The sequence below is a fragment of the Gymnogyps californianus genome, chromosome Z (genome assembly GCF_018139145.2).
Source record: "Gymnogyps californianus isolate 813 chromosome Z, ASM1813914v2, whole genome shotgun sequence".
Classification (NCBI taxonomy): Eukaryota; Metazoa; Chordata; class Aves; order Accipitriformes; family Cathartidae; genus Gymnogyps; species Gymnogyps californianus.
In genome coordinates, this window is record NC_059500.1 from 41186134 (window position 1) to 41329548 (window position 143415).

Consider the following 143415-nt stretch of genomic DNA (forward strand, 5'->3'; position numbering starts at 1 on the left):
AGCGTCAGGCTCTTCTTTGTTTCTCATGCTGCCCCACCAGCATGCAGGCTGGGAGGGCACAAGAGGTTGGGAGGGGACACAGCCAGGACAGCGAACCTTGCTGACCAGGGTGATATCCCATGCCACACGGTGTAGTGCTCAGCAATAAAAGTTGGGGGAAAGAAGGAGGAAGGGGGGATGTTTGGCACTACAACATCTGTCTTCCCAAGTAACCATCATGCGTGATGGACCCCTGCTGTCCTCGAGATGGCTGAACACCTGCCTGCCGATGGGAAGTAGTGAATGAATCCCTTATTTTGCTTTGCTTGCATGCAGTTTTTGCTTTACCTACTAAGATGTTATCTCAGCCGCAGGTTTTCTCTTTTACCCTTCGATTCTCTGCCCCATCCCACTGGTGGGGAGGGAGCGAGCGGTTGTGTGGGGCCCAGCTGCCCACCAGGGCTAGCCCACCGCATGCGGCTTTCAGGTTTTAACCCTTTTCATATTTCCCTGTCCAACACCTGTCGTTTTCACAGTCACAAGAGGCTGAGGCTCACCTGCTCTGTGGTCCACTACACCCCATAACTCCCTTCCTGAAGAGCTGCTGCCTAACCAGTTACTGCCCATACTTAATTTGAGCAGTCTGTTGCTCCTCCTCAAGTGTAATACCTTGTACTTGTTCTGACCGAATTTCATTGTTGGTTGTTTTTAAACTATATATCCAATTTGCCAAGGTTGTTCTGAATCATACTTAAAACATTCAAGCATCATCCTAGATTCCTGCCCCAGGCTAAACTCAGAGAAATTTTAGCAGAAATGATTAAGTAATGTCTGAGAAGAGGATGATGATAGAAAAAACATATTATTTCAGCAGTGACTTGAAGGATGTTTTAGAAGTACTATTGCATGTGATCCCATTTCTCTTATCTCTATGCTCATAAGCACTATAACCCCAATCTGGCTGCCTGTCCCTTTCTGCCATACCATCAAGCTTCTTTTTTTTTTTCCAGCTCTGCAGATTTCCAGGGTCCCAACTTTCAGCTTCTGCCCATCTATCATCATCTTACAGTTCATGCTCAGAGCCTTTCCCACATCTATTCAAGTTTCTCACTTTAGCTGTCCTGCCCTTTTGCCTCTGCACACCTCCACATACCCAAATTTCCTTTTTCTCTATCTACGTGACCCTTGCCTCCCTCTTATGTGTATCTCCAGTTTTTGCTTCCTGTTCTTCTGTCCAGGTACTCAGAAACTCAGGGCTGTCCTCTGCCCCTGGACAACCCTTTACAAAAATACGATTTACCGCATCTTTCATGTTTTTGCTTCCTCTAACCTCTGCCTTTTCCTTACTTTCTGTCTTCTGAAAACTCAGTCCTCTCCGCTGCATTTGCCTCTTTCTCTCTCACAGATGTTGAGGTCTGCAGGGCTAGAAAAACTCCTCTCAGCTGGTGTGCTAAGTGCCTGAGTGCCACTGGCACCCAGTGACCGCAATTATAGGCAAAGTCCTTGTCAGTCATTTCAGTTCTGAGAGGCAGCACAGAACATGCGGCACGGTTAAAACAGAAAGCCTCTAAAGGGAGGGGTTGTGTGTGCAAAGTGGTTGCCATTAGAGACCTTACTTTTAATAGAGTATCTACAAATATAGGGGGTATATAGAGTGAGACAACAGTGCTGCCTCCATTCCAGCTGTTATGTGGTTACCTGAAATCATACAAAAACCAGAACCCTTGATTTTAGAGGAAAGTGAGTGTAGAGAAAAGTTTGAGAGTATGCATCCTCAGGCTCAAATATCAGGAAGTAAACAAAAAAGTCCTAATATTTTTGAGATGTAAAATAAAAAAATAGTTATGCCAGTCTTGTGCTTCTTGGAGCAGAAATCCCTACTCTACTCCCACTATTGTTTTCCAATTGTCTTCTTATTCATCACTCAAAAGCCTGGAACAAGGAGGGAACATGATGGAAAAGTGCTGCATTCTGATAATCTCCATCTTGTGAAATTAGCAGTCTCAATTGTCTTCAGGATTCTAAACCAAAGGGCAGAAACCCAGCTTTTTCTGTCCAAAGAATTTGTTCCACTTGATTTCCTATATCTGAAAGGGCAGCCTTTGGAGGCAACAATAAGTTGCCTGGGGTACTCAGCCCGCAGAGCTGGAAGACAGAGATGGGCAGCAGAATGAAGCCCCCATAATCCAAGGCGAAATGGTTAGCAACCTGCTACACCACTTAGACACACACAAGTCTATGGGGCCAGATGGGATCCACCCAAGGGTACGGAGGGAGCTGGTGGAAGCGCTCACCAAGCCACTTTCAATCATTTATCAGCAGTCCTGGCTAACCGGGGAGGTCCCAGTTGACTGGAAGTTAGCAAATGCGACGCCCATCTACAAGAAGGGCCGGAAGGAGGATCCAAGGAACTACACGCCTGTCAGTCTGACCTCGGCGCCAGGGAAGGTTAGGGAGCAGATCATCTTGAGTGCCATCACACGGCACATACAGGGCAACCAGGTGATCAGGCCCAGCCAGCGTGGGTTTATGAAAGGCAGGTCCTGCCGGACTAACCTGATCTCATTCTATCACAAGGTGACCCACTTAGTGGATGAGGGAAAGGCTGTGGATGTTGTCTACCTAGACTTAAGTAAAGCCTTTGACACCGTTTCCCACAGCATTCTCCTGGAGAAACTGGCTGCTCATGGCTTGGACAGGTGAACTGTTCGCTGGGTAAAAACCTGGCTGGATGTCTGAGCCCAAAGAGCTGTGGTGAATGGAGTTAAATCCAGTTGGCAGCCAGTCACAAGTGGTGTTCCCCAGGGCTCAGTATTGGGGCCAGTTCTGTTTAGTATCTTTATCAGTGATCTGGACGAGGGGATCGAGTGCTCCCTCAGCAAGTTTGCAGACAACACCAAGTTGGTCAGGAGCGTTGGTCTGCTTCAGGGAAGGAACCCAGGAATCCAGATCCCTCCCTACAGCGGGATCTGGACAGGCTGGATTGATGGGCCGAGGCCAACTGCATGAGGTTCAACAAGGCTAAGTGCCGGGTCCTGCACTTGGGTCACAACAACCCCATGCAACGCTACAGGCTTGGGGAAGAGTGGCTGGAAAGCTGCCTGGCAGAAAAGGACCTGGGGGTGTTGGTCGACAGTCGACTGAATAGGAGCCAGCAGTGTGCCCAGGTGGCCAAGGCCAATAGCATCCTGGCTTGTGTCAGAAATAGAGTGGCCAGCAGGACTAGGGAAGCGATTGTCCCTTTGTACTCGGCACTGGTGAGGCCACAGCTTGAATACTGTGTTCAGTTTTAGGCCCCTCACTACAAGAAAGACATTGAGGTGCTGGATTGTGTCCAAGGAAGAGCAACGAAGCTGGTGAAGGGTCTAGAGAGAAAGTCTTATGAGGAGCGGCTGAGGGAACTGGGGTTGTTTAGCCTGGAGAAAAGGAGGCTCAGGGGAGATCTTATTGCCCTCTACAACTACCTGAAAGGAGGTCGTAGCGAGGAGAGTGTCAGTCTCTTCTCCTAAGTAACAAGTGATAGGACGAGAGGAAACGGCCTCAAGTTGCACCAGGGGAGGTTTAGATTGGATATTAGGAAAAATTTCTTCACCGAAAGGGCTGTCAAGCATTGGAACAGGCTGCCCAGGGAAGTGGTTGAGTCACCATCCCTGGAGGTATTTAAAAGACGTGTAGACATGGCATTTAGGGACATGGTTCAGCGATGGACTTGGCAGTGTTAGGTTAACAGTTGGACTTGATGATCTTAAGGGTCTTTTCCAATCTAAATGATTCTATGATTCTAAGGAAAACCCTGGTTTATGTTTTGATATACTTAGAAGGTCCAAATGAGACCAGGACCAACAATATTAGACACTTTAGTTAATAAATATGTAATTCAAAAAAATAGCGCATATCCTAATGAACTTACAGTTCAATAAAACAAAATGTAAAGAATAGGAGAAAAATGTATGAGCAGTATACAAAACAGGAAAGTGAGAAACTGGAAGACAGGATTAAATTATTGGTAAGACTTCTGTGTGATTGAGATACTTGTTCTTAGCAATATAACTAGTTCTGTATATTTATTTCTCTAACCTAATGAAGATTTTCCTTAGAATGGCTCTATCTAACCTCACTGAAGTTAACAGTTCTCAAAAAGATCTTTCAAAAGAACACTATCATTACCATTTCATGTAGCATTGCTATGAATTCCAAACAATTAATAATTCATATTATGATGATTAATCTAATGCTACTTATAAATGTTCAGTTAGTGTGTTAAATTAGTTGGTTTTCATGCTTAGACAGATTAACTTGTGTGGACGTTTTTGGTTGTTGTTGGGTTTTTGGGGGGGTTGTTTTTACGGTTTAAGAAATACAACTGATATAAGGATTATAGCATTAACTGTACTTCTATTAGTGACTGTGAGCATATCAGATTTTTTAAAAGAAATTGTCCTGAATAAGGCCTGTGTTGTAACAGAAAGGGATAGCAATGCCAGCAAACTAGGAATACATCTTATATTGACAAAATATTTGTTCTTTGAATGTAAGTTTTGCAGTCCCTGAATCAGAGACAGTATAAAAGAATCATGTTTTAGCCAAAATTTTATATTCACTAAACCTTCTGGTGCAGGTGTAGTCCAATTATTGCGTTTTCTTGATTTCCACCAGGGACTATTAAGTGCAAAGATACAGCCTCTGGCTAAGGGGGTCCACAAGCCTGAGACTGCTGAAAGAATCAGGGAGGCAGCACTATATGCTTGCCATGCTACCCTCCGCACCCAGTACTAGACATTTGCAGGGACAAAATACTGAATTACATAGGTTGTTGATGTCAACCTTTACAGGCTTCCTGTATTTTTGTTTATAGAAAAAGAATTATTAAAAATTTCATGTAGTTGCCCTAGTATTCCAACATAAGTTAATATTTGAATTATTGTGTATGAGTTTATTTTGTTTACATATGTTTTCTACACACTGGAGGTGTCAAAAATCACATTTTGTGTTTACCATATCATTTATATATTTTTAGTAATGTATTCTGAGAACTCATTAGGACACATGGGTGGAAAACTCTCATTTAAAGTAGAATAGTTGTTAAGCAACTTTAAAATTTAATTAGAACCCTTTGCTGCATTTCATTATGAGTTTATTTCATAATTACTCGGCAGGTCCTAGGTATTTGCTAATGCAGAAGTGACAGTACATGATACTGCTGAATTATAACTGCACAGCTGGAGAAGATGCTTAGAGAAATAAAGAACAGATAAATGCATCATTCAAAAAGCATCAGGGGAAAACTCAGCATTGGGCATCCTTCCCCACCCTTCGCAGTTGTAAATAATGCTACAAAATTCAGCATGGTTGTCTGTCTTCTAATGACTTAAGGAGCTGACCAGATAGAACCAGTTGGTTCTTTACTTATGCACCTTACAGGAACTGGGATATTAGTACCTAGGAGAAAGCTATGCTCCTAACCAATGGAGAGATGGGCAAACTGCTTCAATTGGCCCTGTACTCACTGCGCTGAATTTAGTGCAGTGTGTCAACAGGACGGGGTAGAACTGGGTTCAAAATATGCTGAGACACATTACTTTTTTTCTTGGGAAAGAACCCCTAAACCTACAATTCCCTTTGCTTTGCACACCCTCCCAAATTCTGCCATGAAAAATGAAGTTACGACCATCATTGAAGATTGTTTAAAGACTACGGTAATATGTTACTACCTCTCAGAGAGACAAAGACATTATTATTATGCAGACATTATTTGTGCACTCATTCATAGAAGTACAGTTTATATTTTAACACTTCCAGACATAAGAAATTAAAGTTCAGTGGAATACTCATGAGAAAATAATGATTCGCTGTGTCTTCCTTTCTCTTTTGACTAGGAAAATTCCAGCAGGAAACACAGTGTAGATACTAAAGCCCCTCAAATTAAGCAATTTCTTCTAATTATTTTGCGTGTCTTCACTGGTATCTTTAATCAGTATAAATGTGTATGTTTTTCATTTTCAGCTTCTCCTGCAGTTGAATTGGGCTTTCTGCAATCACTCTTTTTCAACGTCCTGGACAGCTTTGAATTTCCCTTTTTTCCCTTCTCCTTTGTTTATTATTCTTTACTGCTCCTAACAAAGCCATTGTTTGATTCATGGAAGAAAACAGATGATACAGTAAGCTTTTCCTCATTGTGATATTCAGAGCTCAACTTCTTAGCTTCCTTCCCTTCTGTTCTCTACTTGCCCTCTTCCTGTATTTTCACCCTATTTTCCTCCTGCTGGTTCCAAAGGATGCCTGTTGCTATCCATCAGCAGAACTGCAGCTGTGGCTGGGGTTTCAAACGCATTAAACCAGCATATGCAGCTCTCCATGGCCCTTCCCCTGCTTCTTTCCACCCCTGCACCATTTCCTCCTTTGTATGTCAGGGAACTGATTCAAGCTAAAATCCAACCCAGCAACTAAAGAGAATTTTTAACCCAGCAGCATTATGGTGATGTTTTTGATAGTTTTTAACCCAGCACAAAGAAGATGGCGTGCAAGCATGAAAACAGGGGCAGGAAAGGTCTAATAGCTTCTTTTAATGGCCAAGCTGGTTCATATAGATCTAAAGCAAATGCAGAACTACCATAAGAAATGATCAGTTCTTTAATTTTTTTCAGTCAGCCAAATTCCACCTAAATCTTAAGGCGCAATATGGACACTATTTTATTAGCTGGGGTTTTTACAGAGCTTCTGCAAACTGGCACAAATTATACCAGTTTAAGCATCTTTATACCAATAACACAATGTCCAACAATTGTCAGTCTGTGTCAATCGTATCACAAATAATGTAGTTGCACTGAACCGGTCCCCCACACAAATTCACTTTCTGTGCCCAAAAGGCACAGACATCTGAATGGTTTGCAGGCTTCTTCCATAGAACAAACATGCAAGTTTTTGCTTCCAATAATATGCTGGAGGAGACAGTACTGTCAAAAAAAAACACAGCAGCCTTAAGTTTTGACACACAAAGTTTGTAAGTACGATGGGAAATATTAAGAAGTACTTCTTGTAGATGAGGAGTTCTATGAGAGGGTCCAATGAAAATTTTGCTACTGATTGCTCTGTGCAACCACTAGCGCAACATCAAATACACCATATGTGTAAAGAACATCACTTCCTTGCCTATAACAGCAACCTTAGTTTAAATACATTTTTCTACAGAAATCAAATTAAATTAAAACCAGCAAATTATGCTTGTTTTTTTAATGTTGTTTTATGTAATCTTTTGGTTTTTTTCTCTACTTACGTAGGGAAGCATCTTGCTAAAATACACTTCCTTTAAGATACCGGACTTACTCATCAGCCACCCCTTCCTTTTCCACTAACAAATTCTCCTCCTCTAACGATCCCATACACTCCCAAAATGAAGTCAGAAATGCAGACACACAATTTCCCAATATCAGACCAACACAAAATCTTACCTGACAAAATATTAGAACGTGCCTCCGTCACGATAAAAATTTGGTTTACTTATTTCCATCACAGAACATCTTCCTTAAACTTTTAAATCCTTGGTATAATACAATATGAACAAACTGAATGTATTTCTCAGGAAGGTCTAAAGAGGTAAATTACACTGAAGACATAATATTGGATTTTTAGATTCAAAACTATTTCTTTCACAAAATAATGAGTCTTCAGAAATAATGTTGAACTGCGCATTTAAATCGGTTTGTTAAGATTATCAAAATATTAACATTTTTTCTTATTACACATTTTCATGTATCTGCAGCTGAAAAAAGCTTTTTTAAAGAAAGCTTCCCTCTACAAAGAAGTGGCAACAGAGGCTGCAATATTTAATTCCTGTCTACAAGACAGTGGTTTTGTAAGAGCTCCATCAATATATACTATACTGTTGAAGCATATCACATTCTGTGTCACAAGAACAAATTACTATTAAAAAAATATATTAAAAATGGATAAATACATAGCCATGCTGCATTTTGTACATTTGCTTCTGTCTGTGCAGACTGATTAACTCTACTTACATATGGATAAATAGTACATAGCTGTGAGTATTCACAATTATTTCACTTTTTAATTTTTGCACATGTACCGAGGGCCTAATTTACTGGTTATTATAAAGGGTGCTATGAAGATACCATTAGATCAAACTAATTCCCAGTTCTGGTTTTTGAACAGCAGAAATGGAAGAACAATCACTGAATCAGGAGTTCTAAATGCAATTGGGGAAAGAATAGTCACCTAACTGGTATTACCTGACAGAAGAAAAACAGACTTTTTTTTTTTTTTTTTGGTCTCATGATTAGTCACCTACCATCACCAATACTACAGACAGTAGATAAGAGTATTTTGCTGGAGATAGAGGATTGTTTCACACCATTCTCTCTTATTTCACATTAAAAAAGATTATAACCTATGTTCTACAACACTAGTATTAGAAAGGTCATAAATAAAAGCTAATGGTATTAAAAACATCATGTAGCATCCACCTCATGTCCTTTCATGAATAGCAACAGACCTTATAGGTAAGACATCTACTCTTCTCCTGTTTTAGCTTTGCCTGCACTATCAAATGTGATCACATTTTAGTATTTAACAGCTGATGCCTGTCACCTTTGTATCTGACCACTTGTGAAACAAAAAGTAAAACTTATTTCAGTATTCTTGCGTACCTTAACATATATTTTATAGTGGTATAACATTTATTTTATATAGGTGCTTGCTGCATATATGCTTGGCAGCATAGTCTTGGCAGATCAAGGGTATTTTTCATCAATATTTGCATTTGAGTAACTGATCTGTAAGTAAAAGGTTCCAGGCAATACACGTGTTTTCACAAAAATGTATCTATTTAATGATTATTTGAATGTTTTAAATTACAAGTAGATCTTTATTTACACTTTCTATTTAATGGCATTTTCTAGTTTGGAGAAATTGTATGAGGGCAATTACACTAATAGCTGGTACCAGGGGGTAAATTACCTAAGCATGTGCTTAGGTAGCCAGCAGGGCTGGGCCAGCTAAGCCTGTTTTTCTTTACAATAAATGCCAGATTTGTGGTTTAATAGCAATAATGCTTGCCCATATTTTATATATAGTACACATCTGTTAAATGATGATTGTATAGTAATTGCAAATATTAAAAGAAATTGTCCTAAACACAGAAAAGTCAGTTGTGAATATTTAGCTTGTAATTACATTTATTTCCTAAATGCTGTTAGTGGAATAAAACATTTCCTCTTAATTGTCATAAATCACACTCTTTTTGATCACAGATTCTTTGAACACATGTATATTTTCACCTTAGCATTTTAAGTTTTTTTTTTAATCCAAAAGAATGCTCTGTGAAGGTTGTGATTCTGCCAGTACTTTAAAAGCGAGATCAGACTGTTATCTGCTGCAGTTAATGCTACCATTGCCTCATACTTGTCCTGTAATTATCAACATCATTAAAGCAAGCTCTTGAACCTTCATGCAGAAAAAATAATCTGTTTTTTTTTCCCCCTATAGCAAAGGCTGTTCTCATCCAAGGACAAAATTCAAAACTAACAAGGATGCAAACACAAAGAAGTTGCTTAATGTGTCAGGGTGGTCTATACCAGCCAAGTTAACTGTACAGGCTCTCCGAGCAGTCTGTGCAAGGAGTTAAGTGCTTCTAAAAAGGCTAAATCGCTGGGCAGGGAGATGCTCGTTTAGCTAGTAAGAAGCATTAAGTACTGAAGGTCTCCCAGCTCCCACCTCCACCTACAGATAAGGTGCTTAACAGAGCTGAAAATTAGATGCTTTCAGCCACTTGGATTGAAATTCCTACTGGTCTTTGAGTAGTCACAGAATGAGGCAAATTTCTTTTTCTTTGCCACAATGACCTTGTGAGAGGTCCCTCAGGAAACAGGGAAATACCCTTGTCCTGAAAGGTCTCTAATCTGTAACTCCTTCTATTAATGTCTCTCTCAGTTTATCCAACTTAGTTCATGACTCTGGCTCATGCTGTATTACCGATACAGATGGCATTGGGGAAGCCTGCATTTTGCCCTTTTTCATACTAATGGAATTTTGTTGAAATCAATGACAATTTTGTCCTTGAAAATAGTGTAAAAGTTAGATTTTTTGGTATTCATCTGCCACAAAACAATAGGCTGTATATTGCTGTTGCTTTTTAAGTAGTATTGTCCAGTCAAACAAGTTATGTTCTTCCACCATCCACACTGCCAATATACTAAAAGGTATTAAACTATTTTAAAGCCAGCATTAACTGTGACTTGTATTACAATATGAAACCTATGATACAGTTCTTCTCCTAAATAACTTACCGCTTGCACAGGCAATACAGACACCAAAAGAAGCAGGTGATCCATGAGTGGATGACAGGAAAAGCTCTGCAGGACCTGCCAGTCGAAAACAAGGCCTAAAGATGGAAAGGTTGATGGCAGTCCTGGCTGCAGTGATCTAGACATTGTGTTGTTTTAAATGCTCAGAGAAGTGAGCAAGTTAAATAACACATCTCTGAGCTTCAGGAGATCTGACTGCAGCTTATTTAGGGATCTACTTGGATCCAATGGGAGACTGCCCAGGTAGGCAGAAAGGCCCAGGACAGTGGGTTGCTTTTCAGGGTAACCTCTTTGAAGCACACAAACACTAGACAGTGCAGAAAACCAAGCTCGTGCATCAGGACGCCAGCATGGATGGGCAGGCAACCCCTGACTGAGCTCAGATGTGAAAAAAGAAGTACATGGAGGGAATTTCAGGAAGAATACAGCAACACTGGTCAAGCATATAGGGATGAGAAGGGCAACAAACAGGGCTTCTGTAAGTGCATCAGGAACAGAAGGAAGACTGAGGAAAATGGGGCTTACTGTTCAGTGAGAGAGGGGACCTACTGACAAAGGACATGGGAAAGACTGAAGTATTCAATGCTTTTTTTCACCTTGGTTTTCACTGGTTAAGGTCTGCGTTCTGGCCTCCCATTTCCCCCAGCCTACTAACAGGATCTGCAGAAACATAGTACAACCCACTGCAGGGGACAGGACAGGGAGTGCAGCTATCCTGACCAGAAGACCATTACACATCAAGTGGTCAGTGACCCACACCATGGTTAACCTGAGCAGGAGCAGGCCTGTGCTGTGCACGGCTGGCATGGACGGCAGGCTGCGTTGGGCTGCGCAAAGCCCTTGGCCACAGGACAAGCTCAGGCAGTGCATGGTGCCAGAGGAGCTGGCAGGCAGCTCCCTCTTGGTACCAGAGATTAGGCCACCTGCATGGCCTTGCCTTTATCCAAAAGTGTTAGCTCTAATAACTAGCATTTTAAAAAGTACTTTACAGAGTGAAAGTGTCTTTCTTACTGAGATGGTTCATCTAGCTTGGAGGTGTCGCTGAGGCTAAGTTGGCCTATGCCCTGCATCAAAACTGCTTCCATAAACAAAGAAAGATGGGTCATTGTCATAGGAGACTCCCTTCTGAAGGGAACAGAAGGCCCAATACGCAGACTGGACCCACTTCTTAGGGAGGTCTGCTGCCTCCTGGGGACCTAGATTAAAGATGTGAAGGGAAAACTTCCTACCCTGGTACAGCCCTCAGATTATTATCCATAATTGATTTTTCAGGTAGGCAGCAATGAAGTTGCAACAAGAAGTCCGAGAGTAATCAAGAGAGACTTCAGGGCCTTGGGACGACTGGTTAAGGGATCAGGAGCACAAGTAGTGTTCTCCTCTATCCTTCCATTTGCAGGGAATGATGAGGGAAGAAACAAGAAGTGCCAGCGGATCAATACCTGGCTCCAAGCCTGGTGTCACCAGTAGAATTTTGGGGTTTTTGATCATGGGTCAGTCTACATGACACCAGGCCTGCTGGTGACAGGCAGGGGGGGATCAGAAAGAGAGGACAGAAAGGGAGAAAAAGATCTTTGCACAGGAGTTAGCAGGGCTCATTCAAAGAGCTTTACACTAGATTTGAAGGGGGAAAGGGAAAAAATGAGGCTTGCTAGAGATATGCCTGGGGGCAGCATGCCAATGTTCGAGGGACAGTGTGCTAGTGAGGTCCTTTGGTCTGCCATCTCAGTGGAGGTAGGGGATGGAGATCCATATGGCAGCAAAGATGCAAAGTTTATTGATCTGTTAGAAACCACAGAAGTGCCTGAGAATGGTCACGTAGGAATTAGGGCTTCTCCCCCCAAAAAGGTGGCAGGATCAATAAACCAACTGAAGTGCATCTACACCAACGCACGCAGCATGGGCAACAAACAGGAGGAGCTGGAAGCTATCGTACAGCAGGAAAACTATGATACAGTTGCCATCATGGAAACAGGGTGGGATGACTTGCACAACTGGAGTGCTGCAATGGATGGCTATCAACTCTTCAGAAGGGATGGGCAAGGAAGGAGAGGCGGTGGGAGTGTTTTGATTGTCTAGAGCTTAATGATGGTGACAATAGGGTTGAGCGTTTATGGGTAAGAATTAGGGGAAGGCCAACAAGGCAGATATCATGGTGGGAGTCTGTTATAGACCACCCAACCAGGATGAAGAGGCAGATGATATATTCTTTAAGCAGCTGGGAGAAGTCTCACAATCGCTAGCCTTTGTTCTCATGGGGGACTTCAACTTACCAGATGTCTGCTGGAAATAAAATACAGCAGAGAGGAAACAGTCTAGGAGGTTGCTGGAGTGTGTGGAAGATAACTTCCTGACACAGCTGGTGAGTGAGCCAACTAGGGAAGGCACCCCACTGGACCTGTTGTTTGTGAACAGAGAAGGACTTGGGGGTGATGTGGCGGTTGGAGACCGTCTTGGGCATAGCGATCACGAAATTATAGTTTCCGATTCTTGGAGAAGTAAGGAGAGAGGTCAGCAGAACTGCTACCTTGGACTTCTGGAGGGCAGACTTTGGCCTGTTTAGGAGACTGGTTGCCATTCCTTGGGAGGCAGTCCTGAAGGGCAAAGGAGTCCAGGAAGGCTGGACATTCTTCAAGAAGGAAATCTTAAAGCCGCAGGAGCAGGCCGTCCCTATGTGTCAACAGACAAGTGGGCGGGGAAGACCAGCCTGGCTGAACAGAGAGCTTTGGCTGGAACTCAGGAAAAAAAGGAGAGTTTATGACCTTTGGAAGAAGGGGCAGGCAACTCAGGAGGACTACAAGGATGTCTCCTTGTAGTGACCACAAGGCCACTCTCTATTATATTGCAAAGGTCATAGCAATCAGGAGGTTCCTGATGACTGGAAAAAGGCAAGTGTCACACCCGTCTTCAGGGAGGAGGATCCAGGGAACTACCGACTGGGCAGCCTGACCTCAGTCTCAGAGGTTAGAGCAGACCCTCCCTGAATCCACACCTAGGCACATGAAGGAGATGGTGATTCGGAACAGCCAGCATGGGTCTACCAATGGCAAGTCATGTCTGCCCAACCTGATTCCCTCTAGAAAGAGGTTTCTGATTGCGTAGATAAGGGGCAAGTGGGGAAGAAGCTACCAGACATGGCAGGGAGGGGCAGGGGGAAGAAAAAGAAAGAAAGCAGTCAGTGCTAGGAGAACCAGTACCGCATGGGCTGGACACATGGACTGATAGAAACTTCCTTAAGTTCAAAGGCAAACGCAAAGTCCGTCATCTTAGCCCACGCAACAGTATGGGTTGGGAGCCAACTAGTTAGAAAGCTTTACAGACCAAGACCCATGTGCCCTGGTGGACAAGTTGAATATACGTCAGCAGTGTGACCTTGCAGTGGCGATGACCAGCCACATACCAGGCTCTAGAGCAGCAAGCAGGTCCAAGAAAGCGAGCCGCCTTCTGCTTTCAGCACTTAGGAGACTGCATGTGGAGTACTGTGTCCTATTTAGAGTTTCCTAGCACAAGAAAGCCACTGACATAGTGAAGCAGGTGACCAGCAGACAGCTGCCAAGGTGGTCAGGGAGCTGGAGCACATGCCATTCCCTGGAGAGGATGACAGAACTGGGTTTGTTCAGCCTTAAGAGAAGGCTAAGAATCAGAAGCAGGACAAATTCTGACAGCAACACAATGCAATTTCACCCTGTTATAAAACCCAGTGTAAACAGGGAAAAAAATCCCTAGGGAAGAAAAGACTAAAAAGTGACACACGGATACAGAAGTATGCTACATATACATTTAGATGAGAAGCTGATTTGTAGGAAACTTCTACCTCTTCTGTTGAATTAAAAAATTGCAATGTCAGGCTGCCCTTAACCTCTCATTTGCTGTTATTACTGTTGGCATTGTGTTCCTTCTAGGACCATAATGCAGAGAACTGGATCTGAAATGAGAGGTACTACTTAAATTTTAAAGTCCTTTTTGCTCTTTCCTCCCACGAAAATACATTTAAGTTTGCTTGCCACCAGATAACTCAGAAGTACTGTATTATACATCACTCTTCCCTCCCTATAACAAAAAGCTTAAATTTACTACCTTTTTATTCCAAACAGAAATGCTTGACATTATTATAGCAAGATATTAAGAAATAGGACCTTTACATTTAGAACCAAATGTTATGCTTACTGTTCTATCTAATCATGTTCCATACTCAGCTACTATGAAAATTTCTCCTACTGATATGACCCGAAATATATAATTCTTTTAGTGTGAAGTCACAGTACTGGAGCAGTACCTTTAAGAAATCCCTTAACATTCCTAACTGATACTTTAAAATGACATTATCTCAGCTAGCTGTTGCTTCCTTAGGACACTGCCTTCATTCAACAAGAAGGAAGTTGCTGGGTTATAATGACAAACGTCGCTGTGGCCGAACTAGTATCCAGTAGGATTACGCTAGTCCTCAAGCTGTTCTTGCCACCCTAGTTTATTTGGAAACCTGCCACATTTCTTTGGTCCAGCCACTGCCTTGTTCTACAGTTTGAGAGTGAATACCTTTAAAGGAAGTAGGGCGCAGCAAAGTTTCTGAGAACTTTCTTTTTTCTACTACCTTGCCTTAGTGACAGAGCTTTTAAATGGGATATTCTGATGCAGCTACCTGGCACCGCCATAGCCAATTTATTGTTTTCATTTTCTTTAATAACTGTAAGAAAGGCAGGAAGAGCAAACTTTCATCATTAATATAATAACATCCAAGTCATTGTGTGAGAACATTGTAGGTTTTGTACGTTAAAACTGAATTAGTTGGAAGTTTCCATTGTGATCAGCAATGAAAAAATGCAGTTTCTTTTTCCCATTAATATGAAAACATTCCTGAAGAATACAGCTTCTGAAACCTCAGACAGTCAGATACACTGCAGGTGCAGAAGTCTACTTAGCAGCTGAAACAATGTTAGCAAGAAGCGAGTTTGTAAAATAGCATGGAGAATAGATGACCGAAAGAGCAGGAACTGCTTTCTGCTAGAAGGCTACATGGAAGTTGTGAGAGCAGCTGCCATGACAATTGCCTTCAGCAACTTGTACAGGAATTCTGTCACACTCCCCAGCAGAAGTGTGGCCATACCTCTGCTCCAGGTCACTACCACGGTCAGTTGGTGTTGCAGCCTGTTCTCTGAATTCAGCCTGTAAGAACTGTGATTACCTGAAGGACTGCGACATGTACTGCTGCTTGGCACACTGAGGCAATATACACATGCAATACATACACACAGCACAAAAGCATTAAGACTGGTAATAAAGAAGTTGGTTCTGAGAGCCAAAAAATTGGATAAGGCATGAACCAATGACTGGTACACACAGCCACATATGCCATTTTCTGTTTGACATAATGCTCCTAACTAAGTATGCTTTCTCAGAATCACTTTATTTCATTGCTTTTCTTGTCTGAAAAACTATGCAATACTTTTCATTAATTCTAAAAGCTTAAACACAGATCTGGAATCATTATATGCTCGAAAATTGCACTGAAATATCTGCAGAGCAGTCAAGCTCTAAACAGCCAGCAGTACTGAGATTTACCTTATTGCTTGCACTGGAGAACAGGCACAGGAGTAGCCTTCCAGGAAGAACATCCTGAAAATGAAGACAACGGGGGGAGGGGGAGAAGGAAAACTCGGACAAATAACAGTGCCTTTAAGGCAGAGGGGAAGAGGGTGGAAGATGCATGAACTTCTTTTAGCAGAGATGACTAAACTTTAACACAAATGCAGAAAAAGAGAGGCAGGTGTGACTTCATCAGCTGAAACAAAGACAATACTTAATTTGATTCTGTGCTTTGAATGACATTCCTCCTGTTTTGCACAAGTAGAATAAAATCTGTGGATTATTCGTGTAGCTTGAACTTTAAGGACTCCTATCCTTTCACATGGTAAAGCCAAAACTTCAAAGGAAGTTTCCATAACTCATCATACAAGAAATGTTTCCATAAAACTGCACTAAAGGTTTACAGTCAGCTGTATTACCTTTTACAGGGATTGTACGAGATGAAGCTTGGTCAGTTTCCTAATAAGAAGCAATTTTTTCTGAAACTGTAACTAAAGATCCAGCAATATAGGTTCCACACAGGCAAAAGCTTTTGCTGTTACAGTTCTAAATGATGCACAATTCCCAACAGCCCCAGAAAATAAACCCAAAGATGACTCATGGGGTTATGGTTTGCTCAGGTTCTCTTCAGAGTGGGGAGGGAAAGGGGAGGAGAGGAAGGAAAGGGACAGAGGAATTTATGCATTTCTAAACTGTATAAAATAAAGCCTAAAAAAGCTCAGGCCTTGAGCCTGAAAAACTCAAGATTCCCCCCTCCTCCACCTTCCTTCGTTTTTACCTTACTTAGCAAATTACCTCTAGTTTTCCTTATGTCACTTGGAGTCTCGAAGGATGCTTCTCAATTGGGGACGGGGCAGTAGAGCAATACTGACAGTCTCTCATAGCAATTCCCAACGGTCTAACAGACTTTGTTCAGGGAAAGAAAAGGCTCTGAAAAAAAGATACTGACAGTCCAATTGAAAAATGCCTCTCCTGGCTACCAATTTTACATTCTTTGCAAACACTACCAACACTGCACAGACTTCCGTCAGAATTTTAATTCTTCCAATTTCACAGAAAAAAACCCAAGAGAAGGGAAAAGGATGGGAAGAAGGAAAAGGAAGAACAAAAAAACCAATCAAGCCATTTCTGATACTCTACACTCTCAACAAGGTGTACATTTTTCTTTCAAAGTGACTAAACAGCTTCCACCAAAGTTTAAATGAAAACTTTAATATATTCATTTTTATACATTCTAAAAGCAGAAATTAAAAAAAAATAATCAAAATTAAGACCAACATTAAATATACATATACAACAGGTTTGTAGCACAAGTATTTGACTACTCTGTGAAAAGGTTAGACAAGTAATCATAAGAGTTAATGAATAAGGTTACCTGTGGATTCAAAACTATTAGCAATGATTAACAATAACATGACAAAAAATAGATTCCCCATACGTTATAATCATTCTTTTCTGTTAATAAAAGATTTAAAAATATTTGGCTTTTTTTTGGTTTGATTTTTTAAAATATACAGCTTTTTATCTCATTTATATATAGGGTTGTTCCCCCCTCCCCCCAAACATTTAGAAGAAAATCTTTCATTTCTCTACACTTCAGGTTCTTGCACACTGAATATGTATCTGAGTTTTCAGGTTGGCATAGTCAGAAGTGACTACATTTAAACAATAATTCTTTGTTTAAATTTACTCAACCACTTTTCTCCAAGAAAAGACTGATAGTCTCCTATAGCTACCTTTTAAAAATCAGGTAAGTAATCACCCTTGAAAAAATATAACAACAAGATGGTTTGTTCATTGTTATCCACTTCCTGACAAATTCTGCTACTCCAGATCACCAGTCGAGGACCTGAAGGATTTTGCAGAATGAAAATGATACATGAGTATTTTAAATCAAGACAGAAATATTTGAAAGCTTATTTCAATACTATCACCATAAGAAACAAACTGCAAAGTTTCGCTCCAACAAGTCATCTCCTCTCACATTTCCATCATTTTTCCTGATAAGAGAAAAGACATACCACTTAACTTTAAAATTTAACTTTCAACAGTCCTTCAGGGGAAATCTGACTTAAATGTTTCCTAATATACAGTCTGCAAGTTTGCACACATTATTTATTCAAACGTTTCTTCAATTGTTCTAGATGCCTTGCATCAGCATCCTGGAGAATAAATACAGTGGCTTTAGACTGAAGTGGATTAAACTCTATAGTCATCAAACAACAGAGATCTATCAGTTGTTTTTGACATTTCTCTAAACCATCCTTAAGCTTCAGATGTAAAGCTGGATCCTTTTTCAGCCTATTCATTTCAGGCACTGAAAAGCCAATCAAACTTGTTAGAATATCATCAGCAAAATCTACTTCAAGATAAGCTGAACCATCAGAGATTTTTGCCTTTATACCCCAGGACCCATTGCTGCTTGTGAGGTTTCCAGTGAGAGTAACAATAAAACACTTAACTTTCAGAATTGTAACAGTTTCTGGTTTTTTTGCAAGGAGAAGAGATATATATGTGAAAGGTGGAGAATCTAAATCTAAATGTGCCTCTACTGTTCTGCAAGGAGAGGTCTGTGAATCATGCTTCTGCTGATCTGCTTCTGGATCCATTTTCAAGAAAAATACAGGATCATCATTTAACAGCCTGCTGTCAGAAGTGTGCTGGGATTTACATCTGCTGTCATCTAGGTCTGTATCATTCTGCCTTTCTTCAGGAGGATTTTCCAAAGAAAAATCTGCAGAACTGCAGGTCTGATGTACACTCTCGTGCTGTGAAAAGCTACTCATACTATTTCCATCTACATGAAATACTGTTCTTTCAAAAGCCTTTTGCTCACTGGTAGCTTCTGCAGGCTTATCTCTTTCATTCACATCATCTTTTTCACAAGTGCCATTTAAAGACGAATTGCAGGAGCTTCTAGATGTATGTGGAAGTCTCTCAGTAATTAAACCTATGTTTCTGTTCACGACCACTGGCGGCACTTCCTCCAGCTCTCTTTGCATCTCTTCTTCCAGAAGAAAGTCATCTTCTAAAGGAAAGTCATTTAACAAGCCATCAACATATTCTATGGGAGGTGAAACTTGCTCATCTGAATGAGGCAAAGGACTTCCAGATTCCTGTAGCAAAACATTTCCATTGTGTGCAGTCAGTGAACCTGAGGGTGTACTAAAATTGTTGCTTCTACTGCAGTATCCGCTTTCTGTTTCATTGTTTAAAGTAAATTCATTATTTTCATCAAGACTGGCTAAAAGCTCTTCATCCGAGGGGCCTAGAGTTTGTTCTAATTCATCCACAGGCCTTGAAAGAATTTGGTCGTGACCAGCTTGTCCAACAGAATTAGGGTTTTCAGTTTCTCCAGTTAGTCTAGCAAGGACTCTTTCCTGAGAATACTCCTCCAGTAGAGCATCCACTTCACCCCCCAAAACTTTCACATTTTCTGGTTTAAGCAGAAGGACTCCAAGACGATATGCAACGTTACCCTGTACAGTGATTTTTGTTCCAGGAGGAAGATTACTATGGAGGACAGGCACTGGTTGATACTCCATGCCCTGAATTTGATGTATCCCATCAGTTAGTTGCAGCATCAGCATTCGAGTAGGCTTTGCTTCCCAGGGCTTCTGGAATGCCTGAGTACTGGCTGTCACTTCTTCATTTGCAGTATTTTTCCCTCTTAGCTTCTGCAACTGGGAATATGCTGGCTGGCTAACATCAGCCAGTGAATCAATCTGTATGGAGTAGAAGCCTGACAACTCTCCTTTAGGAGCATCTAAGATGCAGTCAGGCAAAACAGGATATTCCAAATCTCTTAGGTCGGTAAGAAGCCATTGCTCAAATACCTGCCTGTTAATCTGAGCTTGACTTAAATTACTACCACTATTTTCTTCCTGGATCCAACTAATACATGCTTCCAGCCATGTCAAAGGAACCTTAACATGCCATGTGGATGAAAGCCAAGTTTCCACTCTTGTGGCAACGTTAGATGTAGACATTTTCTTTTAAGTTAAGAAAGTGAATTCCCTAGAACAAAACCCAAGAAGACACATTTACTCTTCTGACAACAGTTAAAGTTATCACAAGTCTCTCGCTCGTATTACATAGAAATTTGGTCTCAATTCAAAGTTCTGCTATTCTAAGTGTGACAACATAGAAGCTATCTAAATTAAAAATTTCAATTTTTTTCTTCTACAGATACTAAAAATAAACATGCATTTCCAATATTTAAAGTTTCAATCAGCATAAAAAGTATGTGCAGTTTACTCATCATGGAGTATCAGGAAAGCATGGAGACTTCTACAAGCAACTCTGCTCGGTGACTTCTCCTTTTCTGTTGATTTAATCAGAAACATGTAACTGAAATCCTTTTGTTATGGATGGAAAGCGAATGGGGAAAAAAAAAAAACAGAAGTAGGTTGTTATATACATGTGCTCTATTTTTTTTGTTTTATTTCTGTGGGTGCTGCTGTTAACACCCAGTTTACTTTAGAAATTGACCCGAGAAGTTATTCTCCCATTTCATCAGCACTGTTATGAACAGAAGTAAGAGACCCCATCTACAACAGAACCAAGGTGGGATCTGTCAGCACTTGTATCACAGGGGTGACTTTTACACTGTAACTGGATGAAAGCTTTGTACCTGACAACAGAAAGCCAGCTTGAAACATCATTGTTATCTAGAGACCTAGCCCAGGGTTAGGCTGCAATAGCACCAAGTCTTGGCAGTCATCATCTCAGGAACATCAGTGGCTAATAAGCTCTAGCTTCTTGTTAGTTTAGGAAGTAGCTATGCACAAATAGAATAGAACAGAATATTTCAGTTGGAAGGGACCTACAACGACCATCTAGTCCAATTGCCTGACCACTTCAGGGCTGACCAAGTTACAGCATGTTATTAAGGGCATTGTCCAAATGCCTCTTTAAACACTGACAGACTTAGGGCATCGACCACCTCTCCAGGAAGCCTGTTCCAGGGTTTCAGCACCCTCTCAGTAAAGAAATGCTTCCTAATGTCAAGTCTGAACCTCCCCTGGCACAGCTTTGAACCATTCCCGTGCGTCCTCTCACTGGATCCCAGGGAGAAGAGATCAGCACCTCCCTCTCCACTTCCCCTCCTCAGGAAGCTGTAGAGAGCAATGAGGTCGCCCCTCAGCCTCTTCCTCTCCAAACTAGACAAACGCAAAGTCCTTAGCCATTCCTCACAGGACATGCCTTCCAGCCCTTCCACCAGCTTTGTTCCCCTCCTCTGGAGGCATTCAAGGACCTTCCCATCCTTCTGAAATTGTGGGGCCCAGAACTGCACACAGTACTCAAGGTGAGGCCGCACCAACGCTGAATACAGTGCGATAATCACCTCTCTTGACCGGCTGGTTATGCTGTGGTTGATGCACCCCGGGATGTGGTTTGCCCTCTTGGCTGCCAGGGCACACTGCTGACTCACATTGAGCCTGCAGTCAACCAGCACCCCCAGATCCCTTTCTGCAGGGCTGCTCTCCAGCCACTCCTCTCCCAGTTTATACTTGTGCCCAGCGTTACTCCGTCCTAGGTGCAGAATCCGGCATTTGTTCTTGTTAAACTTCATGCCATTGATGATTGCCCAATGCTCCAATCTATCTAGATCCCTCTGCAAGGCCTCTTGTCCCTCAAGAGAGTCAACAGCACCTCCCAGTTTGGTATCATCAGCAAACTTGCTAATGGTGCCTTCAACTCCTGCATCCAGATCGTTGATAGAAATATTGAAGAGATATTAGGCTGCCTGTGTCTGGATCATGTTTAACCCCTTAGAATGGATGACCAAGGAGCTCAACTTCCCTACAGAGCACAATGAAAACAAAAATTACCGTAAGAATAGTTAAGAAACACCAGGTTTGGGGTTTCTTGCCACTATAACCTGCAGCGAAGAAAAAACACCCAGCTTCCAAGTTCTCCCCAAAGCTCCACCACTCAGAAGACACCGTGCAGTTACTTAACCAAAGTAAAGCGCCAGCCCGCCACTCGCGCGGCGCTGTCTCCGCGGGCCGGGGCCCTGACGGGCGCCGAGGGAAGGCGAGGGAGTGAGGCGAGGCGGGGCTGGGGGGTCGCACCCCGCAGCCCTTTCCCCCCGCCCCGCCCCCCCTGCCGCTGAGCCACCCGCACTTACCGGGGCGAGCAGGCGGTACCGGCGGGGCGGCCCCGGCTCCCGGCTCCCACCTCCGCGGGTTTGGGCAGAGGGGGGGAAGGAGGCGCGGCCGCTCCCCGCGCGCAGCCCCCCAAAAACCCCAGCAGCCAATAGGAGGCGCGCGTTGCGCGCGGTTTTAAGCATCGCGAGAACCCAGCGCCCGGCCTCCCCCTCCCCCCCCCCCCCGCCGGCGCTGAGCAGCGAGCACAAGGCGGGGACTTCGCAGACGCCATTTTCTCTTCTCACGGCCGAGGTCGCTTTCGCTCTCCTTTGCCGCCCCCCGCTGCCTGCACCTGCTTCCATCGCGGCTCCCACCGGGCAGGTAAAAAGACCAACCGGCCGCGGCGCGGCGGTGCGGGGCGGGTGGCGCTGCCCTCCTCCCGGCGCCGGGCCTGTCTCTCCCGGGCCCTCACGGAGGGCGGGGCGGAGCGGAGCGGGGAAGGGGGGGAGGGCCGCCTACCTGCCCTGACGGGCAGCGGCCTTACCCAATGGGGCGGCGGCGGGCCCGCGCAGGGGGGAGGCGGCGGGGCCAATCGCCTGGTGGCGCTGGTGGATGTGCGCGTTGGCGGTGGGGGCTGCTGCCCTTTCTCTCCCGTACGCGGTGGGGCCGGCGGCGGGCGCAGGTACGCGCAGCCCGCGGCGAGATGGAGCCGGCGAGGAGGGGGCGCTGCGCGCGCCCGGGGGAGGCGGGGGGGGGGCGGAGGCGGACGGGACGGAACGGACGGACGGACACACGGGCCAGGCCGGGCCTTGCTGGGGCCAGCAGAGCTGCTGTCGTGCCCCTCTCGGCGGCGTTGCGTGACACAGCGATGCGGGAGGCCCGCGCCTCCCCTGTCGTGGGGCCTGAACCCCCGGGAGCCGCCGCCGCCGCGGCTCGGGGGCTCCCGCAGGGACGGAGGTGGAATGGGGTGAGCGCTGCGTGGAGAAGGAGGAGGCCGGAGTGTCACCGCTTCAGCTGATGCCGGGGGTAGCCCCTCAGGCGGCTGAGGGCAGTCTGCGGGCCCCGGGGACCCCTCCCGCCCCGAGGGGAAGCCGAGAAGGGTGGCCGCTGTCCCTGCGGGCGGCCCTGGGTCCCGTGGCCCAGCCAGCGTGGCTGCCGGAGGGGCGGTGCGGTGGAGGCCGGCAGCGTTAGCGGGTGCTCTCTAAGGGCGGGGGAGCGGCCGCCGCCGCCTGCCTGCGCCCGCCCTTGGTAACTCTGTGCCCGGGGCGAGTTGTCGAGAATTATGGCGGGCGGAGGGGAGGGCGCTTTCGGCCGCGGCCTGTGCGGAGGCGGCCGCAGGAGGCCGATGGGGGAGCGCCCCGCGTCGCGGCCCGCCGCTTTCGGGGGCGGTCGCGGCGGCGGTGGAGCCTCCTTGGCGGCGAGGCTGCGCTGGGAGTCGGGCCGCCGGGCGCCTCCTTTGTGTCTCCCTGGGCAGAGGGGGTAAATCTCCCTGCGACCGCGTGGTGGTGGTGGCTTTTCCGCTCCTGGCTCCGCCTAGCAGCGGGTAGGCGCCATTACAGCGGCCGCCATTTCTGCTGGTCCCCGCCGACGGGGAGGTGAGGCTGGGGCTGCGGGAGTTATGTAACGCCGCCGCTCCCCCACCCGGCGGCCAGCCGCGGCGGGCGGGCAGCGGCGGCCGTGCCGGCGGCGGGCGGATGGAGGCGCGGCGGGCGCCAGGGCCGCAGAGGGAGAGAGAGGGAGAGGGGCGGGCGGGCAGAGCCGCTGCGCCCTGGAGGGAGCCGGGCTGAGGCGCACCGGCGTTTCCCAGCTCTTGTCTTATGTTTGTGGTAGCTGGTGCCGTCTCCCGCCTTTGTAAAAACATGGCATTAGTCAGTTTAATCCCGCGAGCGCGATTTACCCAGCAAAGCGCGGTCACTGAGAGCGCCTTACGTACACGCGGCTAGGGGAGGTTTGGCTAGGCGGGTAAATACGACTAGGGCAGACTAAGCCCTGAACAGTATATTACAGTTCACTCGGCGCAGCCCTGAAATTCTTGGGATGGTTGGAAATAGAATAACCGGGGTCCGAAAGGGCTATTTAAACCGTGTAAAAATCTGCCTGGCCCCTCCCTACTGTACCCTGCATAACAGTGTTTTGGCAACATCTGGCTGAGATTTCACTATCATTAAATCTGTATGTGTGTCCGTTAGCTCACTTTTAAGTGCCTGGGAAGATCAGCGTTTCCTGGGAAGGCAGTGCCTGCTGCTAGCCTGTACAAGCAGGGCAACAATTACAAATTAACAGCTGGCTGAGAGTATGCTGAAAAAGTTAGGTGCACCTCTTTTTTTTTTTTTTTTTTTTTTTTTCCCCTTTGTGGATATCAGAATGAGTGGCTGCCATTTGCTGAGGCAATGGAAATTAATAAAATACAAGGGGAAAATACATGATTGTGTGTGCTATCTGTAGAAACACAGTTTTGAAGAGACTAAGTTGCAAAATTATTTCTTTTGTCTAGACTTCTCTCTAATGTGACTTACTAGTATTTCAAGATCAACTTAACAAAAGCAGGTCACAAATAACCTATTTCAGAAAATCATAGTGAAGTTCAGATGCTTTTGAGGTTCTTGGCTGTGTGTGTGCAGAGGATTATATATAACTACAGAAGGCAGTATTTTTAAAAGGTTTTTTCCCAGTGTGGCTAGAAGTTGTAATTTGTCTTTTGTTCATCTATTATACTTGAGCGGAAGGCATGCTAAAATGCCTGCTAGTATGTTGGCATAGAATTTATAAAACTAATGCCGGCAATTACCATAATAGGACTTTTTTTTAGTTTAAATTGTTTAGAACTCAACAGCAGGAGCAGATTGACGTAGTGTCCTTTAAAAAGTGAATCCAAGGCATGTACCATGTAACGTGGAAAATAGGAGCTGGATGCATGTTCACTTAAAATATCTGAAAATAATTTTTAGTAAATGTGGTTACTTAAAACTAGCATGTGCCCAAAAACTACAGACAGTAATTGTTTATCTGTAAGTTTACAGGCTTGTCTTTTATCTCCCCTTAGTGGTGTGTTTGGCCTGGGTATGCTTTCTCTTTTATAAAGAACAACTTTGCAGCAAAAACTCAGGTCAAACCTCTGGTTTTTGGCTGTAGTGAGAATTGGACCTGTAAGTAAGCAGAGTCACAACTGATATGCTGTTTTCATAGGCTCTTGAAGCAATAGGCTGTTGGATTTTGATCCCGCCCAGAATACTTGAGTTTTTCTCTGCAAGGATATATAATAGCGGTAAGTTCTAGAAGCAGGCATTTCTTTTTGCTTTTTCTCTTTAGCACGATGTACAGTTTGCCTTTTCACAAAATAGATGTACCAGCTTTTTTATTCTTCAACAGGTTTTGCCTGCCCACCTAAGAAAAAAAGGCAATGGAGACTGAACAACAGGAAGAAACCTTTACTAACACAGAGACAAATGGTAAATTTTTTAAAGGACTGTTTCTTTTTAGAAAGAACCTCTTTAAATTTCAATGTTTCTAAATATTTTGTAATGCTTTAATTGTATCAAATGTTTGTATCAGCAGTAGTTTCGCATTCTGCATTAAATCTTTTCGTTTTTAATTAGACCGTATCATTACACATGCATTTGAAGCATAAATGCATCATCTTTCTGTTGGCATGTTTTAGACATGGGATAAGTAGCTGAAAGTTATGACTAAGGATTTGAAAATATTTTGTAGTTAAATATTCAGTACTTGTATGGAGAGTGTGAATATGTAAGAATACTACCAGGCAGATCCATTAATTGCATTTTGTTTATTGCAGTTTTTACATGCAGGAGTATAAATATGTGAAATACCTCTGAAGAGCTTCATGAAAAACTTCTTGGGCATAATTAGTGAGGAAGTCAGGGCATTAGTGTTGTTGATTCATGACAATTTTTTCCAAACAGTATTTGAAGGGCTACTTTACTATTATTCCACCAGTATTTCAGTGTTGGACAAACTACATTTGAGCTTTTTGCCTGAAAGGTTTTTCCCAATTGTAAACTATAAATAAATACTAAGTGGGTGATGCTGCACTGCTTTAAACAGCGTGTCATAAATTTCTCACTGGCTGTGTGCAACATTCTCATTTAAACCATAGTTCATAGATTTTAAATAGATTTTCAGTAGTTAATCAATACGTAAGCTGATGAAGTAAAGACCTGTTTCCGTGCTATGGATGCTCAGAGTAGGTGTCAGTAATTAGTGTTGGGCTAATAGGAAAGAATGTGTTAAGAATACAGAGCATAAATGTGGCATGTGTTCCATTTTATTATGACTTAGAAAGTTAAATAAATGTTTGTGTTTCCCCCCTATGGACCTCTCTACAGGCAAACGTCCTGCAGAAGATATGGAGGAAGAGCAGGCCTTCAAAAGATCTCGGAACACAGATGAGATGGTTGAATTACGCATCCTGCTTCAGAGCAAAGTATGCTTTTTCATTTTTACTGGTTTTGCTTATAGCATTGCTCAAGACAGTGGTGACGAAGTGTATGTTGGGATATATGTTTAGAAAGAATATGTATTTTATTTAATATGAGATGACTTATTAGGAATAATTTGAAGTGTGTGTGAATGGTAGTAAAAGTGTATTGCGATGGAATTATCTTCAGTAGTTCTTTTAAAGGGTAAGTCCTTAAGGATCAGTAGTTATTTTTAAAAGATGTACTTGCGGAAAAAATAGAGCAATAGAAATTATAAGGTGTTTTTACATTTGAGTGGAAGGTTGTTATTTTGAGGGGAATGACTGTGTATTAGTCTTTGAAAAGGAAGCAGTTTAGAGAATGATCAGCTGGTGATTGTAAATTAAATACAAGAGGTAAGACGAGAACTTCCTTAGGATTTTAGTAACTCTCTCAAACAGGTCTACTAAACTTGTTGAAATATATCAACAGGAAGAAATGTGGGAGTAATGCTGCAGGGATTGCAATGGTTTTGTTGACAAGTGTAAATAGTTACAGTAAAGTTGCTATGTATGAATTTCCTCTGGTGTTTCCAGTTGTTACAGATGATTTGTACTTCCTGAAGTATCTCAGTCTTTTTTGTTGACATAGGGGATGTTACCTTAGCTCTACATGGCATTTCCGACCAATAGTCAAGTTACATGGGGTACTGCGAAATGTTTGGCATGCTGTTAGCATCATGTATAATCTGTGTAATAAAAGCAATACTTTTGCATGTAATCCTTGAAATGACCTGGTAAAAATATAGTTTTGCAATTACTCTTCTTGACTATGTGCCTGTTTATTCCTATTGATGTTAGAAACTTCAAGTTAGTGGCTGTTAACATTGGCTTTAACCTTTTTCAGAATATACTGCTCTGAGAAATGAGTTAAATTACAGAGGTATAAACCAAAACTAGCACTTGAAATTTTCAATAAATGTTTGGAGTGCGAAAGTGGAATTTGCAAACACATTCCTTTTAAAAAAAAAAATTCAGAAAAAAAGCTGATCAAATAGATTAGGGAAATCATTGACCTGCTTTACATTCATACAGTATATTTTTTTGAGCGCTATGGTCTGTGAGATTGCTTTAACACAGGCAGAATTGCCTAGAAACTTCCATTTGGAATTGAAATATTAGTTGCAAAACTGAATATCCTTGTCTTTCCTTAATTCAGTGGTAGGAGCTGTTGGTCATTTTTTCCATGGACAAACTATATCAGTTTGTTTCAATTTGATTTGAACCTTTCAAAAGCAGTGCCCGCCTGCCCCCACCCCCCAGGCCAACAGGGTAATGCAAAAATAGATTTACCATTCTTAGTCTTGAATTCAAAAATGTAGTCTGTGCTGTGTTGGCATAACTTAACTTCTAAAAACTATTTTCCAGAATGCTGGAGCAGTGATTGGAAAAGGTGGCAAAAATATTAAGGCACTTCGTACAGACGTGAGTATATATGAGTTTGAACTAATTTAACACCAATTCTTTCAGAGCACTACATCGAAAGCTTGATTGCGTGCTTTTCTAGAAATGGGAGCAATTCAACTCTAGACATCAATAGTCTAGTTACAAGCCATTCGTATTGATCGTTAGAGTAGATAACTTAGTTCTTCAATTTCTACTGTAATTAAAGCCCAGCTTGACTCATGGGAGGAGAGGTTTATATTAAATCTCTTCACTTCTGAATAGGATTCCACTAAATTACACACTTAAGTGAGTTAACATCCTAATTAGAAATATTGACAAAGCTTAAAACCCTTAATTGTACCATTTCCCATATGTGTGAATCAATTACAGGACTTCTGAAACCGTTGCAGGTGGCTGGCTTAACCCAGTGATAGAAGAATTCTTTAACTTCCTTTAAAAAAGCAAACAAACAAAATGGTCCATCTGTTCTTTAACAGCTTGCACATCAAGTACAAAAGCATTAATGTTAAGGTTGCTTGATTTAAATATGGGTATAGAACAGGAAAGGAACATTCTGTTCTGTTACGTGGGAGCATTTTTAAATGGTCATGACTTACTTGCCTATTCACATTTTACAGTGAGTTGACTCTTGTGATTAGACACATGCTCAGTATTAATGTTGTGTATTTATAAAACTTGGCAACGCTTCTTAAATTCCATTTGTTTACACTCCTGTACTTAACATCAGCTACAATTTCAACAGTTTTTCCGATCAAGACTCTGTTCAACGCAAGATTTGGCAATATATCATTACAAATCAGTTCCAACTAAGTTCATAAACTACCACAACTAGAATTGAGGTTTAAGTTGAAATGGTCAGGAATCATACATATGCTCACTAACTTTGGCAGCTAGTTGGTTTTTTTTAGGATGTTTTTTTGTGTTTTTTTTTTTGTTTGTTTTTTTAAGTAAATCAATATGTCACCTAAGTCCAGATAATTTAGATCGGTCTGGAAAACTTAACTTTCCCGATTTTCCCAAGGTTCTAGTAATATCGATCTCGACAGGTTTTGTGTCTACCCTCATGAGCCAGCCTGCTACTGACACATCATATGTTAAAAGTAAAAAGTAGTTCAGTCAGACCAAGTGACTCATTTTTAAGGTCCATACTGTTAAGCCACAGTCGGTGTAGCAATCCGTTATTGTGTTAGTCTTCAGAACAACTTAAGCTTGTTTCATTAATTGAGAGTAATGAGTATAGTTTGTATTAAATTAAAATTTATTGCTTTTCCCCCTTTTCCCTCTCCTTGTTTTTTTGGCCATATATCTCCGTTGCCCATGTACTGGATCGACTTGCCCCTGCGTTGCCCACCATGACGTTGGCCCATCCGCCCCTGAACGCCCATGTGAAAACCCTGGTTGGCTATGCCCAAAAATGTGCTCGTTGCCAAACGGGTACCATACTTGACAACTTCCGATTGAATACCCATGCCCAATGCCAACATCCACGAACGCCAATGACCAATGCAGTACAATGCCAGTGTTTCAGTCCCAGACAGCAGTGGCCCCGAGCGGTATGTCCCAACAGTTTATGCCTCACTGCCTGATTAGAAAGAGAGAAATGTATTTTATTACCTGCCTTTGATATAATTAAATAGTATCCCCTTATAGACGGTGTATTGTTTTTTTTTTCAAGTTTTCTGTCTTATTTTCCCCATTAAGTCTTTTTGTCACTGAACTTTTACGTGAGTTGCCCACCCAAACAATCCACTAATTTTATTTCAATGGAAGGAGCACAGCTTCAAGTGTTGCATATTTGCTGCATTGTAAATCAAATTGTTTCAAAATAGTCTCTCGCTCTGTCTTTGTGGCCCACCTTGCTCCCCTCAACATTGCCTGTTCATAATTATTTCTGATGAAATGCTAACTCTGGTTCACTTTCCTTCACTTCTCATTTGTTTTGTCTTTTTTTTGTCTTGCATTTGTATTTGTTTTCTTGGAGAGCCCATTAGTAATCTGATTTCTAACTGGTCTCATAACCTTACTCCAGATACAATGTTCACCACTTGCATATCCCCACTTTTTCTAAGAGAAGGTGTGCCAGTTTTACCAATGTAATAGCGAGGGTATCCTAAATTAGTGGTGGCGGGGAACATGAATATTCACTTCTACTTTCAGTTCTGCGTCAATTTCTTGCCCACTTAATCTGAGCCCTTCCAAAAGCCCATTCTGTCTTTCTTTCTCTCTCTCTGCAAGACCTACCTAATCTTAAATTTATCATGCATATATATTGGGCATAAACAAAGATGCATGTGTTGTAAATTGAGCGAACAGGTTTACTTTAAATGGGGAATATTAATTGTAAGCTCTTCTGTGTAGTAAATCTTGTTAGAATTTTGTGTATGATGATGAAAAAAATTTACTTTTTCTTTTCCACCTTCTCCATATTGTCTGGCATTATGGCCTCCAACAGCATCTTGAGTATCAGTGCAGATATAGAGACAATTGGAGAAATCTTGAAGAAGATTATCCCTACTTTAGAAGAGGTATGTCTCTTAACGTTTGTTTCTTTTTAGACGTAGAAGATTAGCTTTTGAAACAAGATGGTTCTAGATGATTTGCCTCTTTAAATACAGGAAATTAGAAAACAAAAAAAAGCCTTTTAAAGAAGGGTTATGGCTCTCAAACTACATGTTGGCATTTTTTTGGTAGAGGACAGAGGCAGTCACTGAAGTAGTTGCATTGTAACTTGTATCCTGTGTTGGCTTTGTAAGTAAGAATGTTGCACTGTTAGATATCTTCTTAAATCTTTGTAGAAAGTTGTGCAATGTAATGTAATAAAGAAAACTGATTTGACATCAGTTTATGTTGGGGTGAGGTGCTTAAATAGTTGTAATCCTATCAAAGCAAATACAGGATTACAATTCAGCAATAAATCAGGTCATACCATTGTGTTTGGAGAAGAAAGCCCACATATTTTAAATTTTTATGTGACTAATATTTTGTTCTTTTCCTTGTATGCATCTTTCTTACAGTATCAACACTACAAAGGCAGTGACTTTGACTGCGAATTAAGACTTCTCATTCACCAAAGTTTGGCAGGAGGAATTATTGGTGTCAAGGGTGCTAAAATTAAAGAACTCAGAGAGGTACTTGTTTCCTGTTCTTCTGAGATTCGGGTTTTGTTCAGTAAGCAACTTAGTGTTTTGTGTTCATAAGGGGCAAGTGTAAGTATCTTCTGTGCAGTAATTCCTTCAGAACGTACTGCATACATTGTTTCAATGTTCTGAGATGGATCTGTGAGTTGCAACTTTCTTGCAAATCCTCGAAGGCAAAGTCGTCGTTGGCGATAGACCCTAGGATGTCTTATCAAGCTTCTAAGCAGTGTTTGTCATAATGTTTTTAAAGAAAGGATTTTTTTTTTAATGGCATTCATCACTCCTTCTAGAACAAACTGCTGCATAGACTACATCTATTCATGTGGTTAGACATGCAAAATGGTTTAGGGTGAACGCATCGCCACGAACTCTTATGATGATAATTCAATAGATGTCTGAATAGTACTGTAAAAGGGCTTTATTTTTATAAATTATTTTTTATTCTACCTCCTGGAAGACCAAAAAGCTAATGGTCTCTGTGAAATTAAAACATCTCTGGTTTCTGTCCTTTCTTGGCATTGTGTCAGAGGCAATTTCAGGTCAGTTCAGGTATAAGCTGATACCTGTTTGCATGGGTTGAGAAAGGGAAGAATACTAGACATAATCCTGGCAACATCGCTGTCTTGCATCCAAAGTATGTTTTCTTGACATGTGAAGGTTAATACGACCTGCAAGCTCGCAATGGATATGTGATCCTTTTGCTAGTATTTCATTAAATGATGGTGTAGATGAGCCATAATTGAAAGAGGAGAAAATTGAACTTTTTTCCTCTTCATACAAAACCGTGTCAGCTCAGATCTTAAAAAAAATGTAATCTTAAAATTAAATTTGTTGTGAGAACTCAGAAGCAAGTATGCACTTAAAATGGCTGGGAATTTAATTCTCTTTTGGATTGTTTCTTTAAAAATGTTGTAATGGGTCTATAAAATTGTTTAAAATACTCATATTAGACAATCTTGCAATTTTCTTTTTCTTTAACAGAACACTCAGACCACCATTAAGCTCTTCCAAGAGTGTTGTCCTCATTCCACTGACAGAGTGGTGCTTATTGGTGGAAAACCTGATAGAGTCGTTGAATGTATCAAGATTATCTTGGATCTTATCTCTGAGGTAACGTCTATTAAATTTATTTTATTCCTTCCTTGGCATTCATGAATGTTAGGGATCATTTGGATGAAAAACTCTGTTTCTATTTTGAATTCAGTACCTCCTACTTTTCCAGTAACAGTGACTGACTTACCACCTTTTGAAACTATTTCCATTTTCGAGAATGGAGGTGCACCTTATGGGGGAGGGAAGCAATTTTTGGTACTAGTGGGCCATTATTCATGCTTTGCATATCATTAAGATGCAAAAATTGAAGAGGAAGGGAGACAAAATTTACTTGCCACTGATAAGTAACAGCAATTTCTCTATCATAGTTAAGTTCACAGGAATCTCATCACCATCTCCTCCTTTGTTACCAGCATTGTGAAATCAAGAACATGTTCCAAATGCATAAATTCATATTTATAAATCTAATATATCAATTAAATATGCCAATTGTAATAGTCCTAACTGGGTTGGGGGGGATTGTTTTTTTGTTTTTATTTTAGTCTCCAATTAAAGGACGGGCCCAGCCTTATGATCCCAATTTCTATGATGAAACATATGACTATGGTGGCTTCACAATGATGTTTGATGATAGAAGGGGACGTCCAGTAGGCTTTCCGATGCGTGGAAGAGGAGGTTTTGATCGAATGCCCCCTGGTCGTGGTGGACGACCTATGCCTCCATCGAGAAGAGATTATGATGATATGAGCCCTCGCAGAGGACCTCCACCGCCTCCACCAGGTCGTGGTGGTAGAGGTGGCAGCAGAGCTCGTAATCTTCCTCTTCCTCCTCCACCACCTCCTCGTGGCGGGTGAGTTGTTGCATAAATGCATTATTGTCCTGGTTTCAGCTGGGATAGAGTTAATTTTCTTCTTAGTAGCTGGTACAGTGCTGTGTTTTGGATTTAGTGTGAAAATAATGTTGATAACACACTGATGTTTTAGTTGTTGCTAAGTAGTGCTTATCTTAAGCCAAGGATTTTTCAGTTTCCCATGCTCTGCCAGCAAGCAGGTGTGCAAGAAGCTGGGAAGGAGCGTAGCCAGGACAGCTGACCTGAACTAGCCAAAGGGATATTCCATACCATAGAACATCACGCTTAGTATATAAATGGGGGGGAGTTGGCTGGGAGGGGTGGATTGCTGCTCTGGCATCAGTCAGCGAGTGGTGAGCAATTGCATTGTGCATCACTGTTCTTTTCCCTTTTTTTTTTCTTTTTTTTTCTTTTTTTTGTCGCCTTTTGTTATATTCCTTTTCATTACAATTATTATTATAATTATAGTATTTCATTAATATTTTTAGTATTATATTTTACTTTAGTTATTAAACTGCTCTTATCTCAACCCACAAGTTTTACCTTTTTTTCCCAGTCCTCCTCCCCATCCCACTGGGAGCGGGCGAGGAGTGAGGGAGCGGCTGCGTGGTGCTTAGCTGCTGGCTGGGGTTAAACCACGACAATTACACAAAACTCACGTTGTGTACAATCTCCTGAGTCATGTTCCAGTGTTTTTTCTACACTTCCATGTTGGTAGTGATTATGCAGGATTGAGTGTGTATTAGACGAGAGTATTTTGAAAAGTACTGGAATTTAATTATTTGCTGTACTGTAGTAATCTACCAGGACTATAGTCAGTAGTTCTGAAAACTTATGTCATTTAGTACATGGCTAGAGTAGTCTGAAATGAAGTTGTGTGTGAACCATGAATGTGAAATTTTGAATTAGAATAGATAAACTAATTTATAACACAATTCATGTGCTGCTGCTTTTTTCATTTTAGAGATCTTATGTCCTATGACCGAAGGGGCAGACCGGGAGACCGTTATGATGGCATGGTATGAGTTTAAAATTTGCCTTGTTCTGTTGCATAAGCACAGTTAGCATGCTGACTGCCTGAAGATACTGTTGCTGAATATGTGCATGGTTCTGATGATACAACCAAAATGTTTTGTCCATACAAATGGTCCCTCCTGTGGAGGAATGTTTGGGGTGTAAGTGGTATCTGAGATGTCATCTGTGTTCGTTCCTTCCTCTCTGCCATCAAAAATGATAGAGAAAGTTTGACTGTGCTCTGCCCTGCAGGTTTTCTTGCACTGAGTATCTTGTAGATCTTTTAATTAGGATGACAGAAATAGGCATTGGTAGGCTTTTCAGATAAAGAAAACACGTCAGAACAACATTCTTTGAAATGCTTTGATTCATACAAGCATTCTTAACACTAACGTTGAAAACATGAGTACAGATAGAATAATACAGATTATAGAATACTATCTGTGAAGGGCTCTAGTTGATCTGAAAGGTGACTGCTCTTTTGAATCAATTCTTGTCTATTTGCTCATTTCTACATCTGCAGAAAATCCACTGTAATTCCAAATGTTTTGGAGCTAGGGCCACTGCTAATTTGAATCCTAAATTAAATTAGGTACATTCAACCTTATTAATGCTAATACTTGCTGAGGAAAAAAGTATCTCATAGTATATGGAAGCTTAAAAAAAGGCTTAAAGATATCCTTCCATGTTGTATTCTGAAATGCAACTTCCTGGCAGTCATCTGCTGTTGTACTAGATTTCTCTTTCCTGGGAAGAGAAATCATATGTATCAGGGAGGTCGATCTCTATAGTAACAATCTTCTTTTCTCCTCTGGCTTTGTTTGGCACCTTCTTTAAGATGACAGGTGAAACAAGTTGGGTTTTTGTTTGTTTGTTTTGTTTTTTGCTTTTAAATGAATGGAAGAGAAAGGAGTGGAGAAGAGCTATGAAATGGGCTACCTAAATGGGCTTTACACATTTCCTCCTTCTTGGGAGTAAGAGTTACTGGAAGTACATATTGCAAGAATGTCACATGCTTACTAGAATATTAAAAGGAAAGTGTTACCCACACTACTCTACATATTAAGAAACTGGAAGAATTGAGAAGTACACCTCCAAGATTCCTTATTTGTATTTACATGTTTTCAAAGCGCAGTTTTTGTGTTCTTTTATTTGGAGCTAATAAAGCCAGTGCTAGAGCATATAAACTGAGCAGTCTGCCCTTCTTTGGGTATCTGGTTGAGCAGTCTTACTTAACTTGACTGTTGGGCAGTAGTGTGTTCTATTTTTATTCCATTCCAGCTAGAATAGAAAATATGTTTTGACTTCTGTTTAGCTTAACTTTTGTCAAGTTGACCTTTGCTTTCTTGACGCGAGTTTCTACAAGTAAGTGGAATCATCCCTGTTCATTTTTTTGTTCCAAAAAGCAATTTTATTTCCTCTTCACAGTGAAGCTGCTCATGGCTTTGGCTCCTTTATGACCAAGTATCATAGCCTGGTTAAAGTGAGGACTGCTTCCCAACAAAGACTGTATTTCATTTCTAGTTTTAGTTAATCATGATCCTAGTATCCTAAACTGTGTAAGCAGATAAGTCTTCACGTGGATTGTGAGGCTGGAGCTGGAAATGTCATGCCAGAAATGTAAGGTCTTCTGTGCTACCCTTTGTTTCATATAGAAACCACTCTCTAGCAAAACATTTAAACTAGAGTAAACCAACTTCATTGTGGTTTGTGTACGAAGTAATGCATGGGGAAGGCTGCTCTGAGAGCAGAAGTGATCTTTCACATAGATTCTATTTTATATAGGTGCAATAAAAGGCAAGAATAGATGCTTTTCTCAGATGAACATCTCGAAAATCATGGAAATGTTGAACGTACAGAAATATTTTTTTCTTTTTTGGCCAGTTCTCTTTTCCACTAAAGCCAGAAAGATTGAGTAGTTCAGGACCTTTAAAACTGGATGCTGAACTGTGAATTTTATGGAATTCCAGAGATATGACAGTATTGACAGCCTTGTAAATGCTGAGATGAGAAAAACCCATTTTGATTTTAAAAGATAGTCACCCACTTAAGACGATACTTGTCTGTTAGCCTGGCTTACAGTTGTAGTTTAACTATGCACTGCTGTTGAAAGAGTTCATTTGGTTTGTAATCTCTGTTCTGAAGCTTTTTCCTGAAGGACGGACTTGTATTTTCTCTGTTAACAGAGCTATATATTTCTCTGTGTAACTACTCCAAATCAAATGACTGTGGACCATATGGGCTATTCTGACAGTTGAAAAAACCGGAATATATTTCTAGTGTTTCTTTTTTAACACCCTCATCCTCAGGAGTCTTTCAGATACATAAATGCACACAGATACTAGTGGGAGGGGTAGAAAATAAAGTGGACAAGCATATAAAGTCATTTTATCCCCTCACCTCTCTTTTTAATTAACTGATCAGGTACTAAAATTTTCAAAGGACTAAAAATTTTAAGATCTGAGTTAATACAGACTTAAATCAGAATGTCTCCTGTTAAGTGGACTGTCTCTTCACAGACTTCTGTGTCTTCAGACTTCTAATGTGCTTTTGCTCCTTCAAATGCTTCCTAGTTCTTGATCTTTTTTTAACTTACATATGTATGTGTACATACACGTGTCTTGACATATAAACACTTGAATAAAGGCACATACACTTAAAAAAATACAAAACATTCATGTTTGAGATGTGACATTAACAAGAATGTAAAAAATCAGTAAAGCAAGAATGTATGACAACTCTTGTATTTATCCATGCAGATTCTGGAAGAAAGTAGCAAAATTTCACTCTCCTAGGTCACTCTGTTAAAAAAACAGAGAAAATGATGATAAAAGAATTTGACATCAGTTAGGACTACATGCATTTTCTTTTCATTAGATGTAGAAGTTAAGCTCTTTGCCTTATCCAGCCAGTGTGTCATCTGGTTTCTGTTCTAGTACCAGTAGTCACTAGCACAAATGAGTCTGTAGAGTAGAATATTCTGTTACGTATGTTAAGATACTCTGTTTGAGAAGCTGGTTTTAGAGTGCACAAATGAACACCAATTGCTGAAACTGTAGAATTCTGAAAGAAAGAAATGCTATATATCACGTTTTAAAAATATAATTAAATTTCTAATCTAGTTAGGCAGCAGTAGATAGTCTAGTTATTGGCTATATGAAGTACATGGAAATGAACTGGTAGAACATAAGAAGCAGCGTCCTTCCTGCTTGACCTGCTGTTGGCATAGAGATAATCACTGACAGTTACTTGTTTCAGTCTTATTAAATCTTCATTTTCTAATGGATGGCAGAAGTAAAAGATTAAAAGATTTTGATATATAATGGCACTTGAAGGTGTTCTAAAAGAAAAAAAAAAAGCTTGTTCAAGCTTTGCTCTGCCATTAGCTGTCTGACCTTCATTAGAAGAAAAATCTGTTTACACCACAGAAAGAGGGGAAGAAGTGAGTGTGACCACTTACAGTTCCCTCAAAGTGAAATTAAAAGGGAGTGAGTATTGAAAGGTGGTCTAAATCACATAAAGTCTTTGTTGTAGTATAAATGTTTCTCTGTACCAGTATGTATTGTATTTTCTTGCCAAGTTACCTGTAAGTCTGCATAACATGGACTTAATTTAGATTTCTTTCCTCTTTTCCTCCTTTATGTTGTGTCTGGAAGATGATGCAGTGTCATGTGGATGCCTGTGACGACATGCAGCCACCAGAGTTGGTGAGTGTGCTCAACCTTTTTTTGAAAACTGCTTTATTGAACAGGTTAAGTGATAACGGGAATTTCTTGATATTGAGTGTAGTCAGTGGCAGCTTGCACCTACTGAAAATCATAAAGCTGTCCTTCTGACTCAGAATTTATTGGCAGTTTGTTGTAACAGTGTGTCCTGCGCAGGCAGGTAACATTAATAGAAATGTGGAAGTATGCAGCAGCACAGCCAAAAGAGAGGAGCTTTTCTGTACCTCTTTTAGCCTCTTTTACACCCCATTTTCGTGTTTTAAGTAGTAACTTTCTCTATAACTGATGCACTGTAGATGCATGCATTTAGGATATGTATTTTGTATTAACTTAATAATGTTGTGTTTTCTCATATTTCAAACAGCAAATATTATAAGTAGCTTCTTACTCATATTTGTGGATAAACTATTATGCTTTACTTACCAATGTATTTGAAAACGTACCATTTGATCGGATAGATTTTGGGAAGGGAAGTTATGGGATTCATCAGATGTTCATGCTGTCTAGAAGATGGCAAAGTGCTGCCAGATGCTAAACACCAGTTCTTAGCTTACATAAACACAGCAAATATAATTGCTTAACTCATCTGCTGTCAAGTTCAATTGCTGTCCTGTAGTCTGGGGAGGCAGAAATGATCAAGGAAAGGATTGTTCTTTAAAACAGATAGGCCCAAAAAGGGATCCTGTGGCAAATATCATCAGGAATATGTCTGTGTGTATGCAGTATGCTGCTCTCACCAGCCTCTGAATTAAGTCTTAAGCAGAGTCCTTCATTCTCTTGTATGTTGGACTCCACTACAAGCTCTATTATGTTGTATTATAATCTGTATTACTAAGTAATGTGATTACACAATATAGGTTGCTTAGAGACAGAGGATAAGCTCAACTCTTTGGTCTGAGTAGCTTCCATTTTGATCTTCTGAAAAGGCAGCAGGTAAATAGTATTTTGGGAAAAGTTGTTGCATTACAACTTCTGTGAACAAGTAGTTGTGGTTGGTTGAACTTGGCTGGCTGCCAGGTGTCCCCCCCCCCCCAAGCTGCTCTCGCACTCCCCCTCTTCAGCAGGATGAGGGGAGCAAGTAAGATGGGAAAGCTTGTGGCTCAAGATAAAGACAGGGAGATCACTTACTAATCACCATCATGGGCAAAACAGAGTCGACTTGGGGAAGATTCATTTATTGCCACTTAAAAATAGAGTAGCATGGTGAGAAACAAAGAGGAAAACTAAAAACCTTTTCCCCACCCTTCACTTCTTCCCAGGCTCAACTTCACTCCTTCATTCCCTACTCTTCTGCTCTGCCATGAGTGGTGCAGAGGGGATGGAGAACGGCAGGCTGCAGTCAGTTTATCACACTTTGTATCTGTTCCTTCCTCCTCAACACTGTTCCCCTGCTCCAATGTGGGGTCCCTCCCATGGGATACAGTCGTTCACAAACTGCTCAAATGTGGGTGTTTCCAGTGGACAGCAGTTCTTCAAGAACTGCTCTAGCCTGGGGTTCTCTTCATGGGGTGCAGCCCTTCAGGAACAGACTGCTCCAGTGTGGGTCCCCCACAGGCCCTGCCAGGTGCCTGCACCTGTGTGGGCTCTCCACAGGCTGCAGCTTCTTTAAGGGCATGTCTACCTGCTGCCAGCATAGGATCATCCATGGGCTGCAGTGTGGCTATCTGCTCCAGTGTGGTTCTCTCCACGGGCTGCAGGAGAACCTCTCTTCCAGCGCCTGGAGCACCTCTTCCCCCTCCTTCTTCACTGTGGTGTCTGCAGGGTTGTTTCTATCACTTTTTTCCCCTTGCTCACCTCTCACAACTGGTGCACAGTGGGTTTTTTTTACCCTTTCTTAAATGTTATCACAGCGGTGCCACCAGCCTTGTCGATGGTCTCGGCTTTAGGCAGCAGTGGGTCCACTTTGGTGTTGGCTGGAACTGACTGGCCTTGTCTAGCACAGGGGCAGGCCCTGGCCTCTTCTCGCAGAGGCCACCCCAGCAGTCTCACAGAAGCTGAATTCTGGAGAACTGTGCAGTTATTCTCTGCTTCTATAGGAAAGTATAAAAATGGGATCTTGTGCACTTAGAAGGCATTAGATGAAATGAAGCACTTGATGTCAAATACTGGTCTACAAATCGTAAAAATAAAAAGAGGCCAGGAGTGCTTGTTGCAGTGATTTGCACTTGGTATATGGTGGTTTTAGGAGAACAGAAGTAACTCATGTCATGATTATCTGTTCTAAGATACAAAGGATTGTAGCATAGTCTGAATCAAGAGACAAGTTACAGAGCTATTCTTCAGAGCTTTGTTTTTTTTCCTGAAGATGTAGATGAAGGAGGAAGATTGACAGTCATTGGGTCAACTTTTTGTCCCAAAACTGGAGACTCGAGTCTTTCCTGAGCTGTATTAGTAGCTTTAATAAGGCTGTACTCTGATCTTTTCATTTGAATGTTGCTTTAGTCCCAGGGTCAGGAGTAGGTCAGCATCAAGAGCTGTCTACCAGCAGCTGAATTAGTGACACTGCTTGGTAAACTAGTATAGCTGGATCCTTTATGTCATTTTATGCGTTACTCCTAGAGGTTTTGACAGGGCAGGATAAGAGGTTAATGAGATTTCCCCCACACACCCCTTTTGTTTCTGGTCTGCCCTCTCTGCCTCAGTATGCCTTTGATAGCACAACACTGTTGTATTTACAGTAAGGTTGGGGGTTGAGATTTTTGCATAAAATAGGCTCAAAGTTAATATACTTAAGATGAAAATATGTTAATGAAGCATGGCTATTCGCTATTTAAGGGTTTGTCTCTTTCTCTTACAGTTTGAGGGTGGCTCTGGATATGGTAAGTGTTTATATAGAACCTTTACATGTACTTCATTCTGTAGTTATTAAAGGGCTTGATGCATACATTTAAATCAGACTATTCTTATGCAGGGGGGCGTGGCTCATACGGAGATCTTGGTGGACCCATCATCACAACACAAGTGACAATTCCCAAAGATGTAAGTAAAGTTGACTTGCTTTCAACTTGTGTTTTCTCTTAAAAAAAGAAAAAAAAAAGTCACAGCCTTTTCTTACACTATATAAGTAAATCAGAAGTATTTAGGGTGCTCGATAAGTACTTCTAATATAAAACAAGTGTTTCTAAATCACCAAAAGTCTATTCTTTGAGTGTTTGTTTTGTGTCTTCACTTTAGAGACACACTAAACAATTTTAGTCATTGTTAATATTCAGTAATAGAGATGGTCTGTGTAACTTGCGTTTTGCAAATGAGCACCTGGTTCTCCCAGTTTTATCCCACCTGTGTTTATACAATTAATATTGCAGGGGATGTTTTGAGGCTGTAAAGAAGTAAGCTTCCATTGCAACTCTTTAAACTTACGGAAGCTACTCAAACACTGCTGTGATTTTTTTTTTACCTGTTTTTAGAGAGAAAGTTGTATCAGGAAATGAATGCTTTGCTTTCTCCTTTAGTTGGCGGGATCTATTATTGGAAAGGGAGGCCAGAGAATCAAACAAATACGTCATGAATCAGGAGCTTCGATCAAAATCGATGAACCATTAGAAGGCTCAGAAGATCGGATAATAACTATTACGGGAACACAGGACCAGATACAAAACGCACAGTATTTACTGCAGAACAGGCAAGTTAAAGTTTAATGTTGTCCCTACTGTCAATTTTAAACTGACTGACATGTACATGCTAAAGCTGCTCTTCTCTGTGATACAGTTTTTAGAAGGCAGGTTTTAAGTAACTATTTGAACCTAACTTCTCCAGTGGTAGTTCTGCCTTGGTTCTGTTGATTCTGTTCTCCATGCTAATTAAAATGAAGATACTCTCAAAACTAATCTTGCTGGAAGACGCCTTAACCAAGCAGTCCTCTCATTTCTCTGGTGAAAACTGCTGCAAAAAACTACTTGTAATAAATTACATAGAGCCTGTAGAAAATATAGAAGATTTCAGTGGATGTTGGTCTAGTTCTGTGTGGAAGACTAGTGATTTTGTTGTTTTTAGATAACTGAATTGACAACAAATCACAGTCTGCCATATGGCACAGACCATGCCTCTACAGGACAAGTTGAAATCGATTTGGTGCTGTTATGCAGCATTTCACACCTTGCTGACATTACTTTGTCTTTTCTGCCAAATATTAACAGCTTCAGATTTAATTTGCTTAGTTTTGCTTTATTAACATGGCTGTCATAGCAGATTTTAATGTTTTAACTTGAATGTTTGGCTTTAGATTACTAATATTTAAATGTGCCTAAAATATATTAATATACCTGCAATTATTAGCCATTAATCTTTTAAAATTATTTACTTTTAAATGTATTAGGAATTTGTAATTTAATCTGCTCTAAGAATGTCATTGTGAATGTTGATGCAAGATGTATGGTCCATCATTCTAATACATGCTTTTTTCTTTTTCTTTTATAGTGTGAAGCAGTATGCAGATGTTGAAGGATTCTAATGCAAGATTATTTTTTCTTTTTTATAGTGTGAAGCAGTATTCTGGAAAGTTTTTCTAAGACTAGTGAAGAACTGAAGGAGTCCTGCACCCTTTTTTTTTTTTAATCTGCTTCTGTTTAAAAAGCCAACATTCCTCTGCTTCATAGGTGTTCTGCATTTGAGGTGTAGTGGAATCTTTGCTGTCCACCAGATGTAATGTTTTAGTTCCTTACAAATACGTGGGGGGAGGGAAAGGGCGCACGAGACTAACATTGACATTTTGAAGCAGCAGCAGCAGAGAGAGTGAATTTTATTTTTGTTCACTGTTGGTGGTAAATTGTAATGTTTTTTCTGTAATCGTTGTGAACACCCTGCTTTATGTACACTGTGGTTTTCTTAAGGGGGGAAGAATACTGGTAGTCCACATGTCCCTGGCGTCCTTGGAGAGCAGTGTGCAGAATGTAATGCTCCTTTGTAAGAAACATGATTTTTAAATAAATTCAGTGAACCTGTTCTCGGTGGTCATTTTTCTTCAGATACACATAAGGTAATATCTCAAAAAAACCCCACACCCTTTCCCCTCCCCCCCCCAAATGAAAGTTGCTGTTGAGCTTGCTCTTCTGCTTCTTTGATATAGATGGAGTTATGTGGGTTTTTTTGACAAATTAAAGAAACCATGTGAAAACAATGACTCTGCTTTGCTATTTGGGAAAAATTGCAAAAATATTCATGCATATGTTGTGTAAAACTTGACATTTTTGCAAGTGTTTGGCCCTCTCTGCAGTACATATATATATTGGTGACAGTATATAAATAAAGTATTTAAAAACTTTGTGATGTCACTGAGTAAACAGTGGTAAAGTACACCTGGTTATAGACAGCTTGCTTAATGCAGATAACACTGTTAGAAATGACAGTTGCTGTACCATTACTGAATGATTTATAGTTGTTTTCTGAGCTTTCATTTGTACGAGGTAGAAATTCTTATAAATCGGCAAATTGACGGTATCTAACTCTGTAACTTGTTTTTCATTGTATGCAAAACTTAAACTTGGTTTCCCTGTTGTATGTTAAATTCCATAGGAATTATTTGTGAGAAATTAAAAAAATATAAAGCCTCTGGATATCTCATGTAATACCTTGGCATTTGTATTTATAGTTCACAGGTTTTAATTTTACTTCCTGAATAAAAAATTTAAAAATGCAAAGGTGTGTTGCGCATACGGGTGTGATGGGTCCAGACTAAGAGTGGATTCTTTTACTGTGTGTGTTTTGGTTTGGTCTTTTTTTTTTTTCCCTTGGGTTGTAGAACATTTCACTTCACTTTTTTAATGGTGTGGGGTAATTCCTGTCCTGGTATGCAGCTACTCTTAAAATTTAATGGGAAAGGCAAGGAGCTAAGAGGTTATGTGCAAGGCTGACCTCCTTGGCAGAGCTATACTCAATTCTTTGAAGGGAAAAAAAACGGGAAGGAGGGTGGCAGTTGCCTCGGCAGCTACACGTACCTGCAACGCTGGCACTTGCTTGGGAAGGGCTGAGCAGAAGTTAAGAAGGAGAAACCTGCCACCAAGGCAAAATGCCGGTGAACTAAAACACGGGCGCCGAATTTTTCTGTGTGCCTCCAGCGCCCCTATGTGCAGAAGGGTGGGGTTGTGGGTGGTGGTTTGGTTTTGGTGGTGTTTAAATCGGGAGGAAAACTCCACAAGTATCGACATGCAAATGTTTGTTCGCCTTTTTTCTTTTCAATGACGTGGATCTTTTGGAAAACTTCCTTACCGAGAAGTTGAGCACATGCACTGCTCCAGCTGGGCAGGATTTTGGGGGGGGGGGTTCTCAGAACCACCGTCCACGATTTGGGACGCGCCACGGGGCTTCCCGCCGGCCAAGGAGCTCCCGCGGGTTTGGGGTCAGTCCGCATCCTCCCGCGGGTCTCCGCTCTGCCCTCCCTGTCCCACCTCCCCTGCTGCCCCCAAAAGCCGCCCGACCCCGGGGGGGGAGGTAGTGCGGGGGGTGCCGGTAGCGCGCCCGGCCTTACCGTACCCGCAGCTCAGGACCAGCTCCGCCGTGCGGGCTGAACCGGTGTGTCCCACGCGGGGCTCCTCTTTACACGCAGGAGCGGCTGGGTGGGAGGCCCCGGCCGTGAGGGGGGCGTCTTTCTCTACGCCCTGCCGTGCGTCCAGAAGGAGGCGGGCTGCGGGCCGCGGGCCACCGGCGGCGGCCGGGCCGAGGGCCGCGGTTTCAGTAAGTTCGCGCGGGCCGCGGCCGCCGGATGCCCGCCGCGCCGCGCCGCCGCGGCTGCCCCGCGCGCCTGCGCACTGCGCGGCGGCGGCGCGGGGCGGGGCGTGAGGCGCGGCCGAGTCCCCGGCGGCGGTAAGTGGGGAGCGGGGCGGCCGTGGCGCTTGGCGCCGCTCCGGAGCGGGGGCGGGCTGCGGGGGCGAGGGCTACGCCGGAGACTAGCGGCGTGAGGCGCGCTGGGGCGCGGGCGGCGAGGCGGCCGGGAGGCCTGTTGGCGAGCCGTCTTGCCGTCGGTGCTCGGCGGGCTGGCCGGGAGCGGGCGGGGCGGGGACACGACGGCGGGGCTGGCCTTGAAAGCGTGCGTGTTTCCTGCCCGCAGAGAGGCGGCCGAGCATGGAGGAGTTCCCGTCCCCCCTGGAGTCCGCCAAGTTCATAGCTGGCAACAGCAAAGATGTCTCTGTGGACGAGGAGGGGGCGCGGCGGGTGGCGGAGAGTTTGTTTGACAAAGCCTCGGCGGCGGAGTTCGGGCTGGCGGGGTGGAAGAGCCTCCACGAGCTGAACCCCGGGCCGCCAGCCAGGAGGCGGTGGACTGGGTGTTCCTGGTGGACACCCTCAACTTCTCCTTCTGGTCCGAGCAGGAGGAGCAGAAGTACCTGGTGAAGTACAAGGGTAAAACGTACAGCGGCTACTGGTCCCTCTGCGCCGCCGTCAACAGGGCCCTTGACGACGGTTAGTGAGCGGCGGGGGCCAGGCCCGGCCTCGCCTCGCTTCGCCCGGCGGTCTGCGGGCCCCCGCTGAGCAGCCGGGCGGCCGGGGGGGGGGGGGCGTTAGAAACTGAGCGATGAGTATAAAATAAAGGCGCTACCTCAGAAACGGGAACCGTTTCTGCAAACTATTGCTTGCTCTTTTGGTAAACCTGTATGTGCCCGCCGTCCCGCAGAGCTTGGGGGAGGTAACTGGAAGTGCCTTAACAATACCTTGTACTGAAACTGCACAGCTTGTGGCTCTAATTGGGTTAGCTCTTTTCCATTAAAAAGACTTTAAGGAATGTCTGTCATCAGCTGTTCGTGACTTCTGTTATTTCACATATGTTCCTAAGATAAATTGCTTATTTCTATGACAAATGAGAAAATGAGGCTTAAATTGAGAATCCTCTGGACTAATCTAGTACCAAAGCGGCTCCAGTAAGTCTGAAACCCATATGCCTCCAAAACCAGTATTTTAGCACTCGCTCTTGTTGGTGTCATCAGAAAAAAATCTATTTGTAGGTATAGATGGAAGTTTTAATTAATTTCCTACATATTTGTTCATAAATTACGGGAAGGTTTGTGTTAAGATAATTTTTGTAAATGCAGAATGTGATTAGGAGCTAAGGGAAAACAGACTATACTAACTATATACTAACTACATTTGCCAGTGTGCTATGTAAACGCCACACTCAAAGATGAGAACTAGGCAGTTGGGAAAAATTACATATAAAAAGTAAGAAAGCTTCCATGGTTGCATGTTGGAAGTTCTTATCTGTAGAAGGAAGCACTGCGTGCAAACGCAAATTTAGTTTTAAGCAGCTATGTGAGCGCGGTTATCACTGAAAACTCAGTTGATTTTAAGAGTTGATGAACTCTTCGGATCTTACCGTATAAGTGCTCTCATCTGTAGCAGGCCGCTGCATTAGGTCTTAGGATATGTTATCATAGCCTAAACATCTTATTTTTACTTTTCTGAAGGAATACCTATTACCAGTGCATCATATTTTGCCACCATGACGCTTGACCAAGTTAGGCATGTATTTCGCTCTGACACAGAAGTGCCCATACCTTTGATTGAAGAAAGACATCAGGTGCTGAATGAAAGCGGAACAGTTCTGTTAGAGAAGTTTGGAGGCTCTTTCCTCACCTGTGTTAAAATGAGTGAGAAAAGTGCTCAGAAACTACTACGTCTAATACTGCAAAATTTTCCTTCTTACAGAGATGAAGCTGTATTTGAGGTAAGCTAGCTCTAACACTGAATTTCTTACGATAAGAATTTACTCCTTGCTGATTGTGACTTTAAAAGATAGCTCTTGGGTCGTCTCTGTAAATTTTTCTGAGAGGACAGGCAGTTTAGAATTGATCTAAGAATTGTGAATCGTTGGGTGTTTTAATCCAGGAAATGGAGGGTGAACAGAAACGTTTCTGTGGAACTCAGTGTATTTGAAAGTAAAATTCAAGGGAAATAAGAAGGAAAATTACTATTAATATTTTTATTTCAAATCAGTAAAGATACTGGTCTGTATAATGAAAGGAAAATCAGACTTTGAAGCAGTTGATCTTAATTATCTAAATTGCTGTGAGTCATAGACAGGGAAGAAGGTTTTTTTTAAATAATACTCTTGGACCACAATATACTTTTTTGTTTAGCTGGGGTAAAATTGCTGAGATTTCATTTCTCTATCAGTCTAAACATCTGAAAGCAAAATCACACAATTTATTAACAGTAAAAGAATCTTGATTGTCTTAAGTTCTTAACTAGTCAGGAGTGTATTCCTAATGACAAGAGTCACTTTTTTTCCCCAGAGGAGAGCCATTTTTTTTCACACGCTGTCTCTGTCTTCATCACTTTGTTGTAATTTATTTTTATATACTCCAAGTTCCCAATTAGATCATGAGTCCTTTGTACTCCTTACAAATGCATAATATTTGAGATAATTTCTGCCTGAAAAATCAGAGTCTTTTTTTTCCTTTTTTTTTTCCCTTGAATTTTACCAGCCCCCCTCCCCCCATTTCTCTTTCTTCTTTTACCTTGAGGATCTCCGCAGCTAATGAAGGAAATGAAACTCCAGTAGAATTGTGAAAATGTACAACTACTGGGAATCCACACTGTAACTGTGGTTGACTCAACAGGCGTTGCACAAGTGACTATAGGCCAGAAGTAATCCATACTTCTGTCAGGGTTGACAGTATACTGGAGCTTTTTGGAGCCATTCTCCTGAAAGAAACTGATGGGAAGTAAACAGAGACTATCTGGTATTTTCTGTGTTTCTAGTTTTGCCTGTACAGGCATGATCTTTATTTAGCATCAGTGACATATGTAGCTGCTCCTGTGCTCTGTTCAATCTGCAGTAGTATTCACCTGTTACATCATGATGTCCAAAAGACTTTATTCTAGTGACAGGGTAGCCTATACTAATAGTCTGTGCAGTCTTTTCAAGGTAACTCCCTGGAACACCAATCACTGGAGCTTTGAATCGATTGCATTTATGACTTAAATCTGCCCTTCAGTAGGTGGCATGATTTTATTTTCTTTTGTCTCCTGCTATTAAGTAAGATATGTTTCCATGAAAAATCAGAGGTTCTTCTAACCTTTGAAGGTGCTGGTTTAATTTATTGGGATTTTTTACATATAAAGTAATTTTTTTACTATTTTTGTGATCAAAAAAGAAATATTTTCCAAGTAAAGTGATAGACTATTTTCTTATCTTTTAGCGACTGTATTCATTGACGTAATGTCTTTCATGAGATGATGCTGAGTGCTTTATAAAGCAAGCCTCCCTAAAAGCAGCAGCAGACTACAGAATGAAAAGATGTTCCAAAAATGATCCCAGACCGTAAGCACTGACATAGTAGTAAAGCCTGTTGCATGAATATGGAAGCTGCTTTTCTGCTTTCACTAAGTAAGATGTGTATTTTGAAGGTGGGTGAAACAATGTAGACCTAGTTTACACCCTACTTGTTTAAAAAAGAAAATTTAAAAAAAAATCAGTGTTGGCACCTAATGCGAGGTGACATGGATCACATTATCAACATCATTTCTATGGCAGCAGGTTGAGTTCTCACAAGTAAGAATGTGCCTTCAATAAAGGGTTAGGAGGGAATTGAAAAAATGGTGACATATCCAATAGCAACCCAGTATTTTTCAGTAACTCTCCATAGTAGAAATATATATGATTATAAAATAAATTCTACAGTAGAGTCATGCTATCACAGACTCCTACAGTTCTCCTATGTTCTGACCTTCTAGAGGAACTTCTGAAATTAACACAATTCTTTGGCTGTATGTTTTTCCAAACACACAAAATATTTTTCATAATTACATGTTACTGAATGTGATTATAGGAATGGCCAATGTTCTTTTGCTTCTGAAAAGTGAATTGCAAACCAAAACCAAAATCCCTGAAACCTTTTTGTCCTTGGGTGGATAGTTCATATTTAGATGCTGTGCTGAATTTGAATCCTGACAGAAATTTAAATACTAGACTACGTTATACTCGCATATCGGGGTTTTCATGTTCTGACGTAGACACAGTGGAGTCCTTTCTGAGCTTCTAGTCATTGACGCTGCTTGTATTTATCTTTTATTTCCCATCACCTGGGACTGAGGTTGTAAAATCTCCTGATTGTCCTATTCTTTGCTTTTATTTTACTAGCCGTGCTGTCACATTTTGCTCTTTGCCAACACAATACTCCTTCTTTCTTTTAATATCAGTAGGTCATAATTAGTTATGTCTCTTGATACTGGCTCATTGTAGTGAAGAGGAGACACAAGTGTCCCTCTATGTGGTAGCTTTTCCTGGAAAGTGAGGGTGTTGCAGGAAAGAAAAGAAGCATAGTTGTATTGCCATCTGGTAAATTATTCCATTTTTGGACAAATTATACTATTTTTGAGACATAGTATCATCAACCTAATGCTTTCCTTGCTCTTTGTTGGAAAGAATGGTGGGAAAATTTACTAGAAATGCTTAATAGTCTTTTTCATATTGAGAATTTTACATAAACTTCAGAAGCTCTGTGCAGCATAAAAATTAAAAATAATTGAAACAATAAAATTATAAATTAATCTGCTCAATGACAAGTCCCAGACAGTATTTTTCTTCCAAATTGCAGCATGAAATGAGAAGTTCCATTTGAATTCTCCCTTCCTTTGCTGTTGCAAAATGGTGTGGTGCTGGAGACAATCAGTTCTTTACTGTATTGGAAAAATCTTAATGCTATATAAGAGCAATGTCCTTGGTTTCCATTAGCTTTGGGGCAGTTGGAGCTATGATGGGATTTGGTCTATTAATTATTTACTTCCTGTTGTGATGCTTCAAGTGGTGTTTTGTTATTTAACATACAAAATTGTGTATGTTCTCTAGAAGTAAGTTTGTGCATCTATGTCAAGTATAGAATGAAGCACAGGGAAAGGAGGAGTTTTCAGCATGTTTCCAGAAGTTTTTCTATGAAATGTAGTTGGACATCTTGTTCTCAGTGTTTTTGGAGGATAGCATTTAATGACAAAAAATATGGTTGGCTCTCAGGAATAGTTGTAGCATCTTGGCAATAAAGTAAAATTAAATTAGCTTAAAAAATGCCATTTGTAAATTGTGATGTTAAGGGTGGCAGAATAAAACTGGAAATAAGTCAAATCCCGACCTACTTGTGTTTCAGATTAGCCATTCCAGTTACATATTGTTGTTTAGCACACATTGTCAAAAGTCAAAAATCTCTTCTAGCTATAAAGAGAGGAAAAAACCACAACCCACTAATACCTTTTTTCTTAAAGATGCAGATTTATATTCACACATTGTGTTCATCATAGAGTGAAAACCTCAACAGCATACAGATTGTAGCATATCTTTCGTTTTCCCCCTTGTGAGTAGTCACAAAATCATGTAAATCTTTGCAGGATTAGCACTAGCAAAAAAGTTCATGACAAAAATAGAACCATGCATAGTATGTAAGAAAATACCGTATTTGTGAATACACCTTCTACTGGAATGAATTTTCTTCTCTCCTGTTTAACTAGCAAGATACACTACACAACACAGAGGAGCATTCATTAAAGTTTTCACTAGAATTTTATTTCCTTAACATTATGGATAAATTGATTAACGAAATGTTTTAATTGTCAAATCTAATACATGCCTTTTATGCTTCTGTCCTTGAAATAAAAGGTTGGATGAACTCTAGGGTTTCTGAAAGAATTAATGTTTGCTGGACTTCAACTACAGTGTTTGCCAAGTGGAAGTAAACCAACATTAAAGTGTTCTGAGGTCCAAGCGAAATCTAAACAGTTTTTATTCCACTGCAGTGACTTCTATTATGTTTTTCTTTTATTTCAATTTATTTATGAGCATTCCACAATACTTGTTTGTGGTTCAATATTGTTTAGATTTTAAGGTGTTTGAGTGTTGCACTTTTATTCTGTTTTAGTTAACTTATATGTTTGCTTAACCAAATGATAGTTTATGTTTCATAGAACAATGTAACTCTTACCTGTCTCTCTCTGTACATATCATTTGCTGTATTTATTGATGTTTCAGGCACTTAAATAATTCATAAATTTCTTTCGTCAGAAAAAAAAGGTCTCTTTCTACAAACGGGCACAAATACTTGTGGCTGATACATGGAGTGTGTTAGAAGGCAAAGGAGATGGCTCTTTTGATGACATTTCTAGTCTGACTATATTTGCCGACTACAGAATTCCTCAAGTTCTTGTTCACTTAAAAGCAATGAAGTATTCTGAAGAACTAATGAAGAAACTACGTGAAGGTTTGTTCCTCCCTTACTGATATCAAGTAGTCTTACCTCTTGACATTGTAGACTAAAGCTACTTTTAAAATGTAATGTTTTGTCCGTGTAAGGGTTATGTGTAATTTTTTTTTTTTTTTTTTTGCTCCAGGGAGCAGGGACTTCTTATGTAGTGATGAGGTAACAGGAAGGAACTTTAACAATGATCTTGAATGAGAGCTTAAGGTTATGTTCTTATAAAGATTTAACTGTTCCTTGGATTAAACACTGGTAAGGGAAGGATTAAAGAGACTCTAAGCCAGTTGATCTCTGAGTTTCTGAAGGGCTGCTGGTGCCAAAACCACTTCTCAGCATGAGTACAGTTGTGATTTTTGAGGTTTGGATAAAAGAAGCAACGATTTCTTCATTAATTCAAAGATGATGTGAAAGCAGGGGGCTTCCTCTTTATCTGTACTGAACTTCTAGTGACAAGCAAGGTAATATTATAAGCATTCATTAAAAAAAAAAAAGATTGCTTTAAATGAAGTTAATTGCATAAGACTAGAGTCTCATTTTTAAGCATAGTTCCATCTTCCAGTACTTACTCACTATGAACTTCAGTGAATAAAAACATAAACCAATCCCTTTTCCACTGTAAAGAGACTGTATTTAGAGGTAGGACTGCTATTACGCAATTTTAAAGTTACACAGCAAGATAAACAGATAAATGCAATCGTCCATGGATCTTAACAGAATGGCCATATATATGCGCCTATAGATATATCTATATTAAATAGATCATGTAGACAATTTGTCTTTTCCAGGAATCCTAATAAGGACATTCCCATCCAAGTCATTTAAACAAATGGGTCTCTTTACATTTTTATATATGTAGTTTTTTTGGTGGTTTTTTTGTTGTTGGGGGTTTTTTTTGTTTTTAAATTTTTAAATCTTAGAGTTCTCCTGGCAGAAAATGCACTGTCTCAGAATTGCGTTAGACTATCCTTTTTGTCTCCACAAGCAAAGAAATAGTCATATAATGTGCAGTATAACCCAAAGACCTGTTCTTTTCTTAAACCACTTTCTTAGAATACAGGATGTTGTTTTAATTGAATGAGAGGTAAACTTAGAAGTGCATATGGTACAATTAAAGTAATCATTAGAGAATGTATGGCAGCATTGTTAGCAGTTGTAGTGTAAGTCATGCAAACTGCAGTCCTGGAACAGAATAAATGTGGAGGGGGAAGAAAAAAGCAAATGCGGGCCGTCCTGGGGCTTCTGTCTCTTGAACACAACTGGATTGCTGTCTCTTGTGTCCTGCAGGAACAATTTTCCAATCTGGAGATAAAGAGGAGGTGGAGATCCGTGGCTGTTCTATTTGGTGTTGTGCATTGATTTGTAAGCACCTGCTGGAGCTCTACGAGAAGAAGGGTCAGGACATGCGTGAGAAGATCAATGCGGTTTTACTTGATTATCATCTTTGGGACTACGCCAGAGATCATAGGGAAGAGATGAAAGATATTCCGTTTCACCGAGTGCGGTGCATTTATTACTAAGTCCAGACTGACAGCTGTTGTATTGATGCATTATCTTTTGAATTGCAGTTACTCTTTTCATACGGTGGTTTGTCGTATACTAATTTGGAACTGGCTAAATCAAGTGCTCATTTTCTGATGATGTATTAACAACTTGCTTTTTTCCCCTCTGAATCTTTCACTTGCTGCGACTGGAGTTAATAGTGTAAACTTTGCTGGACAATCCGTGTTAATACAGGGTTTATTACTCCTGCTTTGAGTTCCCTATTTGTGTACATACGTGTGTTTGCACACAAGAGTGCGGAGCGTGGGCAAACGCCGGCGTGAGCCCCGCCGGGGGAGGCGGGGGGGGGGGGGGACGGCGAGGGGCTCCCTGCTCGCCGCGGGGGAGCGCTTGGGGCGGCGGCGGCGTGCTCCGGCCTGCCGCTTCCCCGCTCTCCTCCCGCCGCCGGGGGGCGCTGTGGGCGGCGGGGCGCGCGGCGGCGCCGCTCTGCCGCGGGGGCCGCCGCCGGGCGTTGCCGCCGTTGCCTAGCGAGGCGCCGTAAACAACGGCGAGAGACCGGCCGCCGCCGCCGCCCCGGCTGGCTTCGCCGCGGCCTGCCGCCCTCCCTGCCGCGCCCCTCCGCCCGGGCCGGCGGCGCGGTGCGGGAGCCGCGGGACGGCGGGCCGCGCCGGAGCCCTAAGCGGGGCTCCGCGGCCTCGCCACCCTGGGCGCCTGGATTCCGCGGCCCCGGGCGGCTCCCGAGACCCAGGCGTGATCCCGTTCCCGGCTCCTGTCTCTCAGGTTTGGAGTAAAGGGTGCACTTCGAGACACGGCAAACATGGAAAATGTACTGGCCCCCTCGCAAAATACCCCTGCCAGCAAAAAGCCTTCCAGTATATTTGCTCCTGCTTTCTGGCAGCCAAGAGCATACGGTGTATCAACACCAGAGTATTTCTGTAGCTTTGGCATACACCTATTTCATATTCCCACATTCTTTTATGAAAAAGTGAATAGGATTTCCCTTTTTTTTTTTCCCTCCTCTTGACTTTGTTTTTTTTTTTTTTAAACATAATTTTAAAAGGGAGGGGGAATGTCACCACTTTAAAGCAGTACTTGCTAGGGGATAAAAATAATGCACCTGGATAAATAAAAACAGAAATAGATTGAAATGTGTTTTGAATCTGTAGTTAGTAAGTTTATATAGCTGTTTCTGATCGCCATGTCCTTTATGATACGAGTCTGATTTCAGTCTCATGCTTTGCTTATTTGTTTTACTTTGCTCAGTTAATAAAATGGGGTTTTTCTTTTTTCAACTTCAGATAGTTTCTCAGCTCTGGATGGCCAAGTTCTCAAACTAAATGGAATGCAAAAACTCTTCTCTTTGCAGCCACAAGACAACAACTGTTTAAAGCTGTTTGTTTTCAACAAACTTGAATTTTAGGGGCTTACCTGATGAGTTCTGCCAGTTTGGTAATACGGCTTTCTTAACGGCAATGTGTGGGAGTTCAGCAAGCAGGAAGTTCAACAAACTTTCCCTTGCACTGCAAAGATTCTTAGAATTAGCAGGAAAAAAAAAAAAGTGTTTGGAATCCAGCAGTACCTGTGAGGGGTTTTGAATGTTCATGAAAGACAGTTGTAAAGAAAGGCTATTCTTTGATATTTATAGTTGTGCTACTGTACAGTGCTTATGTTGTAAGAATGAATACACAGGGAGCAGTATAAGGAACCATGGTTGCTAAGATATGTAATTAATAAAAAATAATTACATACGTGCTTAAAGATGCAGAATAAAATCAGAGGAATGTTTTATGTGTAGTAATTAGATACATTTAAAATCACATCTCCTTTGTAGGCAACACCACTGTTTTCTCTGTGCTTGTCGAGTTACAAATGCTTGGCGCTTCATAAGTGGAAGAAGGTTTTAAAACACACGTGTGTGTATCCATATAACTTTTGGAGAAAAAGGTTTTGTTTGACTGATTTATGTTGCCTATGCAGCATGAATGCAGGAATAGGAAAATGAGAGGGTTCATTGTAAGCATATGCTTTATCAACAGCTCTTACGATATTGTTGCTTCAGATGGCTGCGTTATGTTCAAATAGAAAATCCAGCAACTTTGAGACTTAAGGTTAAGTCTGCTAGCTTGGAAATTAATAGAGGTAAAATTACTTTATGAATTGATTTAACAGTTATTAATATAGCTGGCTTTATATCGGGTAGTTTTCAAGAGTGTAATGGTGCTTACGTATTCTTTAGGAAATGTCAACTTTCTCCTTCAGCAGGAAATTAATTCTTATTTATTATATAATGTGGAAAACTTTTTTTCTTAGTTGCAGAAAACTGTGGATGAGGTGAACACAGGAGTGGTAACAGATTTCTTGTTGACTATGTGAATACCGAGTGGGGAGCACAGGGATGGAGTCTGGCATGGAGGAGATCCCAGTTAAAGTTGCAGTTCGAATCAGACCTCTGCTTTCCAAAGAAGTACTTCATAACCACCAAGTGTGTGTGAGATTAGTCCCAAACACACAACAAATTATCATTGGGAAGGACCGTGTCTTTACTTTCGATTTTGTATTTGGCAAACACTCAACCCAAGAAGAAGTTTATACTGTTTGCATTAAGCCTCTTCTAGTGTCTTTGACTGAGGGATACAATGCTACAGTGTTTGCATATGGACAGACAGGTTCTGGGAAGACTTACACCATCGGAGGTGGCCACATTGGTAGGTTGTAGAAAGTCTGGGGGTTTTTTAAACTGATGAACAGTGTATTTGTGCAAGTTAAATATTTAATACATAGCAGATGATGCTGCAGAATTTTTAAGGGCTAATGAAAAAAGGTGTAGTAAAAAAAAATACTTCCAAAGTTTATGTGATAATTAAACTGTTCTAAAAACAAATTCTCCATAAACTAGGCTATACCAAAAATATCTAAGAAAAAAACAATTTATAAAGTGCTCTTTCTCATTCCCCATTTTAACATGCAACTTAAACTAGAATTTCTTCCGGAAAGGAGGTGTTTTGGAGATTCTTGCTACATTTATCTTAGCTTGAAAATGTCTGCTTTGGGCAATTAATTGTTTGCTTGCTCACTCTGCTTTTTTTTTTTTGAGACACATTTCTATCACATCATAGAAATTTATGGTTTAAGTGTTCCAAATGGATATAAATAGATTATTCTAAATATTTGTAGGTATTAAAATCTTCCTTTTGTTTAGAATCATGGAATCATAGAATCGTTCAGATTGGAAAAGACCTTTAAGGTCATCAAGTCCAGCTGTTAACCTAACACTGCCAAGTCCACCACTAAACCATGTCCCTAAGTGCCACATCTACATGTCTTTTAAATACTTCCAGTGACGATGACTCAACCACTTCCCTGGGCAGCCTGTTCCAATGCTTGACAACCCTTTCAGTGAAGACATTTTTCCTAATATCCAATCTAAATGTCCCCTGATGCAACTTGAGGCCGTTTCCTCTCATCCTATCGCTTGTTATTTGGGAAAAGAGACCAACACCCACCTCGCTACAACCTCCTTTCAGGTAGTTGTAGAGAGCGATAAGGTCTCCCCTCAGCCTCCTTTTCTCCAGGCTAAACAATCCCAGTTCCCTCAGCCGCTCCTCATAAGACTTGTTCTCTAGACCCTTCAGCAGCTTCATTGCTCTTCTTTGGACACACTCCAGCACCTCAATGTCTTTCTTGTAGTGAGGGGCCTAAAACTGAACACAGTATTCAAGCTGTGGCCTCACCAGTGCCAAGTACAGGGAGACGATCGCTTCCCTAGTCCCACATAGTGCTGGCCACACTATTTCTGATACAAGCCAGGATGCTACTTGCTGCCTTGGCCACCTGGGCACACTGCCGGCTCATCTTCAGCCGGCTGTCAACCAACACCTCCAGGTCCTTTTCCGCCAGGCAGCTTTCCAGCCACTCTTCCCCAAGCCTGTAGTGTTGCCTGGGTTGTTGTGACCCAAGTGCAGGACCCGGCACTTAGCCTTGTTGAACCTCATAGAGTTGGCCTCTTAATTCTGCTTACTGTTACAACTTCACTTGTCTTTCCTCTACTAGTAGTTATTTAATGTTCTTGTAAGTACCATTGCTAGCCAAATTCTTTAGGTAGTGGATGTCACAATCTAAGGCTGTTCATAGCTCAGCAATTTTAGTTTTATATGTGTGATTACTAAATACATAGTTAGATGTGAGCAACCCTTTATTTTTTTGGTAAACAAGATTCTTGGTATCCTCTCATAGACAAACAGTTAGTTTCCATATTCTTGAATAAAGAGCACAAATTATTTATGGAAGCATTGTCCTATGCTGAATATTAAAAAAAATAAAAACAGAGTTTGGCATTAGTGTTCCATATCTACTTTGAAAAAATAGGAAATTACTGTAAATGTTGGTCATAAATCTTCTCTCACCAAGTTACTAATGGTCTTTGCTGTATTTAAGTGGAATTTATAATTTCTCAAACCCTTGCAATGTCGTTGCCAACCATAACGAGTAGGAATAAAGAAGAGATCTATACTCTGAGGAGTATAGATTTAAAGTAGACTCCATATTTTTCATTACTTTTGTGACTATAACATTATGTAATTTAGAACTTAACTTTGAATCCTATTAATAGATGCAAACAAATATTCTGAACACCAGAAAAACACATATTTACAAAAATCCTTGGGAACACTGAGCTCTCAGATTCCTTAGTATATTGAGTAGCAAATCTCACAGACTTCTCTCAATCTTCAGTCTTTGTAATTTATGTGGCAGAATGACTGCAAGCTTCTGTGACATCTTTGCTTATATTTTAGCATCAGTTGCAGAAGATGAAAAGGGCATAATCCCACGGGCTATTCAGGAATTATTTCAGCATATTTCTGAAAACCGTAACATTAACTTCCATGTGAAAGTATCTTATATAGAGGTTTACAAGGAAGAACTTCGAGATTTATTAGAGTTGGAGACCTCTGTGAAAGAATTACATATCCGAGAAGATGAAAAGGGAAATACAGGTAGGATTTCAGCTCTAAAATTTGGTGTATCGGGTTTCAGTTGTGTGCCCAAGTTATACTTGCCTTTTCTTGAAAGAGCTTATTCACTACTAATACTAGAAAAAAGTTAAATTTTCAGAATATAAACTCAGTTTAGCTGATTTGAAGCAGTTTTGGGTTTAGATGCCTGTGAACGATATAGATGTTCCATCAGAAATGGCAACAAATGATAAAGTAGAAATACAGTTATTGCTTCCACATTCTGTCTAGAAACACAATAGTGTATGATTATTCTCTTGAATAAGTATTTTAAGGTTAAACCTTTGCTTCTCCCTTCAAAATTATAATTGTTAAGCCACTTATGCTGTAAATATCTGCCCCCCTTTCACTAGGAAATGAGTGGAAGAGAACATTTCATTAAGAGTAGCATCTGAGATTTTTTGGAGGCTTTGAAATTAACACTTATCCCATAGTTCTCCTGTCCACTCCATGAAAATGCTAGAAGAATCCCCAGCAGAGATATTTTATTCTGAAACTGTATAATCTGTTTTTTTTTTTTCTTTTTTCTTTATATTCTAATTGTGTATCCTCTGATACTGATATACTGTTGTATTGAGCTGGCATGGTTTTCTTGTCTGTAGCTGGAATTTAGCACAAATCTTGCAGACAATATCATTGCTTCATAAGGATCCCATAATATATTTTGAACTCTTTCTCTTCTTCAGTACAGTTCGAGTCAGCTTCAGTAGATTCTGCTAGGACATTTTCCATCCTTCATTAAAACAAAGGACAAAAAATATGCTTGGTAGGAGTACTTGGTAGAAGTACACTTTCACATTATTAGATTACTAATAGATACCTGTCCAAAAGGCCCAACGGCCTGAGCTATATAGAATAGAAATTCTGTTCTTACCATAGGCTAGGAATCATTTCTACTGCAAACTTTTTTATTTTTAGTCTTTTTTTTTTTTTTTAAAACTGGCAAAATATCCTTTGAGCTAACTTTGCTCATATTTTTTCTAGATAGCACTAGATTGCAAATTGCATATGGCAATGTGTAAATGAGTAAAGCTATGTATTTCATTTAAGATATCGTTTCAAATGCTATGACACAATACACCTATATATTAAATATCTGCAGGTTTCAAATGTGTTGTACCTCATGCTTTTCACATATTGATGTTTTATTTTTCTATAGCTATATGCTATGACCTCATAATAATGCAGGCTTGTATGTTTTCTAATATGTGTTTATAGTTTGATTATTCCTAATTGCTGCAAACATTTGCTGAAGAGTTTAGAATTAATTGAATTATTCTTACTTTCTTTGGTTTGGTGTTTGAAGTGATTGTCGGTGCTAAGGAATTCCAAGTAGAATGTGCAGATGAAGTGATAAGCCTGTTGGAAAGTGGCAATGCAGCTCGTCACACAGGCACAACACAAATGAATGAGCACTCTAGTCGATCTCACGCCATTTTTACCATCAGTATTTGTCAGAAACAGTCTGCAGAGTCTCAAAAAAATACTGATGCTGCACAGGATTCATCTTGGAAATCAGTCCAGATGATTGCTTCGAAGTTTCATTTTGTCGATTTGGCAGGCTCAGAGAGGGTGACAAAGACTGGAAATACTGGTGAACGCTTCAAAGAATCAATTCAGATCAATAGTGGTCTGTTGGCCTTGGGAAATGTCATCAGTGCCCTTGGAGACCCAAAAAGGAAAAGTGTACATATTCCATATAGGGATGCTAAAATCACTCGTATTCTGAAAGACTCCCTTGGAGGAAATGCCAAGACTGTCATGATAACGTGTATAAGTCCATCCTCATCAGACTTTGATGAATCTTTAAATTCCCTCAAATATGCCAACAGAGCCAAAAACATTAGAAATAAACCAGTTGTAAATTACAACCCTGATCAAGACCGGATTGATGAAATGGAACTTGAAATCAGATTGCTTCGAGAAGCTTTGCAGAACCAGCAAGTCAGTAATCAGTGTTCACACAACTTAAATCAAGAAAGAACTCGTATCAGTTCACTTGAGGAGCAGCTCACCCGGCTTCAGGTTCAATGTGTCAGTTATAGAAATTGTGTAGATGAAGCCTTCCCATTTCTGGTTGATTTGAATGATGATGTTAGCTTAAGAAGAAGTCAGCGGGACAGGTTGCAGAGCTGGATCACTATGGTACAGGAAGTAAGGAAGGAAGCTCTCACCATGCAGGAAAGTGACACAGGGATGGGGACCAGCCAAGAGCCACATCACATCACAATTCTTCAGCTAAAGAGGGAACTAAAGAAATGCCAGGTATTTAATTATAAGTTGATTATTTAAATAACTATGTGAAAGAGCAGTCTGCTAAAACTTGAATTCAATTTCGAAAGATGGAAAACTGTTACACTTACTTGTATTTAATTTGACAATTTAATTCACAATCGTGTATAACTTTGTTTGTCTAGTCCCTGGGACATAGCTTTATTTTAATGGGTGATTGAATAGACAATTGTCTTAATCATGATAGAGATAAGTAAAGTAATGTTGTGTTTTGGCTAGTCAGTTTCAAGGTGATTCTGTGAGGCTGAGCTGTTTTATCTGTTAGATTTTTTGTTTTCAGCTATGCTAGTGTGCTAGGTCTGGCTGGGATGCAGTTAATTTTCTTCATAGCAGCTCATAGGGTGCTGTTTTAGATTTGTGACCAATACAATGCTGGTAACACACTAATGTTTTAGGTCTTCCTGAGCAGTGTTTGCACAGCATCAGGCCTTCTCTGTTTCTGCCTCTGTCCCCCAATGAATAGATTGGGGGGTGCACAAAAGGTTGGGGACACACAAACACACACAACCAAGCAGATGACCTGAACTAACCAAAGAGATATTTCATGCCATATAACATCTTGCTCAGCAATTAAAAGGGAGAGTAGGAGGTTTAGGAAGGTTAGCTGTATTTTGCCTGGGAACTGGCTGGGCATCAGACAGCCTTGGGAGGTGGTGAGTGATTGCCTTTTCATCATTTGTTTTGTGTTATTTTCTATCTCTCTTCTTCCACTTCACCTTTACTTACTGAACAATTTCTATCTCGACCTACAAGTTTTCTTGCTTTTACTCTTCCTTTGGTCTTCTCCCATCCCGCTGGGGTTGGGGGCGGGGAAGTGAGTAAGCAGCTGTGTGTGCTTAGCTGCCTACTGGGGTTAACCCACAACAGTCCTTTTTGGCACCCAACATGCAGTTCAAGGCCTTCAAGATAATAACAGATTTGATTAGAGTGTGCTAGATTAAACTTCTAGCTGTTATACCTGTTTAGTTAAGTTGTTATTTGAGTGGCTGTTGCAGATCATGATGCTGGCATATTTACTTCGGGTGCTGCCTTACATGTTTCCTCAAATATGCTGATGCTTGATTCCTTTCTAGCTGTACAACAGACTCCAAGAATCATTAATGACTGCTTTCAGATTTTGCTGTTTAGTGTGTTATCACTTTGTTTTCCTTTGCTTGGGAGAGCTATGATAAAACCACTGGCCTTCAGCCTAATCTGGTATTTTGTCTTACATTGTTGGTGTCCCAGTACTCCAAGAACCACCTCAGGGACAAAACCAGCAACTATGCATTTCCCCTCTTCTCCTCCGGGAGACATTTTGTGGAGAGAGGAAAGAATGGCACCTATCCCTTCCTCTCCTCCAGGATAGGTTTTTATAGCCTTGATGTAATGACTTCTCAGTTCCTTCAATATCCTCGTGTAATCAGACTGTTCATACTGGTGTGTGTTGTGATCCTGATTTTGATTATTCTTCATAGGGTTAAACAACTGATTGCGGATGTCACACAGGAACATGCTCTAAGGCGATTGATCCCTGGGATGGCAGGGTGTATGGGAGGAGTTAGGCAGGTGCGTAGGGTCATTATTGCCTCGGATAGCTTGGGATTTCATGCCTGAACAGGCTTGTAAACCCATCAAACTAATACACCTTTTGAAAGAGGGGAGGTGAAACACAGTGACTTCTGAAGTTGTGTTGGGACCTGGCCCATGCCTATCAAGCCACTGTCCAGTGCCCTCAGAGATGCAAGAGGGTGTCCCGATCTAAGAGCCCACAAACGGGCACTGAGAAGGTCTCTTGCTCTGAGGCCACACAAACGGACACTAAACCAGAGACCGAACCCTCAACTGTAATAGTTGCTCCTGTAGTGAAGAAGAAACAGTGGAAGCAGAGGTCAACTCAGTAAGAGAAGCAGCAGGTCCTCCTGAGAGGAGGAGAGAGGAAGAATCAGAAGAGGCAGCCTATTCTGCAGCAGGACAGGGGAGGAAAGAGATAGAAATTGTAAGAGGCAGAAACTACCCGGTCCCTATCCATGACCAAGCTGCAAGATAGGCGGAAAGATTTCATCTGTCAGCAAGATGAGTGAATTGCTACTGGTTGCTCCAGTGCTGGGATAGTGGGGCTAACAGTCTGGAACTAGACGGTGGGGAAGCACAGCAGCTGGGGTCCATTGCTAGGGACTGTGGGATTGACAGAGGGATCAGAAGAGGGGCAGCTACCTACAGCCTCCAGAGGTGCCTCTTATCAAGCATGAAGACAAGGTACCCTCTTAAGGAAGATATTGTAACCCAGTGAGGCAAGTGGACTACCACAGAGGAAGGTATCTAGTGTCTGAGGGAATTAGTGGTGGTGGAGGTGGTCTACAGTGACACGGACAATAGTCATGCCCCCAAAGATCCGAATGATATACAGTGCACATGATCTGTATGGCAGAAGTCTGTACAGAGTGCACCGACGTCATGCTCCAGCAACCTAGCAGTGATGGATTGGGCTGACATTGAGGCACCAACTTTGTATAGACTGGTCTGCCAGCTCCAGGAATTCAAAGAGAATCTCTGTTTCCCCTCCCTGCTGTGGGCCTGCATCTCAGCTGTGGAAAGACAGTTCCACAAGGTCCGGCAACTCGAAGAGAATGTGAATTATCTCTCTCCCTCCTTGCCCCTGCAGGCCAGCATCTCAGCTACCACGATGTGGCCTTTCTCTGCTCAAAGGAAATAAAACCATGGACACATGCCTCGTGCCACCCTGTGGTTCTATCTGCGTGACTGTGGGGAGGATATGAGGAAGTGGGACGATGCACCTACCTTGGTCCTAGAAGTCTGTGTACATGAATTGTGGGAAAAAGCAGTGGTTAAAAAGGGTCCTTCCAGGAAGATTACCACTCCGGTTGCTGTCGAGCAATTCCCGAGATGCAGTAGATGGGCTGAGGACCCCTCTCCTCTTTCTGATACTGATCCAATGGACTTAAGTCCATTGTTTGAACACCACGCCTTCTACCATGGAAGGACCATGCTGGTCTGTAGTAGGATCACACCTGTGAATAGTCCTTGTAGCATAGCTTGGGCAACAGAGACAGACATGGGCTCCTTTCATGGTGTAAAGACTTCTGGTTTGCAATTACAGGAGTCAGGTAGTGAATGCTCTAATTGGGAATAGGGAGGCCCTCCCTCTGGCCAAGCGGAGGAAAGGGACGATTGGATATACTTTGGTTTTGGTGGACACAGGTGCACAGTGTACCCTAATGCCATCAGGATACAAGGAGGCAGAACACATCTGGGTTTCTGGAGTGACAGGGAGATCCCAATTGTTGTCTGTGTTAGAAGCTGAGGTGAGCCTAACAGGAAACAAGTGGCTGAAACATCCTATTGTCACCAGTCCAGAGGCCCCATATATCCTTGCCGTTGACTCTCTCAACAGGGCAAAGCCCCAGAAAGCTTGCAATGCATTGATGACATCACTGTGTGGGGCAACACAGCTGAGGAAGTGTTTGAGAAAGGGAAAAGAAAATCCAGATTCTTCTGAAAGCTGGTTTTGCCATAAAACAAAACGAGGTCAAAGGACCTTTACGAGAAATCTAGTTTTTGGCAATAAAATGGCAAGATGGGTGTCATCACACCCTAGCAGATGTGATCAACAAGATAACAGCCATGTCCCCACTAGTTAACAAAAAGGAAACCCAGGCATTCCTAGGCATTGTGGGATTCTGGAGAATGCATATTGCAGGTTATAGTCAACTTGTAAGTCCTCTCTATCGAGTGACCTGAAAGAAGAACTATTTCAACTGGGTCCCCCAGCAGCAACAAGCATTTGAACAGATCAGTCAGGAAATTGTTCGTGTGTTAGCCCTTGGGCCAGTCCAGACAGGACCAAGTGTGAGAAATGCGCTTTACGCTGCTGCCAGGGAGCATGGCCTCAGCTGCAGCCTCTGGCAGAAAGCACCTGGAGAGATCCAGGGTCGACTTCAAGGGTTTTGGAGCTGTGGGTATAGAGGATCCGAGGCCCATTACACCCCAACTGAAAAGGAGATACTAGCAGCATATGAAGGGGTCCAAGACGCTTCAGAAATAGTTCATACTGAAGCTCAGCTTCCCTTGGCACCACAATTGTCTGTACTACATTGGATGTTCAGAGGAAACATCCCCTCTATTCATCATGCAACTAATGCTACATGGAGTAAGTGGGTAGTGCTAATCACACCGTGGGCCTGGATGGGGAGTTCCAACTGCCCTGGAATCCTGGAAGAGATCATGGGCTGGCCAGAAAGCAGAGACTTCAGAGCACAGCCCAGGGAAGTGACTCAAGCCGAACAGGCCCCACTGTATAATAAATTACCAGAAAATGAGAAACAATATGCTCTGTTTCCTGATGGTCGTGTCATATTGTGGGAAACCATTGGAGGTGGAAAACTGCTGTGTGAAGTCCCCCATGACAAGTTGCAGAAATTGCTGAAGGGAAAGGTGAATCGAGTCAATGTGCAGAAGTAAAAGCCATCCAGCTGGCCCTAGATATTGCGGAACAAGAAAAGTGGACAGTACGGTACCCATACCACCACCTGAAACACCATATGGTACGCATACCACTGCCTGAAACACTGTCCTGGGCCTCGAAAAGCAAGTTATGTGGTGACATGGCACCCCAGGAAGCATTGAGTCAGACAATGGGACTCATTTCTGAAACAATCTCATAAGTACTTGACCAAGAAATATGGCATTGATTGGGTGTATCACATTCCCTATCACGCACCAGCCTCCGGAAAGATTGAACGATACAATGGACTTTTAAAGACTGTACTGAAAGCAATGGGCACTGGGACGTGTCAGCAGTGGGATGCAAATTTAGCAGAAGCTACTTGGCTAATTAATACCGGAGGATTAGCTAAGCCACCTGGACCTGCCCAAACAAAAACCGTATGTATTGTAGGAGGAGATAAGGTCCCTGTAGTGCGTGTAGAGAACTAGCTGGGAAAGACAGCATGGGTTGTTCCTCCCTTGGGAAAAGGCAAAGCTGTTTGTGGGGCTGCTTTTGCTCAAGGACCCAGATACACTTGGTGGCTAATGCAGGAGGATGGGGAAATCTGACATGTACCTCAAGAGATTTAACCTTGGGGGAAAATAACCCATGATCTGAGTTGTATATTTTAGAAAGTACTACAGCAGGAATCACCTAAACCAACAGAGAGCAAGCCTCGCAAAAAGCCAGCCAAGTGCAGCAGTGACCCAGCCTGAGCTGGTTTTGATGTCCAGTAACTCAACACAACATGCCTCTCCTGTCCTGAGTGAGCACCATAACAGACAGAACCCAAGTCATGGAGTAAAGGAATTCAGTGGACATTTGAGGAACATTTTATGAGTATTTTACAGGGATGGCCCATAGACTAAGGGAATGATATCTCTGTATAAATTAAAGGACGAGAAGGGAGGAATGGTTAATGAGGTTGTATTGGATAGTGTGGGAATTGAGCATGACATAAGTACTATGGAATATGGAGTGGAGATTGTACTGGGTCTGGCTGGGATGGAGATAATTTTCTTCATAGCAGCTCATAGGGTGCTGTGTTTTAGATTTGTGACCAATACAATGCTGATAACACACCAATGTTTAGGTTCACAGTGTTTGCACAGTGTCAAGGCTGTCTCTTTTTCTCCCTCTGCCACCCCCGGTGAATAGATTAGGGGGTGCACCCAGGGGTGGGGCGGGGCACAACCAGGCAGATGACCCGAACAAACCAAAGAGATTTTTCATGCCGTATGACATGCTCAGCAATAAAAAGGGAGAGGAGGAGGGCTTAGGTACATTAGCTGTCTTTTGCCCAGGAGCTGGCTGGGCATCAGTCTTCCTGTGAGTGATTGGTTTTGCATCCTGAGGCGGTGAGTGATTGGTTTTGCATTAATTGCCTTTGCATTACTTGTCTTGTTTTCTTTCTCTCTTCTTCCACTTCACTTACTGAACAATTTCTATCTCAACCCACAAGTTTTCTTGCCTTTACTCTTTGTGCTGGTTTTGGCTGGGGTAGAGTTAATTTTCTTCATAGTAGCTAGTATGGGGCTATGTTTTGGATTTGTGCTGAAAACAGTGTTGATAATACAGGGGTGTTTTCGTTATTGCTGAGCAGTGCTTACAGAGTCAAGGCCTTTTCTGCTTCTCACACCACCCCACCAGCGAGTCGGCTGGGGGTGCACAAGAAATTGGGACACAGCTGGGACAGCTGACCCCAATTGACCAAAGGGATATTCCAGACCATATGACGTCATGCTCAGCATAAAGCTGAGGGAAGAAGGAAGGGGGGGACGTTTGGAGTGATGGCATTTGTCTTCCCAAGTAACAGTTACGTGTGATGGAGCCCTGCTTTCCTGGAGATGGCTGAACACCTGCCTGCCGATGGGAAGTGGTGAATGAATTCCTTGTTTCGCTTTGCTTGCGTGCGCGTCTTTTGCTTTACTTATTAAACTGTCTTTATCTCAACCCATGAGTTTTCTCACTTTTACTCTTCTGATTCTCTCCCCCATCACACCGGGGGGAAGTGAGCGAGTGGCTGTGTGGTGCTCAGTTGCCGGCTCAGGTTAAACCACGACACTCTTCCTTTGCTCTTCCCCAGTCCCACTGGGGTTGGAGTGGGGGGAAGTGAGCAAGTGGCTGTGTGTGCTTAGCTGCCTACTACTGGGCGTTAACTCACAATAACTACTTTCAGTTGTCCTGTAAACTCAGATGTTGTTTTGTATCCTGCAAATAAATCAGTCTGTCAGAAGCATTACAGATACAACTACAATGCAGATATTTTCACAGATATCAGTGTACTTACAGATAACCCATGGGCTAAGTTTTGCAACTTATATCTAATATTATCTAATACTATGTATGTAGTATACTAGTCTATCTAATACTATGAAGTTGCAAGTATCTCATCTATTATCATTAAGTAATTTCCTAACCTGTATTTCTTCAGCAATGTTCTCACCAAGAACTCCTGCATTTCCTTTTAATTATCATGCCTCTAGCTAACTGATTTTCTAAACTATTTACAGATTTCTCTGTCTCATCACTTTTCTAACACTTGCTTTTGTGTTGTATATCAACTTTCTGCTTTTTGGTGGCATCATACTTCTTTACAGTTTTCTAGCTGAGGTGAGAATTTCAAAACAAGATACAAGATTCTTAGCATGCAGATATCCCATGAGGGTTCTGTCATGCCGGTAGCTCTGATTAGCTCTTTCTCAGACAGCAGATAATAGTGATAGACAATGACCTATGGGGAGAAGAGCTCTTAGCCTTCTCAAGCATGATAATGTCTCCTCACAGAATTGACACATGATCACATAAATAATTATTTTTGGGAACATCTCCATATACGTTTAGGAAGTGCATATTTTGGATGTACTGAGTTAAAATGTTGAATACGAATAACAAAACATCCAAAATAATGCAGACTAGTGTACAATAAACAAAGCCTCAAATGAAAATTAATTTTGTAACTTAAAATACCTGTACACTAGTTTGAAACTGAGTGAAGTTCTGATGTAAGGTGAACAACTCAGAAAAACTAATCTGAGTGTGTCTTGTACTAGAAGGAGACAGTGCTCCAACAAGTTAGAATTTTATAACATCAGCCCATTTTCACTTCTTACACCAAACTGTGATAAGCTTGTAGATTGTTATCAGGCAATTGCATATACAAATTCTGTCTTTTCTTTGTTCTCAATCAATCTAAATCACAGCTTTTTTCTTACTTCTTGATTTTCTTCTGTAGCTTATTTTAAATGTCTGTTTCCCAGATTCAAAACAATATAAGAACTCAGTTTAAACCTAAATTTCCCCAGGTGAGTATGCCATCCACAGCCAGGAGGAGATGGTTAGGGACAGGCGAAAATAAACAAGACACTACAGACTCTAGAGCAGGGCTTGCATATGGACAGATTTAATAGCTAATAGGGGACCTATTCTTGTGTGTACATACATAATTCTTTGCTAACAGCTATGATTGCCTGGATAATGCTGTCTTACACAAAATAAAAATACTGGTGTAGTCGGTTAGCCATAGCTAACAGCAAACTCCCACCCAGCCACTCATTCACCCCTCCATCAGCAGGACGTGGGGAGAGAAAATAGGAAGAACAGGAATGAGAAGGCCTGTGGGTTGACGTAAAGGCAGGGATGTTGCTGACCAATTAAAAAACAGTCTCAAATTGGGGAAAAATTATTTAACTTATTGCCAATTAAAAAAAAAAATTAGCTACTCAGTTAGGTAGTGGGGAACAGTAAGACAAACACTAAACCAACACCTTTCCTCCCCCCCTTTTCCAGGCTTATCTTCACTCCTTCACTCCATGCTCCTCTCCCTCACTGCCAAGTGGTGCAGGGACATAGAGGGGTGGTTTATGGTCAGTACATAGTGGTGTCTCTCTGCTGCTCTTTCCTCCTTGCACCTTTCCTCTTATTCGGCATGGGCTCTGCATGGGCAGCAGGTCTGTCAGGAATGTCCATCTGCTCCAGCGCAGGTCCTCCCTAGGCTGCAGTGTGGGTATCTGCTGCTCCACCATGGAGTACCTCCTCCTTCTCCTCCTCCTGCTGTTCCCACTGCTCTTTCTCACTCTTTTGGTTCCCTCCTCTTCTGCCTGTCTGGCATTTTGTGCCCTTTCTTAAATATATTATCACAGAGGCGCCACCGTCTTGGCTGAGGGGCTCAGCTCTTCCCTGTGGTGGGTCCACTGGAGTCACCTGGAACTGGCTGTGTCCAGTATGGGGAAACCCTGGTCTCGTCTCACAGACACCACCCCTGAAATCACCCCCACCAAACTTGACACCTACACCCAATACAACTGAGCAAATATATTCTGATTTTAGTTCTGTATGTTTAATACAATACGGACAATATGCCACTTAGTTTTCTATCACTTCATCCTGCCCCACTCTGTCACCACGCTAACATCTGTGCAAGCTTCTTTTTTCCCGTAGTTGGCTGAGCTCTGCATAATGGTATAGCACCAGTGGGGGACAGGGTACACTGTAAGCTATGCTTAGTAGAAACATTTGCATTGGTACATAGACTTTGGAAAAAGTTCTATTCTATAAAGAGATATCAGGTTCTTGAGCATATTCTTAAAAGCTATTAAGAGTTGTCTTTTCTTGGAACAAAGATGTAGGTAAGCTAGTTGTACAGAAATATCTAGTTTTAGAACAGTAAGACATGATGTTTCCATACTTCGTATTTGGCTTCTACAGGCTTTCCGGAAGAGTAACAACATTTGAAAGTCTCCTTCAATCAGCACTGGATTATGTATCCACAAGAACATCTGAAGCATTTTTATGGTTTCTTTAATCTTTAGGCTGTTACTGAGTTGGAGAATGAGGACAGCTGTCCTTATTTTTTCATTTGAGAAGTGTATTAATCTTACGGTTGATGCTGACATCTTGTGGCTCCATCTCACAGCACTCTAAAGAGAATAATTGGATTTAGATATCTACTTCAATAAAGTAGCTTTGGTTATGGCTACATTGTGCCCTTTGGAAGAAAGAAACTTGTCAGAAGAAAATCAATAGATGAAACAGAAGTGAAGAAATAACGTAGAAACCACAGATAACCACTTAGACAATTTGCCATACATACCTCAAAACTTTGCAGTTTTGACGTCTTCACATCTTTTAACAACAAATGAGGTTTTGGGGTTTTTTTTTCATCTTCCAACTGTAAGAATAATAATGTCCCCTCTGCCCCAGCTGAACTTTTCTTTTATTATCTAGCAGGCTTTAGTTATGGATGAAGAAGTATTTAGCCAGAAGGATCATGAACTGCAGATACTGCAGAATCAGATAAAGACATTACTACAGGAAAATGAAGAACAACTGGAATCTTTAAAGGAGGCTCAAGAAACACATAGATTACAGGTATTTTTCCTCTGGTCCACATTACGTGTATCTGTATTGAACCATCCTTCCACTGTATGAATGCATTCATTATTTCAAGACAGGTCTCAGGATTTTTTTGGACATAACTACCTGTCAATCTTATGGGCATTTTGTTTGAATTAGAGCTGTATCACTTAATGAGTTGAGTTCATCTAGTGGATGAAGCACAATACTGTGATTCCTGAAGTTTGTATATCAGCCTAGCTGTGCCACAGCCTTCTTCTATAACATGAGGTGAATCATTCACCCTCTCCATGCTTCCTAAAGCATAATACACACCCCTCTCCCCAGATGTGTATTACTGCTAAGTAGTTTCAGGACAATTAATGAATTAGGATTTGAAAGGCCTTTAAAGATTCTAAAAAAGACTATAAAGATCCTATAGAATGCTTTAATTGAAAGGTTGTATAGAAACATATTTTGTTATAGCTTTATTAAGAATTAGAGTATTGTTCCCTTTTGACTTTATAAGACAGAATTTCATCCTGATTTTATGAGCATTTACTATTAGAGAAAACTGAGCGACATAATGGAAACACTGCTTGCCTCCTTCCTTCTCTAGATCTTGTGCTTGCTAATGAAATTATGATGGGTAGTAAGTGTATAACATTTCAAGATCCAGGAGACAGTAAATAGGATAGTTAATATTCTCCTGGTGTTGCCTGTCACGTGGATGACAGATAAATTATTATCTGACTTTTTAAAAGAGAAAAGCATAAGCATGGCTAGCTAGTACTCTTCTCCTTATTCTACTTTTTCTCCTTTTTCCTCTTCTTTGCTGATGGCTTGGGGAGAGTCAATGAATGAAAGGTAAGTATACTAGTCATCATCTTTTTCTTCCCTCTGTCACTTTCTTTCTTTTCTGTCACCTCTGGCTAGATTGATTTTTTTTTTTTTTTTTAAACCTGTACAGCATAGTGTCAATTTATTACACTGAGATAACGCTTATATAAATTCTGGAGGATACAAGGTAGAGGTAATGAACAGAAGCAGTCACAGTGTAGGTAAAAGACCATGATTGTTTCGGTATCAGAGACAGGAGAGAAGCTTGAGAGCTCTCAGGTACCATTTTGGTACTTAATCCACTAAAGTGCCACTTTTATTTAAAAACATATAAAATAGGTAGAATAATGAAAAGCAAACACTTCTGTCAAATATTTTAGGTTGTATTCACAGGAATATGTAATTTAGTGATACATGGTAGAATAAGAACTTTAAAAGTAGCATGTACTAGATAGATATTAAATGTTTATACACATATGTATTTATGTAACAGGTGTTGCACTGTGGGGTACAAGCGTATCAGGGACAAAGAGTCTTAAAAGAATTAAATAATAGCTTCAAGGTGGATCAGTTGGCCTTTACTACTTCCAAAATCATAACAAATATGGTAGTCATATATATATTCTATTTCCTATGACACAGGAATATTATGTATTGTATTCCAACAAAATGTCAATTTGCAAAGCATTGCCTATATGTGTTTGTAATAAACTTACAGTCTAAGAAAATAAGATATAAAGAATGAATAAAAATGTATTATTCAAAGTAGGAGAATGCAGAATATCTTTCACTGAATACTTTCGGTTGACTATCACTAGCTATTCTTCAACTTTCCTCTTGTTACTAGGCCAGATTTTAAAGGTACTTAGAAAAGAATTGACAGGAATAGAGGGAGTTGAAAATGGATATAATCTTGGCCTTATGGATGAATCAGTTTAGGTAAGATAAGTAGTTTTGAACAAAGTACAGAGACTGCTGTAGGAGAAGCAAATTTATTGGAGTGTGGGGGGGTGTTAGATTGATGATATGTCATAGAATTTTCAGTTTGTTGCAGAATTTGCCTGTGCACTGCAGAAGAATTTAGGGTCAGTGAGTGATTTACAAGATTCATGACCTTTGTAAGGAATTTAGAAATAGTGAATATGTTCAGAGCTCATGATCAGCAAAAGTTTTGCTTTGTTTTTTTCCCCCATGAGAATGAGAAAATGGTGGAACAGCAAATGCTTATTGATCAGCTAAAAGAAAAATTAGAGAAGTTTACAGATGTGAAAACTTTGGACTTGTCAAGTGCTTGTGGAGATGGACCAGCTGTTGTGGCATCTGCAAGGAGGCCATACAGTGTCCCACTCACAAAGAGTCTGCTACACTCCCTTCACCCACCTTCAGGGACAGAGACCCGAAAGGTAAGGTCTACCCAAATGTACATTTTTTTTCCTTTACTTCGTAATGATTATAGTTCAATAATTAGACTTGACATGACAAATTATGGTGGCTTTCTCAGATGCTGTTTAGCTTCCCATTGAAGACTGAAAAATTACTTTTTAATGTCTTGCAACATATACTATGCCACAATTGTCCAAAATGTTCAGGCTTAAAATTATCACTTACAAGTGCTAAAGCTGTAGTCTTTTCTGGTGTTTTCCTGGGGTTTTTGAGGGTTCAAATATGAAGCATTATCAAAAATGAATGATTATTCTTACCGATACATTGAATATGTTGGATAATGAGTTGCTAACAGTGCCTTCTTTCACATTTCGAACAAGTGCCCTAAGGTCTTGCGAAACCTTCTGTTATGAAGGTATTCAGAGTTATTATAGAAAACCTCTGTAATTTTACTCAGGTGATGACAGACTTTTAAATTGAAATATTTTTTAGATATCAGTAAAGAATTGCTAAATTGTTGCAAGTGGTTTTACCCATCACTTTTTTTGTGTGCTTTTTGACAGGTGTATACCAGCCCCCCTGCCTTCTCCCTGGCCCGGGTAATGGCAGAATTCCGTGCTCGCAGCCAGATGATACTGAGTAACATAGAAGATCAGGATAAAGTCCTTCACTGCCACCTCTCTGATCAGAGCGATGAAGAGGAAGAAAATACAGGCAGCAAAAAGAAAACTTCATTTAAGTAATTTTGTTGTTATTCTTTAATTTTTGTTACAAATGTATAGCAAAGGTAGTATTACTGCCTAATCCTGCCATAATATGAGACCATTTGTGATGTTATTTACAGTAAACTTATGGGACCAACTGGGCATATTACAAAACAAGTTTAATAAACATAGATTTAATAAAGATTGCATAATCCTTGTTTTGGGGCCAGAATCCACCATGAAGATCAGGGCAGGTGGGGAGGTGGAGAGTAGATGGGAAAGAAGGTACAAATGCTTATGTGAGTTTGGGATTCTCCTCTGTTAAGATCAGGTACCTTGCATGAAGCTTAAAGAAAAAAATCCCTGTGTGTTTGGAACGTAGTATGTTTTTCGTTCTTCCTTAGGCATTCCATAAACCGAACATGGACACGAAAACAGGCTTCTCTGTGCTTTCTTCCTGATCTAAGTGACATGAAGCGTCAAGTAGACAAGTCTGGTTTATCCAACAAATCTGCACTACAGACTGACACAACCACAGGTAAAATGGAAGTCATGACAGCAAATCTTATTACAGTATCAGAATATGCAAGAATATCTTTAGCACATGTAATTATTTTTCCTAGCAAAATATGTGTATTTGATACAAATATTTTTTTGGTTATAGTTCAACGGAGGCTTTCGAGATTCTCTTCTTTGTCCTCCTTCTGAAACTGATGTCAGTGACCTTAATGTTTAAGTAATACTTTTTAGTCAGAAAGCACTTCACACATCAAAAAGCTGTTTAGATATAAATCTTTAGTACTGCTTCAATGAAAGAAAATAGATACTATTATCTTATCAGAGATGCACTGAAATGGTTTCAGGAATATTTTTCCTCCCACTTAGGGTCTTGAAATGCTAGTGCATACCATCCTTCCTTTTCCTGTTTAGACACATGGCAGGGAAAAGACTCTTTGCGCCACTCTCTCCTTTTGATTCTTTTATTTCATATGGAAGAACTCCACACATACAATGTTCCAGAGCACTATCTTTTGGATACAGAGTGTATTCCAGATTTTTTATCTCCATATTGCTTTGTTTTCTTTCAAGGTGAAGAGATTGACAGCCTCCAGAAAAGTCATGTTTTTAACATGCAGAAGTTAAAGAATTCAGAGTTGAGACTCACTGAGGCCAAGCAAAAAATGAGAGAACTTGCACTTAATATCAAAATGAAAGAGGAACTTATTAAGGAATTAGTAAGAACAGGTAACTGGCTGCTGTAGGGAAAATCAGAATTAAGACGTTCAGAAACAAAAGAAAAGGCACAAAACTTCTCAAGTCATGCATGTCTTAGTTTTTATGTAATTATCTTATGCAAGAATACTTTTAATAACTTAAAGATTCATAACCTTCATTAATTACTTGCTATGATTGCACTGAAGGCTGTAAATTTTGATTACAGCCTACTCTGCTATGATACACAGATGTATTAGTTAAATATTTTTTGTGCTTTGCTGATTATTGCTTTTATCCACCAATAGTGTAATTTTTCATGTATGCTCAGTGCTACTGATCTCTTCGTGGACATGTATTTGTCACATGGTGTCTGGGATAGGAGAGAAGATACATCACTGTGCTGGGAATGTAAGTATTCCCAGCACTGCAGTAGAGAAGCAGGAGTCAGAAGTGGATGAGGGAAAAGGTCAGTGTCCCTGTTAGCCTACATCCCTTACACATCTGTCCTGGTATATATATATGCCTGCCAGAAACTAGCCTTATGATGACAGTAAGGATCTCTTTGCTCAGCCCCTTCAATCACACCCTTCTCCTGTGCATACCTTCTCTTGAGGTTGTCTTTTGGCACTGAGAAAGATTCTGTGCCCCCAAAAATAGTACTTCGGGAAAGATCACCCAAACAGGGCAAGTCAGAGAGTAGAAACACAATCTTAAGTTGTTTACTGATTATTAAGATGAAAGTTGAGTAATAAATAAATGGCATATTCTTCTGGAAAAAGCAAAATTTTTGAAATACAGGAGAGCCATTTTGGCAAAAACTACAGTAGGCAGAAGAATTTCACTTTATTTGGCACTCAGATGGCACTTTATTTGGTGACATCAGGTGACTCATGAAGAATTCAGATTTAAGACTCCTTCCTTTATCTCTGTTTCAGAGTTAGAGAGGAACTGTATGTTCCTTTAGGGTTGGAAAATGTCTCAGAAATTATTGGTTTAGCCAGAATGAAGTAAGTAATGATTCAACTACAGAATTAAGTATTACATTTCAACTGATTATCCTGCTGTTCTTAAACTATTTGGATATGGTGTCTTTAAGGTAAGGATGCTCAGTCTGTAAGCAGGCAATATTCTTTGAAGATAACTGAACTGGAGCAAGAATCTGAGCAGGCCAAAATGGAACTGGCTGAAACACAAAAGTGGCTTCAGGAGCTGGAGAGTAAGGAGCTGAGAGACATTCCTGAGAAAGCCAAGTTACAAAAAGAGTTCCGGAAGAAGATGGATGCAGCTAAGTTGAAAGTGCAGGTATTTCTGATCTGACCATTAAGATTTGCAAATCTGTGTCTCACTATCACCTTTGAACCTTAACACTCTGCTTGTAAAACTCTCACCAGTTTTACACATTGGAAGCTGGTTGGATTGAAGTAGCTAATGAGAAACTTAATACTATTGTACTCAGAATGCTATTTAACATATACGTGGTTAGATACATACAGTATTTTCTTGGTAGATAAGAAACCAAGAAAGAAGTGGGTGATATGAGATGCTTATGCACCATTGTATGTAGTACCATAAAAGAACCTGCACAAGGAGACTATTACAAGTTTATTAGCTGCCATAAATAAAATCAATGTTTTATGAGAATACTATATAAATTCCAGTTCTAAGCAAATCACTGTGATGATTTGCAAGACCAGGGCCAATACAGTCATATTTGTTTGGCACTGACCTTCTACATTCTGCTATACCTAAGTTTAAATTCTGTGTAGGGCCAGCTTAGGTGCTCTGTGCCTCTTGGTCCTAGAATGGTGGGTCAGACAAGCCCCATACAGAAAGAGGTAGTTGGCTTATTGACTTGAGCTTGGGACCAGCATTCTGGCACCATTATGTCTCTGCACATTTTCCAGAGCTGTGATTTGTGTTAGATTTTATTACTTTCATTGTATTGCCAGGCATGAACTGTATCTTTACCTTTTCATGTTGCTTAATTCTGCCTGTGCCGACTTTACCAGATAGCTCAGAAACCACAGAAATAATGAGTGATTGTTTGGGCAGAAGTTAGTAAGTCTTGCTGACTCTAAGGATTCAGTGAAATAAAGAATGAAGTTGAGTCATATTTTAGTTTTACGTTTTCCTGCTATTAAGCTGAAATTTGCCATGAACATGCAGGCCTTGCAGAAGAAGCAGCAAGACACTAAGAATCTGGCTTTGTTATCTAACCAAAGTGAGAGACAAGCAACAGAACTTGAGCAGAATGTGGCTCAGATGAAGCATCAGCAGACCCAGCTACAGAAGAGACTGTGTGAGGAGAGCGAAAAAAAGAAGCAACTAGAAGCAGAGATTCAGCGGGACCAGCAACAAATTAAAGTAGGATTCTTCCTGTTTCTTTACAACAGAGTATGAGATGAGCCAATTTTGCCTCTGCTTCCCCAAAGACAATAAACTATACTGCCAGGCTTTCCATAGTTTTAAGTAATGACTTTCTTGACAAATGCATACTTGTGTGAACTCTGACATTAAATGCATTTTAAAAACAGACTGACTGAGGCAGGAAGAATGAGGCTTTTTGTTTGTTTATAGGAACTTCAACTAAAGATGGAGCAACAACAGAAGATCCTTAAACTTAAGGATAAAGAGATTGCTGAATTTAAAAAGAAGAAAAATAACTCAGTGGGAACTTCACAGAAGCTACAGGTAGCTAATCTATTCCGAATCTATGTGGGCCCTGAAAAAAAAAATTATTTCTTCATCCCTAGTAATCTTTGTAAAGTGTTGGGAAGAAGAGTATTCCATTGTAGTTTTGTCTTCTTTTTTGCTGTAGCAAAAATTGGGAGTATAGTCTAGCAGCTCTTGTACTCTTTTTGAAGGAAAAGAGAGGCTCTAATGTCTTTTCGTTCTATGATTCGTCAAAGATGCTGATTCAGAGACCTGAGAATTCAACAGGTTTGGTTGTCTGGTAGGTTTGAGGGTGATCCTGATGAACTCTGTTATAAACGTTCCATGATTGGTTTGTTTTTTTGTTTTCTCCTCTGACATAAATGACAGAGGTCTATGGTTTTCATTGTTCCTAACAGGGTTAGAAAAGTAGGTGCCCTATGCAGCAGTGCCACCTACATTATTTCAGATGTGGACATTGGAACACGAGAGTTTCATGAGTTACCCAAAGTCTTTAAAGGTGAAAAGAAATTTTTAAAGTTAAATAAAGGCAACTTTTTAGCCTTACCAGGGATATATCCACTGATAAACTGTGGCTTCAGAATAGGTTTATAATGGACTGTACTAGCAGGATCAGAGCTCTCATTTACTGTCTTTCTTTCTTTTAACATCATAATTTCTTGTCACTTAATGTTTTTCCACAAATAGCTGGTCTTGGGCAACTATAATGCAATGAGGATGGCCTAGCTGAATTCTTGTGGTACCTTCCAAACCTAGTTGCTGTGATTATATAGAAGACATCTATTTATATAACTGTTCTTAGAAAAAGAATACATTTCATTAAAGGCATCTGATACAAATTTGTTTATACAAGATGTAGCAATGTAACATTGCTGAGCCTCTTTTTAAGTCAGTCCAATTTCTGTATTATTCTGAGTCAAGATTCTGTTGCAGAATTAATGTTAACATTAGAAACGTCAATTTCTTCTACAGTTTTATTAGTTATTCTAAAAAAGGAAAAACATAATCATAAAATTCTGACCCAAAAAGTCCTGATTAATGCTCTCTGGATCTCTGTTTAAACTTTAGAAATTAGAAGAGCAAAAGAAATGGCTGGATGAAGAAATGGAAAGAATTCTCCAACAGCACCAACAGTTAGCAGAACTAGAAGAAGATTTAAAGAAAAGAGAAGCCATTGTAGCCAAAAAAGAAGCATTATTGCAAGAAAAAAGCCACCTGGCAATCAAGAAACTGAGATCTAGCCAGGTGATTTAAGAAAAAACATGAAACTCACCACAGTTCTAGTGCTGACTGAAAGACTGGGGGGGCAGAAGGCAGATAGATAGCAGAAGAGGCTCAAGCCATGTGACCTGTGTCTCTACCACTGCCATGAAGTTATTGTGTGGCTTGAGCAAATCAACATTTCAAATGTGAATAACACAGAATAATCATTTTTATTCACTTTTTCTCCCCAAAATTCCAACAACAAAACAATCTGAACTGTGGAGTTCTGTTATTGCAGAGCATTAAATAATATGATATCTAAAAATGACTCAGTGCTTTTGCAAACTAGAGAACATGACAGGGAAACATTTAGCATTATTTATTTTTCAGTAGCAAAAGTGAATAGAAATTGAAGTATCATTGTCACTTATAATGAGTAGCCCCTTTAATTTTTAGTATGTAGAAAACTGCACGTTGAGCGTTTTTTTTCTTCTTTCATCTTTTGAGTAAACAGTAAATTTTATGATAGCCACCTACTCAGAATAAATGGGGTCTCATTGCAAGAAGCAGGCAAGTCTTTCACTGCAGAATGTGACGATCTCACCTACATTTTTCTTACTGGAAGGAGTATCTCAGTTTTATATCTATGGTTGCTGTGGTTTTTTTAGGCTTTAAACAAAGATAGTATGAAATTGTCTACTCGCTTAAGTATGCTGGATCAGGAACTTTGTGATAAAGGTATGCAGCTTCAGGGCAGCACCACTGAAGATAAGACACACATTTTGGAAAAAATTCAGGTTCTCCAGGCGGAAAGGGATCAGCTGCTCAGAAGAAGAAATAGTGTGGATGAGAAACTGAAAGATGGTAAAGTGTTGTCAACTGAAGTAAGTAAGCACCTCTGAGATAAATATAGGTTTTAGGTAGTGTTGTATAATAAAGTGTTCCAATCAGAACCTAAAATGTCTCCAAATATTAGATAAGCTAGAACCAAGGAACTGAGGTTGGGTGCTTTTGTAAATAGCAACATTAAAATACTGCTTTGATAGCACTACTTACGTACCAGTGAACAAAGTTTATGTTCAGAGGGACTTAATTCAGCTAGTGCCTTGACAAACTCCACTGGCCTAAGGATCGTATAATCAGAAATAAGGGAACTAGAAGTTTATCAGTTTATCACAGGCAGATATTTTAATGTCAGGACGTAAAACAAGGCAATGTACTCGCATACTGATGCCCCTTGATTTTTTTCATAAGATTTTGTGAAAAAGCAAACTTCACCTGAAGACGTCCATATTTTTACAGCGAAAATAAGTCATATTACCTGGATCATCCATACTTGAGTTGATCAGTATAATTACATTGAAGATATAATAAATGAATATAAAATGCACAGATTATTTTTAGGTCTTGAGAAGTAGTGTAGGCATATGGCTGAGGCAATAACGTGCCAGAAAGAACCCTGCTTGCCTCACTCCTCAAAACCTTCTGCAGTGCTTCAGGCCATGCATTTCTGCCACTTCCCTACACAAGTTATGGTCACCAAACTCCTTACCGACCTGCTTCATTCATTAATCCAACAGAAAACTGACACAACTGAAAAAATAATACCAGAAGTCAAACTGGGGGGAAGATGAGGGAAGGATAAAAAGGGAAACATTACTTATGTTTTTGTGATGAACCATTTGATCGACGTCTGTATCATGGAAGGGGTACTATGGCAGAAAAAGACAAGTGTTCTAGATTTGTACTCTACCTTTTATTTTTCCCATTCCATTCTCTGTACGACTACTAGTTTGTCTTGCCCTTAAGTTTAGTTTCACTCTTGAGAATAAAGTTAAAGATGTCTAATGTATAGAAAGATTAATTCTACACTTTTTTTTTAAAGATCTCACTCATGTGTTTCTTTGTAGGAAGAACATGTCCTTTTCCAGGTGGAAGAAGGAATTGAAGCCCTGGAGGCTGCTATTGATTACAAGAATGAAAGTATCCAGAATCGCCAGCACTTGCTTAGGTCATCTTCTCAGATTCTTTCACAGAGCGAGAATAATGTAATAGGAAAACTAGTTTCCCTGTCTGCTGCTGAGCTCAGAGCTATCATCTTCAAATATTTCAACAAGGTTTGTTTTGGCTACTGAATCATATTTTGTCCTATTTTCTGTTACTATTCTAGACAATGAAATGAAATGGTGTCAAGAAATAAAAATAAATTTAACGAGCTTTTGGTGCAAATCTCTTCAGGTTACATAGATCTGCTATTAATTCAGATATTTTTAATTTTTACATTAAACTAAATAGGATACTTGTGTGTTAACTTTGCATATCTTGTTTTGGGTCATTAGCTTAAAACGTGCTGCAAATCTGGAAATTTCCTTGCTCCTTTCCAGTGCTCTGTGTTGCTAACTTTTGGAGCAGCAACATATTTAAATAGTGGTGTCATACTGAAGTTCTTCCCAACTGCAGGCTTCATAAAGCTCAGGCTAGTATTCCTATTTTTTTTCTAAATCCAGTATAAAATATTTTTGCATACACTGCGTGCAGTGTGTACAGCCACATACTGAAGAATCATACGGACATCTGGAAACATAAAAATGAAATGCATTAGGACATGGTATGTCTTTGTGACCCTGGGTGAACCTTGGGTGATTTTGTGAACAAGTTGTCTGTGGGATGCAAGTTGGAAGTTTCCTAGAATCTGGAAAACGCTGTTGTTTCAGTTTAAATTCTGCACAAGGTGTTAAAAAAATCCACTAGTCCATGTGATCAAAATGTACAGAGCTCATTTCTAAAGTGTGAACTTGTAGGAGCGGGCAAATCTGTTTCCAGTATAAGCTTATGGCTTGTAGAGACCATTGCTTTTGTATGCTTTAATCTATTAAGCAGAAGGGTAAAAGCTTTTATTAAAATGGTTTGATAAATCATAATAAGTGTATTTCTTTCTTAGATTGTTGGCCTACGTGAGTCTGAACATAAATTACAACTGCAGATTGAAGAACAGGAAATTAAGGTCATAGACCAGGAAAACATAATACGTGAATTAGAATCTGCACTTGAACACGTCAAGTTGCAGTGTGACAGGCAGCTGACCCTACAACACAAAGAACATGAGAAAAAACTACAGTTAATACTGCATCATTTCAAAGGTATTTGCTTCTTGGGGGGGATTGTACAGTATTACCTTCAGTCACTACTGAGAAATACTATATTCCAACTGAAAAAGGACAATAAGGTTCAGAGATATGTTTTGGCTGTTACTAATTCTGATGTTGTGTAGGATGCAAAGGAACAGACACATGGTGTCTGTATGAACAGAAAATTGAATGTTTTTTTAAAGCAGTATCAGAATTGTTGTATTTTCATATTGAATTTGTTGATATTGGAAAGTTGAAAGATACCGGTCCTGCTGATCTTGATCTTCTAAATACTCATATTAAAACTGACAAGCGGGGTTGGCATGGCCTTTTTGATCCTGTGTCATACTAGTTAAAATGTATACATTGCAAGCAAAGTGTCAGCAAGATACAAGACATATTCTGTCTAGTTGGGCATCTTGATTTTTGGCAGAGATACTTGGTTCTTAAACTGGTTTTACTTGTCCTAGAACAAGATAGTGAAGGTATTGCAGAAACCTTGAAAGGGTATGAAGTAAAAGTCCAGCAACTGGAAAAAGACTTATTTTTCTATAAGAAAACCAGCAGAGAGCTGAAGAAGAAATTGAAGGGCCTCTTTGGAGAGTCATCCCATCAACTATTGGCATCCACTAAATGTAAGTATATTATCTTAAAATATTTATGCAGTTGTCAATAGACCATTTGAAGGGTGGTGCACACACAGAAGTATATCAGATAGACATAAAAATCATATTTTTACTGAACTAACTGTTCTCAAGGAATACATTACACCTCTCCCCCAGTTTCAAAGGAGAGACAACATTGGTTTGTAGCTGTAGCAGTGGTATACCAGTGGTTTAAATTCTGCTTTTTTCTCTGGATTCTAACATAATTTCAGCATCTACAGCCTCAAACTGTTGTGGTTAAGAAAAAGGAATTTTACTATCTGAAAGGGTCTGAATGACGTTGTAACTAACAGGTTTGTCATACGCCATGCTTTTAGAGAGGTTGCTCCCAGTACTTGATTTCATAAAAGTTGCTTACTGGGAGATTGTCAGTGAAGAACTCCAGACTTTCAGTTACTAACTTACTTTAGTTACTTACTTGCTAAGGCTAAAAGAGAGGATTTGTACACTTGTAGGGAAAAAAAAAAAAGAGTTTTCTAATGTCATTCTGTGCTTGGACACAGGGGAAAAAAAAACAAACAAACAAACCAACCAACAACCAACTGCTACTATAAGTTTTTAATTGTTCCATGTCCTGCTTGCCAGAATCCAAACCTACAATAGACCTATTCAGGTGGAGGAGAAAAGAAGGTTCAATTTCTGTCACTGTTTTGGTTGTCTCACACCTCTTGATGCCACCACCAATACCTCATGGGCACAATACAGTCTTTTTGGCCCTGTGTTTCTTCTTAAGGCTCAGCATGACTGGTTCTTCCTCCCAACGGATGCTTCTGTTTCTTTCCACTCAGGCAGTGCCATGCCTTCCTAACACATAGATGCTCACCACATACCTGCTGCTCCCAGACTGAATTAAGGCTCAGCCCTTGCCCTCTAGGCAGGATAATGAGCCAATACATTCATTACTATGAAGTACACTGTCGAACTGTGAACATGAATATTCTAGAGGCTGGATTATAAATAAGTGTGGGAAAGACTATTCTGTGTCTAGTATGCAAAGAAGCATGTAGTTTAGGGCATGTATCCGTGTGGGGAAACACCCATCCTAGCCAAATTGTAGCAAGGAGAAGAAGGGAGAAGATCCCTGTGAATTTCCAACTTTTCAAATACATATGTTTGTAAGTTTTATAAGAAATACTCTATTTAGTTGAGTACTAATGACTCAACATTTTGAGGCATGCTGCAATACAATGTAATAAAAACACTTTATAATTTGTTGCTGAGCTTTAAAAATAATAAAAGCCCTGTGTGTACATTACAGTTAAATTTGCAGAATGTGTTTTGTGTGTTGTGCTAGTGTAATTGCTGACTGTTTTTAAATATATGAATAATTTCATATTTGACTGTCATGGTTCAGTTGTTTTAAGACTGCCTACTAGGATACATTACAAGTTAGAATGGTGAGGCTTGTATTACCAGCACCTTGTCAGAGGAAAGTAACAGCTAATACCTCTGATGTTTTTGTAGATGACAAACTTTTTAACAGAAAGGACAAAATCTGAGGTGCTGATAATTTTTTACCATGTTCACACTACAAATTACTGATGCTGTAAAACTGTATTGACTAACTAGTATTTCTTGATGGCAGACACTCAGAAGAGTTTTAACTTTTAGCTATTTATCTCCTGATAAATTTCATTTTAGATAACAGTGCTGGTGACAAGGCATCCAGTCAAGATGAAGCAGAAATTGCTTCTGAAGAACTCAGGTTGACACTTAACCCTGAAACAAACAGTCGACCAGGGAAAATACAAGAAACAGACAGAACAAGTATTTTCAGAGCACAGCAGAATTCATACAAGCTTAGAGATGATGTTTCAGAATTTGGGTGCAACAAAGAATGTTTGTCAAGCACTAGTGATGACAAAACAGGAACAGATGAAGCTCAGCCTTCAAAATCTCATCCTCAGCTACCTTCTGTCATCCAGAGAAGAGAGACCGTAACACAGTTTCAAGGAGTAACTCCAGTAAAACTATCTCGCCGAGAGCTACGTCATATTCCTCCCTCTGAATTATCTTTGAGACGGTCAAGCCTTGGAGGTGGTGTCAGTTTTATTGCTCCAGATTCCATCGAAATGGACAAAAAGTCTAGTGTCACTAAGACATAGTTACTCTTCATTGCATTTTTAATAGCTGTTGCTACTGAAGCAACTGTATTTGATTTCTTTGTTCATGGTCTTGTTAAGTATCAACCATGGATAAATGAGTAAGTGTTCTTTAGTTCTTATTGCTCACTATCAAGTTGTTAGGTGTTATGCTCACACAGTTTCAGTGCATCTGAGATTGATTTTAATTAACACAGTATCTAAGAACTTTCATTGAAGGCCTTTTAACATTGAAGAAATTACTTACATTGGTTTGGTTTTTTTGCAGTAACTTCAAAAAATATGTTTTTCAAAAATTGCACTGTGAAGTGCACTGCACTTGTGCAACTTAGGTTTCCTAGAACAATCCTGTACTTCACTTCCGTGGGTCAGAAACAGTAACAAACTATTTAATTTATTTGGATATATAGCTATAAAATTTAGTTGCCAGACTGTCACCTAGTATTGATAATGACTGGCTCCTGTACGCTTTTTATCTAAAAACATTTTATACGAGCCATGTTTGCGATCAAAATGGGTACCTAAAGATAAATTTGTTCCTGAAAAGGAACATAAAAAAGTACTTACTTTTCTTTTTTTCTTCTTTACGGCTTATCTATGAAATTAAGAGAATTGCTTATTTCACTTTCTGTTTTTGTTTGTTGGGCATTTAAAGAACTGCACTTGGCAACTCAAAGTGTGATATTTATTTCTGTAGTACTAAAATGGAAAAAACCAGAGGACCAAATTCAGTATCCTCTAGGTAAGCCAGATGGACCAATATATTATTTGTACTAATTAGTCATGTCCTTCCACAGACAAATTATTCTTCTGAATTCTGTATCTGCTTCAGATCAAGGACTACACATATCCTTCGGTTAACTGCTATACTGTTGTTGGTAGTGCATTCAGGATGAAAAGCAAATCTCTTCCGTAAGAGGACAGTGGTCACTGAGAAGCATATGCCTAACAGCTGCACAAACACGAAGGCAGAGACCAGAATGTCCGCGATTAAATGAGATTAACACTTCTAACTGTAACTCTCTCCTACATAAAAAGTGGCAGTACTGAAAGTAAGGTTAGTTTTATTTTAGTGGTGGACTTCAGCCAGTCATGTTTGAAAATGTTGTCTTAATTATTAGATGTACTTAGGAAAGGAATTTTTGCTTTCTGCTGTTGTCTAGGCAAGGTCTTGTATATAGCATGTGTGGCTATAGGTGTAAAAGAACTGCATTTTTCCACACTGCTAGCGCAGTTCAAATCTGTCCACATTATGAGGATGCTATTACAGCATGATAAATGGACCTATTGTCTTGTGGCACATTTTAAAATTTTCTGAGTAGTCTGCAAAATATTTCATTCTAATCAGATAGATGAACTACTTAACATGTCAAATGATTGTATCTTTCACAATTATACCTAATTATTACCTATTGTTCAGCTGAATTGTGAGATAAGGATTGGGGTCTTTCTTGTTTTTGGATTGGGCTGGGTTGTTTTTACTGTCATGGAAGTACTGAGCCTTAACTAATGTTAAGTTTAATATTAGTGTATATATCATTCACTTAATGTTTCTAGTCAATAAACAGAAGCAAGTAAATGCAGTTTCAAATGCGTACTTATTTTCTACATCTCCATATTAAGTGAAGGAATTGTTGAAGGCATTTCTTCTCAAGATAATACTGTGCATTATCGTACACCTCATACTACTCTATCGATGAACACGAATTCCTCTTCTTTTGAAGTTTCCACACATGAAAAACCTGTTCTTTATGGATGCAAAACAAGCAAGAGAAAACGTAGGAAACTACAACTCAAACCGCGAAACCTCGGCGTCCCCCGCGGCGGACGGCCCGTCCCCGCTCGCCTCCACCTCCGACACGGCGCCGGGGCCGGCGGCGGCGCTCCCGCGGTGCATGCCGGGCAGCGCCGGCCGCCCGGGGGCTGAGGGGAGGCGGCCCGCCCCCCGGCCGCGCGGCCGCCCCGCGCCCTGTAGTTATTTTGATCCCGGCAGGAGCCCGTACCGGCCGGCGGCAGCTGGGCTGCAGTCGTAACGCCGCTGTGACGCAGCGCCAGGAGCGCAGCGCGCGCCCCGGGCGCCCCGCGCCCAGCCAACCAGCGGGCGAGGGACGTAAACAAACCCGCCGGCCAGCGGCGCGCGCGGTACGGCTGCGGCTGCGGCTACGGCTACTGCGCCCGCCCCGCCCCGCCCCCGCGGCCCGTTATAACCCCCCCGCCCCGGGGCGGCGACGCGGCCGCTCTCCTGCCCCTGCCGCCGCGACCGGAGTGAGTGTCCCGCGGGCGGCGCCCGCCCGTTCCCCGCCACTGCCCCCCGCTCCCACCTGCTGCCCCTTCCGCGGCCGTCGGGGCTCCGCGCCGCCCTGCCCTGCCCGTCGTGGGAAGCGGGCGGCCGCGGGCCTGTAGCGGCGGGGCAAGAGGGCCTCCACCGGGGGCTGGGGGCCGTGCCTCCTAGCGGCTCCTTCCGCCTGGGCCCCGGGGGGAGAGCGGCGACCCCGGCCCAGGGCGGGCAGCGGGGCGGCAGGTGTCGGCCGCGGGGCGGTTGGCCGGGAGCGGCCGGGGCGCGCGGCTGCCCGCGGCCAGCGGGGCCGCAGCCCTGGGGGGGGGGGGGGTTAACCGCCCCGGCAGCTCTGAGCGGCGGGGAGGCTCGGTGCCGGTGCCGCTGCCGCTGGGCTGTCCCGAGTTAACTTCCTCGCCGCTTCTCGTACGCTGCCTTTGCTTTTACGCGCCTGCACGGAGCCGCCGTTCTCTCCAGCCTCCTGTATGCGGTGAACGTGTCGGGCTCCGCGTCCCCGCGTGTAACACGGGCAAACACTCTCTGCTCGAAAATGCGGGGGGGGGGGGGGGGGGGGGGCGTGTCCGTGTCTGCCTGACTCGGGAATATCGGGAGTACAGGCGCCTCTCCCAAAACTTGAGTCTACCCGTCTGTTGTTTTCCGTGGCACAAAAAGGGCTCGCTGCTCCTGGTTGTGTGCTTTGAAGAGAGGTGCGTTAATTAAAAAAATCCAGCTACAGCGAAAATCCTGATCGTAACGAGAAGCCAAAACGTCATTGGGATATAGTATTTACTGATCACTGGTTATTTGGTTATTTAAGGTTACTAATACGTATTGGTATCTAAGAATGCTAGTATTTTTTGTTGCATTAGTCACGCACAGTAAATTGAGCGTGAAGTTTCAAAGTTTGTTAGATAAAAGTTCCTAGCTTTAAAACTTAACTATTTTCCTCTAACTTTTTTTTGGGGGGGGGGGGGGAGGAGAGGGGGTGGGAATCACAGGAAGAAAAGCAAGGGAGGTTACATTGTCAGTCGGCATTCCACGCTCAAGCTACAGTCAGACTTGCCTGGTTGCTTTTACACTTTAATCCTGAGTTTAAAAAATGTTTTTTAAACCGTTCTTCCTCAAAACCATTAATTTTTGTAAAGCACAGCAGTAAATTCACCATATTCCCCCTTGAAACTGTGCAGGGCCTTTTACCTGCCATGGATGCCAGTGCTGCAACTCTCAAGTAGATTTCTGAACCAGTTGTGGATTTTTGGTTTTGGGGTTTTTTTTGGCTGTAAAGTTACTTGTGAAGCACATTGACAAGCTGGTGACTTAAGTAATTTTAAGGATTTAGAGCAGTTTAAGGCAGCTTTGTAACTTTTGATCAGATGGCATAAACCAAAAGCAATTTAAATGGAGAGAGCTTGTCCAACAGGGAGGACCTCCTGTGCAAAACTTCCTGTAAATGCACTGATAAGGAAAAGTAGATTGAGCTTGCTGTGGTAAATGTATAAACAGGCAAAGATCAATATGTAATGCGCAGAAGGTGCGAAGGTTGATCAGTGCCAGCAGGGAACGGACATGTTCCTTCATTTACAAATGCATGTTGTGTATTTTAGTGTTATTTCAGTTTTACAAGCAAGTACTGAAGTCAGTCGATACTTCAGGTGTTTGCTAAGAAAGTATATTGATTGTAGCTTATCATGAATATGTATTTTAGTGGTAGAAACAAGTCGATTGTATGTGGGAGGAAGCTTTGGCATGACAATACCCTATTTTCAAAGTTTTCTGAAATCTGCATCTTTATTAGCAGTTTATTTGATGATGAAAGCGGTTAAATAGGAAATGGGTTATATTTTGGGGCTCTTCAGCATGTTTTCCTTGAAATAGTAAAGCCCCACATTTAAAACGATGTGGTTATTTCACAGATGCTTAAAGGTGTGCTACTAGCATCAGACTAGAGGTTCCTAAATTGTGATGTACTGCTCACTTCTTAGAGGTGCTTGCACACTTGCCAGTTAAATGGTAACTCATGCACATGTGCAAAGCTGCACACAGGCCAGGAAGCTGCTGATGCTGAAACAAAATAAGCTTGTGGATGTGTGCTGAACTCTTCTTAGTATGCGTATTGGACAGTTTACAGTAGAGCTTTTAAAACTTAAGTATTTTAAAAGCTATTTCACCTGCAACATGTGGGTAAATGTAAGTAACTGATACAAAAGGGATTTCAAGTCATGGTAACCCCAGATGAGTGTGTTACTTTTATTACTGCAATCTTTGTTACATCATGTCTAAAACAAGACTGAAGCTCTTGAGGGCATTGATGGATCTTATGTTTCTGAATATACTTGGTACACTTCAGGGAACTGAAGTTAAGATACCTTTTCTTTTCAGTCATGTCACAATTTAACTTTCTAAATATGTCTCCTTGTTTACCAAGAACTTGAGGTAGAGTAAGCACTTCATGCTTACAAATCACTGTATCAGACATGCTAAAGTAATACATTACATGTTTCATAAATGGCACTAACTTGGTATAATCTATTGATTTAGTATCAAATTCCAAAATAATCTGTTCATGTAGGCTGACATGATTTATAGAAGAGTATGGCCTAGGAATGAGTAGAGCACCAAAAAAAATGACTACTTGCTAGCCATAACAAATGCTTTTATGTTGCCTTGAAATTATATGCTGTATCATGTTAATCTTATGTTGTTGATATATCAGTCTGAATAATGTATCATTTTGGTTGTAGGAACTTTTCTCACAAACTTTATAGTTTGAAACAGACTGCAGAGACAGTTGAACTAGTAGTCTGCTAGTGATATGCAAAGCAGAAAGTTTTGAAACAGGATCATTTATTGGTGCCACCTGTGTATCGATGCCATAGTGATGTTGCAACTTTGAAATCCATTATCAGTGATCTTCTCATTAATGTAAAAATGGAGGGTTAATAACTTTCTTGGTACATTAGAGAAAGTCTTCTCAGAAGCGTATGACTAGTGCTAACGCGTGACACACGTGGAAACAGCTCCAAGTACTGATGTTTGTTTATTGGCCTTTTTTAACTTGCGGTCTCACCTGAGGTATTAATGAGCTGTGTAGATGCCACAAGCACACTTTGCTTCCTTTTACTCCTCTTGGAGATTTTCGCTGTACTCCATATCATAAGGAAAGGAATTGTCTTGCATTTAGATAGGCTTTGGCCAACTGCCTGTTATGAATACATAACATTTTTCAGACTGCCAAACACTTGAAACCACTGTAAAGGTTGAAAAGATTTTTCAGATCCTAGTTTGATCTGTGGCATTACAAAACACTCTGTGGTATTTGAACGGTTTTTGTGTGTGATCAAAAAGCCTCTTTGAGCATAGCCTCAAGCTCAAGAATGTCAATGCTTTAATTTTATAAGACTGTTCATATCTATAATAACAAAGAACACCACAAATTATAATTCTCTGTTAAAGGGGAAAAAAAAAATCTTGTAAAAGGGGTGGCAAACATCTATGCTTAGCTGAAAGCTTTTGAGATCAGCCCATTGGTTTCCTGTGGGGAGGGAAAGTAAAATCTTGGAACTGAAATACTAGGTACTTGGTAAAATTTGGCTGTCAGAATTGTAGGTGTGGTATTAAAATGTGAAGTATGTCATGGTGGTAGGCCTCAGTGAATCACTGGATCCATTTTCAGTGTTGCAGAAGTGGGATGATTAGATCCTGCTGTAATATGAATAGCTGTATTGAAATGTCTTACTAACTCAGCAAAGTTAGCAGCTCTTCTGGACTTACCTGAAAAATAATCTATAATTTCATGTATTTGCACTTTCCTCTACCAGCTTATTACTATCCATTTTTTCTGTTTTGTGGAAACAAATGTAATTCAGGAATAAACTTCCATAATTTAGTTTCATGTTATTACTGAAATATTTCAGTGAATTATAACAGCAGAATTCCGTGGTAGTACTTGCTGAATATGCTTGTCAGCTGAGTACTTAATTGCACGCCAACAACAGTCAGACAGCAAAAGTATACCTGTTGTATTTTTGTTGTATTTGTTGAAAAGGGAGAGAGGAGTTTGCAGCCGTATTTCATAGTGATGTAGAGCTTCAGCTGCTATGGCTGAGTCCAGCCTCTTTTCATCTTTATCTCTTGTTCTAGAGTGAGTAATAATTGTATCTTGACAATATTGTCTCTTAATTTCCAAAGGATCTAGCTGCTATCACTGCAGCTTGAAAATATGAAATGTTTTCAAATTGTATGGGCAAAAAGAAGTATTTGGTACCATTAGCAGCTGATAACTTAATAAAGACTGTATTGTGCTGTTTATCTAGTTATATGAAAACCCAACTATATCACAGTAAGCAGATAGAGAATAGAAATGCCAAGCTTTTGACTGACTAGAGCCATCCTGTCATGCACTCATTTCTTCTAAGCCAAATACAGTAGGGAGTTTACAAACTTCCAGTGTTAAGACTGTTGTAGTCTGGTGTAATGCCAAGAGCACTGTCCAGTATTGTAAGTTCATGTTATAGCATGACTGAGCACTCATCTTTGGTGCTGTTTTTCTGTGAAGATGTATCTTTAATCTTTGCTCCGAGTTTCAACTTATTTCAACTTATTGCATGTTCAAGTAGTAAGAGCACAACATCTCTCTGCTGTAACTAAGCTCCCAAGCAGGATAACTATAGTTATTGAGCATTAAAATGCATTTAAAAACATACACACAAACCTAGGAAAATCCAAACTTACTGGTTATTTAGTAATTTAAAGAGAATTAACAAGTACTAATTACTTATGGTGTTCTAGATGTGACTGATGGGGGTTTTTTAGATCTGTGGTTGTGGTCTGATCAGAGAGTCTGAACATGAGCATTGGGTAGATTCACAATTTGATGTCATTTGTTTTATTCTTAGGATACAATCAGCTTCATACAATCAGCTTAATTTTCCTTTTTTGAGAGAAATAAAGTAGGGTAACCTTTGTATGAAAAGAATGCTGTTCACTGTAACCTTTGTCTTCCTGTTAGCTTACTTGCTCATTCTTTCACCTCTGAGACATAAAATGTAATGCTCCTTTTTAATAATTCTTTTGTGTAGTGGTCACAATGGTGACTATTTACCATAGCATTGGTAACATAGCATTGTTTCGTGTTGATATGTCTGAGCATCTTTACAGCACCTATACGGGTTTGTCCTTGAGAAAGTCTGGAATTTAGCAATAAAAACAATCTCTTGAGATTTCTGTAGATTCTCATGTTCTTCTGTAATGGTAGTGAACAAGCAACCCATTTGTAGACCATCTAAGCAGACATTCAACTTCTTGTGTTCACAGCTGCCAAACTGTAAGGATTCCTTTCAAACAGCACTTTCAAAAAGTATGTATTTCACTACACCTCATAGTACATCAACATAGCAAGATGTTTTCTATGAAATTTATAATCACTGATGAAATAACATCACTTTCAATCTTCTCCTAATTCACTAAACTTTGCATGGAAAAATTGCAATTAGCCAAATATTCTTATGCCAAAAAAATAACTTTTACACTAGATAAATGATTTGGGGATATACACATTGGTTACAGCTACAGGGGGCAATGGAAGGCCTAAGTATGTTTCCCAGTTCTGCCTCCCCACAACACACCGTCTGTGTTGTGCTGTAAGAACAGGTGAGCCTAATGTTTGAGAACAGTACCAGCCACAATGCTGGGCTCGCCTTCCTGTGGAGAAGACTGCTTGCTGAATCTCCAGTGGCTTGGGAACAAAATGGTACTACTTGTAAAATAAGAAATAAGGCTGCTTACCCAAAACTGGAGCCTGCATACGCATAATACCTACTTGCTTTCTTTATCAAACCATATGTTTGTCAGGCTCGAGGGATGGCATCTGAAACAGTTTTGGAGCACTACACTATTCCTGTATCTTCTCCACTCTCTCCCCGCCCCCCATCATGAAGGCCAACTTATTTCAGAGCCTTTTGCTTGTTTTTTCCATCAAACATAATCTCTCAGGAACAAATGTATTGACCTAAACTAACTGTTGTTTTATAGATTATTCTTTCCTTTTGTAGTTCTTGTTCGAATACTTAAGATAATACAACTTAGTAAAAATGTAAAGAAATAATACTGAGTTTTGGGGGTTTTTTTAATACTAATCCTGCAGCTAACAGATATGAATTATTGATTGTTTGGTCAACCACTGTTTTCATTCTTACTTCTGTGCTACTTTCCTAGGAAACCTAATAACTAAAAAGAAGCCAGCTCAATAGAATTTCAGATGTGGCAATGGCATCTACTGTAATCAGTTCAGTTCCTACCACTGCATCTCGTTTTGCTTTACTACAAGTCGAAAGTGATACTGATTCAGAGCCTGGAAAAGGAAGAAGTGGCCGAGGTGCCAGTAAATCTCAGGCTTCAGGGGGAAGATCATCTATGAATGAGAAAAAAAGAAGGAAAAGGAGAAAAAAGAAGGAACAGCAGCAGAGTGAGGCCAATGAGGTAAAGGGATTATATTTTCAGTAGTGAGTAAGGCTGTTCTCTGATAAATAATTTTTGCTGTCCCTGACAAGTAATTGTTTTGGTTTTTTATGAAACAAATGCTACTTAGTCACAGAGACTGCATGTTTTTTTCTTTGCTTTATTAATAATGCTTTATATAAAAGTAGGCTACTCCCTACTATACAAGTTGAAAATTTTTAATGAGAATAATTTGCTAGGCTTTATTTTTTTGACAGCACCACTTGAATAATTAATTTCTGATGAAGAGCATGACCTTTCTAAAAAGTGATTGATAGGAAACAACTTGTTTTCAGAGGTTTGTAGGTAGTCAGTTCTAGTTGCCTGCTTGGACAGCCAGCATGTTAAAATTCAAAGGTGCTTTCAAGGTTTTTTTTTTTCTTTTTAGGAGATAGTTAGACCTATCTACTCTGTCTGAAAAGCTTTAAAATCTGGTTTTCTAAATTGTAATTTTCAGATTTATCCATCACTCTGGCCCCTTAATCTATTAAATCCAAAGCCCTTTTTTTTTTTTTCCCCTGTGAATTGAGGCGTGGACTGAAGAACAGTGGTGATTTTCTGACATTGGGATTCTTAAACCTCAGATGAAGTGGAAATTAAGATGTGAGACTGAAAGAATTGTTCCAAGATTCTGGGAACTGGAATCCTAGATTGCTGTGTCTGAGAACCGATCTGAGATAATCTTTCTGCCTGAAACTGTACACATCTCTTACCAACTTTAATACATAAAACAAACAAAACCCTCAAACTCATCTTTTTTCTTTTAGTATCTATTAAACTTAAAATCTTTCAAAATTTAGTAGTTGCAGTAATACTAAGTAAAGTGGTTTTTTTCAGCTTTGATGCTGTTCTTTTTATATTGAAGATTAAGTTTTCAATAAGCATATCCTGATGTTTCTTTATGCCTGCCTTAACACTATCAAAACTTTTAACGCCATCAAAATAATTGTGTGTATGCATATGCATTACATATATCTACAGAAATTCATTTGCATGGAAATGATACTTATTCTTGTGATGGCAGAGAGGCAAGTAAGGTCTGACTCATTTTCTTCACCCTAGCATGTCTATGGCTATGGCTACATGCCACTGAAATTATAAATCAGAACGGTCTGCACCCGTCTTCTTGCCAGCAGTGTAATCTGAAGAAGGAAGCAGGGGTTGTAGTGCTGGTGCAGGCAGCAAGAGAGAGGGTAGCAAAGCAAGAGGCGGTATCGCAAGGTCCTGTTTGGAGGGGAAGGAAAACAATTTTGAAGTATCTGCATTATTGCCTGATTTTCAGTAACTTTAAGCTAAGGTGAGCTGCCATTTTAAGAAGGAGTCATGACACTCAATAAACACATTAAGGAGAACACTGTTATTGTACTTTGTTTCTCTTTGTTTCATCTTTCATCTGATCATAGCTTCCTTCTCCCTTCCAGGAGCCTTTATGTTAAGGAAATCCGTGTCTCTAAATTGTTAGTAGATTGTATTGGTGCCTTTATTTTCACGCCAAGTAAGGACCGGAGTGTCGGTTAATGTTTAAGCTTGAGCAGTGAATGTCTTGAGCTGCCAAATTTGCAGGTTATTTGTTCACTATCAAATTTCATAATTATGTAAGGTATTTTTAAGATGGCATGGTTGTATCCATATGGTGTAGCGATTAAAAATAATTCTTATTGCAGATTCTTAAAATGTGACCAACTTTAGACTGTTGACAAACTGTAAGGACTGTCTAAGTTGTTCTTTTTCTACCTGAACCTCTAATTCCTCTGTTGCCAATGCCAAATCTGTGCATACCACTTTTTCTTTGGCATTATATTTAATTTGGGTCAGGTGTGAGCACACCGTAATACCTGATTCAGCATGAAACCTGTTGGACGCAGTTATCTCTTCAGATTTGTTGAAAGTATTTCCAGCTGGCAAAATATATTTACTTTTGCATTGGTTTAAGTTATGTGACTGTGGTGTTTCTGATCCACAGTTTTCCGTAATTTTCCATTATGGTGTGTACCATAAATGATTAAACAAAAATGTATCCCAAACTACAGAGTAAGGTAAAGCACATGCATGTCAATTTGCACGTGTCTGAATGCCTTTGTTAGTCCATTAAGACTGTTTCTGTATACTTGTCAACATTTTGATTAATGTTAAAAATAACTGTTTTTCAGCTCAGAAACCTTGCTTTTAAAAAGATTCCTCAGAAATCCTCACATGGAAGCTGTATATCTCAGCATGAACAAAAACTGCACACTGCAATGCAGAAGGACTCTCAGGAAGAAAATTGGCAGGAGTGGAGACAAAGAGATGAGCAGGTACAGCTTACTGTATTTAGCTGTACAACAGAACAACTTAATCATGGTTAACTTTGCTGTAAACAGTGACATAGGTTATTAGCTGTTTATACATTTAGATTATCTACTACCTTGACTATAGCATCTATATCCTCTCAGTGAATCTCTTATTTTGGCTCCATTGAACTGTTGCTGGTACTGGTCTTCTCAATTCAGTCCTTCAACCTTCTATGCAGCAGGAGCTGGACTTCCCCGCACTTTCCTATTTTTCTATAACACAAAAAAAAAGAGATATCCCATCCTTCATTCCTGTTGTGTTGTTCCTAGGTTTTTTCTTAATAGCTCACACCTAGAAAGCTTCAAATTTTCTTTGCATCTCCCAAGAAGACCTACATACTTCCTTTTCTCAGAAATGGAAGAGAAAACATCTTGAAATAATTCAGGTTTTCTTACTTCTGCTCTCCTTTTAAGAAGAAAATAAAGTGTGCTTAACCTAATCTTTTCTGTGCAATGGATGAGCGCTTGGACTTTCTAGTGGTCTGCAATGACCATTTTCATCCTTTAACATCCTCTAGTTTTCATGCTTCAGACTCAACGTAGAAATTATTTTAAAGAAATCTCATGTAAACAAATCATCAAGATGGTAACTGTATTATATGAAGACATGCACAACTTACTGTGTGCTTACATCCATCACAAAGTTTCCTGAAGCAAGATATTTTATTACTTATGGTACAAAAAGGTATATTAACTGTTAATAACGCCACATCAGTGAAACAGCTTTTTGGCAATTGTAGTGATATGTGTATTCAAACTGAAATTTTAGCGTGGTCTTAGTGGTTTTTTCTGCCTTTTTTTTTTTAACAACCTAGTCACATGAAATATGTTAATTTTGTTTCTTCAGCTGACATCTGAGATGTTTGAAGCTGATCTTGAAAAAGCATTGCTGCTAAGCAAACTGGAATACGAAGAGCACAAAAAGGTATTTGCAGGATTCATCCTAACGTGAAAGCTGTACAAGTTTGAGGCTTGAATTTTAAAAATAAAGCAAAAAACCTCCTAAAAGTACCATTTTCTTCATGTAAATTGTTTGCTTACACTGTTCAGATGCATAAGAGTTCAGAGAAATACTGGATTTGAAAGAAACCGTATGTAATAGTATTGGGTGGTTTGGTTTTTTTTTAATTGGCCTGTGAAGGTGGAAAATTAGTTTTACTTTTTCAATTTTCTGGCATATAAATGCGCTGAAATTTTTTACGAGTACAACAAGAGATCCTGACCTTCCTCAGAAAAAATCCAGCGCACTTGAAGAGTAAGAGAATCAAAAGTCTTAAAGTGTTAGTTATGGTTGAATCATTTGCATTTTTGCTAACATCTTTTCTAGCGTATACATTTTGAGCGTATATGTTCTAGTTCTAATAAGCTGTATACATTTTCTTAGCTGGTCAGGATGCTGTTTTCTGAGTGGTTCTTATGGAACACTGAAGAATTGTTCTGAAAAAGTATGTTTAGATGAAATTTTTGTTTCTAACAGGAAGTTGCTTCTTATTTGCAATAAATCAGGAGCCAATGAAACGTTATGAAAACACGTAAATTTAAATATAATTATGCATCATAAAGAAATAAAAATTGCACATGGACTTTTGTGCAGATATCTCTGTACAATACTTCAGTTTTTTGGAGGGGAGAGTACAATAGTTCTTGAAAACCAAGGAAAAATTTTTAACTTACATACTAAAAGTTCTTTTTCAAAGTGAAGACAATCTTCAGGTATAGTGGCATATCATTGTTTGTAGACTTTTTGAGAACTACCTCTGAATAATTTAAAATATATGCTGTATATTCAAAATGTACAGTACATGAGTATGCTGAACAAATCTTGTTTCTATGGAAAGAAAAGCACTCCATTTCCATCTTTGCTTTCTAGATAATTTTTTTCATAAGGCTATTTAACATTTAAGATTATTTTTAATCTTAATTAAAGTATTTAATTAATTAGTATTTAAAATTATTTTTAACAACTGGGACATTGATAATTTGCTAAGAATGTTAATGTAGATGTGTGGGGAGGTGGGACTCCAATTCAAATGGCTGTCATGTACCAGGCTGTCTGATTTCACTAGGAGTAAGGTCAACTGGTAGAGCATTGCTACACACTAATAGCTCTCTGACTTCTATGGAATGAGTAAGCATATTTTGAGAATAAAAAGAAGGTACAGTAGACCTCTGTTTTTTAAAGAAAGTACTAACCTGTACTGTGTAGCACGCTGCCTTCCTGCATTTGACTGTATATTCTCATTTTATGTGTTTCTGGATAAACTTTGATGTAGGTGATTGAGGAAGTATTAGGCTGATAGTTCATTTGCTGTTTAGTGAAGAGCAATGCTCTACTTCAGAGAACAGAATCGATGCTTAATTGCTGATGTCTTGCACTCTTTAAACCAATCTGAAGCCTGCAAATTACTGTTCAGGCTAAAATCTCCTTTAGTACATGATCACTATTTTTCTTCCTTTATAAAGCTTCAGGAAAAAATATTTGGGTATTGAAGAAAATTATACCAGTGGGACTTTATTCTTCTAGGAATATGAAAACGTTGAAAATACTTCACCTCAGTCAAAGTCTGTGAATAAGAAAGAGAAAAAGAACCAGCAAGGAAAAGACAAACCTCTCACTGTGTCTCTGAAAGACTTTCAGTCAGACAGTAATATAGGTATGCCTTATCATACCATATGAGCTGTTCTGCTTGGAATTTTCATAGTGTGTGTGCTAACAGCAAGATGCCCTTCTGTCTCTGTTCATTAATACTGTGTTTAAACAAACACTAAATGAGTTGCAGTTAGTGTGTCCTACCGAGTCTAAAAGCTAAGTGTTCATTATATAATAACAGGCTAGTTAGATTAGCAGGGAAAAAAAAAGAGGTTAAGGAAAACATAATTTCATGTAGTATCCCTGGGGTGGGTGCTGGACTCAAACACTCTTGATGTGACTTTTTTTAAAATCTAAGTGGGTTTTTTGTTTTACTAGGTTTGCACTCCTCAGGCAACTGAGTTTCTCTCTTTCCTGGGTAATAGCAAGTCATTGTTTGCCTTTCTTCATGATACTGGCTTTTATTAAGATGAGTAAATACTTAAATAACACATATACTCGTTATATGCATTATTTATATGTTTAAAATTCCTTCACCTGTGTCTATAGAGCAGAGGTTCTGAATTCTAGTGAAGAAATCAAGGTAGATGCTAGAAAAGGAAGAACGTAATTTTTGTCTAAGGTTTTTCTTTTAAGGATGTTTTTATCTAAATCTACAATATTTATTAAGCACATTATTTCCAAATAATCTGAATAGAGGAAGAAGATTGAAAGCACAGCCATCTGGAAGGCATGGAAGGCATTCAGGTATACAGTGAGATACGTGCTATAAAAGCCTAAAGAGACTTAAAAAGAAACAAACCAACAAATTCTGTAAGGGTCTATACCAAAGACATTGCCTTCCACTTTAACTGAAGCAAACAAATATGGGATGCTGCTTTTGATTAAAAAGTCTGAAAGATCTGGGAGAAGATGCAAATACAGGAATTGATGTAATACATAGCTTATAATCTTGGCTTCTAATGCTTTAGTAATGACTTTTTTTATTGTGACTTTGAGAGGAGAGTTAATGTTGAAGAACTCCAATAGATGGGTTTTTTCCCCCACTTTTCAAAATGTCTTGTTTCAATAGCCAGCTGTACAAGATTTGAGTAACTTATTGATGTCATTTTTTCTATTCTTTTCAGATAACCTTGCTAAAAAACATGAGGTAAGTCTTATTCAGACTAGTTTAATAAAAAAAACCCCTTACATTTAGAAGGTAATTATTTTGGCACTTTCTGTAGCAACAATCAATTACACATTCTGAAACTGACTGATTTCCATTTGGAAAATTTTTACACATGCAGATTTAATAGATATATGTCTGCAGTTCTTGTATCTTGAGAACTTAGTATTGGCTTTCTTAGAACTACCTCTTGCTTCTTTAGTTTTCAGATAATCTTTGATGCAACTTGCAGATTTAAAAGCATGTTAAAAATAGAAATTGTAGTACAAAAAGAAGCAAATTAGATAAGAAAGTACTGTGATGCTACTGTGGTGTGGTGCAGTCCACAAATATTAAAACTCTTAGAGGGAAGAACAGTTAACAGTGAAATAAAACATGAATTAGTGTAGTCATAGTGCAAAACTATTAAATTCCAACTTCATGCTTTTGTGTAATCTCATCATTAGCTAAATATTAACTTAATTAATTTCTAGGCTCTTCAGTTGGTATCATATTCTCTAGGTGGAAGTTGGAGTATTCTCAGGATGTACAACATAAAACAATAGCTAGATGTAATCATTTTCTATGACTTAAGCCATTTTTTAAACATGTTGATTTCTAGCTTAATATTAACTTATGTAAAGGAAGATATGTTATAGTACTTATTTTTGACAGGAACTGAACTCTTCCCAGTCTTCGTTGCATGATGGAGGATTTTTCAACAGGCTGGAAGACGATGTTCACAGAATACTTGAAAGAGAGAAAAGAAGAGTCCAGCTCACTGATCACAGTGAAACAGATAACTGCACATCTCATGAACACAACAAGGCATGTAAAACACCCATCATTCTGAAGTGAAGAAGTTTGCCTAGTGAAGCTTATTCAATCATCAGAAGGGAGCCCCTGAGTAGAAGAAAGCACAAATCAAAAGCATGATAATCTTAAAGAATTAAAAAAACCACAACACTGTAATATTTTTATCTATCTGAAGAGGTATTTAAATGACTTAATTTTTTTAACATGAAACACTTGTGATTGAAATAATTTTTGCTCCACAGAAAATGCCAATATTTATTACTGCGTTTCTTATCCTTTTGGTATCTATTCACATATACCTCTTTAGTTTTGATCAAAAATTATTTTGTCTAACAAACAAATAAGTTGCCTTTCCCAAGAATTGAATTCACATGTCTAAATTCTTAAGAAGTGATGTTTTCTTGCTTATAGGAGAGTGTTCTGAAAGATGGAAAAATAGAACGACTAAAGCTCGAGCTTGAAAAGAAAGATGCAGAAATTGAGCAACTGAAAAATATAATAACTGAGTGGGAGGTATGTAGCTGATAATAACTTCAAATAGGAGACAAAATTTAACATTTTTATACATTTGAAACAAAGTGTTTTTAAAATGTGACCAATCTGTAGAAATGCTTTAGACTGGCCACAGATTACATATTTAGAGAGGAAATTATTCCTTCAGTACCACATGAAGCGGTCTTTCTTGGTAAGTTAAGCATCTAAAAATCAAAAGAATCAAGACAAAGCATCCAGAAATAAACTTCATATCTGGCATATCAGTCACAACCTGTTTCCTAGTATTGCTATTTTCATGGTCAAAAAAATAAAGATGTAATCTAAGACTAGGCAAGATCTTGAGCAATCTGAGTTGCCTTGGAAGTTAGCTCTGCTTGGAGCAGGAAGTTGGACTTTCTTGGGTCTTTTCCAACCTATTTATTATTTAAACTTTTCAGCAAAAATGCAGCTTTTCTTGCATTTAAGAACTACATATTGCTGGGATTTTTTGTAGATCCAGTCCAATATTTGAAGTGGTTGAAGAAATCAATGAATATGTTGTCAGGTCTAAGAGAAGTTCCTTTAAAGCTGCAGTGTAACAAGAATGGTTTCCTGTATTTTGTTATAGCTTTTCCTGTTACATACAAGCAAAATTGGAAATCAGATTCGCCATATGCTAAAACACACTAGGGAAAAAAGATTTGCTTGTTAATAATTATATGGTATTGCTATATACTGGAGTAGCTAGGGGAAATGTCTCTTGTCTCCCTGTTTTCAGTCCATGTTAGCATTGTCCGGATAGTATCTAGAGCAAAAAGGGCAAAATTTCGATGAGGAACTAGCATTGTAACAAAATACAGTAAAGCAGCATAGAATTATTTTAAATTATTTTATTACTATTTTTATTCATTGCTTAAGGTAGGCAGAGCAGGTCGACAGATCAGGAGTTTTCTGATGCTTCAAAGGACTACTTGTAACAATGAAGACATGAACTTTGTTAACAGCTGTTTTCACTGTGTACTAAAGTTGGAATCCATAGGTGAAATTTTAAAGTATAAAACCACTCATATTTACCAGTATCAGCACTTGATGGCATTTGACAGAACAAACACGATGCATAAGGATACTGGTGAGGTGATAGATGATGATACAGCTGTTTAATTTTATGAACTTGTCCAGAGACCTTAGTAGAGTTCTAGATTGCCATGAAAAGTCTGGCTTAAATGTAAGTTAATTATCCTCAAGGACTGGTGTGATACTCGAAGTGGAAGACAGTAGCTTCTTATTACAAAAAAAGTATGTCTGAAATTAAACTTTTTTTCAAGAGCCTACAAAAGCAAACTGTATGAAGAGACTTGTGACAGGAAAAATAAGTTTACAGCTAAGATACATGGCTAGAACTGACATTGGTGGCCAATTAAGGAAAAGACTGACTTATGAAGAAAGTGTGGTGATATCAGAGAGACTGGAAAAACCAGCAAAAATAGGTTCTTGAGTAGTAAACTGTAAAGAGTTGAAAAGGAAAGAAACTGTAATGTAATAACAATAACTGCTGAATAAAGTAATCTGTAGAGCAGTGGGGTCTTGTCCTACTTGCCAAGTAAGATGGCAAACTATTTATAGTCTCTCGGTATCTAGCAAGTGCATTATAATTGTTGTAATTTTTCAGGAGAGAAACCACAAAGCCCTTGATGCAACAGGCCTATATACTTCAGGCAGACCTGAATGGTGGTTCCTGCACTATCAATGCACTGACATAACTTTCTTATTTTAACTTGCTCTAAGCCTTGTGCTTGCCTTTTTTTCTCGACTCTGTTATTAATCCACTTCTGTTGTGTATTCTGCTGTGGTTCAATTAAGACATAGAAGATCTTAGAGGTCTTTTCCAACCTAAATGATTCTATGATTAGATTCTCTGCAGAAGTCACCACTTCAAACTCTAAGTCATGCTTAGTTTATAGAATACTTTTTTTTTAGTAGGGTATACATGTACTAATTCAATCTCTTTAATACAGGCAAAGTATAAAGAAGTGAAAGCAAGAAATGCACAGCTTCTGAAGATGATGCAAGAAGGTGAAAGTAAGTAAGAGTTTTAGCAGGAAACTTAAATGTTCTTTTTAAAACATGGAAGGAACTTTCAAAGCAGCATTTTAAAAATAACTTGACTCAGTGACAGCTATAAAGAACTAAGAAGCTATTAATTTGCAGTGACTCCAGTGAACTACAGAATTTGGTGGACCACACAGTACTGCATTTCTGTTGTTATATAATGAAATAATCAGTTGCACGTTGAGATCATTCTTTGAAATATAAATTGTTCAGTTATGTTTTAGGTACAATGATTCTTCGAGTTAGACTTTCTTTTGCTAGTGACAGCTATCTATTCTGGACTGATCTCATCATAATATCTGTTTAGACACACTTGAGGAAACTGTCCAGTTCTTCCATCTTTGCAAACAGTGCTTTGAACTGTTGGAAACATCATTCGACACCTAAGCAAGTCTTTTGCCACACAATGATAAATGATAGGGATAGCTAAACCACAGGATTATACATGCAGCTGTGTGATAATCTTCTTCTGTTATAACACTATTCAGAGTTTTTATGATTCAGTTTGTTGTCAAAGTTTGGGGAAAAAAATTTTTATATATATACACTCATATATATGTAAATATTCTAGTATCTTTATACTTGTTATGCACAGTTGTCCTTTAATATTCTTAATCTTGCTTGATGAATTTGTTTGAGTCTATGATGCTAGCCACACTAATTTTGTTACAAAATTGCCTTTGCTTTTCAATTTCTTAATTTAGCTCTTGAACGTAGTTGTCTTCTCTGGGCTAAATTTTCAGCTAAAAGAGCTCAATTTTTTTTTCTTCAAAGTATGTTTACAAAAAACTATGTTTAAGCTATTTCAAATGTTCATAATGTGATTGATCATTGCAAATTTTAACTTGGAACTTTATTACTTCAGGTCAGTGTCTGAACCAAGATGAAATATTTTCATCTTGAGAGGAAAGAGGTGAAGTTCTGAAGGTTTTTTCTTTGTTTGAGGAATAGTAACATACATGAGAAATTTTGTGTTTTTCTACAGACTGAGTATTCTGTATTTTGGGGAGAAGAAAGTTCATGGCAGAATTGAGCCTTGAAAAAAACTTCATTACTTCGTATTGAGAATTTTAAGTTATCCACAGATATTTCACAGACACTAGCTAAATAGTTTAAGCATCTCCATATTTGAGTAAATAGAAGTTTCCATAGCTATGACTGAGCTCATATGTGAAACTTAGGATCCCAAAATCTTGATCCATTGCCAATATTCAGTTTTCTGATAGACTTTGTTCACAACGGGTATCTCTAAAATCCATGTTGCTTACAGGGTTAAGTGTGGGCTAAGTAGTGCAAGGTAGGGGTTTAATCTCCAGAACTTTTCACGCTGCTACTAATGGCACTGGTAGCTAATGGTTGGTTTTGATTTACAATATCTACTGTTCTTTTAGTGAAGACTGCATTATTTAGAGGTAACAAAATAGTGAAATAAAGCGATGTCACAGTGCTATTGCAGATGAAGACCTGTAAATCTAGAAGGACCCTCATGCTCTATCTTTCTGTCTCTGTAGTGAAAGACAAAGCAGAAATACTCCTACAGGTTGATGAATCTCAAGTTATCAAAAATGAATTAACTGTACAGGTAAGGAAGGACTTCTAAATGTAAAATTTCATGGGTGTTTCAAAGATGCTATTTATTTAAGGCAGTGATAGAGGCGGGGGAGGAAGGAAGCTGAAACAAAAACTTGTTTGAAGCAAAAAAATGTTACATTCCATCCTTAGCCCTGCACTGTGTGTGTCAGAGGACATGTATTATGTAAGTCTCCGGTATGACTCACTTAGAACTGTTTCTGGAAAGACAGCAGACCTCAGCATGCCTGACATGATTTTGCCCTGAACAGCACCTTAGGAATATCATTCTCTGGTAACCCAAGGTAGGAAGCTCAGAAAGGTGCTTCAGAAGATGCTTCTTTCCTGGGTGGTGTGTTTTGTGGTTGGTTTGTTTTGGTTTGTTTTTTTTCCTAGTGTCAAGTTTACAAACACAAGTGAGCTACAAATTACTTAAGACATGTCAGTTGGCAAGTCACTGTAGTAGAGAGCATGCAAGACTTGTATGCTTAGTTTTTGGTCCACAGTGACTGTTAGTTCTAAGCCCCTGACTTGTCCAAACGTCTTACATATAACACAGTACTATTTTTTTTGAGGGTGATATAATAAGCTTATCTGTGTTGCATAATACTACATCAGTGGAGTGTTTTGTGGAATAAACTAATGCAGAGTCCAAAAGTCAGAAGAGTTTCTAACTTTACAGCTTTTCTGTATCATTATACAGGTAAAGCAGTAAACGTTGCTTGGGAAATAAAAGTCATTAAAGAATATTTTACTTGTACTTTCAGTTCATGCAGAATGATAGTGGTAGTCACTTTTGAACTCAGCATGTATTACCTGTTTGTCCAACACAATAGTAATGGAGAACAACATTGACTTGATAAACTCACAGACATTAATGATATTTTATACATTCATATTCTATATGTTTTTAGGTAACTGTACTTCATGCTGCATTAGAGCAAGAAAGATCCAAAGTGAAACTACTGCAGGCAGAATTAACAAAATATCAGGTAGTTATTTTCTCTGTTTGTTTGTAAGTTTACCTGTTCTTGATGTAGCTGAGACTGTCATGAAGTAACGTGCTCTGAACTGACCTATTAGCTCTAATTTTTCCAGTTAAAAAGACAATTAGCAGTTCATATTGTAGGAAAAAAACCAGTAGCAAAACTAAAGCACAGTTTTGGCAAGTTGAAGTCTACCACCTGTTTTGTACTCTAAAACTTCTTGAAGTGTGGTAATCAATAAACATACTTCAAGCACCAAGTTGGTTTCACTGTCTAACTGTGTGTAACTGGACTAACTGTAGACTTCATGGCTTTTTTTGCCACATTCTTTCTTTGGTTCTGTATCTTAGTTCTGTCTCTAGTCAAATCTTTGTAGGAGATTCACAACAAGTTGTGTCAAAATGAGTGATAAGATCAGTGTCTTGCTGACTGTGCATATGCTGTTTTGTTCAACTTGGCTGCTAATGCAACTCATGTTGGTGAAATTTCAGTTAGCTTTTGCATAAATAGTATGCTGCTTAACATTCTGACTTTTTCTGAAGAGTGACGGTATCTGCAAATAAGGATTTATACTTGTGCTTGACTTGACACATTTTGGGGTTTTTTGGTTGGTTTTGGTAGGTTGGTTGGTTGGCCTGTGACCTTTTGCATAGATTACAAGGAGAGCCTGTAGCATATAATGGAAACTTCTAAGGTAGCCGTGTGGTCTTTGGCAAGCTCTCCTATTTCAAGTTGCAACACATTGTGTTGGAATACTACAATTTAGTGGAGAACTGGCTCATTAAGCCGTAATTACTCTTTCAGAAGCAACAAATCTTTTCTGATTACATCAAATTCTTTGGCTAGTATTACATAGGATTCTGTACATAACCTTGTCTTTTTGTGTTTTTCCCCCTTGTCACTTTAGTGCAAGTGAGCAAGTTCCTTCTTGAAATTGTCTTGCAGCAGTTGACAAATATTCAGTCCCTTACAGACAAGCTGAGCACTCATACCACTAATTGAAACTAAAGTAAATCTCTGGTCAAATTCAGTCATTCACATCACTATTCTGACTTACAATTTCAGTCTTTCTGTTTGTTTTCCCCTCCCATTCATGCCTTTACTAGTGTTAAGTATTCTTCTCTGTAAACAGAAATTTTTGAATAAGATAAATTTATCTTCTGGTTAATTGTAATAAACAAGATTAAAAGAATAACAGTAAAAAAAAAAAAAGTCTTTGTTATATGCTTAGGAATTACTGCAAAATCACCTATTCTGTTGCTCTTTTTCACTGCCTTCCCCAGTCTAATATGCTTTTATCTTTTCACATCTTAACTGTATTTCTTGGTTAATTCATCACCCTGGGGTTTTTTGTTTGGCTGGTTGGGTTTTTACTTTTAACTGGGTTTTTGTGTGTGTGTGTGTTGTTTTAGGAAAACTGTCTCATCTGCCTTGCAGGGATTGTTGTTTCTGTGTTTATTATTCTCTCCTGTAATCTTGCAGGCTGACCAGGACAACCCTTCTTACATCACTACTTTTTGTGTCGTTGTCTTTGATAACATGAGGTCCACTTTTCTATGGAATACTGCTTTGAAACATAAGGATGCCTTTCAAAAAAAAAAAAAGTAGCCAAAACCTGTGGATTAAAAACAAAGAAACAAACAAAAACCAACCAAAAAAAGCAATAAACGAGTGTGGTTTTATCCCTAGATGTTAACATCTCAGTTATGTATCCTATAAATGCCTTCACTGTTTAATTTATATAACATTTCATGTTCAGATGCGTTTGCATCCCATAATAGTTGTATAATTTAACAAAAGTATGCAACTTAACTCCTGAGGTTTTTCCTTGTTAATTTATACTACTTTAATATATAAAATAACTGCAGCTATAAAGTGTCATGTCTAGTATATTAACTAAACATTTGTTTTAATTCTTTCTTACAGAGTGGTAAAAAAGGGAAAAAGCACTCGGAATCTGACCAGTGCAGGTGATCTCCTCTGCTACCAGATTCAAAGCAAAAAAACCATCAAATCTTTCTTCAGGGTTTTGCAGAAATTTATATATTTGTTGCACAACTGCTCAGCTATGCAGTTTTTGAAGAGAAATTAACAATTACTAGTTTGTTTAACAGTCTGAAAAATTGATTTGTTGCACTTTCTGCTACATAAATTAGAAAACTAGCATTCTAGCAGAGCTGAAACTAACTGTAATGCCATTAGTTTTTCATCATTCAATAAAATTTACTCTTCCATTTCTGTTTGAATTCTTGCTTTCACAGAATTTCTCAATTAAGAAGATTTCATTTAATGACTACCAAGATCCAAATGCAAATGGTCAAAGCTTCACCAAGTCAAAATTGAAAATAAGACAGCTCATGCAAAAGCCTCTTGCTGTTGCTGAATCCAGATCTGTTTTTAAAAAAAAAAAGGTCAACAGTCATTATTTCCTCTCCCTGTATAGGACATCATGAGGTTCAACAAGGCCAAGTGCAAGGTCCTGCACCTGGGTCAGGGCAACCCCCAGTATCAATACAGACCAGGGGATGAAGGGATTGAGAGCAGCCCTGCAGAGAAGGACTTGGGGGTACTGGCGGATGAAAAGCTGAACGTGAGCCAGCAATGTGCGCTCGCAGCCCAGAAGGCCAACTATATCCTGGGCTGCATGAAGAGAAGCGTGGCCAGCAGGTTGAGGGAGGTGATTCTGCCCCTCTGCTCTGCTCTGGTGAGTCCCCACCTGGAGTACTGCGTCCGGCTCTGGGGCCCTCAGTACAAGACAGACATGGACCTGTTGGAGCGGGTCCAGAGGAGGGCCACAAAAATGATCAGAGGGATGGAACACCTCTCCTATAAGGAAAGGCTGAGAGAGTTGGTGGTGTTCAGCCTGGAGAAGGCAAGGCTCTGGGGGGGACCTTATTGCGGCCTTCCAGTATGCAAATGGGACTTATAAGAAAGAGAGAGACTTTTTACAAGTGTCTGTAGTGACAGGACAAGGGGCAACAGTTTAAAACTGAAAGAGGGCAGATTTAGATTGGACATAAGGATTTTACAGTGAGGGTGGTGAGACACGAACAGGTTTCCCAGAGAAGTTGTGGACACCCCATTCCTGGAAGTGTTCAAGGTCAGGCTGGACGGGGCTTTGGGCAACCTGACCTAGTGAAAGCTGTCCCTGCCCATGGTGGGGCCATGGACTTGGATGAACTTTGAAAGGTCCCTTCTGACGCAAACCATTCTGTGATTCTATGATTCTATATCCTTTTCATACCTACGTGGGTTTCAGCTGCAAAATGTAGAAGCTGACGTGCAACTACCATGTAAAAAGCTTTCCTACCTGTTAGCTTTGAAAAGTGCCCTGTGTCATTCTGCAGAGCTTGCCTAGTAATAAACAGTTCCTCTTGTGCCAAGAGAGAAAGCTCAAACTTTTTTTTTTTTGTCCCATGTTAACTGTCTGTGAATGCAATATGGCTATAAAAATGCAGAACTGTTTGTGCAGCACTGAATGCAGTACTAAATCCTGGGATCTTACTTATTTTGGGACAGTTGTTGAAGTGGAACATTACAGAAGTACCAGTAGGAGCTGGCAGACTAGAAACAGATTAGAAAAGCTCTGTCAGTTACCTGGGAAACCAGCAGAGAACACAGAAGTGGGAGGGAAGGAACCAGAGAGGAGACTAAGGAGGAGACAAAGCAAAATACCTGTAGATCTAAAAATAGAAGATTTTTAACTGAGTCTTTTTCAAACACACTGTAGCACTAAGCGATTTCCAAAGCAAAGTATGTGCGAAGACAGCACTTCACTGGGAGGCAGGAGAGGAAAGCGGACCAAAAGTCTTTATCAATAAAGGTACTGTAAATCTGTAAAGCTCTTACAGTTAGCAGTGACTTCTGAAAACTAGTACCATTAAGATGCTAACAGTGGAATAAGAGCTTTCTAAGAAATTAGACATTGTACCTAATAGTCCATAATTATTCAAATTTCATGATACCGGAAGTCTTATTGCAGCTTCACTGATTTGTTTGTCTTGCCTTTTCTTTGGTTTTTTTTGTTCTGGCTAACTCTGAAAATAATTTCCAAATACCACATCTTCAGGACAGGACCGATACCACTTTTTCAGAACTGTGAACCCTGTGACCACATGTAACTGCAGCATCTTATCCTAACAGATAAAACACTACTGGATAGAACAAAGTAATGTCTTGTTACTAGTCTGATTCAAGCTAAAACCCCTCTATTTGGGGACGTGGTATGTTTTTTCATTATTTGGTGCCCCACAGCAAGTATTTACCAGAACAAGACCAAGACTTTTTTTCTAATCAAATCAGTGGTGCCTATAACTTTAAGATGTGTTTTCCAACATGTTTGTATTTGTTAGCAATTTTGAATTAGCAAATCAATATATATCTTTTCCCAAAATCTAATCAGTCTGTTTCAAGGTGTCATTAAATCACTAAATTATCTTTAGAGAGAATAATTCAAAGTTCTATTGCTTCAGCTGTCCAGAAGCCAAAATCCAAAAGATTGACTACCTGCTATCCTAGAAATTTGTCTTCCTCCAAGTTTTAATTTGCCCATCTGTCCCTATTTGACGTGGGGTTTTGTTTTTTTCTTCCGGGACTGTTAGTAAAAGCTTCCCCCCCTGCACCCCACCCCGCCCTGCTCCCAAACACTGTAGAACTAACCTGTGTTGTTTCCTGTGCTATTGAGTTTGACATAAATGAAAATTAGTTTGTATAATGCTTGCTGATTAACAACAGAAGGAATTCTATTAAAATGAAACAGAAGTTGTATTCTGAAAGTATGTGTTCATGTCCTCATAAAACGTTCATTCTGGTTTTAAGTGCTAAAGAAATAGACACACATTTCTAATTTGGGCAATGCTGAATACAGTTCTCATTATTCAACACAACTCCTTTCCCTGTTCTCCACTTCGTGTATTAGCCTGTCCAGTATAAATTACACAGGAATTCTTCCATCAGCTGATTTGTTCTCCACTATGTTGCTCTTACTAATAAATTTTTGTATGACTCTTGGAAAAAAAAAATTGTATTTTCTCATATCTAGTTCCTTTTACATGTGTAATAACTGAATGTTCATAAAGACAAAGCTTTTTTTATAGCTGTTGCAGCCTGTTTCAGGAGGGATACTCCCAGTATGCTTGCTTCTGAAAATTCAGCAATTGTCTGGCTATTACTTTCCCACAATGAGTCATTTTAGACTGTGAGTGTATATAACTTGGCCATAGCCAGTTTTGTCATTCTTCTGATTTCTTGCACAAATCTTGAACAGCATTCTGCATCTGTCCTAGTTGTTTTGAAATAAGCTGTAAATTGTGTATGTAGCAACACAATAAAGCCTTTTTTTTTTTAAAAAAAGGTTCATTTAAAAAAATAAAAAAATCATCAGAATCTCATAACCAAAGGTGAGGTGAGAAAGCCATAATAAAGAGAAAGAAGAGAAAAAGGCTCCTATTTACTGAACATCAGAAGGAGTTCAGACTGCATAGGTACTGTACTACCTTTAAAGTAGGCGGTTAAATCAATACTACAGACACAATCTATTCCTGTCTAATGCTACTTTTCTGAAGATCTTTAGTGTCTTCCAAAGAGTAAAGCAAACCCCACTGAAAGTGAGACAACAGCATTTCATTTATTAGAATTACTGATGAGCTGACAAGGATGTTGCCCTCTGGTTCAAATCTAACAAGGCATTGTGTTTGTGGTTTGCTATACTAAAGGCAGAGTATCCATACAGTGAGCCCCATGTCCACAGCAGAAGATAACTGCCATCTATCCAGTTACACTTTAGCATGCAGCTTTTTTAATGTAACCCCTTTAACTGTGTCTAAAACAAGAGTCCTAACCTTTGTTCTGGCAAATCAGGAATGGGAAACAATATATAGAATATCTTTTTAAGGTCATATGAAAGTAGAAGTCTATACTCTTCCCTTATACATTAAGAATAGATCACAGGTGTTTGTGTTATGTTTTGGTTTTAATATTCAGAAATATAAGGAATGTTATGTGTAGTTTATAGCAAAACTTTGCAGGACTTGCATGTAAGTTTTACTGTCATTGGACCACCTGAGACCTTGTCTGAATTCAAAATTGCATCACTAACTTCAGGTAAAACATTAAACTGAGTTTAGCCAAACTGGTTCAAAACCTTTTACCGATATTCTTAATTTGGTTCAACTCGACTTGAGCCAGTATTTTCATTTTGATGCAAAATACTCTCTGGTCACTGCAAGTTCATTTTCAGTTTGTTTGTTTGTTTGAAGCCAATTTATGCGACTTTGCATTGGTTTAAATCAACTACCTATGGAAAAAATACCAAATTGAAGATGTCTAGTCAGAGCTGGGAATTAAGCTGAACTTCTGCAGTAAATACTGTAACCATGGGTGAGAAAAATGGAGTGGCATAAAAATTAAGCTGCTCTCTCTAATAAACATTCTGAATTATATTCTTTAGGATCAGAAATTGATGAAGAAAAGTTGCACAGATGGTGACAGAGGAAATAAAAGCACAGGTGGAAGGAAGCACAAAAGAAAAGAAAAAGCAAGAGGAAAGAAAGAAGTGTTTAAAAACCCATCAGCCTAAGGAGGATTAAGAACTCAAAATTCTTTGCTGTATCATTTTCATTTTCCATGCATTGTGTATAAGCTGTGTTCTCAACTATCTGACTCTGAACATGCATGCATGTTGTCCTGGTTTAGGGTATTTTCCATCTGGCCGCTTCCATTACTGGCAAATGAGCTCCCATATCCCTGTTATCTGTACCAAAATTAAGATGAAGAAACAACCATTCTTTGCTAAAATTTCCTCTTTGCTTAATTAAGAACTTTCGCTAGCTTCCAAATTATTTTCTATGCGTTTTTAGTATCCTTCTCCCTTATAACAAATGTACATTAGTAAATAACACTAATGATTATTCCTCTAACTTGTAAATCTCTGCTAACCATAACCAGGTAGCAGTTGTGCTACTCCAGTACAAACTCTACTCAAGTAACCAGAGTCAGCATGAGCTATATCTATAAACTAAGAACAGCCTGGGATGAGGAACATCTCCTTGCACTTTGATCTGATTGATTTCTGCTTGAAATTACTCCTTGATTGCAGTGCAAAACGTTACTTCATGATGTCCCTCACTCTGCCAGTCGACAGGACAATGTAGCACTGGCATGTGTCGAAGTGCTCTGCTGCAGCAGAATTCAATGCCTTGTAGGGTCACGACTAATGTGGAAAAGGAATAAGCGTGACCAAGGAAAGGCTTAGTGGTTAAATATGCCTGAAATTATCTGCAACAAACCAAAGCTCTAGGACAGGCAAAGCCTGGAATCACCTTCAGCCAGTCTTTGGTATTCCTATTTTAAAACCTCTTAGCAGGTCTTAAATTCGTTCTGTAAAAATTTTAGAAGGTTGGAGCCTACCATGTTGTATTACATTTTTTTTTAGTATCAGCTGAACCAATTTACATACAGTTCCTGAGAGATTACCCCAACAGCAGGCCAAGCCAGCAAATCATCTGGTGAGTCAGGCTACTGTGGGGAAACGCCAGCTCTTATTTAAGAATAAGGAAGAAAGGGCATTTGAGTCTAGAATTCAAAGCCACATTTTACACCAAAACAGGAACAGGCATCTTCAATTTCCAGAGAGACAGGAAAATCACTCATATTTTGGGAGAACGCCTACTTTGGTGATACTAGGTTTAATTAGTGATTAAGTTTTTTTGGCGCAAGTTTGAGGAAAATCTGATTCCCAGCTACAGAATGCTTCCCTAGCACTACTACTTTTAAACTAGTAAATGTTTAGTATTTATTACCCTTTGGCTGGTGCTGAGTAAGTAACTCAAAAAGCAACAGGTGTGATTTATTTCCTCGAGGTAGGTTCACAAGCTGTACCGAGTTAGTGTTCTGGCTTTTTCCAACACAAAAACCTTGCAGGTCGTGACAGGCCTCTCGTTACGCTACGCGTCCTTGCATTACGGATTAGCGCTCCTGCAAACCGCAGCTGCGCGTCGGGCACCTGCACTCCCAACGTTGTGAAACTCCCCGTAACCTTCTTCGCGCATTTACGCGAAACTTCAAAGCACAGAACTCCGTTGTAGCTGAAAGTAAATTTTAAGCTTCCCCGCGGCAGCCCGAGCGAGGGACAGCCTCTCTTGTCGGAGCCTGAAGGCCCGGCGCGCCAAGCGAAGGGCGGTTTGCCTCCGGCGCATGCGCGGGCCCCGCGCCACCGCCTCCCTCCTCCAAGCGCGCATGCGCCGCCCGCGCCCGGGCGGGCAGCTCCCCTTTCTAGTAACTTCCCCGATGCGGGGCGTCATCAGCGCGCGCCGCGGGCGAGCCGGGCTGTTTCCGCCCGCCGCTGCGGGAGCGGGTGTCGCGGGCGCTGCGCGGCGCGGAGGGCCCGCCTGGAGCCCCTGGGAGCCTCGCGCCCGCAGCCGGCCAGGCCTCCCCCCCGCCCCGCCATGTCGGAGAGTGCGGAGGGTCCCGCGGGGGGTCGCAGCCCCCCGGACTCCCCCACCCGGGGCTCCGCCGCCGCCGAGCCCCGGATCATCAAAGTCACGGTGAAGACTCCCAAAGAGAAGGAGGAGTTCGCCGTGTCTGAAACCAGCAGCATCCGGCAGGTGAGGGGCAGCGGGGCTGGCTGAGGGGGCGGGCGGCGGGGGCCTGGCGGGAGTAGCCAAGCCGGGGTTAGGGCCCGGGGCCGGGTGGGGCGCGGCCGCGGAGAAGAGCCCAGGCCCGCGGTTCCCGCCTGCAGCGTTGCAGGGCGAGGGCCCTTCCCGGTGACGAAGCAGCTCCTGCTCGCCCGGACTGCTCTGGGCGCTGTTGAGCGAGTACCAGCGCCGATCCCGGCCCAGCAGAGGACCGCTGCCATCTGAGGCTAGCGGGGATAGCGAAGAAACCTCCCACTTCATCTCCTCCTTCCCGGCTTCTCTCCTCCCTGTTGCAATGCCGAGAGCCGGCCCGGGAGGTGGATGTAGCTCGGTTTCTAACTGTGAGTTGTCCTGTCGAGCTGACTCAGTCTGCAAGTAGGAGGCTGGCTGGCGAGCTAGCATGACTATAGGAAACATATGCAATCACCTGCGTTGCAGCATTGTATTGGCAATGGTTATCTTGATCGAAAACTGTCTTTAGAAACAGTGGGTAGGTTATGTAAAGATGCCTTCTTTTTAGGGGAGTCATACCTCTAGACTGTGTTTGTAAAATTTGCAGTACAAATAAAGCACACCTTCTGCTGTACTTAAATGCGATAGTTATTGATATGGTACTTAGCATGGCGGTACTGTTGGATAACTCTGAATTATTAGGGTCTTTTTTGCATTCCTGTGAAAGTCTATGGCCCATGGTGCCTTTGGCTCAACGGAAGCAGTGACACCTACTGAAGTACCGACACTATTTCCTGCAACTCTTCTGGTTTTCTTGGAGGTTTTCCATGCAAGTATTGACTAGAACTTCATTTATTTAGATTAGAAAGCTACAAATCATAGAAAAGGTATAATCAAAGTGTAAGGTAGAGGCTCTATAAAGTCAGGGTCTCCTGCTTGTGAAGGATGTAGACATTGCTATGCTAAAATACTCCAGAAAGTGAAGTTCCCTGAAGGAGATTCAGAGCTTACTTCATTTTCCGTAGGATTTCTCTGAAATTCTCACTGAAATGTCTCTGAATGAGGCAACTCAGTTCGACTTCACCTTTTTTTGGTATGGTTGGTAACTGCAAACCTCACCAAAAAAAGGCTACATGTGTTAAGAGTGTCACTGGTGTCTAGATACAGAGCTTGAAATCCTTCCTTATGGATGAGCTGAAAGACACTGTGTGGTTATCAGAGGAGGATACAAAAGATGAAGTAAAGGGTCCCAAGTGTAAAATGTAGTGCCAGCACCTTGGCTAGAATATCAGACTCTTGCTCCAGCTAGTTCCTGTGAAGAGACAAAATGCTGATATTTCTTTCAGGTTTTTACCCTTGGGTCTGTCTTAGATTCTGTCTTTTTTATGTCAGCATTTGGCTTATAAGTATCCCAGACATAAATTTCATTGAGGTCTTCTCTCCAGCTGCCAGAGGGGTGAGGCTAGTCTGTTGTCTTCCCTGGTCTTTTGACAACTGCAGTATTGTGTGCTATCAGCTACTCTCTCTGCAAGCTTAATCTAGGCATTTCTCCCAAAGGTAAAATGACTGTGTTTGCTTTTTAATGCTGTCCACTGCTTTACCAGCAATCTCAGTCTGAAAGGGGTGCTTTTCACTTCTCTGTTCTCCATAGATTTTTGAGCAGCATCAATGCAGTTTTTGTAAAAGTCTTTGTAGGTTTTGGGGTTTTTGGTTGGCTTTGTTTTTTAAAAGAGAGATTCATACTCTGGATCTAACCTGAGGATTGCATTTGTCCTGAAAAGCAGTCTGCCATTAGTTTGGGTCCTTCAGGAATTGTAAATAGATTCACTTAAGATGTGAATTTTGTAATGTATTTGACTTCAACAAGATTGTTTCAAACGTGAATGCCAGTGGGGCTGCCAGGTTTTCAAATAAGCAATTGTCTTAAACTGAAATAGTTATACAACCTGGCAAGAACATGAATTTTTACTGAAAGCAGCCATGCAAGTTTAGGTAATTAATAGAACACACTGCTTAAAATGTCTTTGTTGTCCACAGACGTCTTAAACTTTGAATGTTGTCTCTCTTGGAGCTGCTGTTAAAAGATTAGATCTGCAGTTATATCTCAATTCCTGTGAAGTGAGATTGCCCCTGTGGGTCGACCATTTGCTTAGACTGCCGGACAATATCATAGCTAGCACTAAAAAATGCGCTGTCCCTGTAGCGTGATTAGTATTGGCTGTTTCTCTTAAACTGTAAAAATGAGCTGTTGTTAATAATAAGCATCAACAGTAGATGTGATGTTTGTAGAGCCAGCCTTGAAAAATAGGTTAATCTCAAATACAGAACAACTTGAATGTCTGTTCAAAAGCATCTGAGATCAGCAAGTGGTTTGTTCTGTTGGCATAGGTGGGCCAGCAACTCCTGCCATATTTGCAGGTTGAAAAAAACCCAAGCAACCCTAAATTCCTTCAGCAAAATAAAAGCCATTCAAGTTGTATATTTCTGTAGCTAATATTATGACTTAGTGAGTTGACTTGTTGTTCATTTGTTTGCAGTCATTTCAGAATACTGCCAGAACAAAAATCTAGATTGTTAGGTAAATATTTTGGGTCATCAGGGCCAAATTTAGGGCTACACAAAGCGTATTTTATGTTGCTCTGTTAATGTAAGTCAGGTTTGCAACCATCCTAAGTCAATAGGATTTTTCCGTATGTTGGAAGACTTCAGCAACATAGGATTTGTTATTGCTGATCCTGTGTTGTGCAGCTAGAACAGCGAGTAAGCAGGCTGGAATGGAAAATAACCTTAAAGTACGAAGCCACTCTGGGAGGTCAGTTGATTGCAAGTGCCGCCCATCTGTCTTTTTTTCTGTGGAACCTGTTTGATTGTGCTGAGCACAGTTTGTCTCAGTATCAGGACAAGGACCAAGTATTTGCTTTCTTGACTGGGTATGATACTGATCTTGTTCTGTGCAAAGACTTCATGAATACATGGTGGGTAAAGATGAATACCTGTAAGCCTGCTGGCTTTAGCTAACCCTGACGGTGCTGACACTTTAGCTCAGTAAAACTGTTTGTCTTTTGCCTTTTCTTTTTTTTTTCCCCTTTGGTTTATTTTCTGAATTCATGGCAATACAATCTTTGCAATTCCTTGCTTAGCAGAGTTGATTTAACCATGTGTTTTGGTAAAGCCTGCATACAAGGAGAAAGTGCGCTCATGTTATGGACAACTCATGTCTTAGTGAATGACTTTAATTTGAGGTGTTGCAGCCAGTTACATGGTGTCCTGGTTTTGGCTGGGATAGAGTTAATTTTCTTCTTAGTAGCTGGTACAGTGCTGTATTTTGGATTTAGTGTGAGAATAATGTTGATAACACGCTGATGTTTTAGTTGTTGCTAAGTAGTGCTTATCTTAAGTTAAGGATTTTTTCAGTTTCCCATGCTCTGCCAGCAAGCAGGTGTGCAAGAAGCTGGGAGGGAGCATAGCCAGGGTAGCTGACCCAAACTAGCCAGTGTTCTATTCCATACCATAGAACATCATGCCCAGTATATAAATGGGGGGGAGTTGGCCGGGAGGGGCCAGTCACTGCTCAGTCAGCGGGTGGTGAGCAATTGTGTTGTGCATCACTTGTCTTTTCTTGGGTGTTTTTTTTTTTGTTATATTCCTCTTCATTACAATTATTATAATGTTGTTATTCTTAGTAGTATATTTTATTTTGCTTTAGTTATTAAACTGTTCTTATCTCAACCCACGAGTTTTACGTTCCCCCCCCAATCCCACTGGGAGCGGGGAGGGGGAAGCAGCTGCGTGGTGCTTAGTTGCTGGCTGGGGTTAAACCACAACACATGGAAAAACAGTTTTACTTTCATCTTTTAGACTGTTACACCATAAGGGAATTTTAGAAGAGTTAAAGCTTGCTGAGACTTCATGGTGCGCTTCTTGTAATGCCCAGTGTTGACATTTGCAGTGTTTAAGAGTTTATTGTAATGGGTTCAGAGTTACTGTCCACCAATGTGTATGCAGACTGCAAGATACCAGGTTGTGCATTCTGTGAACATTACAACTCTGAAAACGAATAACATGCCTTGCTGTATATTTTTAACGATTAGGCCAACAAAGAGTGGATATAGCAAATCTGCACTAATAATTTCAGAAGCTTGCAGTTCTTGCAGAGAATTATTGTCAATCCTGTAATTATCTGAAAATTTCAGAGTAATGTCCATCTGGAAGAGTTAGTGAAATTGAGTTTAGTTCCATAGAAAACAGATTTGGTTCTTTTGCGTTTTTTCCATTTTTATTTGACTTAAACTTTTTAATGGAATTTCTCTTCAGTGTGGAATACTGTTTTCAGTAATAGCATATTTAACAGCTGGTAGTATGTTTTTTAAACTAAGTGAACACATAAATATTGTGCTTTCTGTACTACACTAAATTATAGATAAAAAACCTGACCTACTGAATTATATGTGTAAATGTATACGTTGTGTTGAGACTCCGCTTTTTGTCAAGTGGAGATCTCATAAAGTTGTATTCTCTGATTACAACTTGAGTACAGTTTATAGTTGAAACTTTAAATCCGTAAAGCCAGGGTTTCAGATTTGTGCCTGGTTCTCACGATCCCAAATGGGTAATTTTCTGCTTATGAAGATGACACAGGTGTAAATGTTAAGGGGAACATTGGGTGATTTGGTAATGGGGCATCTTTCCTGACTTGCATATGCTTTTAATATTTTATGTAATGTTTTACTTCATAAGAACAGTTTAATTTCAACTCTTTTAACTTAATCCAATTCTGTCTCAGTGTTTTTCTGTATTTTCCTGAAAGTCCAGGGATTACTGAATGGTACAACCAAAAGAGGTTGAAACTGTATAACAGAGTCCAGTTTGTTCTTCCTTTCCAGGATTATGATTTAGCTTTCTGTTGGCACTCAAGGCACTTGAGTACATGAATTTTTTAGTGTTAGATTTTCCAGCGTCTGGTGTCTCAGTGCATTGAAACACATCTGTGTGACTCTTTATGGAGTCCACCTTGCAATATACTCTGATTATTCATGTTTCTTAAGCTATTTTTTTCTCATTTTGGAAACTTGATTAAAATTGTTTTGGAGCAATGGTAGATGGCTCTTTGGTAGAATAAAAGCCTTTAGAAGAAGGTATATTGACTTTCCTGACAATTGGCTTAGTTACATCTAACTCAAAAGTATCAGTTGTCTAACCATGGTACTTACCAAGTGTTGTCTGATAAATGACTGGCAGATATAGTAAAATAAGAATACCTATTCAAATAATACTATGAAGTGTCTTGGGTGCAGATACTTTTCTGCAGAAAAGTAACAGGTTCGTTTTGATATTCCAATTTTTTTATCCTTTTTAAACTTTATCCATGTCAAATAGGGCCTGCCTTCCTCCTGTGATTTCCTGTGGGTTTGTGTTTCTAGCATCCTTCACCCTCAGTCATGGGTCAGGGGTGTCAGAATTTTTAAAGATTATCCTGCGTACTGTTCAAAATTGCCAACAGCAGAGAAAACCCTAATGAATGAACAGCTGTGGTAGAGGTCTCATGGTAAGATATTCTATATATTTATTTTAGAGCCAGTCAACATCTCAATCTAGTGACTATAAACCTTGGCTATGTAAAGAGGGTCACTGTCTGGGAGTAAGGTTAGATCAAAATCTTAAGAATTGGGAATACACAGTGACATGGAGAAAAATGCTTTTGTTTAGATTTGTTGTTGTTGATGGGGTTAATTGCTGCCTATCACAGACAGGCTAAAAAGAATGTTAGCCATTATGTCTTGTGCTGGTTTTGGCTAGGATAGAGTTAATTTTCTTCATAGTAGCTAGTATGGGGCTATGTTTTGGATTTGTGCTGGAAACAGGGTTGATAATGTAGAGATGTTTTAGTTATTGCTGAGCAGTGCTTATACAGAGTCAAGGCCTTTTCTGCTCCTCACACCACCCCACCAGCGAGTAGGCTGGGGGTGCACCAGAAGTTGGGAGGGGACACAGCCGGGACAGCTGACCCCAACTGACCAAAGGGATATTCCAGACCATATGACGTCATGCTCAGCATATAAAGCTGAGGGAAGAAGAAGGAAGGGGGGGATGTTTGGAGTGATGTTGTTTATCTTCCCAAGTAACCGTTAGGCGTGATGGAGCCCTGCCTTCCTGGAGATGGGAAGTGGTAAATTAATTCCTTGTTTTGCTTTGCTTGCGCATGCAGCTTTTGCTTTACCAATTAAACTGTCTTTATCTCAGCCCGGAGTTTTCTCACTTTTACTCCTCTGATTCTCTCCCCCGTCCATTGGAGGGGGGAGTGAGCAAGCGGCTGTGTGGTGCTTAGTTGCTGGCTGGGGTTAAACCATGACAGTCTGTAGTCCACTCATGATTATATTCTGTATCACCTTAAATTTTAAAACTTGCTAAAGTCAAAACTATTTAAAGATGCTTACCTACAACATCAGATGAGAAGGAATTCTTGTATTGGCAGTAACTCACATCTCAGTGTTTCCTCAGGAAAAATGGATGTTGCCCAAGCTCCTTCCAGTTAAGGTGAAGGATAAAACATCTTATGCTGTCTCATGAAAAAGTATAGGGTAGATTCTCAAAAAGGAGCTCTACTGCAAGAATCCCATTTTACACATAATTCTTTTATGCCCTTTTCCAGTCTCAGTGACTTGCTAGAGAACAGACTAGTTCTGTTGCAAGTACAGTACTTTCCACCAGTAGATTGCAAAGTGCTTTTATGGAGAAGGAAAGTACTGCTAACCCTTCTCCTAAGTCAAAGCATGGAGGAGTTGAGTGGCTCGCTGAAGAATGCCTGGAAGGGATAGAACTGGCTAGAACACAAGTCCTGAGCCCTTTCCCCTAGATTGCACTGCTGCAGTTTTTCTTTATGGGCTGCTAGCCTTGTAAGCTTGTCAAGAATCTGAATTTGTTTCTTGAGATGAGTTTTTTGTGAGTTTGATTTGGTTGCAGAGATTTGAGGAAATAATTTGATTGTGAAACTAGCATTGGCAAGGGCACAGGAAGATAGTAACTCCATTGAGTCATGAAAGACAGAATACGCTTCTATAGAAGCCTAATTTTGGGTGCGCTTTTTAGCTACACTTTACCTGCTACTAACCATGGGCTGTGGGCTAAAAGTGCCTTCCTGCTTGAAACCACAAATTCTTGTCCCCCTTCCTCTGTAGTGTCCAAGAATTGTGCAATGAAACCCTGTTTTCACTGACTCACTTTAATTCACAGTCATAAGATTACCAGGAATGATTCATCAGGAAGGGAAGTGTGTTGGGTTTGTGTAGCGAGGGAAGGGCTACAGGGGTGGGTCCTGTGAGAAGCTGCTAGAAGCTTCCCTGGCTCCAGCCCGGACCCGACTCTGGCCAAGGCTGAGCCCATCAGCAACGGTGGTTGCGCCTCTGTGATAGCATATTTAAGAAGGGGGAAAAGACTCCTGAGGGAGAGAGAGTAAGATAGAGGAGGAAGAAGAGCAGCTACAGTAAAAAGAGAAGGAGAGGAAGAAGAAGATGGAAGAAGAAGAAGAGGAGCTTCAGTGAGGAGTGGGATGTGAGAGAAACACCCATGCACACACAGAGGTCAGTGAAGGAGGAGAGGGAGGAGGTGCTCCAGAGCAGAGATTCCCCTGCAGCCCGTGCAGGACCCTATGCCGGAGCAGGTGGCTGGGCCCGGAAAAGGCCACGACTTTGTGGGAAAGCCCAAGCTGGAGCAGTTCTCGGAGGACTGCAGTGTGTGGAAAGGACTTGAGTTGGAGAAACTCATGGAGGGCTGATCCCTGTGAGAGGGACCCCGTGCTGGAGCAGGGGAAGAGTGTGAGGAGCCCTCCTGCTGTGGAAGGAGCGGCAGAGACAATGTGTGATGAACTGACCGCAACCCCCATTCCCACCCCCTGCGCCGCTGCAGGGGGAGGAGGTAGAGGTATGGGGAGCAAAGCTGAGCCCAGGAAGAAGGGAGTGGTGGGGGGAAGGTGTGTTTTTAAGATATGGTTCTATTTCTCATCATTCTACTCTGATTTGGTTGTTAACAAATTAAATTGGTTTATTTTTCCCCAAAATTCGAGTCTGTTTTGCCTGTGACCATAAGTGGTGAGTGATCCCTCCCTGTCCTTGTCTCGACCCATGAGCTTTTTTTTGCTGTATTTTCTCTTCCCCATCCTAGCTGGGGGGGAGGAGTGAGCGAGCGGCTGCGTGGTGCTTTGTGGCCGGCTGGGCTTAAACCACGACAGGAGACCATAGCTGTCAGCAGTTGTATTGCCATGAGTGTGTTTAGTTCCTTACTTCTTGAGTCAAGAAGACCTGTAGCCATTAATTCTATTGTATAAAAGAAAGCTGGAGCTCATCAAAGTTAGCCTCTGTTGAAACTGCTAGGTGTGAGTGTAAGAAAGACTAGAGTCCAACTAACACGCTTAACTGTGTGTGTTAATAGGTATGGTAGTTGAAAGTTTAAATGATCATGCGTGTGTGTTTTGAAACAGCAGTGCAGAACAACGTAATGTGATTTGAAAATCTTTCTTTGTAGTAGAACTGTTTGAGGGACTGCTGGGAACGTAAACTGCAGGTCAGCCCTCTAGATATAAACCCTTGCTTCCATGTTATCTGCTACCATGTTCAAAACAGTTTGGTGTGGGAAGAGTCAGCAACTTTGCTTTTTTGTTGTCATCTAGATAAAATTGTAGCTTAGTATTTTCAAAGCAGTTGCAGTTTTTAGGGGCCTGTTTTCTCTTACTTTTCAGTGGGAATTGGATGTTAATTCCCTGAGGCCTCTTTCAGACTGTTACTGTAATTTGATTTTTAAATATGTCTTATTAAGCCAAGGTTGAGAGGGTTTGGGAAGGTAATTTTCCTCTTTTTATTCTTTTTTCACAGCGCTTTGTCATGTGAGTGGATAGTAATGTTATTACAGGTGCTGTTTTTGATGTCATAGAGTGAGTCAGCAAAAGCTTTTGAATCATTGTAGGTGGTAACATATAAAAGGACAGTTTGCATGTTAAGATTTTTACTTTGCCTGGAATAACTTTTTACCGGGCCCTTCCTGGCCAACTTGTCAAATGTTAATAGGTTAATGTTTAAAGTATGGATCTGCTCTGCAAAGTGACAGTGCAAAACAGTCTCTGTTTTAGTCAGCTGTTCTACTTCATGTATGTATTCAGACATTTGCTTTGTTCAGTGACAAGATGTTTGCTTTAACTAGCTCAGGTACGAGTATGCATTTGTTCAGCACTGGCCATCAACATAATGGTGTTCACCCGTACCTTGCGAAAACCTTCAGGGGCAATCAAGTTGAGCAGGTGTAATAGAAGTCCTAACTTGCTTCGTGAAGCCTTTTTTTGTGTTAACATGGAACAAAAAAGTCGAGTTTTGTTAGCGGAGTATTGGGCTGAGTTTTTTAAAGTTGTGTGAAGATGAGGATATTTGGCATGGAAATTAAGAGTATAAACAAGAGTTGCAGGTGTGCTGCTAAAAAAATGTGAATGTTCTCAATATGAAAAATTACACTGTTCCTGTCCTTTAAAAACAAAAAAAAGTTGATAGAAACAAGTTAACTTGAGGTAAAATGGTAATGTGGGCAAGGTGCTTCAACAAGGCTAGCTTTAGATTTGCTCTAATTCATGTCAGATCTACAAGTTGCCATGCTTTGAGGAGGCTGTGACCTTGAATTAATTCACTCTGGTCAAGAATGCCTTCTTTTCTCCCCATATATATTGAAAATGTTTTGGGGATTCTGTTTTACAAATGTATAGATGATTCTCTTCCCCCTGCTGCAGCAAAAAAATACAGGGTGCGGACCTAATCTGTTATTGATGGTATCTTTGACTGTTAACACTAATCAGCAGACTCGTTTGCAAAATATCTTGCATGGTAACCTAGGTTTTATGTGGTAGTCTTCTGTGAATGAAGTGTGTTGTGGTTTAACCCCAGCCGGCAACTAAGCACCACGCAGCCGCTCGCTTACTCCCCCCACCCGTGGGATGGGAGGGAGAATTGGAACCTCATGGGTTGAGACAAAGACAGTTTAATAGGACAGAACGGAAGGAAAAATAGTGATGATAATAATAATAATATGGCAGTATGACATATGACATATGTCATATGGTATGGCCAAACTTTGGCCAGTCCCCTCCGGGCTTCTTGTGCCCCTCCAGCCTTCTTGCTGGCTGAGTATGAGAAGCTGAAAAATCCTTGACTTGGTATAAACACTACTTAGCAACAACTAAAAACATCAGTGTGTTATCAACATTATCTTCCTACTAAATGCAAAACACAGCACTATACCAGCTACTAGAAAGAAAGTTAACTCTGTCCTAGCTGAAACCAGGACAAAGTGTCAAACAGAGGGCTTGGTCCTGCTTATACCTTGTCATTTCAGGAGTCCCAAGGTTGTGCTGAGCGCAAGTGAAGCTGATGAAGAGACCTGACTCTTTTTTTGCATCTCGGTTAGGCTTTTTATGTAAATATGCCTCAGCCAAAATTGGCTCAATATTCCTGACAGTTTTATTATTGTAGCTGGAAAGAGATGTATTGTGCATTTGGATCATGCACACATGTTGCTGTAGAGGTTGTTTTGGGGGTCCTGGTACATTGGCTGTTGCATTCATGTCTTACTGTAGTGTTGTTTTTGCAGAGCATCTAACTAGCATTACATGCAAGTAGGGAAAACTAAGTGTATAGCCTTTGATGCCTATGTACTAATAATATTAGATACTGTTTGGTTACAGTCTATAAATGGTGTTTTGTTTCCTTGACCTTATGGGTAAATAGCAGCTTCTAGAAATGTCTGACAGGGCTTGGTTTAAGATAAAGTAATTTGAAGAAGGACATCAGACTATTAGAGTGCGTCCAGAGGAGGGCAACCAAGATGGTGAAAGGCTTTGAGGGCAAGACTTGTGAGGAGCAGCTGAGGTCACTTGGCTTGTTCAGCTTGGAGAAGAGAAGGCTGAGGGGTGACCTCATCACAGTCTACAGCTTCCTTAAGGGGGGCAGTGGAGGGGGAGGTGCTGATCTTCTCTCTCTGGTGACCAGCAATAGGACACGAGGAAATGGAATGAAGCTGCATCAGGGGAAGTTCAGGTTGGACATTAGGAAAAGGTTCTTCACTGAGAGGGTGGTCAGTCATTGCAACAGGCTCCTCAGGGAAGTGGTCACGGCACCGAGCCCGTCAGAGTTCAAGGAGCGCCTGGACGATGCTCTTAGTCATATGGTTTAGTTTTAGGTAGTCCTGTGAAGAGCAGGGAGCTGGACCCAGTGATCCTTATGGGTCCATTCCAATTTGAGATATTCTATGATTCTGTGAATATTGTTTATCCTACAGCATCAGCCTTCTGATGAGAATTAAGTTGTGGATTTCACTGTCACAACATACTGTGGAAAATACAATAATAAATGAGTTTGGGTAAATGACATTACTCTTTGGTTTGGCACAGCATGGTAGTCCTTTATTCTTATACATCAGCTTTGTACCAAATTGTGAGTATTTCTGCTGTTTTTATGTTACTTTGGAATGCGTATTAAGAATAATTAACCAGAAGAATGCAGAATAGGAAGCAACTGCCTGAACGGTTGCTCTGCAGAACAGGGTCTAGAGTTTGTAGCTGTGAAATAAGTCAGCGCTGTTACATGAATATTTTCCCTCATGGATTTCTCACTTTTTCTTATAAATAGGACTATAGCTTGCAGGATGTGGGGTTTATCCTGTTGTTCCACTAAGTATAGATAAGAACTGGTGTGGAATATTTTGGCCAGTTTTGAGCCCCACACTTACAAAATGATGTAATTGGATTTGAAAATCCAAAGAGTGGTGGGAATGGTTGGATTAGAAAACAACCCTCAAGGAAAGATTAGCCTTACTGCACCCTTTGTTCTAAGGAGAACAACAATCTGTTTGTCCTGCCCACAATGGACAACACAATGAAGAAATAGGATAGTGAAACATTGGAATAGGTTTGTTGGAAAAAAGTCTCTGGGGACCTCAGAGAACAGACTAGATAAAACGTGTCAGGAATAATTCAGGTAAGTAACCCACTTTGGGAAGGAATGGACTGAGTGAGTTCCTGGAATACTTGCAAGTCTAAATATTGCCAGTATAAAGGCCGACTTAAAAGTTGTTTCCCCAAGAACTGGAACTAACTCTGTGTGAGTAGACTTTTAACAAAAACCAAGAGCAACCTCCTACCCAAATGCAGAGACTTTTTACCTCTGTTGTCTCTCAGACTCTCTCTCTTTTTTTAAATCTGTTTTTTTCCTTTTCCTATACTATAAACCCTTACAATTAGAGACTCACCTTCAAAGCATAGTACAGTGGGATTTTACTTTTTTTAGTCCTACCTATTATGAAATGTAATTATTAATAACGAAATGCAAGATTAATATTTTATTTTCCTATATGGAGTGAGAATTCCCTAGGCTGTTTGGAATGTATTTTAAAGTAGTATGGTCAAATTAATTTTAAAATGTTAAATAGGGTGAACTTCTGAAGGACTTCCTAACTGCCTGGGATCGTTTTAAAAATACTTAGCCTACTGACTAGTCTTGTTGAATAAATTTATCTGGCTTTCTTATAATCAAGTCATTCCTTAGCGTTTTTCTTGGATATCTTCCTTTTTAAGTTTTGTGAATTTTTTGCTTTCAGTGAGAGCATTTTTCTAGAGAATAATAAATCTCAGTCAGAACTCAGTCAAACCATAACCTGGTTATTATTGGCTAGGAAGGCAAGAAGGTATACAGTGGGCTTCCATGTTCAGTTGTTTTCATGAGGGTATGATTTCCTGGTCAGCTGGAGAATGTGGCTATTCACCATGCCCCGGGCTGCAACCACATTTCATGTAGCTATGTCATATGTTGAATGAGAAAGCAGAGCCACCTGAGAGGTAGCTTTTGCCTGTGTGAAAAGGAATGCTAGTTTTGACACATGGAAGGCAGCAAAAACATGTCTAAGAGGAGATACTTCTCTGTTCAGTTCCAGGAAAAGCGTAGACAGATTCATCGTACTTGTGACATTACATCCTCAGTCTTTCAGCAATGGATGGCTTCAGTGGCGCGCGCGTGTGTGTGTACATATATATATATATTAGTGTATACTCACTAGTACATAATTATATACATACTTTACAATGTGTGCATATATATGTACATATATAAGTATTATTTATACTAGTGTATACTTATTGTCATGGATGCATGCCTGATTGAAGCCACAGTAGTCTTTAAGTGGAATCAGATGTCATATAACTAGTGATCTAGATGTGAAACTTCTAATTTTTATTGTACGAAAAAGAAATAACTATTTCCCATCTTCCTATGGACAAAAAAAGTTGAGAACTTAATAAAGTGTTTCTAGATTGTGCAAAACAGAATGTGCAGTGCAAGTGGGGTAATACATTAAATGTGAACAAAATAGCTTATGCTTAAATCATTACAAAAATCATAGTTCAGTATTCAGTTACATAAATGTATAATATTAACTTTTTTGTTTAGTTCAAGGAAGAAATCTCTAAGCGTTTCAAGTCCCACACTGATCAGCTTGTGTTGATATTTGCTGGAAAGATTTTAAAAGATCAAGATACCTTGACTCAGCATGGAATTCATGATGGACTCACTGTTCACCTGGTTATCAAAACACAAAACAGGTAACCATACTGATGAGTGGTCTTCTATTTACCTCTAAGAAGTAAAAATACTCTGAATTCTTAACACTTTTCTGTTGCACAAACCTAGATTTGACTAAATCACTTTAATCAGCTCCTTAGTCACAGTTGGTGCAGAGTAACAGTCTGAAATCACAGTGCTCTTTTCTTTGGTTTATCTTGTATTTTAATAGGATTCATGTTTCTAAATGCAAGTGTCTTGCTTTTTTGTTATTTAACTTGTTGGCTTTAGTGCTGAGTGCTGGCTGTGTGAGAGTGCTGGCTGTGTTTTGGCTGCATGGTTCTTAGGTGTCAGCTCTTACTGTCCATAAAGGTATATTGTGCAGCTTTTCACGCGTGAAAACTTGCAGTGAATCCTTACTGTTTTGGTAAACCAAGGAAAGAATTTTTTTATGAGAACTGCTTTAGTGCAACTAAGTTATCTGGCTGAACAGAAAGACTTGTATTTTAAGATTTTTTTTTTTTTTTTTTTTTTTTTTTTTTGGTGAGGCAACTTTAAAATAACAATGAGAAAGTTGCATCGGTTGAGCTATGTCATCTGTACATTACTTCCTGTGAAGTGCCCAGAAGGAAAAGGCTCAACTAAAAAGTCCTTTCAGCAAGTAGGGTAATATATCCCTCAATTGAATCTGGCTTGCTTAGTTAGTAACATGTTCATTGTTCTATGCTGAAAGTGTTCTTGCTCCTGTTCAACTTAAGTCTTTCCTGTTTGTGGTGAGGATCTCCTCCTGTGGGAACACGTCAGATGATGAAGGAAAGAGCATGGAACTTAGGAGAGAAAAGAAATATGCTTTCCCTTTCCAGGCCTCACCAAGTCACAAAGGTCTATTAGTAACATTAGCATTAAATTTAGGCACCTGTTGAAATTAGTAGCATTAGCATTAAATACAGGCACCTGTTGAAATTGATGTCTTCAATTCCATGCTCACATCCTGGTGGGACTATCTTCTCTGTCCTGGAGTCTTGTCTCTGTCAAAACACTGTTGTTTGCACTGGCAGAGGTCTCCCTTCCCTGCCCTGTGCCTCCCCAGCCTGAAATTTAGGCCTGATAGCCATCCCAGTCTTGCACAGAGTATTAGCTAATACTGTGCTTCATGCATCTAAACTAGTATTCTACTGTGGTCATGACTTCTGCTTTTTTTGCCTGCAGTCTTGTGTGGCAGAGAGGCTTCATGAGTAGTGATAGCAGGATGCTTTTGACTCGCACAGTCATCAGAGGGTTCGTAGGTTGGACCTACAGTAACTATGTACTGAAATACCAGTGCCAGTCTCTTGTACCTTCTTGCACTTTGCTTCTGGGCAGAGGAGCACCCATGCGCAATGCCACATTTATGGATTTTGGGGAATTTTTGGTGTCCCTGCATCAGTCCTATCAGCATTGCAATCCATGTTTCCTCTCTTTCCCACTTTTTTTGAATAATTTTAGAAGAGTGTATTACCATTATCTTCAGAACGTTTTAGTCATGTCTCAGACAAGGAAGTACAAACAAAAAACTACAGACCCTTTGCATCTATCTACCCTATTGTCAAATGAGACAGTAATGTTTTTACCTACTAGCTTTGCTCGAATAAACTAAAAATATGCTCCTAAGACCTGCTAAAGAGAACTGCCAGCACCATGAAAATCACTTTTGAGAAAGTATAACATTGTCCTGAACCATCTCAATATTCGTCTTACTAAAATACCTGGATTTTATGCTTGACCCAAAAAGCAAGACTTAGACCCTGCTGGTGTGGCCTGGCAAGTGCTGATTTTCAGCCATGACTATCAGGATCAGATTGTTCCCAACCACTTTACACTATGCCATTTACTTTTCTGTTGGCTGTTGCTGCTACTGTTGCTGCCATATATCTGAATAAACAAAAGTTCTTTTCCAAAACTAGATCTGAAGATGATCTTTTCCCTTCTAAACAGTATTAGATATGTAACTTTCAAGTAGGAATCCTCATATATCCCAACCAATCCTTGTTGAAAAAAGATAATTTTATTACTGTGCTACATTTTCCAGAATGGTACAGGCTTCCAGTGTAATCTTGTAACCTGACCTATACAGTGTCAGGGTAGCAGTGAGTGATTAGCAGTGGGCAGTGAAGATGCGTTGAATTTCTGAATACAAAGTTCCAAGTCAACACCTATAATTTGTTCATAAGTGACAGGAGGAAACATAATGGCAAAGTGGATATAAAAGATGATGTGCACTTTACAGGAATTTCACTCAAAGACTTAAGGCTGACAGACTTGACACTCGAAGCATTATCTTGAGGGTGTATGCCCCCAATTTCCATAGAAGCACTATGAACTGCAAGTTTTCAGTCTCATCTACTTTTCTGTCCTGCTTTGAGAACTTTTCTTGCCTGTTACATGAAGAGGTACAGTTGCTTCTCAAAATAGTTTCTCAGTTGAAAAACCAGATAGGGTTTTATGCTTATGATTTTCTTTTTGCTTTCAGAGGAAAGATTTGTGTGTTTTCTAGACCATAGGAAACCAAGTATCTCTAGTAGAAGACCCACAGTCAGTATACAGTCTATATCTTCCTCATTAAAGTTACAGCTGCTTGGCTAATGGTAGTCATCTTGTGTTCAAAGTTTGCAGTTGCTGTTAATGTTACAGAGTATTAATGCTTGTTCTTCCCAAGAGCCCAGAGTTTCACTCAATGCCTTATGTCAGGGCAGCTTATTTCAAAGCCAAATATCCAGGTATTCCCTTTCCTGGATTGTTAAATGTCTGTCTGGAAGGTTTCATCTAGAACAGGTTTTCATTCAGCAGAACCTCTGTGTGTTTTGATAGACCTGAAAGTAAATAAGAAAGGAATACAAATTAAAATATGCAAAACCGAATTCACAGGAATCACTATGGACTTAAGTTTTAGAAGAACTGTTAGATCTTGTGGACTGAAATTCATTTCTCCTCCTTCACACCCAGAATGTCAGTAAGAACTTGAATGAGGTGATTTGGTCCCGTGGCATCGTATACCTTCAGGACTTGGCATGCCATGTTTTATTTACCTGTTTACAAGAACGTTGGTCAAATCAGCAGGGGATACCAGCAGATGGGCTACTCACAAGCTAGTGTTGATGATTTGGTGAAGGAACTTGCAAAGTGTGCAAAGTGTTTCGTTGTTCCTTTGGCTTCTGTTTATGGTTTTGGTGGCTGATGTTTAGCCTGGAGTCAGAGAACTCTTAGAAACCTCAGGGAAGCCTCTGGACCTGAGGCATCTCTCAGGCTTGCTTTTTTTTTGGTTGGTTGGTTTGTTTGGGTTTTTTAGATTGTTTTGGATTTGGGTTTTTTTCCGGTCTTTGCTTTAGTGAAACAAGCACAGAATTTTATTATAGCAGAAAGATACTCTGAGATGAAGTGAGGTATGAAATTTAGTGTGCTGTTGCATCCTCAAATCTTTGTGTGAGGTCTGAATTCATAGTTTGTACAAGTTATTTTATGCTGTAGTTCTGCAAATACAGGCATTTATGAGATTGATTGTTGAACCAGACTGGAGAACTGATTTGTGTTTCAAACTAGCCTCTTTTCTTTTGAATAGAGGCCAGGTTAACTTTACACAAGCTCAGTTCCTTGATCTCTTTTACTACATGACAGCACCTGTGTTTATGCCTCTGCAGTAGGAAGGTGTGGTGAGTATATGACTTGGGCAGCCTTTAGTGCCTGTGCTAAATTATGCTGGCTCTAACTTTGTGTAACTACATTTTTACCCTGTTCTTGAAGTCTTAAAGGTTGTTGAGATTCTGGTATTTGTCTTCTAATGAAATAGGACGTTAACTAAATTTCACATTCAGTAAGGCATCCTATTAAAGATGTGGCATGAAACAAATCTGACATTGAATCTTGCTAGGCTTTATTTCTTTAAGCCCCAGGCATGTAATCAGTAGCATTTGAGTACAGTGGAATAAGGCAGGGATCCTTAAAGCAAGGTAAGGACAGAGGAAACAATTCATTGTCAGGCATCCTGGGATTAGGGTAAGAAGGTGGTAATGGCTGCAGTGGTGCCCATCTGTTAATGTTTCAAACTACTGTTGTGGAAAAACTGATGACATTACAGATGTCTGAGACAGATTTGTTACAGGAAGCCATCTAGAGATAATAGTGTGATTTTTGAGAAAGAATCAAAATGTAAATTAAGATTCTCAAATATGATACTATTCCTGTATTTAATGGCATTATTTAAATTAACTTGTTAAACTTGCAACTTTTAAACTTTTTTTTTAGATCACAAGATCACCCAGCTCAACAAGCAAACACCACTGGGAGTACTGCTACCACATCAACATCAAGCAGTAGTGCCTCAACACCAGCTTCAGCAAATAGTAACCCTTTTGGCTTGGGTAAGAGTGTTTGTTAGGTAGCATGGTGGGTATCTTCTCTTGAATTCAGGTAATTGTCCCTGAAGCTTTATTCATACACCACCCAAAAAACTGATTACAAATATCTATGGTATTGGTTGTAGAAGGTTTCTGATCAGTAAATTATCAGAGGAAAGTTGTTTCCTTAATTTTATGTGCAGAACTTCAGACTTGTGCTGTTTCACCTTCAGTAGTAAGGTGCCACTGATGTTATATTCTGGCACTATAGGTAATGAAACTCCTTCCAGTGTCCTTGTGCTCCTTAAAAGCGCATCTGAATTGCTGTGAGGAGAGTATTGATGAAGTTAGGCCTGTGTCATGAAGCTATGATCTGGAACAGAAGTAACAAAATTGCTGCTAATCTTACAATTCAGTGTTTCTCAGGTTCCAAGTCTGATAGCATTATCAGTCTTCTCTTTCATCAGTAAAGAGGCTGCAGTCTATTGACTTAAAAATACTATTTACATAATCGCAGTGGGGTTTTTGGTTCATTCTTTTTCATCTCATTTGCTTTGGGGGGTGGGGAAGGGGTGGAATTGGAAAAGCTAACCATAGTAAGCAATTGCTTTCTTAGGTGTAAACAGTTCTTCAGACTGACTAGTACCTTCTGAAATTTTTTGTTTGGACTCAGCAAAAGAGGGGGATTCAAAGCATAATTAGTTCTTGGTGCATTAGTAAGAATAGCTCTACTTCTAATTAGAATAGGGAATGTGAGGCATATTGGGAGATCTCTCTTGGTTGTAGTCTAAGCAAGAGGAGACAGACAAATTATTATTATAAATGCATTGGAAAGTGTTGCCAGGGAGAAGGGGGAACCTAAGGCCCCAAAACTCAAACATCCCTTGTAGCTTAGCTGTGGAAAATGAGAAGAAAAGCTGTTAGAATTGTAACAATTATATTTCACATGCAGTTTGTTGGATTTTTAGTTATGCGTCTTGTTGTTTAAAGAAGCAAACTTTTAGTGGATAACTCCTTAAGAGCCTTGCAAAGATGGACTTTCCATTTGTTGTCGTTATTTTGAAGTGTGGGATACGTTCAAGTATTTTGTATTTAGAAAGAACCTGGATATATTTAGAAGTATACTAGAAGCTGAAAATTCAATTATATTTTTTTCATCCTCTTAAAGGTGGCCTTGGAGGTTTGGCAGGTCTGAGTAGCCTGGGCTTAAATACAGCAAACTTTTCAGAGTTGCAAAGTCAGATGCAACGGCAACTTATGTCCAACCCAGAAATGATGGTTCAAATAATGGAAAATCCATTTGTTCAGAGCATGCTTTCAAATCCTGACCTGATGAGGCAGTTAATTATGGCTAACCCTCAAATGCAGCAACTGATACAGAGAAATCCAGAAATCAGTCACATGCTGAATAATCCAGATATAATGAGACAGGTATGTAGAAGGATCTCTGTAAGTTCATGACCTTTGATTATACTGTAACTGTGAACAACAGAGCAGGAATTGGACATGCTTAGTTGAGTGCTTAAACATTCTTGAAGTATTTAGGCTTGTTAGAAAATCCATAAAAGGTCACTGTAGGCAACTGATGTTCGTATTTCTAGTTGTTAATGTCCGAAATAGACTGATAATTCAGAAAATCTGCAGCATAGTTTTGAAAGACATTGAAGACTGCGTAATCATGTCTTCTGAGGTTAGAGTTGGATGTCCCTGTGTGCACTTGGAACCTTCTGTGGTCTAGCCAACAGTGAGTTTACCAAAAGTAGTAATTCTCCAAAATACTACGTATTTTCATTATGTAGTACCCACCTAACTGTGGGTACTTCTGAGTGCTTTTAAAATTAGATGGTATGTAAGATATGCTGTGTGGCAGAAGGTATCAAAAAATAAATAGATGCTTTTGAAAATGTAGGTATTTATTTTAAAGTTCATATTATAGGCTGCCTGCTGTAACGATGTTAGAAATGGTAGGAGTATATTGTGTTGAAAAGATGAAGAAAGAAAAGAATAGTTCATTCGAGGTTTTTCTTCTGTTTAGCCAGTGCTTCCTGACCCAACCAGCATAGTGACAGTTGTGGCAGAATGCTGGCTAAATATCGAATTCAGTTGACTCCCACTAAGCTGACATCTTGATTTGGCTTTAATCGTAATTTCAAACTGGGTTAGGCAGTGGTAACTGAGATATTGCCAAATGCTGACGTTTTCACTTTAGAATGGATTTCTTATTAATACAGATTAAACGTTCCACTTCCCTAGACATTAGAACTTGCTAGAAACCCTGCTATGATGCAGGAAATGATGCGAAACCAAGACCGAGCCTTGAGCAACCTTGAAAGTATACCAGGTGGATACAATGCCTTGCGACGTATGTACACAGATATTCAGGAGCCAATGTTGAATGCAGCACAGGAACAGGTGAGAAGATTGCAAATGCTACTGAAAGTAAATATTTTTTAAAAATAAAAACATGTAAGTAGCGTAAATTTCCAAATGTGTACTTGACAAAACATTCCTTGAAGCTTGAAGTCAGTTCGTGGTCTCTCACTCTTGAAAGGAAATCTTTAAAAATTCTGTGCTCTTCTAAGCTTGAAGAAATACAGATATCACTTTGTGTGTTTCAGAAGCTATTTTAAAGTTAATGAATTTCTATATTACTTAAATTTGAATACTTTTAATTTGTTGCCTTAAAATTCTGAGGTCCAGGAAGATTTTTTTAAGGGTGTGTTTAGTAACTTGGAATCTAAGATGGGAAGAAAAAAAAGCTTTAAAGTTGGAGAACAGTATGCAAGATATAATCTTGCTGTGATCAAAATACCAGTGTAGTAGCAACACTGCTTTCAAAAAGAAATGTGATTTAATTTTTTTGGAGATGCTAGTTTCTCTCAATGTTGTCATCTTTTCAGGATATTTACAATGAATTACTGTAGAATGGTGAGTATAACTGATCAAAAGCCATCAACATTTATCTTCATGTGTAATTTTGGAAAGGTACCTTGCCATTTATAGCAGACATAAAAATGCTTGGTTTTAGTACATGATACGTGTTTGCTTTCCTTCCTCTGTAGTTTGGAGGGAACCCATTTGCTTCTTTAGTAAGCAATGCATCAACAGGAGGGGACAGTCAGCCATCTCGTACAGAAAATAGAGATCCTCTACCAAATCCCTGGGCCCCTCAGTCCAGCTCGCAGACTTCCACGACAAGTACCAGCACCAGTAGTGAGAGCGGTGGCAGTAGTAGTGCTGGAAATAGCACCTCTGGCAGTACGGGACAGAGCTCAACTGTACCAAATTTGGGACCTGGACTAGGAGGTGTGTTTGTTATTATAATTGTATATATTTGCACATACTTGGGATTTTGCCGAAGTGATTCTTTCATTAGAAAGAGAGGTTTTGATTCAGAGTTTTCATTGCTATTTACTTTTGTAGAACATTTGACTAGTATCAAAGTCCTCTGTAGAAAAACATGAAAAGTAAACTAAGAGCGATAATAGTACTTGTGTATTGCCTTAAAATAACAAAGGTAGGGAATTTCTAGAAAAATGCTAGTATTTTTCCTGTTTGGAGGCAAGTGTGAAAACAGCTAATAATGTAGATGCTTAGTGGGACTGCTTGTTGGATACAGCCTCTGTCTTAACTTCTAGCTTAGATGGGTCTATGTAAGCAGAACCACATTGAGGTGTATTTCAGGGACTCAAACTCTTAGAAACCAAGTGGTTATATCCTGGTTTTAGGTAGTCTAATTTGTTTGATAGTCAGGATGTTTACTGAAGTGGCCTTTTACTTTTTTTTAAGCTGGTATGTTCAACACACCAGGAATGCAGAGCTTATTGCAGCAGATAACAGAAAACCCACAACTTATGCAGAATATGTTGTCTGCACCCTATATGAGAAGCATGATGCAGTCATTAAGCCAGAATCCTGATCTTGCAGTACAGGTAAATGCATTTGGTGTAGTCATGTATTGTGTGTATTGAAGTTTAAAAAAAAAAAAAAGAGTTGAATCTATGATACAGTTAAAATTTCACTTGTGCCAACATCTCAACAATTGTCTGTAGTGAATGGCCCAGTTTCTAATGTTAATCCCTAACTCACTGAAATTATTACCTACTTATATTTAACCATTTGTTGCAGTGAGCTTCTTCAATTTGTAGTTGGATATCATGCCAGGTATGCCTCTAAAATAAAATAACTTGTAAGTTTGTGTATGTTTTGCACAGCCCTAAACTTGTGACCCAGCATAAGAACCAGTTAGACAAAACAAATGCTTTGGTTGTAAATTAAGGTAGATCTACCAGTAAATAAATACGGCCACTAGCTTGGGAGAAGTGAAGGGAGGGGAGATGGCGCCATATCTAGGCCTTATTCTAGTTTTAACTTCTCTTTTGTGACCCGTGCTCACTGTAAAAGTGCAGATGCTGTTTTATGAATGATAGCGTAGAATTGCTTCAAATTTTACTTAAAGCAGTAATATCCAAAGTCAAATCCTGAACTGAGATTGAAAAAATGTTACCTTTTCTGTATTAAATACTCACTTGGAAAATATCCTTGACTTCAGGTGATGTTTACAGGGAAACTATCACTTAGATCTGTAGTGGAGGCTCGGCAGAAAAGGATTTTCTTGTAACACAAGTGAGGTGGTCTTGGCAAGTATCTGGCAATTCATTCACTTAAAAGACAAACCCAAACAAACAAAACCAAAACAACGACAAAAAAACCCAAAACCAAACAAACAAACCCCAAACCAAACACCTCACCCCCACCCCCCCGCCCCTGCAATGTGTTCAGGCTGGTGGTTCATAACAAGTTTTGGCCAAAGGAGGAGTAGATGATTATTATTCTGTGAGGTTATTTTCATAGACTTTTACTGTGTAAGTAGTTGTCTTAAAACCCCCTGTGGTTTTTACTAGTTGACCTTTGAAGTTAAATATTTTTGTCCCATAGATGATGTTGAATAATCCTTTATTTGCTGGAAATCCTCAACTTCAGGAACAAATGAGACAACAACTTCCAACTTTCCTTCAGCAGGTAAGATGGGATACTAGCTGTTAATAAAAGTCTGCAAGTCAATGAGCAATATTTTCAATAAACTAGTGTCTTTCTTTGATTTGGCTAAAGGCTAGAGTCTGTAATATATTCTCATTAGCTTTAGACACCAAGTTAGATTGTTCCTTCATCATAAATTCTTGCTTAATGTCTCTATCTCTTTCAAAAGTTAAACCTGACTTTTAGTGGATATTTTTGTCTGTGGCTAGCACAACTGTTTAGATTTGCTCTTACTTCTTTGCTTAGAAGGAATAATAGTTCTTACTGTGCACCAGCCAGAGAACACCTGTTTATGACATGATTTGTTTTGCAAATTAAAAAGATTAGTAATTTTCCCACTATTAGAATAAAGTTTCACTATGGTTTTCTCGTACCTCTTCAAACCTGCCTTAAGTATTTGGGAAAGAGATCTTACAGTATGCCTTGAAAGACCCAAGTCATCAGCTAATTCAAAATAAGTGGGTTCTGAAGTTTTTTGCCTGTAAAGATTGCCCTGCCACCATCTTCCCCTCTTAACAACATTATGCTGGCAGTCCAGGTATCTGCTTGGTATTAGCTGCCACAGCGTGTAGTAGTACTGTGTTCCCTATATAGGAGCAAGCAAGATTTTTTTAGGAATTGAAAACTTAATCCAGTGCATGGGTTCCATCATTAGGCAGTCCTTGCAAATCAGAGTAAATGTGCATTGCCAAGATCTGATTGCACACAGGCGGTTTTATGAGTAAAATAATTAACACATACGTGAATTACAGTAGCAAGTTCAGTGTTCAGAAGAAACTGTTTAAATTGTTTCAACCACATGAATGGCTGTAGCGTTTCATAATGTCACTACTTTGTGATGACTTAGTAGTATCTGAGGAGCTAGTACCACTTGTATGTTTTGAAATCTGTGAATAAATGGTAATTAATGAAGGCACAGTAGGAATTGTTTCTGTTTCGTTTGGGTATCTCCTTCTGCCAGTATCACCTTGGGTTTTATCTGCACAGCTAGTTCTCTGTTGTATTCACTATGTTAGGTCAGATGATCAGCAGCATTAGCAGGTGAAGTAAAGCGGAGAAATATCTGGGTATTCTCAGAATGTTGACAATATTGCAGCTTGTACTTCCTTGCTTATCTACTGGTGTTTATATTATGGGATTGGGTGACAGAAACCATGGAACATTCCTCTGTATAATGGAATGCATCTTTTGCAATAAAGGGCAATTGCCCAGCAGAAATAGGAAAGAATTGCTGCTACTTAACAGCTGGACTTAATAACATTAATAGAGACAAGATCCAGGTCACCTAAGTGCTCTGAGAATTGTTGGGACACCATTTCTGTAAAACAGCTCTAAATAGCAGACAGTAAGTCGTGATTTAAGTATTCTCTTAAAGTAGTTGCAGCAGCTTTCTTTGGAGAACCCAAAATGTTTTCCTCTTTGGAATTTGAGTAAACTTTGCCAGCTATATATTTAGTTGTTCTCTGACTTTTAGCTATCAGGAAGATAAAAATCCAAGAGATGAATGGAGAATGTTAACAACTTGCTGTGCTTAAGTCTCATTACACACCCATATTCCAGACCAGAGTTCTTCATGCCCTATTCTGCAATTCTGCTCTGCACCAGAGGAAGTTTGACCTTAATCTGTGATTTCCATGTGAATCAAAAACATTTTTGCAGCAGAAGGAATTTGGTCTAGTTGCCGAGTGAAGGCTGCTAAGATTAATAAGCCTGTCTGCTATTTGAAGTAGGTCTGGCTACCAAGACTGTGTCACTTGTGACTGAAACACATTACTTTTCACTTACCTGTGGCATCTCTAAGCAGAGGTGAGCATAAGCCATTAGTTTTGGTTTTGTATCTAAAATAGTCAGATTTCTGGACATTTAATTTCAGAAATGAAAAGGATTTGCCTTTTAAATTATCTGTGGATGTGAAAGCCAGTTTTTAATTGAAGTCACAGTAGAGTGAGAGCCCTTGAATATTATACATTTGCTTGCTAGTATGTTTTGCAGTGTATTTGTTTGCATTTCTCTGGGCTGTGAGGGCCTAGATAGGGGCCTACAGATAGGAAGACATGCACAAATAGTCCTGATGAAACTGCTGTGGTCTGAATTTAGCTAGGAAAAAGAAATATTGTATAACTTTTTCTTAGATATCTGTAGGTCAAATTTCATTGTGTTCAGCATTGTTGCTTACCAGTAGTATGATATAGGAGACTAATTCTAGAATGATGTTGGACTAATACAGTCCTATGGCTTTGAAAGATGATGAAGTCTGCTAGAAGAGGTAATGAAAAATACTTTTCCTTGTGTACTTCTCATTTGAAAGGCTTTGTCCCCATCTAGACAGTTCATTGATCACCTCCTATGAAAGTTTTCTCAAAAAAAAATACCTGAAGGATTTCATGTAAATATTCAAATGCAAAGTTGAAAAACAAGTTCTGAAATGATGTGAGATTTTCATAAAACATTGTGGTTTAACCCCAGTGAGCAACTAGCACCACACAGCTGCTTGTTCACTCCTCCCCCTCACCCCGGTGGGATAGGGAGGAGAATCAAAAACAAGTAAAACTTGTGGGTTGAGATAAGAACAGCTTAATAATTGAAATAAAAAGCAAAATAATAATAATAATAATAGTAATGAAAAGCAAGATAACAAAAAGAGAGTGAAATATAACCCAAGAAAGACAAGTGATGCACAATGCAATTGCTCACCACTTGCTGACCGATGCCTGAGCAGTGATTGGCCCCTCCCAGCCACCTCCTCCCAGTTTATATACTGGCCATGATGTTCTATGGTATGGAATATACCTTTGGCTAGTTCGGGTCAGCTGTCCTGGCTGTGCTTCCTCCCAGCTTCTTGCACACCTGCTTGCTGGCAGAGCATGGGAAACTGAAAAATCCTTGACTTAGGATAAGTGCTACTTAGCAACAACTAAAACATCAGTGTTTTATCAACATTGTTCTCCTACTGAATCCAAAACACAGCACTATACCAGCTGCTAGGAACAAAATTAACTCTACCCCAGCCGAAACCAGGACAAACATCTGGTGATAAAGATTAACTTTGAACATCTGCATATGATTAAGAGTTTTTCTCCTTTTCTTAGATGCAGAATCCTGAAACATTATCAGCTATGTCAAACCCTAGAGCAATGCAGGCTTTGCTACAGATTCAGCAGGGCTTGCAGACACTAGCAACAGAAGCACCGGGGCTTATACCAGGGTAAGAATAAGTCTTACAAATTTAGACAAGAACTTTTCTATTGTGTTATGTTGTTCATTCTTTTTACATGTAGAGATTTACCTAGTTTTTATTAAAGACTCCTCCTCCTGCCTTTTTTAGTTTAACTAAACTTGTTTTAGAATCTGTCACATTTTTGCCTGCCGGGCACTTCTAAACAGTGATGACTCTGTCTTAGTACTTTACTTAAGTTGTCATCCCCTCTTTGACAGGATTTTTACTCAGTAATTGAATGAATGAGAAGAGACAAGCTAGTATTTATTATTCAAGTGGTGTATTTCTTTTTCTGTCATGTATGCAGATTTAATCCTGGTTTAGGTGGATTGGGAAGCACTGGAGCTCCTACAGGGTCTACTGTACCTAGTTCTGTTCCCAGTGAAAATACAAGTCCAGCATCAGGAACTGCTGAACCTGGTCACCAGCAGTTTGTCCAGCAGATGTTGCAGGCACTTGCTGGTGCAAATGCTCAGGTAAAGTACATCACTATATTCTAGATTTTTTCAATTCTTACTTTATTTTTTCATTATAAACTCCTAAAAAGGAGGCTGATAGTTGAGGGGAGAGCTCCCTGCATACTTCTGGTCAAAGTAGAGCAGAGGAGGCTTAAAAGTGATGTTGCAACTGTGCAAGTAGATGCTGGGAAAACAGCAATTTTGAGTAGCAGTGTCCTCTGAACAGTTGACTTTTATATACTCATCTTCCTACCCTTGAATTTCTGAGAAGCTTGAAAAGATTGAGGCAGATTGAGGTGATAAGATTCACTGGCAAGTGAAGTGTGGGCTCAGGCAAGAGAAAAGCATATTGAACACCATTACCTCTGTGCTTTTTGTCTGTATTGCTGGCTGTTACTTTCTAGCTGTAACTAAGCCTCTGTCCCACACTTTGCAATAGACACACTGGTTATTTGGAGCCTGAATTTGTTGTTTGGCTTCACTGATGTCCTGCAGGTCCAGACTGCAGTGCGTTTTGTTAACATACTGAGGGGGATTAAGGGTTTCTAGAGAGTTCCAGAAGTCAAGCAAAGGTAGCAGCTTTGTCAGTAGTTGTAGGGTGATGAGCAAGACTGGCTTTAAAGGAGACATGTTGTTAAGTCTCAAGAGTGCTGTGTGAAACCAGCATGTACACTGTGGTGCATACCCGGTGTAATGGCAGACTGCTGGTGGAAGGGGCAGTCCTGCTTTTTCCTCCTCTGTTGCCACAGGATGAGTTAGTTCAGCTTGCTGATCTGACAGACTTTTTTCTCTAACCATGAGGAAGTGTTGGTGGGTGTCACTGTAGGAAACCATATTCTTATACATTTTCACTTATGCTGTCAAATCTTACACTACTGAGTCAACATTCTGTTTAGTTTTGCTTGGGGGAAACAGGTGGGAGGCAGTTCTTAAATTTCAGGTTACATCTTTACATTGTGTTGGTTTGGAACCATATGTAGATTTTAAATACTGGTAGTAATTTCTTGAAGTATGAAACTGTTGATGTAGAACAAAAGGAAACCAGTAGCTGGACAAGTTTTGTGTTGGTATCTAAATCGACTCATTGATTTCATAAAGTGACTTCTCAGTATTACTCCAGCATATTATTTTCCTATAATTGTTCTGCTTCAGAAATGCCTCTGAACTGAAGATCATACCACTGAAATAATGCAGAATTTTGCCATGAGTTTGTGTGAGCAGGATCATCCCATAAAGCACAGCTGTCAGTTTGCCTTAGACTGAAGCTTTCTAATAATTAGAATTTTGGTAATTTTAATCAACAAATACTTGGAGCATTAAAAAAGAGGTGATTTTTATGTCAAGGAAAAACAAAAGCCTGTGACATTCACCATTGCTGACAGTGACATCATCATAATCCTTGCTGTTCGACATTACTAGGTTGAACTCTGTTTTGTTTAAAAAAAATACCTGTATGCATATCTTTAAGAAACCGTTCATGGGACATAAATTTACCCAATTTAATTTTAATCCTTTTTTATCAAACAAGCAGCTTTTCCTGTAGTTCAGGAATGTCATGTAAGTGTAGATACTCTTGAAGCTGCTCTGACTTGTTAAAAAACCAGTTCAATTGTGAATTGAATTTATGTCATAGTATAGTTTTAGGATCTTGCAAAAGATGTAGTCAGAAATTAGTAAAGACAGTGGTGCAGAACCAGCTATATTTAAATCCTGTACTTTGCTAAATGTGTGTTGTGCTTTTATAGCTTGAAATTCTGTTCTTAGCAGTTACAAAATCCAGAAGTTCAATTTCAGCAACAACTGGAGCAGCTGAGTGCAATGGGCTTTCTGAACCGTGAAGCAAACTTACAAGCTCTAATAGCAACAGGAGGAGACATCAATGCAGCTATTGAAAGGCTGCTTGGCTCTCAGCCTTCATAGCAGTGTTTCTTTAACTTGAAAAAATGTAATTTATTTTTGATAACAGCTCTTAAATCTTTAAAATATTTGCTTTATTTCATTCTGACTCTTGGGATTGTCTTGTTATAACTAAAATTGGTCTGATGCATTTTAAGGTGGAGTGCAGTAGTTTTCTTCAAACAGTGGGAATCAATGCATTTTCACTCTGCATGCATCACACTTCTTTTGTTCTGCATTATTTGTGATTTTTTTGAAACAATATCAGCTTTCACAGTTGGGTGAACAGGTTTTGTTTGACCTACAACTGTCCAATTTATTTACTACTTAAACATTAGCCTTCAGTAGTAATTTATGTAGAACACAAATTAAAAAGGAAACAAATTAATTGAAGCTACAATTTGTGGGTACCAATACTGCTTATTGTGATTTTGGCATGTATTTTTTTTGCTAGCAAAATGCTGAAAGATTTATACCACTTGAGTAATCTACCATTTTTTGCTTTAATTTATATAAAGTATAAACACAATATATACAATGGAGACAGATCATTTCTAGAGATTTACACATTGCAATAGAATGAGAATATAAGTAACACAAAAAAGCCAGGAGAAAAAAGAAGTTGTAAGACTTGTCTTTTTGGTGTAGAATCTTCCAGCATCTTTGGTAACCATCTTGGCAAAAATGCTTAAGCAAGTTCAGTTAAAATACACTAGAATTACTGTTCTGGTTACTCTTTACATCTAACTGTACAGAAACTTGCATTGTCTCAATATTCACAAAGATTAACTGTAAATTACCTTTATCATTGTACAAATTAAAGGGCCACTGCCTTGTGCTCTGAAACTGCTTCTAAGGCTTTTTGGCTTGTTCCATTGAGATTCTAACATGTATTCTGATTTGTAATTGGAAACATTACTTTCATTCATGGTCATGTGATATTCTAATTACTTTAAACCACCATGTAAAAAATACTGTATATCTTTTGAGTTTTTATTGGTAGTTACTTCTCTTGTGCACAGATAATAAATGAATTAAAAAATCTTTAAGCATCTTGTCTTGGTGTGTTTGTAGTTGATGATTACCTAGAATTCAGGATGACTGACCAGCTTAAGAGTTGGCTATTGAGTGTAAGCTCTGGGAAGATTCACCAGCTCTGGGCTAAGATTGGTAAACAACTCCTGGAGTGTGCGGTGGAGGGAAGAGAGTAAGAGGCATATGGTGTTGAGGACTACCAGCTTAGATAAAGCGGAGGTAGCAGAACAAAAGATGCTACCATATGTGTTACTGAATAGTATCTGCTTTTTATTGGTCTTCCGTGTCAGTGTAGTTGTGAACATGCTCACTGAATTCCTGTATTGCTTTTAAACACTTGGTTTGAACACTTTTTCTTTTGATGGTACAAGTATAAATTCAGTTTGCTCTAAAAATCTTTGCTTGCAAATGGTTTAAGGTAACCTGTTTTAACTCAAAGTTGTTAATCAGTTGGATGAAGCAAAATTAAAATGCAATATAAAGGAAGAAGTTGAGCACACTTCAGCATATGGTGAAATTTTAAAAACTTTTGGCAAAGCCATGTATGCAGTTTTGTTGGCAGTAGCTGCATTGTATTCTTACCACAGAAGTTTCACTCGCTGTCCAGTAGTCTTACCTCTTACTTTGCCAGTAAGTAAATTGATCAAATGCTGCTGATGCATGGTACTGGGAAAAGTTCAAGAAAATCTCTTGGTTGGCAGCCTCTGCCTTTGGATCAAAGTCTCATAGATGCAGCAGCACAGAGTGTTAAATAAACAGAAATGAATTAAAATAGAATCTATTGGTAAGATGAATTTAATGTAATCAAAACATTTAAAAATACCTCCAGTTTGGGTACAAAATTATGATTACTTTTATTTCCTAGCCAGTGATCAGACCCATCGTCATACCTTCACAGTGACTTCTATTGGGTGGGTAGCTTTCATTGCACTCAGTACAAGGCTCTGATAGGAAAGTGATAGATAGCAAGTAGTTTCTGTAGAATAATCACTACCTTTTTACAGTTGTTTTCACAACGACTATTTATTAGGATCTTCAAAGTAACTAATTTGACTTGACTTCATCGTGTGCCTTACTGGGACCTTGCTTTAAAAAAGCAAGACC

At 40.0% G+C, this 143415-nt stretch overlaps 6 protein-coding genes across 11 annotated transcripts; 5 read left to right on the top strand and 1 right to left on the bottom strand.

The window, feature by feature from the left end:
* Positions 1–17484: 17484 nt before the first annotated feature.
* On the bottom strand, positions 17485–19867 carry RMI1 (RecQ mediated genome instability 1). Its single transcript, XM_050913289.1, has one exon. The coding sequence runs from the start codon at positions 19865–19867 to the stop codon at positions 17990–17992; it is 1878 nt and encodes a 625-aa protein (XP_050769246.1). The 3' UTR covers positions 17485–17989.
* A 2724-nt stretch (positions 19868–22591) lies between these two features.
* HNRNPK (heterogeneous nuclear ribonucleoprotein K) lies at positions 22592–42575 on the top strand. Of its 2 annotated transcripts, none has more exons than XM_050912762.1 (16): positions 22592–22652; positions 25157–25235; positions 25340–25419; positions 26317–26414; positions 27816–27872; positions 29364–29407; positions 30307–30379; positions 30869–30982; positions 31973–32101; positions 32587–32894; positions 33859–33913; positions 37565–37615; positions 40431–40452; positions 40530–40612; positions 41086–41255; positions 42050–42575. In XM_050912762.1, exons 3-16 carry the CDS (start codon positions 25371–25373, stop codon positions 42081–42083), a joined length of 1287 nt encoding a protein of 428 aa, XP_050768719.1. In that variant the 5' UTR covers positions 22592–22652; positions 25157–25235; positions 25340–25370; the 3' UTR covers positions 42084–42575. The 2 variants fall into 2 exon arrangements, with proteins under 2 accessions (XP_050768719.1, XP_050768720.1); XM_050912763.1 differs by having other exon boundaries at positions 42111–42575.
* Positions 42576–44689: 2114 nt separating this feature from the next.
* QNG1 (Q-nucleotide N-glycosylase 1) lies at positions 44690–52551 on the top strand. The gene is given in 5 exon segments (XM_050912957.1): positions 44690–44858; positions 44861–45025; positions 46024–46283; positions 50610–50805; positions 52087–52551. Coding segments are annotated over 5 exon segments (1023 nt in total). The 3' UTR covers positions 52320–52551.
* A 2158-nt stretch (positions 52552–54709) lies between these two features.
* KIF27 (kinesin family member 27) lies at positions 54710–83951 on the top strand. The gene is made up of 18 exons (XM_050912948.1): positions 54710–55007; positions 57096–57296; positions 58621–59579; positions 69319–69462; positions 71463–71669; positions 72213–72388; positions 72758–72862; positions 73065–73072; positions 73449–73598; positions 74665–74870; positions 75735–75932; positions 76146–76259; positions 77310–77486; positions 78113–78328; positions 79355–79561; positions 80386–80584; positions 81043–81207; positions 82879–83951. Exons 1-18 carry the CDS (start codon positions 54710–54712, stop codon positions 83340–83342), a joined length of 4194 nt encoding a protein of 1397 aa, XP_050768905.1. The 3' UTR covers positions 83343–83951.
* A 1600-nt stretch (positions 83952–85551) lies between these two features.
* On the top strand, positions 85552–106359 carry GKAP1 (G kinase anchoring protein 1). 2 transcript variants are annotated; one of them, XM_050912955.1, is made up of 12 exons: positions 85552–85604; positions 91828–92091; positions 94260–94403; positions 95287–95364; positions 96964–97093; positions 98157–98179; positions 98852–99004; positions 99404–99505; positions 101482–101545; positions 103087–103157; positions 104059–104136; positions 106057–106359. In XM_050912955.1, the coding sequence occupies exons 2-12, from the start codon at positions 91879–91881 to the stop codon at positions 106102–106104; spliced, it is 1104 nt and encodes a 367-aa protein (XP_050768912.1). In that variant the 5' UTR covers positions 85552–85604; positions 91828–91878; the 3' UTR covers positions 106105–106359. The 2 variants fall into 2 exon arrangements, with proteins under 2 accessions (XP_050768912.1, XP_050768913.1); XM_050912956.1 differs by lacking the exon at positions 85552–85604 and adding an exon at positions 90928–90970.
* A 6176-nt stretch (positions 106360–112535) lies between these two features.
* On the top strand, positions 112536–142320 carry UBQLN1 (ubiquilin 1). Of its 4 annotated transcripts, none has more exons than XM_050912949.1 (11): positions 112536–112733; positions 126185–126336; positions 130574–130689; positions 131834–132096; positions 132919–133077; positions 133728–133971; positions 134455–134597; positions 135604–135687; positions 138795–138910; positions 139230–139398; positions 141145–142320. In XM_050912949.1, exons 1-11 carry the CDS (start codon positions 112575–112577, stop codon positions 141298–141300), a joined length of 1761 nt encoding a protein of 586 aa, XP_050768906.1. In that variant the 5' UTR covers positions 112536–112574; the 3' UTR covers positions 141301–142320. The 4 variants fall into 4 exon arrangements, with proteins under 4 accessions (XP_050768906.1, XP_050768907.1, XP_050768908.1 ...); XM_050912950.1 differs by having other exon boundaries at positions 141148–142320; XM_050912951.1 differs by having other exon boundaries at positions 141126–141271.
* Positions 142321–143415: the final 1095 nt, after the last annotated feature.

Bases quoted from the DNA above. Each gene is read 5' to 3' on its own strand.
- KIF27 (XM_050912948.1), top strand. From the start codon at position 54,710: ATGGAGGAGATCCCAGTTAAAGTTGCAGTTCGAATCAGACCTCTGCTT. The intron at 77,487-78,112 runs GTGATTTAAGAA...TGGTTTTTTTAG, and splicing joins AGAAACTGAGATCTAGCCAG to GCTTTAAACAAAGATAGTAT. The intron at 80,585-81,042 runs GTATTTGCTTCT...TACTTGTCCTAG, and splicing joins AATACTGCATCATTTCAAAG to AACAAGATAGTGAAGGTATT.
- HNRNPK (XM_050912762.1), top strand. From the start codon at position 25,371: ATGGAGACTGAACAACAGGAAGAAACCTTTACTAACACAGAGACAAAT. The intron at 29,408-30,306 runs GTATGTCCCAAC...GGCCTCCAACAG, and splicing joins GACAGCAGTGGCCCCGAGCG to CATCTTGAGTATCAGTGCAG. The intron at 30,983-31,972 runs GTACTTGTTTCC...TTTCTTTAACAG, and splicing joins AAATTAAAGAACTCAGAGAG to AACACTCAGACCACCATTAA.
- GKAP1 (XM_050912955.1), top strand. From the start codon at position 91,879: ATGGCATCTACTGTAATCAGTTCAGTTCCTACCACTGCATCTCGTTTT. The intron at 98,180-98,851 runs GTAAGTCTTATT...TATTTTTGACAG, and splicing joins ACCTTGCTAAAAAACATGAG to GAACTGAACTCTTCCCAGTC. The intron at 104,137-106,056 runs GTAGTTATTTTC...TCTTTCTTACAG, and splicing joins CAGAATTAACAAAATATCAG to AGTGGTAAAAAAGGGAAAAA.
- UBQLN1 (XM_050912949.1), top strand. From the start codon at position 112,575: ATGTCGGAGAGTGCGGAGGGTCCCGCGGGGGGTCGCAGCCCCCCGGAC. The intron at 130,690-131,833 runs GTAAGAGTGTTT...ATCCTCTTAAAG, and splicing joins TAGTAACCCTTTTGGCTTGG to GTGGCCTTGGAGGTTTGGCA. The intron at 139,399-141,144 runs GTAAAGTACATC...TTCTGTTCTTAG, and splicing joins TTGCTGGTGCAAATGCTCAG to CAGTTACAAAATCCAGAAGT.
- RMI1 (XM_050913289.1), bottom strand. From the start codon at position 19,867: ATGTCTACATCTAACGTTGCCACAAGAGTGGAAACTTGGCTTTCATCC.